At 43.4% G+C, this 144179-nt stretch overlaps 1 protein-coding gene across 2 annotated transcripts; it reads left to right on the top strand.

The window, feature by feature from the left end:
• The first annotated feature begins 30163 nt into the window (after positions 1–30163).
• Positions 30164–127550, top strand: znf318 (zinc finger protein 318). 2 transcript variants are annotated; one of them, XM_060848084.1, is made up of 10 exons: positions 30164–30194; positions 40378–40528; positions 78530–79250; positions 104465–105814; positions 116475–116574; positions 117339–117610; positions 118158–118349; positions 119831–119930; positions 120713–120831; positions 123221–127550. In XM_060848084.1, the coding sequence occupies exons 3-10, from the start codon at positions 78537–78539 to the stop codon at positions 126449–126451; spliced, it is 6078 nt and encodes a 2025-aa protein (XP_060704067.1). In that variant the 5' UTR covers positions 30164–30194; positions 40378–40528; positions 78530–78536; the 3' UTR covers positions 126452–127550. The 2 variants fall into 2 exon arrangements, with proteins under 2 accessions (XP_060704067.1, XP_060704075.1); XM_060848092.1 differs by lacking the exon at positions 30164–30194 and adding an exon at positions 38120–38207.
• Positions 127551–144179: the final 16629 nt, after the last annotated feature.

Below are 144179 nucleotides of genomic sequence, written 5' to 3'. Positions count from 1 at the left end.
TCTCCCCTCGTCAGCCTGTCAAAGTACTGAGTTAGGAAACCCTCCTTAACACACCTTACAAAAACAGCTCCTTCCAAACCATATGCTCGAAGGAGGTTCCTATCAATATTGGGAAAGTTAAAGTCACCCATTACAACAACCCTACTACATTCACACTTTTCCAAAATCCGCTGACCTATGCTTTCTTCAATCTCCCTGCTGCTATTGGGGGGGCCTGTAGTAAACCCCTAATGAGGTGACTGCTCTCTTACTGTTCCTAACTTCCACCCATACTGACTCAGTAGATAGACCCTCCTCGACAATGGTAATTTCTGTAGCTGTGATACCATCTCTGATTAGCAGTGCTCCACCCCCTCCTCTTTTTCCCCTGATAAATGAGAAGTGATGCACTGTGGAAGAAGAAACAAAACAAGGGAATACTTGATAAATGGCAAGACACTGGAAAATTCAAAGGAACAAAGGGATAGGATTTTTGTCACAGCTCCCTGGTGGAAGCAGAGCAGGCTAAGGCAGCAGAAGGGACACTTGCCTTTATCAGTCAAGGCATGGATTATAAGAGCAGGGAGGGTGTGTTCGAGTTATACACAATTTTGGTTAAGCCACAGCTGGAGGACGGTCTGAATTTCTGGTTCAATTGGCAAGTTGAGATTGCACTCGAGGGAGTGCAAAGGAGATTCCCCAGGATGCTCCAGGGATGGAGCATTTCAGCAGTGAAGAGAGACTGGATAAGCTCGGGTTGTTTTCTCTGGAGCAGAGAAGGTTAAGCAAAGACCTCTTGGAGATGTATATAATATGACGCAAGGGGCATCATTTTAAGATGAAAATTTTAGAGGGAGTTTGAAGAGAGAGTTCTTTTTCACCGAAGGATGGTGGCTGTCTAGAATGCACTGCCTGGGAACATAGCTGAGGTGACTAATCTGAAAATGTGTTGCTGGAAAAGCGCAGCAGATCAGGCAGCATCCAAGGAACAGGAGATTCGACATTTCGGGCATAAGCCCTTCTTCAGGAATTTGAAGAAGGGCTTATGCCCGAAACGTCGAATTTCCTGTTCCTTGGATGCTGCCTGACCTGCTGCGCTTTTCCAGCAACACATTTTCAGCTCTGATCTCCAGCATCTGCAGTCCTCACTTTCTCCTCGTGGTGGCTAATCTCACAATCTTTAAAAAGTATTTAGATGAGCATTTAAAATGTAGCTACATTCAAGACAATTGACCTCGTTCTGGAACATGGGATTAGTTTAGATTAAGTGTAGCTTTAACAGTACAGACTTGATGGGTGAAGGACCTCACCTGTACTGCACGATTCTATAATTCTTATCATCTCAGATTAGCTGTGATTCCATGATTGTGCAATGATTATTAGCCAATCAATCAAGCTCACAACATGGTTCATTTCCAATTGCTCAACCAACATATTTTCACAAGCAGAGATTCATTCTCTGCAGGTAGAAGGAATGTGTTCAAGTCTTTTGTGTATTTTTTAATCATCTGATAGTTGGGGAGCCTGAGTTTCTTATTGTTTTCAAATGGCAATGCCTCAGCTAATTTGAGTTGACTTGGCTGTTAATGTCTTTTCTCCCACTTCGTAAACTGTTGTGATTGTTTTGAGTTTTGCATTTGTCCTAAAGAATATAAAGCAAAATCTTTGAGCAATTGTCCTCTGTTTTTACAGTCATAGAGATGTACAGCAAGCAAACAGACCCTTCGGTCCAACCTGTCCATGCTGACCAGATATCCCAACCCAATCTCGTTCCACCTGCCAGCACCCGGCCCATATCCCTCCAAACCCTTCCTATTCATATGCCCATCCAGATGCCTTTTACATATTGTAATTGTACCAGCCTCCCCCACTTCCTCTGGCAGCTCATTCCGTACACACACCACCCTCTGCCTGAAAAGGTTGCCCTTTAGGTCCCTTTTATATCTTTCCTCTTTCACCCTAAACCTATGCCCTCTAGTTCTGGACTCCACCACCCTAAGGAAAAGATTTTGTCTATTTATCCTATCCATGCCCCTCATTATTTTATACACCTTTGTAAGGTCACCCCTCAGCCTCTGACACTCCAGGGAAAGCAGCCCCAGCCTGTTCAGCCTCTCCCAAAGCTCAAATCCTCCAACCCTGGCATCATAATTGCAAATCTTTTCTGAACTCTTTCAAGTTTCACAACATCCTTCCGATAGGAAGGAGACCAGAATTGCACACAATATTCCTAACCAATGTCCTGATCTCCCAACTCCTGTACTCAATGCTCTGACCAATAAAGGAAAGCATACGAAATGCCTACTTCATTATCTTATCTACCTGCAACATTACTTCCTGCACTCCAAGGTCTCAGTGTTCAGCAACAAGCAATATTAGTATCATGTTAAATTAAAGGGAAAGTAGGGGACATTTTGAAATTGTATTGAGGAGACCTTTCTTGATTCGTACATCTTGTTCCAACCAGGAACGAGGCATTACCGGATCCTTGCATTGTTAGAGTCTGGGTTATTAAGTAAAGTACATTGACAGAAATAGATTTTAATCACTAAGGGAGTCAAGGGTTAGGGAGAAAAGGCAGGAAAGTGGAGTTGAGAATTTTCAGATCAGCAACGATCTCACTGAATAATGGGGGAGACTCAATGGGTTGAATAGGTCCACTTTAGCTCCTATGTCTTATGGTCACTCCCCAGCTTCATTCTCTAAGGGACCTACGTTCACTTTGGCTTCCCTTTTCCTTTGCACATACTTAAAGAAGGTCTAGCTGTTCATCTTGATATAACTTGCATATTAGAGTCATAGAGTCATCGAGTCATAGAGATGGAAACAAACCCTTTGGTCCAACCCGTCCATGTCTACCAGATATCCCAACCCAATCTAGTCCCACCTGCCAGCACACGGCCCATATCCCTCCAAACCCTTCCTGTTAGTATACCCATCCAGATGCCTTTTAAATGGTGCAATTGTACCAGCCTTCACCACATCCTCTGGCAGCTCATTCCATACACGCGCCACACTTTGCGTGATAAAGTCGTCCCTTAGGTCTCTTTTATATCTTTCCCCTCTAACCTTAAACCTATGCCCTCTAGTTCTGGACTCCCCCACCCTAGGGAAAGACCTTGTCTATTTATCCTATCCATGCCCCTCATAATTTTGTAAACCTCTATAAGGTCATCCCTCAGCCTCCGACGCTCCAGGGAAAACAGCCCTATTCTGTTCAGCCTCTCCTTGTAGCTCAAATCCTCCAACATTGGTAACATCCTTATAAATCTTTTCTGAATCCTTTCAAATTCCACAACATCCTTCCTATTTATTTTCTCCCTTTTTTGTGGTTGCCTTTGTTGGTTTTTTAAATTTTCCTAATCATCTGGTTTTTCACTGATCCTCTGGCTTTTCAGCTACATCCATACTTTTTCTTTCAATTTGATGCTGTCCTTAACTCCCCTGGAGATCAAGAGTTGGCTTATTCCCCTCCTAGAATCCTTCTTCCTCAGTGGAATACAACTTTGCTGTGAGCCAGGAACTAATTTCTTAAATGTTTGCCACTGTTCCTCAAATGCATTCCCAGCTAAACTCTTTTTCTAGTCCACTCCAGCCAGCTCTACCCTTGTTCCTTTGGAATTATCCTTATTTAAATTTAGCGACTCAAGTTCCTCCCTCTCAAATTGAAATGCTAAATTTGACCATGTTATAGTCACTGTTTTCATGGGGATCTTTCACTCTGACATCATTTACTACACTTGCCTCATTACACATCACTATATTCAAAACAAATCAATCAGATTTACAACATACTGTTCGAGGAAACTGTCACAAACAGACTCTATTAAATTTTCCTCACGGCCTCCTCTGTCAATCTGGCTGTCACAATCTACACAAAGATTAAATTCACCGATGGTTAATGTACTGTCTTTGTTACATACTTATTTCCTGACTTATTATCTGCTCCACTGTATAGATCCAGTTTGTGGGCCTAGAGATTACTCCAAATCTAATGCCTTTCTTCCCTTTTTATTCCTCCCTTTCACTCGTACAGATTTGATGCACAAGATAATTTCATGCCATTGTACTAAATATGCTACCTGAGCACTCATTCCTTTTCTTGTCCTTTCAGAGTAACATCCTACAAAAAATTAGATTCCAACTTTGATCACCTTGTAACCATGCCTCTGTAAAAGCTACAATAGGATACTCATTAACCTGTATTTACATAGAACATAGAACATAGAAAAATACAACGCAGTATAGGCCCTTCGGCCCTCGATGTTGCGCCGACCAAAGTCTACCTAACCTACACTAGCCCAATAACCTCCATATGCTTATCCAATGCCCGCTTAAATGACCATAAAGAGGGAGAGTTCACCACTGTTACTGGCAGGGCATTCCATGAATTCACAACCCGCTGAGTAAAGGATCTACCCCTAACATCTGTCCTATACCTACCACCCCTTAATTTAAAGCTGTGTCCCCTAGTAACAGCTGACTCCATTAACAGAAAAAGGTTCTCAGTGTCTACCCTATCTAAACCCCTAATTATCTTGTACACCTCTATCAAATCTCCCCTAAACCTTCTCTTCTCCAATGAGAACAGCCCCAAGTGCCTCAGCCTTTCCTCATACAATCTTCCTACCATGCCAGGCAACATCCTGGTAAACCTCCTCTGCACTCGTTCCAATGCCTCCACATCCTTCCTATAGTATGGCGACCAAAACTGCACACAATACTCCAGATGAGGCCGCACCAGAGTCTTATACAACTGCAACATGACCTCAGGACTCCGGAACTCAATTCCTCTACCAATAAAGCCCAGTACACCATATGCCTTCTTCACAGCACTATTTACCTGGGTGGCAACTTTCAGAGATCTGTGTACATGGACACCAAGATCCCTCTGCTCATCCACACTACCGGGCTTATGCTCGAAACGTCGAATTCTCTATTCCTGAGGTGCTGCCTGGCCTGCTGTGCTTTGACCAGCAACACATTTGCAGCTGCACACTACCAAGTAGCCTACCATTAGCCCAGTAATCCATCTTCTTGCTACTCCTACCAAAGTGAATAACTTCACACTTAGCTACATTGAACTCCATTTGCCACCTTTCTGCCCAGCTCTGCAACTTATCTATATCCCGCTGTAACCTGCCACATCCTTCTTCACTGTCCACAACTCCACTGACTTTCGTATCATCCGCAAACTTGCTCACCCAGCTTTCAAGCCCCTCCTCTAGATCATTTATAAAGATGACAAACAGCAATGGTCCCAAAACAGATCCTTGTGGAACACCGCTAGTAACTGCACTCCAAGATGAACCTATTCCATCAACTACTGCCCTCTGTCTCCTTCCAGCCAGCCAAATTCCTAATCCAAACCTCTAATGCACCTTCAATGCCATACCTCCGTAGTTTTTGCATTAGCCTACCATGGGGTACCTTATCGAACGCCTTGCTAAAATCCATATACACCACATCTACTGCTTTACCCTCGTCCACCTCCTTAGTCACCTTCTCAAAGAATTCAATAAGTTTTGTGAGGCACGACCTGCCCTTCACAAAACCATGCTGACTATCCTTGATCACATTATTCCTATCCAGATGTTCATAAATCCTATCCCTTACAATTCTCTCTAAGACTTTGCCCACAACAGAAGTGAGACTCACTGGCCTATAGTTACTCGGGCTATCCCTACTCCACTTCTTGAACAAGGGGACCACATTCGCTATCCTCCAGTCTTCTGGCACTATTCCCGTAGACAATGACGACATAAAAATCAAGGCCAATGGCTCTGCTATCTCCTCCCTAGCTTCCCAGAGGATCCTAGGATAAATGCCATCAGGCCCAGGGGACTTATCTATTTTCATCCTTTCCAGTATTCCCCAGACCTCTTCCCTACATACCTCAAGGCCATCCATTCTAATCACTTGTGACTCAATATTCACATCAGCAATAGTGTCCTGTTCCTGAGTGAATACTGACGAAAAGTATTGATTTAGTGTCTCTCCAACCTCCTCCGCCTCCACGCACAATTTCCCACTACTATCCTTGACTGGACCAATACCTACCCTAGTCATCCTTTTATTCCTGATATACCCATAGAAAGCCTTTGGGTTTTCCCTAATCCTACCAACTAAAGACTTTTCATGTCCCCTTCTCGCTGCTCTTAGCTCTCTCTTTAGATCCTTCCTGGCTACCTTATAACTCTCAATCGCCCCAACTGAACCTTCACGCCTCATCTTTACATAGGCCGCCCTCTTCCCTTTCACAAGGGATTCCAATTCCTTATTAAACCACGGCTCCCTCACAAGACCCTTTACTCCCTGCCTGACTCGTACATACTTATCAAGGACACCCAATAGCTGTTCCTTGAACAATCTCCACATATCATTTGTGTTCTTCCCTTGAAGCCTATTTTTCCAATCCACGCATCCTAAGTCATGCCTCACCGCATCATAATTTCCCTGCCCCCAGCTATAACTCTTGCCCTGCAGTGCACACTTATCCCTCTCCATCACTAAAGTAAAAGTCACCGAGTTGTGGTCACTGTCCCCGAAGTGCTCACCTACGTCCAAGTCTAACACCTGGCCTGGTTCATTACCTAGAACCAAATCCAGTATAGCCTCACCTCTTGTTGACCTGTCTACATATTGTGTCAGGAAACCCTCCTGCACACATTGGACAAACACCGACCCATCTAACGAACTCGAGCTATAGCTTTCCCAGTCAATATCTGGGAAGTTAAAGTCCCCCATAACAACCACCCTGCTACTTTCACTCTTCTCCTGAATCATCCTCGCAATACTTTCCTCTACTTCTCTCGGACTATTGGGAGGCCTGTAGAAAACCTTACCTTTCCTATTTCTAACCTCAGCCCAAACTACCTCACATGGCAAGTCTTCCTCCATCGTCCTTTCCACCGCTGTAAACAATGACAAGCAATGCCACACCACCCCCTCTTTTACCCCCATCTCTGACCCTGCTAAAACATTTAAACCCTGGAACCTGCAACAGCCATGCCTGCCCCTGTTCTACCCACGTCTCTGTAATTGCCACAACATCGAAGTCCCAGGTACCAATCCACGCTGCAAGTTCACCTACCTTATTTCTTATACTTCTGGCATTGAAGTATACACACTTCAAGCCACCTTTCTGTTTACCGGCACCCTCCTTCGAGATCGATGCCTTGTTCCTAGCCTCCCTACACTCAAGGTCCTGTACCATAAAGCTACAGTCCAGGTTCCCATGCCCCTGCAGAGTTAGTTTAAACCCTCCCAAAGAGCACTAGCAAACCTCCCCCCCAAGGATACTGGTGCCCCTCAGGTTCAGGTGTAGACAATCCTGTTTATAGAGGTCCCACCTTCCCCAGAAAGAACCCCAGTTGTCCAGAAACCGGAATCCCTCCCTCCTGCACCATCCCTGTAGCCATGCATTTAACTGCTCTCTCTCCCTATTCCTCGACTCTCTATCATGTGGCACGGGTAACAAACCAGAGACAACAACTCTGTTCGTTCTAGCTCTGAGCTTCCAACCTAGCTCCCTAAAAGCCTGCCTGACATCCTCATCCCTCTTCCTACCTATGTCGTTGGTGCCAACGTGGACCACGATCTGGAGCTGCTCCCCCTCCCCCTTAAGGACCTGGAAAACACGATCAGAGACGTCACGTACCCTTGCACCTGGGAGGCAACATACCAATCGTGAGTCTCTGTCGCCCCTGCAAAACCGCCTATCTGTGCCCCTCACTATTGAGACCCAAGAACTATCACTCTACCTTTCTCCACCCTTCTGTTCTGAGCAAAAGGGCCAGGCTCTGTGCCAGAGGCCTGAACCTCGTTGCTTACCCCTGGTAAGTCATCCCCCCCACAAGTATCCAAAACGGTATACTTGTTCTTGAGGGGAATGACCGCAGGGGGTCCCTGCACTGGCTGCTTCCTCCCACTCCCCCTCACTGTCACCCATCTCTCTATAACTTTCGGAGTAACTACTTCCCTAAAGCTCTGATCTATGACCACCTCTGCCTCCCGAATGATCCGGAGTTCATCCAACTCCAGCTCCAGTTCCCTAACACAGTCTTGGAGGAGCTGGAGATGGGTGCACTTCTTGCAAGTGTAATCAGCAGGGACGCTAATGGCTTCCCTCACCTCATACATGTTGCAAGAGGTGCAGTAAATCAAACTATTTTGTTCCGAACACTACACTAATTCAAGTAAAGAGCCATTAATTTCATTTTTTTACTTTTTTTTTCCTTGTTGACTCGATTTACTGCTGTTTCTCTATGTTTGTATACTCTGTCTGTTCCTATAGTTGCCATGTAATTCTGCCACATAGAAAAGCAGAAATTGCTGGAAAAACTCAGCAGGTTTAGCAGCATCTGTGAAGAGAAATCAGAGTTAACGTTTTGGGTGCAGTGACCCTTCCTCAGAACCGATGGTAGTTTGGAAAACGTTGGTTTTTACGTAGGAAATATGGTGAGGGATAGGTGGCGATAGAGCCAATAAGGGGAGAAGAACTGAGGGAAACAAAGGAGTGGATAGATGAGATGAGATGAGATTACTTACAGTGTGGAAACAGGATAATAATAAGCCTTGGAAAATGAATAGTTAATGGTGACTATTAGTGGCTAACAATGAGTTGTGTGTGATTGCAGACTATGTGGAATATTGCATGCAATTCTGGTCTCCTTCCTATTGGAAAGATGTTGTGAAACTTGAAAGAGTTCAGAAAAAATTTACAAGGATGTTGCCAGGGTTGGAGGATTTGAGCTATAGGGAGAGGCTGAACAGGCTGGGGCTGTTTTCCCTGGGGCGTCAGAGGCTGAGGGGTGACCTTATAGAGGTTTAGCTGCAAATGTGTTGCTGGTCAAAGCACAGCAGGTTAGGCAGCATCTCAGGAATAGAGAATTCGACGTTTCGAGCATAAGCCCTTCATCATTATTCCTGATGAAGGGCTTATGCTCGAAACGTCGAATTCTCTATTCCTGAGATGCTGCCTAACCTGCTGTGCTTTGACCAGCAACACATTTGCAGCTGTGATCTCCAGCATCTGCAGACCTCATTTTTTACTTATAGAGGTTTACAAAATTATGAGAGCATGGATAGGATAAATAGACAAAGTTTTTTCCCTGGTGTCGGGGAGTCCAGAACTAGAGGGCAGAGGTTTAGGGTGAGAGGGGAAAGATATAAAAGAGGCCTAAGGGGCAACTTTTTCACGCAGAGGTGGTACGTGTATGGAATGAACTGCCAGAGGAAGTGGTGGAGGCTGATACAATTGCAACATTGAAAAGGCATTTGGATGGGTATATGAATAGGAAGGGTTTGGAGGGATATGGGCCAGGTGCTGGCAGGTGGGACTAGATTCGGTTGGGATATCTGGTCGGCATGGATGGATTGAACCGAAGGATCTGTTTCCATGATGTACCTCTCTCTGACTCTATGGCTGTATGTGATAACAAGTTGGAGTGTGTTGCTGCAAAAGCACAGCCAGTCAGGAAGCATCCGAGGTGCAGGAGAATCGATGTTTCGAGCATAAGCTCTTCATCATTCCTGATGAAGAGTCAATGTTCGAAGCAACAATTCTCCTGCTCCTCAGATGCTGTCTAACCAGCTGTGCTTTTCCAGTGCCACATTCTTCGATTCTGATCTCCAGCACCTGCAGTGGTCACTTTCCCCTGTGTGCTAACTAGGCCTAGTGGATGGGGGTTAGGGTAAGGACATAGGAAAAGGTGTCTTAAGCCCTAAAATTGGTGAACTCAATACAGTGTTGAGTCCAGAAGGCTGCCGAGTTCCCAAGTGATGAATGAGGTACTGTTCTTCCACCTTCCATTCCTCAACATCCCTGTTTCCATTTCTGGGGACAGACTTGCTGCAGTGCTCCAGTGCAACTAAGTACAAGAACAACTCTTCATTTCCCATTTTGGAACTCGATAGCCTTCTGGACTCAATACTGAGTTTAACAACTTTAGGGTTTGAGGCACCTTCTCCCAAACCCCAAACTCCACACATCAGTCCTTGTTATCATATGGTCTGCTATTACACACAACCCATTGTTAGCTACTAATTGTCCCCATTAACAGCTATTCACCCTCCTCGCCAGATCATTATCCACTCCTTTGCCTGTCCAGATGTTCTTCTCTCTCTTTGGGCTCTTCCTCCAAGTATCATTTACTCCTTACCCCCTGCCCAATCTTTCTTCTGATTAAAAAATCTTTTCTGAGCTACCATCAGTTCTGAGGAAGGGTCACTGCACCCGAAAAGTTAACGCTGATTTCTCTCCTCAGATGCTGCCAGACCTGCTGAGCTTTTCCAGCAATTTCTCTGACTTCCAACATTCACAACTCTTTCGTTTTTTTAATGTAATTCTGCCATATGCTCGTGCTTTGTAAGCCTCACTTCCTCTCTCCCATATCCACCTCCTTCCCAATAGTTTAAAGCTCTCTACAGCCCTAGTTATTCAATCCACCAAGAAACTGGTCTCAGTGCAGTTCAAGAAGCCCATCCAATAAGAACAGCTCTCTTCTACACTAGTAATAGTGCCAATGCCTATGAGTTGAAACCCATCCCACAAACACTAATCTTTGAGCCTTGCATTTAAATCACTGACGTTATTTAACCCATGCCAGTTTGCCCATGGCTCGGGTGGTAAACTAGAGATTATTAGCCCTGGAGGTACTGCTTTTTATTTCAGCTCCTAATTGTTCCGAGTTTTTCAGGAAATCTTCCTTTGTAGTCATGCCAACGTTATTTGTAAATACTAAATGCTGTCTTAAATAAAACCCTATACCCTAATATTCAAAGTAACACAAGTTAAACATTAATCAACAAGCAATTGCAGTTGATGATAAATGTATATATTACTTATTAAATGGCAGATACTTCTGAAACAGATCTTACGAATTGGCTTTGGAGCTAACATATGATATAAATCACTGAATTCAGTAATAAAGTTCTTCAAAACAATGTCTGTTTATGAAGAACTTCAACTCCTCTATCAGGGTGGAGCTTGACCCCCAGCCAATAGCGATGCCCAATTCGGGGAGATGATGGCCTGGTGGTATAATCACTGAATTATTCATCTAGTGGCCCAGTAATTGTTCTGAAGACCCAGGGGTGAATCCTGCATGGCAGATGGCAGTATTTGAATCCAATAATGGTCCGGAACTAAGAGTCTAATGATTTGTTCAGAAGAATTGGGGACATCTATTCTTTGTGTCAATGGATTAGTGTAAATAAGGTGATTTGTTCACTTGTGGAATGTGTGGCAGTAATTCCTCCTCATGCCAAAGGCTGGAGGCACACATATTTCACAGTGGGATGTCGGATAACAAAAAATTCTGGTTATATCGAAGACTCTTAACAAAAGTCATACTCAATAGGAAAACCATAAGACCATAAGACATAAGAGTGGAAGTAAGGAACTTGTAAATTAATAAACTGAGGTGAATATGCATGCAATGGAACAATCCTGATGCATTTTCATGTATACCACACCGAGCAGATTTGAATTTATGAAGCTCAGCTCCCTCACCTTGACCTTTCTGGGAAGTGAATGTCTCGTAACCCTTACAGGCTAGGAAAACACAAAGGCTGAAAGTTGTAAGATGTTCATGTGCGAGTGAGAGAAAACATTCTTCTGTCAATTACATTCACTGACTGAAGGATTCAAGGGACAGAGAGAGAGAGAGAGAGAGAGAGACAGACAGACAGACAGACAGACAGGACAGAAGTTGGTGGAAAGATTAACCCTTTATGGTCTGATTTAAGTGAACACTGGCTTATCATAGATTGAATGTCTGTGTTGTTCCCTGGAGCTTGAGATCCAGCAATGTTATGAATTTAAGTTGCATTTTGGGAATCTAAGATAATTTTAAAAGAAACAGCCATTTTCTAGGACAATGATACTGGACAAGTTAACTGAGCGATGTGACCTCATGACCTTTTTCGCATGGTTTAGACTAGTCTCTTGCTATGATGTACTAGCCAAAGCATTTGACCATTTGGGCCTGGCTAGATCAATGTTTCCCATTTTGATGTGCATGTCAGTTCATCAAGTGAACACAGACCAGTCAATGTGCTTCTCTTCCTCTGCAAACTTTTGCCATTTTATTGCTGTTTATCTGATTAAGGACATGTGGTGTTTCTGTGATTTTAACACCAAGTTCTGTATAAAGACAGCTTGTTTGCAGCAATAAGGGGAGTAGTCTGAGAGAGCACTTCACGGTAAGAGCTGCTGCTGCTACTCTGCTAATGGTTTTAGAACCTTAGCTGAAGCCTGGTTTAGAACATAGAACATTACAGCGCAGTACAGGTCCTTCAGCCCTCGATGTTGCGCTGACCTGTCATACTACTCTGAAACCCATCTAATCTATACTATTTCATGTACGTCCATATGCTTGTCCAATGACGACTTAAATGTACTTAAAGTTGGCGAATCTAGTACCATTGCAGGCAAAGCATTCCATACCCTTCCTACTCTCTGTGTAAAGAACCTACCTCTGACATCTGTCCTATATGTATCACCCCTCAATTTAAAGCTATGCCCCCTCATGTTTGCCGTTCCCATATTTGGAAAAAGGCTCTCCCTGACCACCCTATCTAACCCTCTGATTATCTTGTATGTCTCTATTAAGTCATCTCTCAACCTTCTTCTCTCTTACGAAAACAGCCTCAAGTCCCTCAGCCTTTCCTCGTAAGACCTTCCCTCCATACCAGGCAACATCCTAGTAAATCTCCTCTGCACCCTTTCCAAAGCTTCCACATCCTTCTTATAATGCGGTGACCAGAACTGAACACAATACTCCAAGTGTGGCTGCACCAGAGTTTTGTACAGCTGCAGCATAACCTCCTGGTTCCGGAACTCGATCCCACTATTAATAAAAGCTGTATGCCTTCTTAACAGCCCTGTCAATATGGGTGGCAACTTTCAAGGATCTGTGTACACAGACACCGAGATCTCTCTGCTCATCTGTCCTCCCAAGAATCTTACCATTAGCCCAGTACTTTGCATTCCGATTACTCCGACCAAAGTGAATCACCTCACACTTGTCCGCACTAAACTCCATTTGCCACCTCTCAGCTGTCTTCCTGTTTGTCCCAAGTAGTGTTTCGGACAAACAGGAAGACAGCTAACGATCCGCATCCATGAACATCAATGAGCCATGAAACGACATGACCAGCTATCCTTAGTAGCCAAACACGCAGATGACAAGCAACATGAATTCAACTGGGACAACACTATTATTATAGGGCAAGCCAAACAGAGAACAGCCAGGGAATTCCTAGAAGCATGGCACTTATCCATAGATTCCGTCAACAAACACATCAACCTGGACCCAATATACTGGCCAATGCAGCGGACAGCTGGAACTGACAACCGGAAGCAGCAGAGACAAACCAATATAAATGCTGGAGGAAACATCACAGAAGTGCTTCACAGGAGGCTCCCAAGCACTGAGGATCACCTAGACAGGGGACGAAACGTTTGCAACACAAATTCCCAGCTCGGCGAACAGAACCACAACAACTATTTTTAACTTATAATCATGTGCACGGTGTACAAATGTACATGTTGTGTTCAAGACTGAAATGAATTATCAAATGGTTTTCCCCAGGTTGATTTCTGTATAAGGCCACAAGACATTGGAGCAGAAATCAGGCTATTCAGCCCACTGAGTCTGCTCCGCCATTTAATCATGGCTGATAAGTTTCTCATACCCATTCTCCTGCTTTCTCCCCATAACCTTTAGTACTCAAACTTGACCCCCTACCTTTTTTTTAAAGACTCAAGAAAACCTGCCTGGCTAATCCTTTGCAAACAGCACATAAACAGTCTAGAACATACACCTGCAACTGCACCTTTCGAATCTTAAATATATCTATTATCATCACAAAGGGAGAAAAAGTCAGGAAAGCCATTCCAATCCTTCTCACCTGGTTGTAACAATATCATGCTGACCTTAAATGTTTTGGATTTTCTTTACAAGCCAAGATGTCACAATGGGAATTGAGAGTGTATGATGATAATGGAGCATGGAGCTTCTTAACATGATGGTATTTAGCAAAGCTTCAAGCCAAGAATGCTAGCCAAAATTGGGAGGTGAATAGAATCCTTGGTGAGGCATTCATTATCTGCATGTTTTGTGACTGATCTTGTGCTAATTTCACACTGGCTTACCCTTAAATGGGGTCTTGTGACAAGAAGTGGGCACCCTACTTCTGGAAAAACAGGAAGATTTTAGGAAGAGTGCAGAAAATGTTTAAGACCACGGTTCCAGCGATGGTGAACTTCAGTTACATACTCCAAAGTGAGAGTGTTCTCTTGGAGGAAGGGTTGAGGGAAGATTTGAAAGAAGTATTTCAATCATAAGAGGTCTGGACAGAGGGGATAGGAAAACACTGTTCTCAGCTGTGAATTAGTGGACACAGATTGAAGATGTTTGGCAAAGCAAAAAAAGGTGGGTTTTTTTTATTCATTCACAGGATGAAGTCATTGCTGGCCAAGCCAGCATATATCCTGATGAAGGGCTTTTGCCCAAAACGTCGATTTTACTGCTCCTCGGATGCTACCTGAACTGCTGTGCTCTTCCAGCACCACTAATCCAGAATCTGGTTTCCAGCATCTGCAGGCATTGTTTTTACCTGTTTTTACCATATATAGCCCATTCCTAATTGTTAAGAATCAATAATGTGACGCTGGAAAAGCACAGCAGGTCAGGCCCCATCCAAGGAGCAGGAGAATCGACATTTTGTCCATAAGCCCTTCATTAGGAATGGGCAATCATAAAGTGCTTATGTCCGAAACATCTATTCTCCTGTTCCTCGGATGCTGCCTAACCAGTTGGGCTCTTCCAGCACCACACTCTCAACTCTGATCTCTTTCTTCTAACTGTTAAGAGTCAACCACATTGCTTTTGGTTTGGAGTCACATTTATGCCAGACCAGGTGAAGATGGCAATTTTCTCCCCTAAAGGACATTAGTGAATCAGATAGGATTTTCCTGACAATCAACTCAGGGACATCATTAGAATGTCCATTCCAAATATTTGTTGAATTCAAATTCCACTATCGGCCGTGGTGGGATTTGGACCCAGGTCCCCAGAACATTGCCTGGGTGTGTGGATTAACAGTCCAATGATAATACCACTAGACCATCACTGCTCTGTAAAGAGGAAAGCTGATACATGCAGCAAGTCATTAAGATCTGAATGCGTTGTTTGAGAATTGGGGAGACAAGGTTAATTGAGGCACACTTGCAAGTTATCTGGACTGTTGATGTGATCTTTAATTAGCGATTGTCTATCTGAGCTGCTGTTATCAGTGATTTATTATTTAAACACTGCCCCTTGTATATCTGTGCTGTTGTTAGCAATGATCTGTTATTGGTTTATCGGTACTGCTCCTATTGGTGGGCTGTTCATTTAAACACTGCCCCCTGTCTATCTGTGCTGCCCATATTGGTAGGCTGTTTATTTAAACACTGCCCCCTGTCTATCAGTGCTGCTGTTATTAGTGGGCTGTTTAATTAAACACAACCGCCGGTCTATCCGTGCTGCTGTTATTGGTGGGCTGTTTATTTCAACACTGCCCCCTGTCTATCTGTGCCTCTATTCCTAAAGAAGAGCTTTTGCCCAAAATGCCGATTTTCCAGCTCCTTGGATGCTGCCTGACTTGCTATGCTTTTCCAGCAACACTCTGATCTCAACTCTGGTTTCCAGCATCTGCAGTCCTTGTTTTTACCTATTTAAACACTACACCCTGTCTATCTGTGCTGCGCTTATTGTTAAGCTGTTTATTTAAACACTACCCCTTGTCTATCTGTGTTGGTGGACTGTTTATTTAAACACTGCCACTGGTCTATCTGTGTTGCTTTTATTGATGGGCAGTTTATTTAAACACTACACCTTATCTATCTGTGCTGCTTTTATTGGTGGGCTGTTTATTTAAACCCTGCACCTTATCTATCTGTGTTACTCTTATTGGTGGACTGTTATTTAAACACTGCACCTTTATCTATCTGTGCTGCTTTTATTGGTGGACTGTTATTTAAACACTGCCCCCTGTCTATCAGTGCTGTCTGTATTGGTGGGCTGTTTGTTTAAACACTGCCCCCTGTCTATCTGTGCTGCTCTTATTGGTGGACTGTTTAATTAAACACTGCTGCCTGTCTATCTCTTCTGCTGTTATTGGTGTTGAATGTGGTACTGGTAAAGCGCTGCAGATCAGGCAGTATCCGAGGCGCAGGAGAATCAAAATTTCGAACACAAGCTCTTAATCAGGAATGGAAGATGAAGGGCTTCTGCTCGAAATGTCAATTCTCCTGCTCCTTGGATGCTGCCTGACTGGCTGTGCTTTTCCAGCACCACACGGTCAACTCTGATCTCCAGCATCTGCAGTCGTCACTTTCTCCCTGCTGTTAATGGTGGGCTGTTTATTTAAACACTGCAGTTTGTCTATCTGTGCTGTTGTTAGTGGTGATCTATAATTTAAATACTTATCTATCTGTGTTGTTATTGAGTACAACAATTTAGTGACCATCTGAGAATTTTTATTAACAATAAATCAAACCTGACAAATTGTATTAAACAGGTGATGTGTTGTTGTTGTGTGATGTGGCAGCTGGTGGCTCCTGTTGTGAGCCACAGTGACCACATCAGATGGTAGTATCTGCATCTTGAGAAACTTCAGTTTGGACTTAAAGAACTAGAGTTGGAGCATGGCAGCACAGCGAGGAGGGGAGACTTACTTTGATGCTGTGTTCCAGGCTGTCACATCCTGTATCATAAGTATTTCAAATGTGGCCACTGGCCAGGGAAAGGACAGTAATTCAATAAGTGAGACAGATAGAGGGATCCTGAATGGAGTATTGGAGGAGCCTCAGCTCGTGACCTTGTGATGAGATACTTACTCCCTGTGTGAATGAGGAAAGAGTCTGCAAGGAGGGCCATCAAACTGACCACTGGCCTCCGTGGTCCAGGAAGCCAATCAAGCACAACGACAAGTGATAGTGGTAGGGCATTCTATAATCAGCTGGAGAGATAACATCCTTTGTGAGTGGGATTGATGGCATAATGCTTTCCTGGTGCCAAGTTAAGGGACATCTCAAATTGGCTTGAAAAGGCTATTGGAGAGGGAGGGGACATGTTGACACCCAACAACATAGGCAAGAGTAGAGAGAAACTCTGTTTGGGGAATGTCAGGAATGAAATTTAAGAACAAGTCATAGGACAGTATGTGGAAAAGGTCAGGAATCTAACTTCAGGCATAGCATATAAGGGAGCTACGAGAAGGGGGCGCTAACAATGTAGGATAGCAGGTGTTGTACTTAGAGCAGACAGTATATAAAACAAAGTAAATAAGCCTGGAGTGCAGATTGAAATTGGTGGATACGATGTTGTCGTCAGAGAGGTGGCTGCAAGGGGATCAGGGCTGGAAACTAAATATCCAAAGTTAAACCTCCTATTGAAAGGACAGGGAGGTGGACAGACTTGTTTGTAAGAAATGCAAATTAAATGATGGGAAGACATTCTGAACAAATATGCACCAAAAAACACTTTAAACACCAATGAACCCAGACTGTTTTAACATCTTTTACCAGCTTGGTCTTTCATGTTTAAAGATGAAATATTTACCTGTGGAAAGCAAAACATGAACTGTGCTATGATCTGCTCCCATATTGATGGTCTCCAGTAGTATCTGAGCAGAGGCCAAAAAGGCAACTGCAATCTTGCACGAGTTCACACTGGCAGTAGGAACATTTGGAAAACAGGTTGGACTGCATTGACAACATGGCAACAGTATTGCATCCATGCCAAGCAGAAAAAGATTACTGAAATTTTGTGAAGCTAACTCTGTAAAAGAGGAATGTAAAATAGGAGGTGATATGATATTGTTAAGGAAGGTGTCAATTACAGCAACAAAGAGGGACTGTAATGGGGAGGGGTCTTCAAATGAGGCTTTGTGGGGGGAGTTTAGGGATAAAAAGGAGGCAATCATACTGCTGGGACTGTATTAAAGATACCCAAACAATCAGTGGGCAATACAGTAGCAGATATGTAAACAATTCAATAGTATGTCTAAAAACAATAACAAACAATATAATCAGTAAAGTGATGGAAGGTGTTAGCTACAGTGCTTTCAAGCAGCACCTGCTCAGCAATAACCTGCTCAGTGACACCCAGTTTGGGTTCCACCAGGGCCAGCTCCTGACCTCATTCCAGCCTTGGGTTAAACATGGACAAAAGAGCTGAATTCCAGAGGGGAGGGAAGAGGGACAACCATTCACATCAAGGCTGTATTCGGCCGAGTGTGGCATCAAGGAGCCCGGGCAAAACTGGAATCAAGGGTATCGGGGGCAATCTCTCCTCTGGTTGCAGTCACACCTGACACATAAGAAGGTGGTCGTGGTTGTAGGAAGTCAGTCATCTCAGCTCCAGGACGTTTCTGCAGGAGTTCCTCAGGGTAGTGTCCTAGGCCTGACCAGCTTTGGCTGTTTCATCAATGACCTTCCCTTCATCATAAAGTCCAAAGTGGGGATGTTCACTGATGATCGCACAATGTTCAGGGCCATTTGGAATTCCTCAGATACTGAAGCAGTCCATGTTGAAATACAAAAAGATCTGGACAATATTTGGACATGTGGCAAGTAACATTCAAATGCCAGGCAATGACCACCACCAATAAGAGATAAGCTAACTACTATCCCTTGACACTCAAAGGTGTTACCCTCACTGAATCCCACACTATCAACATCCTGGGGGTCACCATAGACTAGAAACTCAACTGGTCTCAACACATGAACACAATGGCTACGAGAGCAGGTCAGAGGCTAGGAATACTGTGGTGAGTAACTCACCTCCTGACTCCCAAAAGCCTGTCCACCATTTACAAGCCACAAGTCAGGAGTGTGATGGAATCCTCCCCAATTGCCTGGATAGGTGCAACTCCAACAACATTCAAGAAACTTGACAGAGTGGTGAACTCGACCTGGACAATCACAAAGGCCAACCTCCCATCGATAGAATCCATTTACCAGGCCCGCTGTCAAGGAAAGGCCGCCAGCATTCTTAAAGATCCATCCCACCCTGGCAATGTTTTTCTCCAACCTCTACATCAGGGAGAGGGTACAGGAGCCTGAACGTGTGCACCAGCCGGTTTTCTAACAGTTTCTACCCTACTGTTGTTAGAATACTGAATGGACTCACAAACTCTTAACATTCGCCTGTACCTGTGTTTTTTTTGTTTTTGCCGCTGTTTACCTACTATTTACTATCTATGCTATTTAACTCTGTGATCTGCCTGTATTGTTTGCAAGACAAAGTGTTTCAATGTGCCTCTGTACACGTGACAAGCAATTCAAGTCAATTCAATTCACCCAACCAGGACAAAACAGCCTGCTTGATTAGCACCACAACCACAAACATCCACTCTCTCCACCCTTACATTCAGGGCAGAAATGTGTACCACCTACAAGATGCACCTCAGAAATTCACCAAACATCCTTTGACAGCACCTTCCAAACCCAGGACTAATTCTATCGAGAAGGACAAAGGCAACAGATATAAGGGAATATCACCACCTACAAGTCCCCTTCCAAGCCACTCCCAACCCTGACTTGGAAATATATCACTGTTCTTTCACCATTGCTGGGTCAAAACCATGGAATTCCCTCCTGAAGGGCATTGGGGATCAACCTATAGCATGTGGATAGCAGCAGTTCAAGAAGACATTACCTTCTCAAGGGCAACTAGGGACAGACAATAAATGCTAGCAAGCCAGCAATGCCCATATCCCATAAAAGTAATTTTAGAAATAGGCTAATTATATTCAGGGGTTTCAACTTCAATGTTAATTGGGATTGTCATAATGTAAAGGATTTTGAGGCGCAGACTTCTTGAAATGTATACAGAAGAGCATCTCATGTTAACACAGAGAACGTTCAACAAGGACATTGCAATGCTGGAACTGATTCTAGAGAATGAAGCTGGACGGGTGGGCGTGGTGGCAGTGGGACAGCATTTTAGCCAAAGCAATCACAACACCATACAATGTTATGGAGAAAGAAAACGATGGTCTGCAAAAATGGCTTTGGATTGGGGAAGGCAGGTTTGATTAAAATAAGGCAGGATCTGGTCAAAGCAGACTGGAAACAGCTACCTCCAGGTAAATCTGCAGCAGGACAGTGAAGGGCATTCTAAATGGAATTAGTGAGAATACAGGCCCAACATGCTCACTTCTGGGTGAAATCTCGAAGCAACGAGCCCAGAAAAAAACATGTCTGTCTCAGAATATTTAGGACTGGCTTGTTTTTAGGTACAACAGAGCAAGACAATGGAGGTCTTGGTGGAGTATAGGAAGTGTCAGGGCCATTGCAATCATGGGAGCATGGTCCATAGATCAAGTATTCAAAAAATACTTTGCACCTGTCTTTATCAAGGAAATAGATGCTACTGAAGCCCTGGATAAGCAGAAGGTAATCCAGGAATGAGAAGGATTTTAAACTGATAGTGAAGTGTTAGATAGGCTGTCTGTGCATTCAAGTTGACAAGGCAGCAGGACTGGATGAAGTACATCTGAGAGTGTCATAGAGATCTACAGTACAGAAAAGGCCCTTTGACCCATTGCGTTCGTGTCAATCAAAAACAATGACCTAACAAATCAAATATGTTTTTCCAGCATTTGGCTCATAGTTTTGTAAGCCTGGCGTCAAAAGTGTACATCTAAACACTTCTTCAGTGTTCTGAGGATCTCTACCTCAACCATCCTTACAGGTAATGAGTTCCAGATTCCAAACTCCCTCTGGTCATAGTGGAAATTGTGGTGGCACTAGCTTGAGTTATACTGCTTCTAAACTATTTTTATTGCTTATATTTTGTATGGTGTTTATTTTGGATTTATAGTTTGTACGGGCAATTGTGCAGAGATCCAGAGAAGTAGTACCCTCGAGTACTTAAGATTATTTGATTTTAAGGGCAGTCTATGCATTCAATTTAGAGTGATCAGTTCTGGAGGGAAAACTCAAGGCTACAGTTTGCTCCTCTTGCTCCATTTGAGAAGTCGGAACAATGCTTGGGTTGAGAAAGAGTGCAGGAAGTATCTCCAGTTATAGCTCCCAGAAGCCGGAGTTTCGGAACTGGACCAACAACTGGAGACACTGTGGAATGTCCACGAGGCTTACATATCATGGACAGCACATACAGATAGGTGGTCAATCTACAGGCTAAGATTCCACAGGCAGGGAGGGTGTGGATAACCACCCAGCAGAGAAAGCAGACTACAAAGCAGGCAGTGCATGAGTCCCCTGTGGCCACTTCTCTGCAATACAGTATACTGCTTTGGATACTGTTAAGACTATAAGACATAGGAGTGGAAGTAAGGCCAATCAGCCCATTGAGTCCACTCCGCCATTCAATCATGGCTGATGGGATTTCAACGCCACTTACCCGCACTCTCCCCGTATCCCTTAATTCCTTGCGAGATTAAGAATTTATCAATCTCTGCCTTGAAGACATTTAACATCCCGGCCTCCACTGCGCTCCGTGGCAATGAATTCCACAGGACCACCACTCTCTAGCTGAAGAAATGTCTCCTCATTTCAGTTTTAAAGTGACCCTCTCTAATTCTAAGGCCATGCCCCCAGGTCCTAGTATCCCCGTCTGACGGAATCAAATTCCCAGCATTCACCCTTTCTAAGCCATGCAATATCCTGTAAGTTTCTATTAGATCCCCCTCAACCTTCTAAACTAAAATGAATACAATCCCAGAATCCTCAGCCATTCATCATATGTTAGGCCTGCCATTCCAGGGATCAATCTGTGTGAATCTCCACTGGACATGCTCCAGTGCCAGTATGTCCTTCCTGAGGTGGGCCCCAAAATGGACACAGTATTCTTGATGGGACCTAACCAGTACTTTATAAAGTCTCAGTAGCACATCACTGTTTTCACATTCCAACCCACTTGAGATAAATGACAACATTACATTTGCTTTCTTAACCACGGACTCAACCTACAAGTCAACCTTTAGAGAATCCTGGACTAGCACTCCCAAATCCCCTTGGACTTTGGCTTTATGAATTTTCTCACCGTTTAGAAAATAGTCCATGCCTGTATTCTTTTCTTTCCAAAGTGCAAGACCTCACACTTGCTCACATTGAGTTTCATCAGCCATTTCTTGGACCACTCTAATAAACTATCTAAATCTTTCTGCAGCCTCCCCACTTCCTCAGAACTACCTGCCTGTCCGCCTAACTTCATATCATCGGTGAACTTCACCAGAATGCCTCCAGTCCCTTCATCCAGATCATTAATACATAAAGTGAACTACTGCGGCCCCAACGCTGAACCCTGTGGGACACCACTTGTCACTAGCTGCCATTCCAAACAGGAATCTTTTATCCCAACTCTCTGCCTTCTGTCAGACAGCCAATCCTCAATTTAAGCCAGTTGCTCACCTCGAACACCATGGGCCCTCACCTGACTCAGCAGCCTCCTGTGAAGCACCTAATCAAAGGCCTTTTGGAAGTCTACTTTTGGAAGATAACATCCACTGGGTTTCCCTGGTCTAATCTACTTGTTACCTCTTCAAAGAATTCGAACTGGTTTGTCAGGCATGACCTCCCCTTATGAAATCCATGCTGACTTATTCTAATCCGACCCTGCACTTCCAAGAATTTAGAAATCTCATCCTTTAACGATGGATTCTAGAATTTTACCTACAATCCAGGTGAGGCCACTCTACCTATGATTTTCTATCTTTTGTCTCAATCCTTTTTTGAACAAAGGAGTTACAACAGCGATTTTCCAATCATCTGGGACTTTCCTTGACTCCAGTGATTTTTGAAAGGTTACAACCAACGCCTCTGTTATTTTTTCAGCCACCTGCCTCAGAACACTAGGATGTAGTCCATCGGGGTCAGGAGATTTATCAATTTTTAGACCTTTTAGCTTTTCTAGCACTTTTTCTCTTATCCATCCAGATGCCTTTTAAATGTTGCAATTGTACCAGCCTCCATCACTCATTCCATACACGTACCACCCCTCTGCGTGAAAAAGTTCCCCCTTAGGTCTCTTTTATATCTTTCCCCTCTCATCCTAAACCTATGCCCTCTAGTTCTGGACTCCCCCACCCGAGGGAAAAGACTTTGTCTATTTATCATATCCATGCCCCTTGTGATTTTATAAACCTTTATAAGGTCACCCCTCAGCCTCCGACGCTTCAGGGAAAACAGCCCTAGCCTATTCAACCAGTCCCTATAGCTCAAATCCTCTAACCCTGGCAACATCCTTGTAAATCTTTTCTGAATTCTTTCAGGTTTCATAACATCTTTCCGATATGAAGGAGACCAGAATCGCATGCAATATTCCAACAGTGGCCTAACCGATGTGCTGTACAGCTGCAACATGACATCTCAACTCCTGTACTCAATACTCTGACCAATAAAAGAAAGCATTCCAAATGCCTTCTTCATTATCCTATCTACCTGCGACTCCACTTTCAAGGAGCTATGAACCTGCACTCCAAGGTTTCTTTGTTCAGCAACACTCCCTAGGACCTTATCATTAAGTAGATATGTCCTGCTAAGATTTGCTTTCCCAAAATGCAGCACTTTGCATTTATCTGAATTAAACTCCATCTGTCACTTCTCAGCCCATTGACCCATCTGATCAAGATCCTGTTGTAATCTGAGGTAACTTTCTTTGCTGTCTACTATTCCTCCAATTTTGGTGTCATCTGCAAAATTACTAACTATACCATTTATGCTCACATCCAAATCATTTAGAAAAGAACATCAGCTCTGTTACTTCTTAATGATCTCCTGTCTTTTACTCATATCCCTTTCTTTTCTTTCCAAATAATCATTGAATGTCCTCTTAAATGTCTCTATTGCCACCACCAAATTACCAAGCAGTGTAAGCACCATGGGCAGCATGGTACTACCACAGAACCCCAGTGGTTCTCACCTACCACCCCACCAATCTCCGCATACAGCGTATCATCCGCTGTCATTTCCGCCACCTCCAAACGGACCCCACCACCAGCGATATATTTCCCTCCCCTCCCCTATCAGCATTCCGCAAAGACCACTCCCTTCGTGACTCCCTCGTCAGGTCCACACCCCCCACCAACCCAACCTCCACTCCCGGCACCTTCCCCTGCAACCGCAGGAAATGTAAAACTTGCGCCCACACCTCCTCCCTCACTTCCCTCCAAGGCCCCAAGGGATCCTTCCATATCCGCCACAAGTTCGCCTGCACCTCCACACACATCATCTGTTGCATCCACTGCACCCGATGTGGCCTCCTCTACATTGGGGAGACAGGCCACCTACTTGCGGAACGCTTCAGAGAACACCTCTGGGACGCCTGGACCAACCAACCCAACCACCCCGTGGCTCAACACTTCAACTCTCCCTCCCACTCCACCGAGGACATGCAGGTCCTTGGACTCCTCCATCGGCAGAACATAACAACACGACGGCTGGAGGAGGAGCGCCTCATCTTCCGCCTGGGAACCCTCCAACCACAAGGAATGAACTCAGATTTCTCCAGTTTCCTCATTTCCCCTCCCCCCACCTTGTCTCAGTCGGTTTCCTCAACTCAGCACCGCCCTCCTAACCTGCAATCTTCTTCCTGACCTCTCCGCCCCCACCCCACTCCAACCTATCACCCTCACCTTGACCTCCTTCCACCTATCACATCTCCATCGCCCCTCCCCCAAGTCCCTCCTCCCTACCTTTTATCTTAGCCTGCCTGGCACACTCTCCTCATTCCTGATGAAGGGCTCATGCCCGAAACGTCGAATTTCCTGTTCCTTGGATGCTGCCTGACCTGCTGTGTTTTAACCAGCAACACATTTTCAGCACTACCACTATCGTGACTATTCATTGTATGAAAAGGGTGTTTCTGACATCACCCCTACTTCTTTTGGACATCACTTGAAATGTTTTTATTCTTTTATAATCTTCAATCTCGAAACTTGACCCAAACCACCCATGCTTTGAAAAGCTCTATTAGATGTCTTCAAGCCCTTCTTCTCTCCTCGGAGAACACTGCCAGCTTCTTTGATCGACCCTGTTAGATAAAGTTTCTGATTCCAGGAAACATGCTTATAAATCAGTTTGCATTCTTTCTCATGCATTTACATTTTTCTGATAATGTGGCACCCATAACTGTACACAACACTCCAGATGAGGTCTAACAAGTGCCTCATACAGGTTCAATATTATCTCCTTGCTCTTGTGTGCTATGCCTCTATAAATAAAACCGAGGACACTGTATAGTTTATTAGGTGCTGTCTCCATGTCCTGCCACATTGAAGATCCTCTGCTCCTGCACCTCTTTTGAATCCCCTTATTTTTTATTGACTTAGTATTCTTCCAACCAAAGTTCATCACCCCACACTTTTGTACATGAAACTCATCTGCCATACATAGAACAAAGAGGTTTACAGTGCAGTACAGGCCCTTTGGCTCTCGATGTTGCTCTGACCTGTGGAGCCAATCTGAAGCACTTCTATCCTACACTATTCCATTCTCATCCATATGCTAACTCAACACCCATTTAATTGCCCTTAAAGTTGGTCAAAGTGAGGACTGCAGATGCTGGAGATCAGAGCTGAAAATGTGTTGCTGGAAAAGCACAGCAGGTCAGGCAGCATCCAAGGAGCCGGAGAATCGACGTTTCAGGCATGAGCCCTTCATCAGGAATGAGGAAGGTGTGCCAAGCAGGCTGAGATAAAGGGTAGGGAGGAGGGACTTGGGGGAGGGGCATTGGAAATGCAATAGGTGGAAGGAGGTAAAGGTGAGGGCGATAGGCCGGAATGGGGGTGGGCGCGGAGAGGTCAGGAAGAAGATTGCAGGTTAGGAAGGTGGTGCTGAGTTCGAGGGTTGGGACTGAGACAAGGTAGGGGGAGGGGAAATGAAGAAACTGGAGAAATCTGAGTTCATCCCTTGTGGTTGGAGGGTTCCTAGGCGGAAGGTGAGGCGCCCTTCCTCCAACCGTCATGTTGCTATGCTCTGGCGATGGAGGAGTCCAAGGACCTGCATGTCCTTAGTGGAATGGGAGGGGGAGTTGAAGTGTTGAGCCACGGGGTGGTTGGGTTGGTTGGTCCGAGTGTCCCAGAGGTGTTCTCTGAAATGTTCCGCAAGTAGGTGGCCTGTCTCCCCAATATAGAGGAGGCCACATCGGGTGCAGCGGATGCAGTAAATGATGTGTGTGGAGGTGCAGGTGAATTTGTGGCGGATATGGAAGGATCCTTTGGGGCCTTGGAGAGAAGTGAGGGGGGAGGTTTGGGCGCAAGTTTTGCATTTCTTGCAGTTGCAGGGGAAGGTGCAGGAGTGGAGGTTGGGTTGGTAGGGGGTGTGGACCTGACGAGGGAGTCACGGAGGGAGTGGTCTTTTCGGCATGCTGAAAGGGGAGGGGAGGGAAATATATCGCTGGTGGTGGAGTCCGTTTGGAGGTGGCGGAAATGACGACAGATGATATGATGTATCTGGAGGTTGGTGGGGTGGTAGGTGAGGACTGGTGGGGTTCTGTCCTGGTGGCAATTGGAGGGGCGGGGCTCAAAGGCGGAGGAGCGGGAAGTGGAGGAGATGTGGCGGAGAGCATCGTCGATCACGTTTGGGGGGAAATTGTGGTCTTTGAAGAAGGAGGCCATCTGCGTTGTTAGGTATTGGAATTGGTCCTCCTGGCAGCAGATGCAGCAGAGGTGAAGGAATTGGGAATATCGGATGGTGTTTTTACAGGGAGCAGGATGGGAGGAGGTGTAGTCCAGGTAGCTGTGGGAGTCGGTCGGTTTATAGTAAATGTTCGTGTTGATTCGGGTGCCCGAGATAGAAATGGAAAGGTCTAGGAAGGGGAGGAAGGAGTCTGAGACGGTCCAGGTAAATTTGAGGTCGGGATGGAAGGTGTTGGTAAAGTGGATGAACTGTTCAACCTCCTCGTGGAGCACGAGGCAGCGCCGATACAGTCATCGATGTAGCGGAGGAAAAGGTGGTGGGTGGTGCCAGTGTAGCTGCGGAAGATGGACTGTTGCACATATCCGACGAAGAGGCAGGCATAGCTGGGGCCCATCCGGGTGCCCATGGCAACTCCTTTGTTTTGGAGGAAGTGGGAGGATTGGAAAGAGAAGTTGTTCAGAGTGAGGACCAGTTCAGTCAGTCGAAGGAGAGTGTCAGTGGAAGGGTACTGGTTGGTACGGCAGGAAAAAAAGAAGCGGAGAGCTTTGAGGCCTTCGTGATTGGGAATGGAGGTGTACAGGGACTGGATGTCCATGGTGAAGATAAGGCGTTGGGGGCCGGGGAAGCGAAAGTCATGGAGGAGCCCAAGTGCTTGTCTCACACTCAGGCTAGTGACTAATACTTCAAGAATTGCACAATGGCTCCCCAGGAATTTTTAAAATGAAAATGAACAAAGAACAAACAACTATACAGCACAGGAACAGACCCTTCACACCCCACTCCCCTCCCAAGCCCACACTGCTACATTTGACCTTACATACTGAAACTATCTTCACTTACATGATCCAAATCCCTTTATTCCCTTCCTTTTCATGTTTTCGTTCAGGTGCTTCTTGAATGCTGTTATTGTGTCTTCTTCCACCACCTCCATTGGCAGCGCATTCCAGACATTCACCACCTTTTGTATGAAAAACATGCCTTGCACATGTCTTTTAAACTTCCTCCCTCGCACCTTGAATCTGTGACCCCAAGTAACTGACCTCTCCTTTTATATGGGAAAAACCTCATATATTCCACTCTATCCATGCCAATCACCATCTTATAACTTTTGTCAGGTTACCCCTCGACCTCCTGCATTTCAGTGAAAATGAACACAGTCTATCCAACCTTAAGTCATCTGTGTACCTGCACACCTAGATTCCTCTGCATATCAATACTCCTAAGGGTTCTGCCATTCACTGTATAATTTCCATCTGTACTTTACCTTCCAAAATTCATCACCTTATATTTGTCCAGATTAAACTCCATCTGCCATTTTTCTGTCCATGCCTCCAACTGACCTATATCCTGTTGTAAGGAGGTATATTTGGTGGGCTGGCATAGGCACAGATATTGAAAATCTGGTCAAACAATGCAAAACCTGCCAGGAAATCCAGAAGGCTAACCAGCAGCCTCAATGCACCATGGGAATAGCCAGGAAGGCCCTGTGTTTGAGAACATGCAGGTTTTGCAGATCCATTTAATCCTTATTGATGCTCATTCAAAATGGATGAGGGTGTGCTGAATGGCCTCCACCATCTCTTAAATCACGAGAAAACTCCACCAATCTTTTAGTATGCATAGTAAATGTGAAATCCTTATAAGCCCACTTACCAGCAGGATGTTTCAAACCTTTATGAAGACAAACAGGGTAAGGCACATCCACTTGGCACCTTACCATCCAACCTCAAATGGTCTGGATGAGTGGGCAGTTCAAGTATTTGCACGAGAAAGCAACTGCAGAATCTTTGGAAATGAAGCTTGCATGCTTCCCCTTCAACTATAGGTCAATGCCGCATATGAGGACGGGAAAAGCGATGGCAGAACTATTGATAAGTCAACACCCTCGGATTAGGCTTAGCCTGACTTTCCTGAACTTGGGCGACAAGATTGAATAAAAACAAGATGCCCCCAAATGAAAGCTACCACAATGGGTATGGGCCAGACAGAGATTTTAAACCAGCAGATACGGTCCACATAAGGAACTTTGAATATGGCTTTCCATTGAATCTGAGGGTTGTCCTTTAAAAAAGTGGGATCTATTTCATTGTTGGTAAAGACCAGGGAGAAGACCACAAAAAAACAAGTAGACCACCTCTGTTGGCAGAAACCTTATACAGGCGCTTTGTGGCACTGCGGTATTGTCCAACCTCTGGGTCTGGAAACCCACGTTCAAATTGTTCAATTCTACTCTCCCTGCTACAATAAAGGCTTTGAGAAACTTGAAAGGATACAAAAAAAATTTGCAAGGATGTTGCAGGGTGGGCAGATTTGAGCTCTAGGGAGAAGCTGAATGTTCTGGGGTTATTTCCCCTGGAGCATCAGAGGCTAAGGGGCAACCTTATAGAAGTTTATAAAACCATGAGGGACATGGCTAGGGTGAATAGTCAAGGTCTTTTCCCCAGGTTAGGGGTGTCCAAAGTTAGAGGACGGAGGTTTAAGGTGAGGGGGCAAGATTTAAAAGGAACCTACGGTGTTACAATTACAACATTTAAATGCATCTGAATGGGTAACTGAATAAGAAGGATTTAAAGGGATCTGGCAAATTGTACTAGATTAATTTAGGATATCTGGTTGGCCTGGACAAGTTGGGTTGAAAGGTGTTGTTTCTGTGTTTTACATTTCTTTGAATCTAAGTCCCGTTTGTTCCAGAGCTGTGTAAAACATTTCTGAACAAGTTGATTTGAGGAAAAATCAGAACCAGTATATAAAAGACACACCCAAGGATGCATCTGCAGAAGTGTCTGTCCTGGGCTAGGATGGGTCCTTGTGTGTTGTGAGTTGTGACTCTTATTTTGATGTTGAACAATAAATGATGTTCCGTTCCAGTGAGTTCTACTGAGTTATTACAGACTGAATGGTTGGCTTTTGCTCCTGTCTTATGGTGTTACTTTGTACCTGTTTGATACAATGGAGCTGCTTGCTCAGCCCTTTCAGAATGAACCATATTGCTGTGGATCAAAAACAGAAGGTCTGGAACTATCTGTGAAGAGAAATCAGAGTTGACATTTTGGGTCCAGTGCTCCTTCCTCAAATTACTGTGGTTCTGGAGTCACATATGGTTCCTCCCTCCCTCTCCCTTGACTTGAGTACACCAGATGAATTTTCACTGCACGTTATAATGGTTTCATGATCACCATCACTCAGTCCACATTTTAATTCATGATTTGTTAAATGAGGTCAAATTCCACAAGCTGCCAAGGTGAGAATTGAACTCATATGCCACAGGCATTCTCCTGAGTGGCTTACCATGCCAGTGATCCTCTAGCCCTAAAGATTTTGTTGTACAGACACAATTTAATATCTGCAATATTATTACTTGTAATCTGGCATATAGAAACTGCACCTTTCAAATCTGAGTCCTGTTTGATTGTGGGATCTGAGGAGGAGTCCAGGCTGCAACCATCACGCCCCCTAATGGTCCAGTTTAATACAGCAGGCTGAACTGGGCGCACATGCGCTGTGCCTGCAGCAAGCCTTCCCCAGAAGTCTCTGCAGCACCGGGTCCATTTTGGTAACACATATATGACGCTGTTGTTCCGTATATTTTTACCGTTTTTGTTGCGATAAATATTGCAGTTTCATCGATTTTTCCGTATTTTGGTCGTTTTGAGAAAATAAAAGATGTGGCTTCGCTCTCATGTGGCTCGAGCGGGTGGCTGGTTCGCCTCTGCGTATTTGGTCAGCGAGCACTGAGCTTCGGCCTGACCCTACGCCGTCTGGACGTGTAGCTGCGGTGAAGCGCGCACGAGCCTGCAACCGTTTTCCTTTCCATCGAACGTTGGCAGGAGCAGCGGGGGGAGGGGGAGGGGGAGTTTAAACCAGACAGCCGTTAGGCACGCGCTGTCCCCACACCCCCTCTCCTTAACTCACCACAAACTTGCCCTCCCATTGACCATCTCCCCTCCACTTACCCCACCCCCACCCCAACCCCCTCCACTCACTACCCTCCCCCCTCCACCCCTCTCGCCCCTCCACCCCTCACCCCCCTCTACCCCTCACCCCATCTTCACTCACCACTCTCCCCCTCCACTGACTACCCTTCCCTACCCCCCTCACTCCCCAACTCCCCCTCCACTCAACCCATTCCCCACTCCTCCCCTCCCCCCTTGCACACTCACTGCCCTCCCCCCTCCACTCACCGCCCTCCCCCCTCCACTCACCGCCCTCCCCCCTCCACTCACCGCCCTCCTTCCTCCACTCACCGCCCTCCTTCCTCCACTCACCGCCCTCCTTCCTCCACTCACCGCCCTCCTTCCTCCACTCACCGCCCTCCTCCCTCCACTCACCGCCTGCTCTCCCTCTGTTTGCTCACTGCCTTGCCCACCAGCTCAGTCACTGCCCATCTCCCCATTCCTGCACCGCCCTCCTCCCCTTCACTCACTGCCTTCCCCCACTAGCCCCCCTTACCATCTTTCCCTGCTCCCTCACCACATTCTCCTCCCATTCCCCAACCCTCCCAACACGCTCTCCTCTCCATCCACCCACCCACTCTTCTCTCCTGCACCCCCATTTCCCACACTACATTTTCCTTGCCTTCCCTCAACACACCACCACGCTCTCGTTCCCCCATCCCAGCACTGTGAAGCAGTAGTGCTAACCACTGAGCCCATCTCATCCTCTCCTCTGTCTTCAGCCCTGCATGTCTCCTCTACCTCAACACCCCCCCCCCCCCAATCCTGTCCAGGCATTCTTTTTTGCAACCTTCCCCTCTGACCTCTCCACTCCACAATGTTTGCCCCCACTTCCCCACAACCATTCCTTTCACCAAATTCCCTCCTTCCCCCCCCCCCCATTGTGCTGGAGAGTAAATGAATAGCTGGATAGAATAGACAAATATTGTTCAAAAAGGGTAGTAGAGACAACCCTGGTAATTACAGACCAGTGAGTCTCACTTCAGTTGTTGGTAAAGTGTTGGAAAAGATTATAAGAGATAGGATTTATAACCATCCAGAAAAGAATAATCTGATCGGGGACAGTCAGCACAGTTTTGTGAAGGGTAGGTCGTGCCTAACGAATCTTACTGAGTTTTTTGACAAAGTGACCAAGCAGGTAGATGGGAGTAAACAGGTTGATGTGGTGTATATGGATTTCAGCAAGGTGTTCGATAAGGTTCCCCACAATAGGCTATTATACCAAATGCGGAGGATTGTGGGTGACATAACAGTGTGGATCAGTAATTGGCTTGCTGAAAGAAAACAGAGGGTTGTAGTTGATGGAACATGTTCATGTTGGTGTTGGGTCCACTGTTGTTGGTCGTTTTTATAAATGACCTGGATGAGGGCTTAGAAGTGTGGGTTAGTAAATTTGCGGACGGCACTAAGGTCAATGGAGCTGTGGATAGTGATGAACGATGTAGTAGGTTGCAGAGAGACAGATAGGATGCAGACCTGGGCTGAGAAGTGGAAAATGGAGTTTAATGTGTACAAGTGTGAGGTGATACACTTTGGATGGAGTAATTGGAATGCAAAGTACTGGGCTAATGGTAAGATTCTTGGGAGTGCAGATGAGCAGAGAGATCTCGGTGTCCATGTACACAGATCCTTGAAAGTTGCCACCCAGATTGACAGGGCTGTTAAGAAGGCATACAGTGTTTTGGCCTTTATTAATAGAGGGATTGAGTTCCAGAACCAGGAGGTTTTGCAGCAACTGTACAAAGCACTGGTGCGACCACACTTGGAGTATTGTGTACAGTACTGGTCACCGCATTATAAAAAGGATGTGGAAGCTTTGGAAAGGGTGCAGAAGAGATTTACTAGGATGTTGCCTCGTATGGAAGGAATGTCTGAGGTGGAAAGGCTGAGGGCCTTGAGGTTGTTCTCTTTGGAGAGAAGAAGGTTGAGAGGTGACTTAATAGAGACAAAAAGATAATCAGAGGGTTAGAAAGGATGGACAGGGAGAGCCTTTTTCCAAGTCTGGGGACGGCAAACACGAGGGGACACAACTTTAAAGTGAGGGGAGATAGGTATAAGATAGATGTCAGAGGTAGTTTCTTTACTCCGAGAGTAGTAAGGGTATGGAATGCTTTGTCTGCAACAGTAGTAGGTTTGCCAAGTTTAAGTGCATTTAAGTTGTCATTGGACAGGCATATGGACGTACATGGAATAGTGTAGGTGGGATGGGCTACTGCTCCTCGGATGCTACCTGAACTGCTGTGCTCTTCCAGCACCACTAATCCCCAGAATCTGGTTTCCAGCATCTACAGTCATTGTTTTTACCTTCAGATTAGTATGACAGAGTGGTGCAACATCGAGGGCCCAAGGGCCTGTACTGCGCTGTAATGTTCTATGTGACTGAAGGGTTGGAGCAGCATGTAAGGTCTTAAGATTGCTTGATCAGTGACTTTGTTTCTGTTCAAGCCTGACATGCTACATCCCAACTGGAACTAGATGAACATCCTTGCAGGAAGTTTGCTGGTGTGGCTGGTGGGGATTTAACCTAATTTGGCATAGGATGTGGGATATGGAGTGGAGGTTCAGTTGGGTGGTTTACAGACAAGTTTAGAAGAAAAATCAGTCTATTAGGCAATGTGAAGTCAAGGCATAAGTGAGCATCACAAAGCTGGGTGGCACATATTCTAGTGCAAGGAGTCTTGTAAATAAGATAGGTGATTTTTTTTATTGTTGCATGTACTGAGATATTGTAAGAAGTGCTTTGTGTAATATACAGGCAGATAATACCATACAAAGTGCTTTATGGTAGCAGAACAGTGCAGAATATGGTTCTTAGATCCTCAACTGAGGCTGTATGAGGAGAAATTAAAAAAAAGTGGGTTGATCACCTGATTGGGGTTGAAGTTTTTAAATAAAAATAGGCAAGTCTCAAGAGAGGTGTAACATTATGGGGGATTTCTCAATATTATCTGGGATGGCCAAAATGTGTACGGCTTGGAGAGATTGGGATTCTTAGTGGGTCCGGAAGAGCTTTTAAGCCAGGATGTAGAATGTTGGAGAAGAATTTATGCCTTGACTGGTGCAGAACTTATTTTTAGGGAATGAATCAGAAGGAAATGATATACATCACATTGCAACAGTTTTTGGTGATAATAACCATAACTGAATTAGATTTAAGATATAGATAAGGACAAAGATATACTGAAAATCAAGCTCTGAATTGGGGGAAGGCTAATTTTAATAAGACAAGGTCTGGCTGAAATGAACTGGGAGCAGCAACTTGCTGGGAAATCCCCATCATAGCAGTGCAAAACTTTCAGAACGGTATAGTCAAAGTGCAGAGCTAATATTTTCCCATAAAGTTCAAGGGTTTAAGTAACAATTCTGGAGAACACTGGATGCCAAGGCATGCAATGGAAAAAAAGGAGATGCTTATAGATTCTGAAGGCTCAAAACTGTGATGCTGCAGAGGAGTGTAGAGACTGCAAGGATTGTTTACAAGGGAAATCAGAACAAAGTGGGCGTGAAAAAGCATTGTTGAGAAACATGAAGGAAAATCCACAAGTGTTTTATAAATATGTTGGGGGCAGGTCAACGTCCAAAGAAATAATGTGCTCGTTCGGGACCATGTGCAGTGTGTGTATGGAGCTGAGGTTTTAAATTTGTATTTGGCATCTGTTTTACTGGAGGGAAGCCTGTTGCACAAAGCCTGTTTGGTGCTGAGTCCCTTCCTGTTTGTTGAGCATGTTCATAACCCAAATATGAATGTAAGAGGTATGATGAGTAAGTTTGCAGATGGCACAATGACTGGTGGTGGGATAAATTGTGAAGAAGAAAACTTTATAGAATGATAATAGACAAGTTGGTTAGGTGAACTGAGGGGGACAAATGGACTTTAATCCTGAAAAATGTGAAGTATTGCATGTTGGAAGGGCTAATAATGCAAGGGAATATATGTTGAGCAGAAAGGCCCTAGGAAAGAGAGATGTGCAGAAGGATCTTGGTATGCACGTATACCAGTCCTTTGAGTAGCAGGACAGATAAAGTGCTCAAGGCAAATGGTAGAACTTGACCAGTGCAGCAAGTGATAGAGTTCAAGAGTGAAGAGATGATGCTGGAACTGTATAAAACCATAATGAAAATATTGTTTGCAGTTTTGGAATCCACATTATAGGAGGGATGTGATGGTACTAGAGAGGGGACAGAGAAGATTTACCAGGATATTGCTTGGGCCGCAGAGTTTCAGTTCTGAAGAGAGATTGGACGAACTGGAGTTTTCCTTAGAACATGGGTGCTTGAGAGGGAATATGACTGAGATGTATAAAATTATGAGGGGCATAGATAGGAAGAAATTATTTGCCTTGGATGGAAGAATCAATGAGCAAGGTACAATGTTTGCAAGAGATGTGAGGAAAGATATTTTCACCTGCAAGGTGGTATGAATTTGGAACTCAGTGTTTGTAAGGGTGGTGGATGCAGAACCTTTACGAAATATCTCCATGTGCAATTGCAATGCCAAGACACTGGGCTAAGTACTGGAAAGTGGAAGCAGTTAACTTCGCCAAAACTGGGGAATTGTGTGCGATTCTCATTGCCACAGGACAGGAAGGATATGATCACAGTAGACAGCATGCAGAAGAGATTGACCAAAATGTTCAGCTGTGACGAGAGACTGGCTGGAATAGGATTGTTTCCTACAGAGCTCAGGGGTAATCGGAGGAGCAAAGACAGGCTAGATGAAGAGAAATGTTTCCTCTTAAGAGAGGAGTGAGTAACCAGTGACCACAATTGTAAGGGGCAGGAGGCTTAGAGGGCATTTGAGGAAGAACTGTTCACCAGAGGGGAGCGGTAGAGGCAGGAATCCTCAAGATATCTAAGAACAATTTAGATTGAAATGCTGGAGCATTGAAGGTTACAGACCGAATGCCATAAAATGAGAATAGAATGGATGCATATTTGACAGTGGTAGCTAGAATTGGTTGAAGGGTCTCGTTCATGTTGCACTTTCTTAGCCTGTATGATCCTGAGTAAATGAGTTGCAGGTTGACAAGCTGATGTACTCGATCCTGGAATTGTTATAAGATGTTGTTAATGAAGTAGTAAATGCATTGGTATTAATTTTTTTTTAAAACTCCTGAATCAGGAAAGGTTCTGTTGGACTGGAAAGTAGCAGCAAAAAACCTTCATCCAAGAAGGGAGTTAGGTAGCAGGAAGCTATAGATCTGAAATTTTGGAGATTTGTAGCTCAGATCATCTTGTAAGTTTGCTCGCTGAGCTGGTAGGTTTGATCTCAGATGTTTCATTATCATGCGAGGTAACATCATCAATGAGCCTCCGGTGAAACGTTGGTGTTTTGTCCCGCTTGCTACTTATCTGTTGTGACTGTAGTTCTGTGAGCGTGATGCCTGATATGGGATGTTAGAATTGATCACTAAAGTCAATTTAGTTGTATACTTAAGAAAAATTTGGTAATGAGGAGGCGTCAGCACAATTTTGGCAATGGGAAATCACATTTAATCAACTTACTGAAGCTCTGAAGGAGATACGTACTGTGGGTTAAGAGGAGTCTGTATTTAACATGGATTTCAAGAAGGCATTTGATCAGGTCCGCATCCAAAGTTGTTGTGAAAAGTGAGAACTTGTGGTGTTGGGGCAAGATATTAGCATGGAAAGAAAGATAAGCAAACAGTATGCATAAGTAGATCTTTGTCTGATTGCAGGATGTGCTGACTGAAATCTTGTATGATTGCAGGATGTGCTGACTGAAATCTTGTATGGGTTTATGTTGTGCTTTCCACATTTTACATCTGTTACATAGAACATAGATGATACAGCGCAGAACAGGCCCTTCAGCCCACGATGTCGTGCCGAACATTTGTCCTAGCTTAAGCACCTTTCCATGTACCTATCCAATTGCTGTTTAAAGGTCACCAATGATTCTGACTCTGCAACTCCCACAGGCAGCGCATTCCATGCCCCCACCACTCTCTGGGTAAAGAACCTACCCTTGACATCCCCCCTATACCTTCCACCCTTCACCTTAAATTTATGTCCCCTTGTAGCACTCTGTTGTACCTGGGGAAAAAGTCTCTGACTGTCTACTCTATTCCCCTGACATCTTATAAACCTCTATCAGGTCACCCCTCATCCTTCGCCGTTCCAATGAGAAAAGGCCTAGCACTCGCAACCTATCCTCGTATGACCTATTCTCATTCCAGGCAACATCCTGATAAATCTCCTCTGCACCCTCTCCAAAGCTTCCACATCTTTCCTAAAATGAGGCGACCAGAACTGCACACAGTACTCCAAATGTGGCCTTACCAAGGTCCTGTACAGCTGCAACATCATCTCACGACGCTTGAATTCAATCCCTCTGCTAATGAACGTTAATACACTATAGGTCTTCTTACAAGCTCTATCCACCTGAGTGGCAACTTTCAAAGAGCTATGAACATAGACCCCAAGATCCCTCTGCTCCTCCACCTTACTAAGAACCCTACCGTTAACCCTGTATTCCGCATTCTTATTTGTCTTTCCAAAATGGACAACCTCACACTTGACAGGGTTGAACTCCATCTGCCGCTCCTCAGCCCAGCTCTGCATCATATCTAAGTTCCTTTGCAGCCAACAACAGCCCTCCTCACTATCCACAACTCCACCAATCTTCGTATAGTCTGCAAATGTACTGACCCACCCTTCGCCTCCCTCTTCCAAGTCATTAATAAAAATTACAAACAGCAGAGGACCTAGAACGGATCCCTGCGGAACTCCACTTGTAACTGGGCTCCAGGCTGAATATTTACCATCTACCACCACTCTCTGACTTCAACCAGTCAGCCAGTTCTCCATCCAACTGGCCAAACTTCCCACTATCCCATGCCTCCTGACTTTCCGCATAAGCCTACCATGGGGAATCTAATCAAATGTCTTACTAAAATCCATGTACACTACATCCACTGCTCTACCCTCATCCACATGCTTGGTCACCTCCTCAAAGAATTCAATAAGACTTGTAAGGCAAGACCTACCCCTCACAAATCCGTGCTGGCTGTCCCTAATCAAGCAGTGTCTTTCCAGATACTCATAAATCCTATCCCTCAGTACTCTTTCCAATACTTTGCCTACCACCGAAGTAAGACTAACTGGCCTGTAATTCCTGGGGTTATCCCTATTCCCTTTTTTGAACAGGGGGACAACATTCACCACTCTCCAGTCCCCTGGCACCACCCCCCTTGACAGTGAAGACGAAAAAATCATTGCCAACGGTTCTGCAATTTCATCTCTTGCTTCCCACATAATCCTAGGATATATCCCGTCAGGCCCGGGGTGTTTGTCTATCCTCCAGTTTTTCAAGTTACTTAGATGAGGAAAATGAAGACATAGCTAAATTTGCAGGCAGCACCTAAATGGGTAGAAAACGATGTTGTGAAGAAGACAAAGAATTTGCAGATGAGTACAGGCTGAGTGAGTAGACAAATACAGCAAATTTTGTTTTTCTGGCAGCTCATGAACTGGCACTCTGAATAAATTAGTGAAAATTGTACACCAGAAATACTGGATGTTTACTGTATTATCACAGTCTCCACTATGTCTGAGTAGTCAGTTGAGGGTACTAGTGAGAAGGCTCTCTGTTGGTAAGTTTTATTTAAGGCACAATTGCACTATTACTTGTGACTTATGCTGTTAGTAAAATGTAAGAGTAATGTGTATACTTGCATTACGTTTCTGTTATTTAGTGTGTGCTTTTACATTGATTATGTGGATCTGTTGATCACCCAGTGCACTGCTGGTCTCATAGGTGTCAATTACTAAAACGTTTGCTGTATCTGGCAATGGAGTAATATGTGAGAAAATGCAAAATTGTTCACTTGACAGTGGAAGTAAAAAAGCAGGGTATGACATAAACAAGAACTACAGGATTCTCAACTGCACAGGGATTTAAATGATCTGCAGTGCAAGTCTCAAGAAGTTTGTAATCAGGAAGGCGATTGGAATGCTATCCTTTTATTTCAAAAAGAATTGAACGCAAAAGTGAGGATGCCAAGCTTTACTTGTATAGCGCATTCATGAAACCACATCTGGGGGATAGAGATGGGGATCTTCGTGGAGGTGGTCGGGTTGCACTCAGCTAAAACCCTTAATCATACCTTATTGCAAGATTTGAATATTTGTGTACTCTGGCTGATCTTTGCATTCTATCTTCCATAAACTAAAGATAACCTTAAAGTCCACTTCCTGTCTAACTCAGGCGAAGTCCAATTAACATCACCCCTGGGCTTGCAGAGTTAAATTGACTCATGTTGAGCATTACCTTAATTTTCAAATTTTCATTTTTGTTTTTCAATCCCTGTCTAGAAAAGAGAAGCTGAATGTTATTTAAATAGAGAAACATTCCTGAAAATTCCATTGCAGCAATTTAGGACGACTTGTACGTAAATCACAGAACTTTAGCATGCAAGCTGAGCAGGTTGATAGGGAAGGCAAGTGGAACATTGGCTACTAATTTGAAGGCAATGAAGTATCAAAGTATGGAAGTCTTGCTAATGTTGTGCAATGCACTAGTTAAATTACAGCTGGAATACTGTGAACAGTTTTGGTTCTTATATCTGAGGAAAGATGCACTGATATTGGAGAAAATCCAGAGAAGCTTCACCAGTTTGATCCAGAGTGTAGAGGGACTGTGTAATGAGGAGAGATTGAGTAGTTAGGCCTGTACTTACTGGAGTTAAGAAGAATGAGTGGTGGCCATTATTGAAATGAAAACTATTCTTAAGGGACTTGGCAGTAGATGTAGAAAAGTTATTCCCCCTTGAGGGCAGTCTCTGACCAGAGGGTATAATCGCCAAATAAGAGGTCACACATTTAAGACAAAGATGAGGAGGAATCGGATCATTCATGATCTTGGTGACTGGTGGAGCAGACTCAAAATGTGGAAAGACCTTCTGCTTCTGTTCCTTATAGTCTATACTGTGCCCCATCCCTTTCTTTGTGATCTCCTCCAGCATTCAAGGTACCTGTACTCCTCTAATTCTGACCTCTTGCACATCTTGGCTTTTAATTGCTCTCCTATCAACAAATTTTGTTTGGAATCCTTCCAATTCTCAGCTTTGGAATTCCTATGTTAAACATGTTTGTCTATATTCCTTTAACATACTCCTTAAAACTGTTAAAAATCTCTCAACGCCAGTTAATAGATCAACAGGTTTATTTGGAAGCACTAGCTTTCAGAGCGCTGCTCCTTCATCAAGTGGTTGTGGAGTATGAAAGAGCGGCGCTTCGAAAGCTAGTGCTTCCAAGTAAACCTGTTGGACTATAACCTGGTGTTGTAATTTTTAACTTTGTACACTCCAGTCCAACACCGGCATCTCCAAATCCTTAAAACTGACACCCTAGACAAATATTTGGTCATCTCTCCTAATTCCTTGCATTGTATGGTGTTTGATATTATATTGTATCACATTTGTAAAAGACAAAATGGTGGATATTTTCTGATTGTGGGCTGCAAACTGGAATATGTGAATCTCTGGTGAGATGATCAGGTTCTTATATATTGTAAACTGACCCTGTTCCCTGCCCCAAATCTTTTAAGTCATTAACATTTGAGTCATTGTATGTCAGGGCAAAAAATAAAGGTTAAATAATTATATCCCTGTAAAAAGAAGAAAAATTCTCCAAGGAATGTTTGGAAGGTGAATTTCATTGAATGGAAATTAATAAAACTGAGGAAGATGTGGAGAGTGAGGAACATGTTTGTTACAGTTAGCTGACTAAATATGTTCACTGTCTTTTCCTTTGCTCCAACAGGAGTGATTTCCAGATCACCTTTCCAAATCTGGACTTGATCAAACTTTAAGGATACCTGTTGAAACCAAATTCTGTATCTATCTCCCAGAAAGAAGATTATCATCTACTACCTTTTTGGATAACTAGTGGATGGATTATATGACATCAAGAGGTGGGGTGAACATCTTTTTGAATGTTTTTGACATATTATAAAATAACTATTGTATTATAAGTTTTTGGATATTTATGGATAAAGGCAAGAATGGAACTCTGGTAAAGGTGCTAAATTGGAGAAAGGCCAGCTACAACCGAATTTGCAAGAATTGGAGAATGTGAATTGGGAGTGGCTGTTTGAGCATAAATTCACATCTGACATGTGGAAGTCTTTTAAGGACCAGTTGATTAGAGTGCAGTACAGTCATGCTCCTGTGAAAATGAAGGACAGGGATAGCAGGATTCACAACCCTTGGATGCAGGAGAAATTATTAGCTTGGTAAAACAAAAAGGAAGCATACCAAAGCACTGGCAACTAAAAACAGACAACATTCTTGAACACAGGGAAAGTAGGGCAAAGCTCAAATGAAGAGTTATTAGGGCTAAAAAGATATGAAATGCCGTAGTGAGCAGGGCATTGGATACTTAAATTATGACCAAGAGGATACCTGGGAAAAGAGTAGGTCCACTCAAAGTTAAAGGATGGAGGTTTTGTATGGAGCCAGAGAAAATGGGTGAGATCCTTAATGAGTACTTTACATTGATATTCACCAAAAAGAGGAACGTAAGGGACGTTGAGGAGAGGGAAAGATGTATGAATGCTTCTGGGCAGGTCAACAGAATGAAGAAGGAAGTGTTGGGTATTGTAATATTTACTAAGGTAGTCAAGTCCCTTAGGCCAGACGGGATCTATCCCATGATACTGTAGGAGGGAAGGAGGAAATGGCTGGGGTCTTAATAGGTATCGTTGTATCCTCTTTGGCCTTAGGTGAGGTTTCAGAGGAATGGGCAGTGGCCAGTGTTGTTCCTTTGTTTAAAAAGGGAAACTGATAATCCAGGTGATTACAGGCTGGTGAACCTGTTGTCAGTGGTGGGGAAGCTGTTGGAGAAGATTGAGAGATAGGATTTGGCTGTAAGCTTGCTTGCTGAGCTGGTAGATTGGTTCTCCAATGTTAAATCACCATGTTAGGTCACATCGTCTGTGAGCTTCCGATAACATGCTTGTGTTCTGTCCTGCTTGTTATTTATCTGTCTTGATCTGTCATGGTGGGTGATATCACTTCTGGTTCTTTTTCTGAGAGGTTGGTAAATGGGGTCCAAATCAACATTCTTGTTAATGGAGTTCTGGTTTGAATGCCAGACCTCTTGGAATTCCTGTGCATGGCTTTGTTTAGCCTGTTTCAGGATAGATGTATTGTCCCAGTCGAACTAGTGTCGGGCTTCATCTGTGTGTATGCATACTAGTGATAGTTCATCATCTTTTGGTGGCTATTTGGTGCTCATGTACTCTGGTGGCTACTTTCCTGTCCGTCTGTCCAGTGGAATGTTTGTTGCAGTCCTTGCAGGGTATTTTGTATATAATGTTCATCCAATACACATGGTAATGCCTCGAGGCCAGGCATTCTGACCAGAACTTCATTAACAAACACATCGATTTGGGCCCCATATACCAACCTTTCAGAGAAATAATCAGAAGTGATATCACCCACCACAACAAACCAAGATAGATAAGTAGGCAAAAGTGAGGATTGCAGATACTGGAGATTAGAGTCGCGGGTGTGGTGCTGGAAAAGCACTGCAGGTCAGGCAGCATCTGAGAAGCAGGAAAATGAACATTTCTGGCAAGAACCCTTCGTCAGGAATTCCTTCCTAATGAAGGACTTTTGCCCAAAACATAAATTTTCCTGTTCCTAGGATGCTGCCTGACCTGCTGTGCTTTTCCAGCACCACACACTCAAGTCAGATAAATAGCGAGCGTGATAGAACACCAGTGCTTCATTGAAGGCTTACTGATGGTGTTACCTAGCATGGTGATGAAGCGTCTGAGAACAAATCTGCCAGCTCAGTGAACAAATGTAAAACCTGATCCACAACCTGAGTACAAATCTCCAAAAATTGAAACACCTATGGGTGCAATATGCTCAAATTAGCCTGAAGATGGGAAACCACAGCGCCATCTGACTGAGTGCCACCTGCCGACAACTGTACTTTCTACACGAATGCTTCAGGAAACACGTATTGCCTCCAAACAGACCCCACAACCAAGGATATATTTCCCTTCCCTCCCCTATCCACTCCCTCTGTGACTCCCTCGTCAGGTCCACACCCCCCACCAACCCAACCTCCACTCCAGGCACCTTCCCCTGCAACCGCAAGAAATGCAAAACTTGCATCCACACCTCCCCCCTCACTTCCCTCGAAGGCCCCAAGGGATCCTTCCATATCTGTCACAATTTCACCTGCACCTCCACACACATCATGTACTGCATCCGCTGCACCCAGTGTGGCCTCCTATACATTGGGGAGACAGGCCGCCTACTTGCGGAACGTTTCAGAGAACACCTCTGGGACACCCGCACCAACCAACCCAACTGCCCCGTGGCTGAACACTTTAACTCCCCTTCTCACTCCACCAAGGACATGCAGGTCCTTGGCCGCCTCCATTGCCAGACCAAGGCAACTCGACGTCTGGAGGAAGAGCACCTCATCTTCCACCTAGGAACCCTCCAACCACAAGGGATGAATGCAGATTTCTCCAGCTTCCTCATTTCCACTCCCCCCACCTTATCTCAGTCCCAACCCTCGGACTCAGCACCGTCGCCTTGACCTGCAATCTTCTTCCCGACTTCTCCACCTCCCCACCCCCTCTCCAGCCTATCACCCTCACCTTAACCTCCTTCCACCTATCGCATTCTCATCACTCCTCCCTACTTTTTATCTTAGCCTGATTGGCACACCTTGCTCATTCCTGAAGAAGGGAAAATCAACATTTCGGGCAGGAGCCCTTCATCAGGAATATTGTAATCCTACCGGCAGAAAAGGGCGCATGACTGTCATCCTGAACAGAAGACAAGACATCACAAAAGCAAACACACTATTGACAGATACAGATATCTACCAGCAGGTGGCGATGGACCCAACTCTACAGCGAGAAAACTGTATTACAGCAGCCCTGAGGAAACTTCACTAGACAAGTGAAATTAAAAAGACAGACCTCCAAAGAATGAAACCTGAAAGATCCATCATCCCCTGTTTCTACGGTTTACCAAAGGTACATAACCAAGGGGCCCCTCTCAGACTTATAGTTTCACTTTCTGGTACACCGATGTACAGACTCGCAAAGAAACTGCAATGCAAACTGAAATACCTAGTTGATGACTCAAGTCTCTCCATCCACTGCACCCAGGAATTCCTTAGCATATCAAAGACACCAAGGTAGAGTACGATGAGGTCATGGTTTACTTGCATGTGAAGGCCCTATTCACAATAAACAGCGCCTTGGCTAATGAAGCACTGGCCTCGCTGCTAGACAAACCGAGGACGCAAACACCTTGACAGCAATAACTCGATCAGCAAGGACAGCATCCTCAAACTAATAGACCTGTGCTTCACTACCCACTTCACCTTCAGTGACTAGACCTACAAACAAGTCATGGGGACGCCTATGGGATCACCAATATCAGGACTCTTCGCTGAAGCAGTTATGCAGAGGTTAGAATGAACAACCCTTCCCAAAATCCAGCCCAAGCTTTGGGTCTGCTATGTGAATGACCCCTTTGTCGTCATGAAACGCAACAAATTAGAAGAAACTCAAACACACAAATAACATCCTTACTGGTATAAAGTTTACCAAAGAGGAAGAGAAGAAAAATGGTCTCCCCTCTTAGACATCACAGAGTGCAAAGCCAATGGAGAGCTACAGACCAGCGTTTATAGGAAAGCTGTGCACACTGACCAGATTCTCAACTGCAGGAGCAATCATGCAACACCCACAAACTGAGCTGCTTCAGCACATTATTTAAATTATTCACATTAATAAACAACACACCGCAGCACCCAGGCACGAAGAGCAGCCGAGGAAAACCACCAGCACAACGTATTCAGGAAAACAGGTACCTGATAAACACAGTCCGCTGATTCCAATGCCAAAAACAAGAATATATAAACGCTCAGAAACTCTCGGCATATAGTAAAGACATCTTGGGGATGGCGACCAGACTATTCTGACCCCTCGGCCTCATGGTAGTCCACCGCACTGAAATGGCTCCTGATGAGTTTAAAGGACCCTGTCCCAACAACCAACAGAACCGCCGTCATATACAAAATACTCTGCAAGGATTGCAACAAACATTACATTGGGCAGACAGGCAGGAAACTAGCCACCAGAATATATTAGCACCAACGAGCCAGCAAAAGACATGACCAACTATCACTTGTCATTAATATACATAGATGAAGAGAGGACAGGCAAAACACCAACATGCATTAAGACCTGGGATTCAACCAGAACTCCATTAGCAAACATATCGATTTGGACCCCGTTTACCAACCTCTTAGAAAAAGAACCTGAAGTGATATCACCCACCAAGACAGACCGAGCAGAACAGAACACCAGCGCTCCATCAGAGGTTCACAACATCTGAGAACAAATCTAGTGCAGCAAGCAAAATTAGAATCTGATCCACAACCTGAAGTACAAATCTTCTCCAATTGCAGACAGGGTTTATTCACCTTTGGTAGTGAATGGACTTTATAGTGATAGTCAGCATGGGTTTGTTCAGGGAAGGTAGTGCTGTACCAACTTGTTTTGAGTTTCTTGGGATGACAAGAATGATTGTTGAGGGCAGGGCAGTAAATACTATCCATATGGACTTTAGTAAAGCATTTGATAAAGTACCATGGCAGGCTGGTAGAGAAGGTAGAGTCTCATGGGGTCTGTGATAAATTGGCTGGAAGGATGTAAAACGGGCTTGGTCATAGAAATGATGTGGAGGTGCCGGTGCTAGACTGGTGTGGATAAAGTCAAAATCACACTATACTAGGTTATGGTCCAGCAGGTTTATTTGGAAGTGCTGCTCCTGCATCAGATTGCTGTAGAGCAGGATCATAAGACACAGAATTAATAGCAAAAGATCAGGGTCATGCATGCAACTAATAAGATATATTGAAAAAAACCTAGATTGTTAAGTTTTTGATCTTTTAGAATGGGTTGCAGATTTCAATAGACAGTAGACAATAGATGCAGGAGTAGGCCATTCTGCCCTTCGAGCCTGCACCACCATTCATTATGATCATGACTGTTCATCCTCAATCAGTACCCTGTTCCTGCCTTATCTCCATAACCCTTGATTCCACTATCCTTGAGAGCTCTATTCAACTCTTTCTTAAACGAATCCAGAGACTGGGCCTCCACTGCCTTCTGGGGCAGAGCATTCCACACACCCACCACTCTCTGGGTGAAGAAGTTTCTCCTCATCTCTGTCCTAAATGGCCTACCCCCTATTTTTAAGTTGTGTCCTCTGGTTCGGGACTCACCCATCAGCGGAAACTCCAGAGTGTCCAATCCTTTAATAATCTTATATGCCTCAATCAGATCCCCTCTCAGTCTTCTAACCTCAAGGGTATAAAAGCCCAGTCGCTCCAATCTTTCAACATAAGAGAGTCCATTTCGGTTTGTTAATATGTAAATCCCAGAATTACTTTTAAGTCACATTCTTGAGATAACTCAAGGTTTAGCGCACACATTTCCATCCAAGATGGGCACCTCAGTACTTCATTCTACCGCAAGCCCACAGAGAACCTCACAATACTGTACTTTCACCCTAAACATACTAAAACAGCCATCCCGTACAGACAAGCCCTGTGCATATACAGGATCTGTTCAGATGAGGAGGAACTCAATGGACACATGGAGGTGCTGAAGGACACCCTCATAGGAACAGGGTACGATGCTCAACTCATTGTGGCACGTCAGAACTGGCGATCATCGAGAAACCATAATGACCCTCTGAGGAGACAGACACAAGATGTGACTGATAGGGTGTCCTTTGTTGTCCAATGCGGCCTAGGAAAGAAGAACCTACACTGTTGTTGCAGCCTGCAATACGTTATCAATCAAGATGAGGCCCTCTTCAAGACCATCCCTATGGCTCCACTTCTCAGCTTTGAACAACCACCAAACCTTAAACAGACGATTGTTTGCAGCAAACTGCCCAACCTTCAGGGCAACGTTGACCACTACACCATTCAACCCTGTCATGGTGACCACTGCATGATATGTCTGTGTCGACATGGATATGACCATTATGTGTGGAGACACCACCCACCCTGTACACAGCAAGTACTCTTGACTTGGCCAGCATCGTCTATCTCGTAGGCTGTAGGCAAGGATATCCCAAGGAGAAAGTGAGGACTGCAGATGCTGGAGATCAGAGCTGAAAATGTGTTGCTGGAAATGCGCAGCAGGTCAAGCAGTATCCAAAGAGCAGGTGAATCGACGTTTCTGGCATGAGCCATTCTTCAGGATATCCCAAGGCATGGTACATTGGCAAGACCAAACCAATGCTATGACAGTGGGTGAATGGAAACTGTGTAACAATTGCCAGACAAGGATGATTCCCCCTTCTCCAAGGGCCATTTGGCCTTGATCTTTGGGTGACCATCCTCCAAGGCGGACTTTGGGATATGCAGCAATGCACAGTGGCTGAGCAGAAGCTGATAGCCAAGTTTGATACCCATGAGGAGGGTCTCAGCTGGGACCTTGGGTTCATGTCACATTACAGGTGACCTCACTACACCATACACTCTTACATGCACGCATACATACTCTTACATACTGTCTCACTCATGCAGACCCTATCTCATACACATGCTCTCTGTCAGTTGCATGTACACACGCAGCGCCCCCCGCACCCTCAAAACCCGACAAGCACTTTTATGCGCTCGCATTCGCACTCTCCCCTACACACACGGACTCATTCTCTGCCCCTCACAAGTACATATAAGTCTATGGGGTGAATTTGCATTTGCAGAATTGTAATTGCAGTTACATTCTATTTTATTCAAAAAGCGCACAATCTACAGGCATCAATGCAGGCAGTTAATCCAAGTAACATTTTATAAAATCCTACTTGGGAAATACAACCAGTCTGACTCAAGATTGGGATGCAGACTGAATCTAACCTCACACCTTTAATACATTGTCTGAGCTGAGGTGCCACTTTTTAAAATAAAATCTTAAGTTATCTTGGGAAGGTGACTTAAAAGAAGCTCTGGAATTTACATAATAATGAACTGAAACCTGCAACCCATTCTAAATGATGAAAGACTTAGTAGCAATCTAGAGTTTTTCAATATATCCTATTAGTTGCATGCATGACATTGATCTTTTCCTGTAAATTCTGTGTATTATTATCCTGCTCTATAGTAATGTGGTGAAGGAACAGCGCTCTGAAAGATAGTACTTCCAAATAAACCTGTTGGATTATAACCTGGAATTGTGTTGTTTTTAACTTGGTCATAGAGTAGAGATGGAAGAGGGCTTTTTGGAATGGAGATCAGTTACTATTAGTGTTCCACAGGGATTTGTGCATTGTTGTTTGTAATCTAAATATCTGGAGGAAAATGTAGGTGTTCTGATTACTGAATTTGCACGATTGGCAGAATTGCAAATAGTGAGGAGGATTGTTAAAGGATATAGTGGGATAGATTGCAGATTTGGGCAGTGAAATGATAGATGGAGTCTAATCTGGACAAATGCGAGGTGATGTATCTTGTAAGATGGAATTCAGATGTGAATTATACAGTAAATGACACAACTTTTAGGAGTATTGACATAAGGAAGAATCTGCACTGAAAATGTGTTGCTGGAAAAGCGCAGCAGGTCAGGCAGCATCCAAGGAACGGGAAATTCGATGTTTCGGGCATAAGCCCTTCTTCAGGAATGAGGAAAGTGTGTCCAGCAGGCTAAGATAAAAGGTAGGGAGGAGGGACTTGGGGGAGGGGCAGTGGAGATGCGATAGGTGGAAGGAGGTCAAGGTGAGGGTGATAGGCCGGAGTGGGGTGGGGGCGGAGAGGTCAGGAAGATTGCAGGTTAGAAAGGCGGTGCTGAGTTCGAGGGTTGGGACTGAGACAAGGTGGGAGGAGGGGAAATGAGGAAACTGGAGAAATCTGAGTTTATCCCTTGTGGTTGGAGGGTTCCCAGGCGGAAGATGAGGCGCTCTTCCTCCAACCGTCGTGTTGTTATGGTCTGGCGATGGAGGAGTCCAAGGACCTGCATGTCCTTGGTGGAGTGGGAGGGGGAGTTGAAGTGTTGAGCCACGGGGTGGTTGGGTTGGTTGGTCTGGGTGTCCCAGAGGTGTTCTCTGAAACGTTCCGCAAGTAGGCGGCCTGTCTCCCCAATGTAGAGGAGGCCACATAGGTTGCAGCGGATGCAATAGATGTGTGTGGAGGTGCAGGTGAATTTGTGGAGGATATGGAAGGATCCTTTGGGGCCTTGGAGAGAAGTAAGGGAGGAGGTGTGGGCGCAAGTTTTGCATTTCCTGCGGTTGCAGGGGAAGGTGCCGGGAGTGGAGATTGGGTTGGTGGGGGGTGTGGACCTGACGAGGGAGTCACGGAGGGAGTGGTCTTTTCGGAATGCTGATAGGGGAGGGGAGGGAAATATATCCCTGGTGGTGGGGTCCGTTTGGGGATGGCGGAAATGACGGCGGATGATACGCTGTATATGGAGGTTGGTGGGGTGGTAGGTGAGAACCAGTGGGGTTCTGTCCTGGTGGCGGTTGGAGGGGCGCGGCTCAAGGGTAGAGGAGCGGGAAGTGGAGGAGATGCGGTGGAGGGCATCGTCGATCACGTCTGGGGGAAACTGCGGTTCTTGAAGAAGGAGGCCATCTGGGCTGTACGGTATTGGAACTGGTCCTCCTGGGAGCAGATGTGGCGGAGACGAAGGAATTGGGAATATGGGATGGCGCTTTTAGTTGGGGCACGGTGGGAGGAGGTGTAATCTAGATAGCTGTGGGAGTCAGTCAGTTGAGAGTATATGTCCGTGTTGATTCGGTCACCCGAGATAGAAATGGAATGGCCTAAGAAGGGAAGGGAGGAGTCTGAGACGGTCCAGGTGAATTTGAGGTCGGGGTGGAAGGTGTTGGTAAAGTGGATAAACTGTTCAACCTCCTCGTGGGAGCACGAGGCAACACCGATACAGTCATCGATGTAGTGGAGGAAAAGGTGCGGGGTGGTGCCAGTGTAGTTGCGGAAGATGGACTGTTCCACATTTCCTAAGAAGAGGCAGGCATAGCTGGGGCCCATGCGGGTGCCCATGGCAACTCCTTTGGTTTGGAGGAAGTGGGAGGATTGGAAAGAGAAGTTGTTCAGAGTGAGGACCAGTTCAGTCAGTCGAAGGAGGGTGTAGGTGGAAGGGTACTGGTTGGTGCGGCGGGAAAGGAATAAGTGGAGGGCTTTGAGTCCTTCGTGATGGGGGATGAAGGTGTACAGGGACTGGATGTCCATGGTGAAGGTAAGGCGTTGGGGACCGGGGAAGCAAAAATCATGGCGAAGGTGGAGGGCGTGGGTGGTGTCCCGAACGTAGGTGGGGAGTTCTTGGACTAAGGGGGACAGGACTGTGTCGAGGTATGCAGAGATGAGTTTGGTGGGGCAGGATAAGGCTGAGACAATGGGTAGGCCAGGGCAGTCAGGTTTGTGGATTTTGGGCAGGAGGTAGAAACGGGCGGTGTTGGGTTGTGGGACTATGAGGTTGGAGGCGATGGATAGGAGATCCCCTGAGGTGATGAGGTTATGGATGGTCTGGGAGATGATGGTTTGGTGGTGGGAGGTGGGGTCATGGTGAAGGGGACAGTAGGAGGAGGTGTCCGCGAGCTGGCGTTTAGTCTCAGCGATGTAAAGGTCTGTGCGCCAAACTACTACCGCGCCTCCCTTGTCTGCCGGTTTGATGGTGAAGTTAGGGTTGGAGCAGAGGGAGTGGAGGGCTGCACGTTCCGAGGGTGAGAGGTTGGAGTGGGTGAGAGGGGTGGAGAGGTTGAGGCGGTTAATGTCGCGGCAGCAGTTGGCTGTGAAGAGATCGAGGGCGGGTAAGAGGCTAGCATGGGGTGTCCAGGTGGATGGGTGTGTTGGAGGCGGGAGAAGGGATCGTTAGAGGGTGGGCGAGAATCTTGGTTGAAGAAGTAAGCACGGTGTCCTACCTCTAAGGAAGAATCTGGACATACAGGTCCACAGTAGCGACAGAGGTGGGTGACATGTCCAAGGAGTTACACAGCACCTTGGCCTTGACTGACTGGGGCATCGAATGTAAAGGTTGGCAAGTTATGTTACAGCTGTATACAACTTTAATCAGACCACGTTTAGAATATTACATGCAGTTCTGGAAGGTGCAAATAAGGTTGACCAGGAAGTTGCTTGGTCTTAGTTATGAGGAGAGGTTGGATAAACTCTCTTTTCACTGGAAAAACTGGGACTGCGAGGCAACCTGATAGAGGTCCGCAAAATTATGAGATAGGATGGTTAGTCAGAGGCTTTTTCCTAAGGTGGACCGGTGAACTGCAAGAGGGCACAGATTCAAGGTGAAAGGGGTAAGGTTTAGGGGAGAAGTGCTGTAAAGATTTTTTATACAAAGGGTGTTGAGTGCTTGGAATGTACTGCCAGTGGAGGTGGTGGTTGCAGGCAAATTCGTACTGTTTGGGCATATCTTGTTAGACATCTGCATGTGAGACAAACAGAGGGGTAGATATTGTGCATGGGCAATAAGTAGTGGGTCTAAGTAAGGATGAGAAATCAACACTGGCTTGGTGGGCCGAAAGGGCCTGTTCGTGTGCTGTGTTGTATTGCTATTTCAATAAGAGCTGAGGCCATTTATGAAGTATAGGGAGCAAATGAACCTTTGTTTCTTTAGACTTTGTTATTTTGGATTACTACTTTAGCTTTTGAATAAGAATAAAATGATCAAGATTAAGAGGTTTTGACTGGGTTGGTAAATAAATACTCCTTGTCTGAATTTTTAATACAAGCTTTGCTTGCAAGTTTATTGGACATATAATTTGGCATTATAAGTGAACAGATATTGTCTGGCAACTGCACAGATAGATTTTAATTATGAAGGTCAGAAGTTGCTATGATGAGTTGCTCCTCTATGGGGTGGATGCACCACATGGAGGGAATTCATTAGAAATCACTTGACTTGAAATCTGCCAAGCAGCTTTGAATTTATCTTTATCAATGTAGAATTAAGAGCAGAAGCCTGCCACTCAGCCTTTGAGCCCAGCACACTCACTCAGTAAGACTTGCAATGATTTTAACCTCAATTCCATACTGCTAACTCTTAATGACAACTTTACGTTCCTTTGCTTATCAACCATCTGTCTCTGTCCTTGAACATTTTCAAAGTATCTGCCTCTATTTCCCCCTTCGAGGAATAAAGTTCCAAAAACAATCAACCATCTGAGAGAAATAACTACTTATCTCTGTCTAATGTGGGTGGCCCTTATTTTCAAACAGGAAGGTCCTATTTCTGGATTCACCCACAGTGAAAGCATTTTACATCTGTCCTGTCAAATCTTTTCAGGGGTCCTGTTTGCTTCAATCAAGATAGTCCAAGCATTACCTGTTCAATCTTTCCTCAATCCAGGTATTAGTCTGGTAAAACTTTCTTTGAATTTTTTACAGTGTATTTACATTAAGTCCTAGACTGGCAGTCCATTCAGTGCATTCTGTTCTAGATATGACCTCACTACTGTCATGTATAACTGAAATATGACTTATCTACTTTTGCATTTACTTCCCCTTAAAATGAATGATAGCGTTCTACTTGCTTTCCCAATTAGTTGGTGTATCTTCATATGAACCTTTTGCAGTTCATGAATCGGGGCATTCAGATCTCTCACCATTTAGGTAATTCTTTTATTCTTCCTGCCTAAAGGACCATTCCACATTTTACAACTTGAGGCAAAGATCTGGGAAAAAAAAGTATAATCACCTAACCTATCTATCTGTTTTTATAACCCCCTCATGTCTAGAATCATAGAATCCCTACAGTGTGGAAGCAGGTCCTTCAGCCCCACTGATCCACACTGACCTCCAAAGAGTGACCCATCCAGATCCATTTCCAGACCATTTTATCCTATATTTATCCTTGACTAATGCACCTAACCTACACATCCCCAAATCCTATGGGCAATTTAACAAGGCTGATTCATCTAACCTGCACATCTTTGGATTGTGGGAGGAAACCCGTGTCTCCTTGTAGACACAGGGAGAATATAGGTAAAAACAATGATTGCAGATGCTGGAAACCAGATTTTGGATTAGTGGTGCTGGAAGAGCACAGCAGTTCAGGCAGCATCCGAGGAGCAGCAAAATCAATGCTTCGGGCAAAAGCCCTTCATCAGGGAGAAGTGAAAACTCCAAACAGATAGTTGCCCGAGGCTGGAATTGAATCCAGGTCCCTGGCAATGTGAGGCAGCAATGCTAGCCATTGTCCTACCCGAACCTAGGTTTACTTTCATACCTAAGTCTACTTTCCAATCTAAGTCTACTTTCCAATCTAGGTCTACTTTCCTACCTAGCTTTGCATCGTTAGCAAATTTAACCATTATGTCTTTTGGTTCCTTAATTCAAATCATTTATAGAAATTGTGAAAAGTTGAGACTCGAGCACTTATAACCATTGTTGTGCCTCAGGTATATTTTTGTTTAAACCAGAAAATGACCCAATTATGGTCTGTTTGAAGTTAGCTGTCAAAGGGTGAAGTGCTGGGAAAGCACAGCTGGTCAAGCAGTATCTGAGGAGCAGGGAATTGACATTTCGATCAGAGGCTCTTCATCAGGAATAAGGCGTGGTCCAACGGGGCTGAGAGATAAATGGGAGGAGGCTGGGACTGGGGAATGTAGCTGAGAATGCGATAGGGAGATGAAGTTGGGGGTGAAGGTGATATATCGGACAGGAGGGTGGAGTGGGTTGGTGGGAGGGAAGATAGGTCAAGAGAGTAGTCCCGAATTGGATGGTTGGATCTAGGATAAGGTGGAGGGAGGGGAAATGAACAATCTGGTGAAATCCACATTGATTGTGGTTGAAGGGTCGCAAGGCGGAAGATGAGGTGTTCTTCCTCCAGACGTCAGGTGGTAAGTGTTTGTTAGCGGGGGCAACCCAGGATCTGCACGTCATTGGTGGAGTAGGGGGAGTAAAACTGTTCAGACGCGGGGGTGGTCAGGTTGTTTCGAGCATGCGATCTGGAGATGTTCTCTGAAGCTGTGCTTTTCCGGCACTCTCTTCGACTCTGTCCAGGATGTGCCGTGCTCGCTTTCGCCCAGTTAATTATAAACTTGTAATCTTCGAAGGATGTCTACCTTGAAGAAGTTCTTCTCCTCCTCCTCCCTCTGCAAGAATCTGAGTATTCTCCCGCTCCTTGGATGTTGCCTGACTGGCTGTGCTTTTCCAGCATCACACTCTTTGACTCGGATCTCCAGCATTTGCAGTGCTCACTTTCTCCCTTGCTGTTAGCTGGTCTGTCTCTCCATGGCAGTGTTGTCTCTGCACTGAGCTTTTATTTTCCACTGTATCCTTTAATGTGGCACCATAGGAAGTGAAAAATGCCTTCTGGAAACGTACATAGTTCAAACGTACAATCTTCTAGTTCCCCTTTATCCACAGAGTACGTGTTACTTCAAAGAGCTCTGATAGGGAATAATGTCTAAAAACTCATGAAACCATGTGAATCTGCCTGACTACCTTGAATTTATCTGAGTGACCTGTTATGATGTAGTCAATGACCATGTTTTCTGAAAAAGAGTATTCTTAATGATTGAGAATAACTGTCTTCTCATTTCTGTCTTAATTAGACAATTATATTAAATCGTGAAACTGTAGCTCTGAGTTCTTGATTCTCACACGAGCAGAAATAATATCTTGGCACTTACCCTGTCAAGCCTCAAAGAACAAAAAGAGCAAAGAAAGTTTACATCCCAGGAACAGGCCATTCGGCCCTCCAAGCCTGAGCTGATCCAAATCCACTGTCTAAACCTGTCGTCCCAAGTCTGAAGCATCTGTATCCCTCTGCTCCCCACGTACTCTTGCATCTGTCCAGACGCACCTTAAATGAATCTACCATGCCTGTCTCTACTACCTCTGCTGGCAATGCATTCCAGGCACATACCACCCTCTGTGTAAAGTACATGGGGCATGTATTCCTCTTAAACTTTTCATCTCTCTCCTTGAAAGCATAACCTCTCGTTATTAAATCCTTCACCCTGGGAAAAAGCTTATCTCTATCTACCCTGTCTGTACCCTTCATGATTTTGTACACCTCAATCAGGTTTCTCCTCAATCTCCTTTTTTCTCATGAAAACAAACCTAGCTTACTCAACCTCTCTTCATAGCTAGCACATTCTATACCAGGCAACATCCTCGTAAACCTTCTCTGCACCCTCACCAAAGCATCCACATCCTTTTGGTAATGTAGCGACCAGAGTTGTACATAGTATTCTAAATGCGGCCAAACCAATGTCTGGTACAATTTTAACATGACCTGCCAGCTTTTATACTCAATACCCCGTCTGATGAAAGCAAACATACCAGATGCCTTCTTGACCACTCTATCCACCTGTGCAGCAACCTTCAGAGTACAATGGACCTGAACTCCAGATCTCTCTGCTCATCAATGTTTCCCAAGGCTCTTCCATTTACTGTATAATTCGCCTTAAAGTTTGACTTATCAAAATGCATCACTTCACATTTGTCTGGATTGAACTCCATCTGCCACTTCTCCGCCCAACTCTCCAGTTTTTCTATGTTCTCCTGTACTCTTTGACAGTCCCCTATGCTTTCTGCTACTCGACCAATCTTCGTGTCATCTGCAAACTTGCTGATCATACCAACAGTGCCCTCTTCCAGGTCATTTATGCATATTACAAACAGCAGTGGCCCCAGCACGGATCCCTGTGCAACACCACTGGTCACCTTTCTCCATTTTGAGAACCTCTCTTCAACTACCACTCTGTCTGCTGTTGCTCAACCAGTTCTTTATCCATCTAGTTAGAACACCCTGCACACCATGTGACTTCACTTTCGCCATTAGTTTACCATGGGGAACCTTATCAATGCCTTACTAAAGTCCAAAGATGTGCAGGCCAGGTGAATTGGACATGCTAACTTGCCCATAGTGTTAGGTACATTAGTCAGAGGGAAATGGGACTGGATGGGTTACTCTTTGGAGGGTTGGTGTGGACTTGTTGGGCTGAAGGGCCTGTTTCTACACTGTAGGGAATCTAATCTAAAAGAAATGACATCTACAGCCCATCATCCATTAACTTGGTCACTTCCTCAAAGACCTCTATAAAGTTGGTAAGGCTTGATTTATCTGGCACAAAACCATGTTGTCTATCACTGATAAGCCCATTCTTTCTCAAATATAAATAGTTCCTATCCCTCCGTACCTTCTCCAGCAACTTTCCCATCACCTGAGGTCAGGCTCACTGGTCTGTAGTTTGCTGGAATATCCCAACTATCCTTCTTATACAGGGGGACAACATGAGCAACCCTCCAGTCCTCTGGCACCTCACCTGTGTTTAAGGGTGCTACAAAGATACTTGTCAGGGTCCCAGCTATTCCCTCTCACCTCCCTCAACAACGTGGGATAGATCCCATCCGATCCTGGGGGGTTTGACAACCTGAATAGGGTGTCGACTACCCAACACATCTTTCCTACTTCTGTTAATGTGATCCAGAGTTATCAAACTTCGAGCCTCTAATCTCAATATTCGGCATGTCACGCTCCTCAGTGAACACTGATGCAAAGTAATCATTCAGAATCTCATCCATTCTTTCAGGTTCAACACACAGCCTTCCTTCATTATCCTTTAATGGACCAATCCTTACTCTGATTGCCCATTGCTGCTTATATAAGAATAAAATGCTTTGGGATTCTCCTTAATTCTGCGAAAGTTATTTCATGACCCTTTTTAGCCCGCTTGATTCCCCGTTTAAGACTGGTTCTACTCTCCCGACATTCCTTCATGGACGGTTCTGTTCTTAGCTGCCTAGGCCTTATGGGCGCTTCCCTTTTCCTCTTGGTTAGTCGCGCGATTTCTCCTGTCATAGCGAGTTTTGAGAAGATTTGTAGTTCAGGTTCTATATGTAGGTTTGCTTGCTGAGTTGGGAGATTTCTTTTCAGAAGTTTTGTCATCCTGTAAGGTAACAGCTTCAGTGGGCCTTAGGCGAAGCAGTGTATGTGATTCCTGCTTTCTTTTTATATGTTTGGGTTTCTTTGGGTTGGTGATGTTATTTCCTGTGGTGATGTCATTTCTCCTGTCATCCATGGTTCATGAATCGTGCCTTTCCTATCCTTTGCTTTCAATGGGACATGCCTATCCTGCGCTTTCTTTAACCTATTTTTGAAAGCCTCCCACATCTCAAATGTGGACTTCCCTTCAAATAGCTGTGTCCAATCTACATTTCCCAGCTCCTGCCTAATTTTGATATAATTGGCTTTGGCCCAGTTTAGTACTCTTCCCTTAGGACCACTCTCATCTTTGTCTATGAATATTCTAAAACTTACAGAATTGTGGTCACTATTCCCAAAGAAATCCTCCACGCAACTTCTACCACCTGGTCTGGCTCATTCCCCATCATCAGGTCCAATATGGCCCCTTCCTTCGTCGGTCTATTGACATATTGTTTTAGAAAACTCTCCTTGACGCTTATTACAAATTCTGCCCCATCCAACCTCTGACACTAAGTGAACCCCCGTCAATTTTGGGAAGATTAAAAACTCCCATCACCACCACCCTGCTGCCTCTACATCTTTCCATAATCTGTTTACCTATTTGTTCTTCTACCTCGTGCTCACTGTTGGGAGGCCTGTAATACAGCCCCGACAATGTAATGGCACCCTTCTCATTTCTCAGCTCCACCAATAATGTCTCATTCCTCAAGTCCTCCATAGTGTCTTCCTTTAGCACAGCTACAATATCATCCCTGACTAGCAATGCAGCAACTCTCTTCCTTTTACTTCCCTCCCTGTCCTGTCTGAAGCATATATATCCTGGAACGTTTAGTTGCCAATTCTGCCCTTCCTTCAACCAAGTCTCTGTGATTGCAATAACGTCATACTCCCAGGCACCAATCCAGGCCCTAAGTTCATCTGCCTTATCCATTATACTATTTGCATTAAAGTATATGCACTTCAGGCTATCAGTTCTTTTGCGTTCATCTGCTCTCTGCCTACTCTTACTCTTATTAATGCTATCTTCATGATTCTTACAGTCTCCAGTTTCCACCTCGCTGTCTACTTGACTTCTCTTCTGGTTCCCAGCCCCTTGCCACATTAGTTTAAAACCTCCCTAACAGCAGTAGCAAAAACTCCCCCAAGGACATTGGTTCCAGTCTGGTTCAGATGTAGACTATCCAATTTGTAATAGTCTCACCATCCCCAGAACCGGTCCCAATGTCCAACAAATCTGAACCCTTCCCTCCTGCACCATCCCTCAAATTATTTCAAATAGATCGCCTATCAATTCTTCTCGGCTCAACTTTTCCTTATGAGACAATTCATTCATCTCAGAATTGACCACAATCCTCCAACCCTGGCACGATCCTTGTAAATCTTTACTGAACCCTTTCAAAATTCACAACATGTTTCTGATATGCAATATTCCAACAGTGGCCTAACCAATGTCCTGTACAGCCACAACATGATCTCCCAACTCCTGTACTCAATATTCTGACCAATAAAAGAAAGCATACCAAATGCCACCTTCACTATCCTATCTATCTACGACTCCACTTTCAAGGAACTATGAACCTGCACTCCAAGGTCTCTTTGTTCAGCAACACTCCTTAGGAGCTTACCATCAAGTGTATATGTCCTGCTAAGATTTGCTTTCCCAAAATGCAGCACCTCGCATTTATCTGAGTTCAACTTCATTTGCCACTTCTCAGCCCATTGACCCATCTGGTCAAGTCCTGTTGGAATCTGAGGTAACCCTCTTCGCTGTCCACTACACCTCCAATTTTGGTGTCATCTGTGAACTTACTAACTGTACTCCTTACGCCTGTATCCAAATCACTTCTGTAAATGACAAAAAGTAGAGGACCTAGCACCGATCTTTTTGGCATTCCACTGGTCACAGGCCTCCAGTCTGAAAAACAACCCTCCACCACCACCATCTGTCTTTGAGCCAGTTCTGTATCCAAATGGCTAGTTCTCCCTGTATTCCGTGAGATCTAACCTTGATAATCAGTCTCTCCTGGGGAACCTTGTCAAATGCCTTACTGAAGTCCATATATATCACATCTATCGCTCTGCCCTCATCAATCCTCTTTGTTTAAAAAAACTCAATCAAGTTTGTGAGACATGATTTCTTGAATTGTGTGCCAGAACACTGAGCCTGATCAAGATCTCACTGAACCACAACATTCTGAAATCTCTTCCTATTTAAATTGTACTTTTTGGTTCTTCCTGTTAGAGCAAACCACTTCAGATTTTCCCATGTTGCACTCTGTCAAAGTTTTGCCTATTCTTAATGTATCTGAATTCCTTTCAGAGTTTGCTTCCTTACAGCTTACTTTTCTACCTATCTTTGTATAATTTACAAATTTGGCTGCAGTATGATTTGTTGCTTTATCCAACTTATTACTATAGTTAGTAAATTGCTGAGGCCCCAGTGTTGATCCCTGTGGTACTGTACTTGCTATCATGAAACTGGTTCGAAATTATGACAGGAAGGCTCCTTTGGGGCCTTGGATGGAGGTGAGGGAGGAGGTGTGGGCACAGGTTTTACAGTTCCTGCGGTGGCAAGGGAGGGTGCCAGGAAGGGAGGAATTGCAAAGCCTGTGCCCACACCACCTTCCTCACCTTCACCCAAGGCCCCAAAGGAGCCTTCCACATCCATCAAAGCTTTACCTGCACACCCACAAATATCATTTATTGTATTCATTGCTCCCGATGTGGTCTCCTCTACATTGGGGAGACTGGACGCCTCCTAGCAGAGCGCCTTAGGGAACATCTCCGGGATACCCGCACCAAACAACCCACTGCCCTGTGACCCAACATTTCAACTCCCCCTCCCACTCTGCAGAGGATGTGCAGGTCCTGGGTCTCCTCCACCGCCGCTACCTCACTACCCGACGCCTGGAGGAAGAACGCCTCATCTTCTGCCTCGGAACACTTCAACCCCAGAGCATCAATGTGGACTTCACCAGTTTCCTTATTTTCCCCCCCCCCCCCCCCAAAAAACTCACCTCAGTTCCAACCTTCCAGCTCAGCACTATCCCCATGACCTGTCCTACCTGCCTCTCTCCCTTTCCACCTATCAACTCCACCTTCCTCTCTGACCTTCATCCCCACCCCCATTCAATCATTGTACTCTATGCTACTTTTTCCCCACCCCCACACCCCTCTCATTTATTTCTCCACTCTGCAGGCACCCTGCCTCTATTCTTGATGAAGCGCTTTTCTGCAGTCCTTGTTTTTACCTAGTCTCAGATTTACCAATGTATCCTCCATCTGAACTCTCTGATCCTCAGAAGCATTGTTGTTGACCTTTGTGTGTTGTTTCTTCAAGGGACAATGGCCAAGTTAAAAGGTATTTAATATGTACTTAGTATTTGGGGAATCTATTCCAGGCGATGGTTGGTAAGGACTGATAAATATTATAATGATTTTTGATGGGGATGGTATTGTTTAGTATGCTGCAGTTAGTTAGAGGTAAATGCTGCTTGTAGGCAAGGGCTGGTAAAGTGTGAAAATGCAGTAATGGATTTGAAAAGTTTGTGTTGATTAGAAAGGGTTGTTTTAAAGTGAATAGTAAAATATATTTTAAAATCGCAGTTTAATGAATGAATTAAACTGTGTTATAGTACATCAAGGGTTATGAATGATTTCTGTATTAATGAATATAGCGAGCTGGTGAGTGAGTTGATAAAGATAACCTATAACACAATATCTCACATTGTGTGGGGTGGCATGGTGGCTCACTGGTCAGCACTGCTGCCTCACAACACCAGGGTCCCAGGTTCGATTCCAGCCTTGGGTGACTGTGTGGAGATTGCACATTCTCCCCATTTTGCACATTTTGCATTTTCCTTTTACACATCAGTTAAACCCTTGAGCTGGTACAGAGGTATGCCATCTTTGTCTCAGATTTTTCCCTTGTCTTAAGTATTCAGGATCCATTGTTACTGCATACATTATTTCTCATGGCATCATTGGGGAGAATTTTCTGGGCCTGGATGAATTTATTAATGTCCCAGCCATAATTGCTATTCTTCCTCTTCAGTATTTCTGTATAAATGTAACACGTTTGTTTCTTCCAAACCAATTGTCATTGCTGTTGCAACTGCTGCCTCATCTGCACACTAATTGCACATTTGAATGTATTCAGGTTCTTGCGAAAATTTGTAGCTCAGGTTGTGGAGATGGTTGTAGGTTAGTTCACTGAGCTCGTGGGTTGTCATGCAATGGTTTTATCACCATGCTAGGTAACGTTATCAGTGCAACTGCTGTGAAGCATTGTTGTTCTACTCTGATATGTCTATGCCCTGGTCTGTTAAGGTGGGTGGTATCCGTCCAGTTTTCTTGGCAGTGGTTTGTGTATGGGATTTAAGCCAACATGCATAATGGCATTGCGGATTGAAAACCAGGCCTCTAAGAATTTTGTGCACATCTGTTTGGCTTGTCCTAGGATGGTTATGCTTTCCCAGTCAAATTGGTCGTCCTCTTTGTCTGCGTGTACTGAGATGAGGGAGAATTGGTTGTGCCGTTGTGTTGCTAGTTGGTATTTGTGTATCCAAAATGGCGAAAACAGCATAACCAATGGAACAATGTAACCACTCAAGGAAAGCTCAACAGATGTGCAAAATTCTTCGAGGTCTGATTTTCAACCTGCAAAGCCATCAACAAGTAAGTTGACATAGATCCCATATAGAAATCACTGCAAAGAAAATCCAGGAGTGATACCACCCACCTTTTCAGACTGGGGCATATAAATATCAGGCAGAGGAGAACAACAACGCTTCATGCAGATCGCACTGATGACGATATCTAGCATGGTGACAACGTTTGTGTGACAATCCATTAGCTCGGAAAGCTAACCTGCAATCATATTTGAATGATGCATGTTCCCTTCTGATGTGCTGATGAATACTGCCACTAGTGGTAGTCTAACAGCTCTCACTAATTTGTTAATAACTGTCTCATGGAGTGATGATGATGTACCCTCTCAACTTCACTTTACCATATAAAGCTGCAGACTTAACCTGCTGTCTTTATTAATGTTAGCCTATTGAATTCAGTATCTGGATTAGTGGTGCTGGAAGAGCACAGCAATTCAGGCAGCATCTGAGGAGTGGTAAAATCGACATTTCGTGCAAAAGCCTTTCTTGATGAAGGGCTTTTGCCCGAAACATCAATTTTACTGTTCCTCAGATGCTGCCTGAACTGCTGTGCTCTTCTAGCACCACTAATCCAGAATCTGGTTTCCAGCATCTGCAGTCATTGTTTTTACCTTGTTGAATTCAGTATTGTAGTGTATTAATTTGTACCCAACATTTCACATTGTTTTCAAAGATCCTATTTCTTCTCTCCTCCACATCTGAAGGTGAGACAGGTCACTATGTTATTGTCCCATACACAGATTATGGACTAGACCAAACTCCCTTCAAATATAACAAGGAGTTAGCCTCGATCCTAACTTTTATCTTCTTTGAAGGCAAATGTAAGGTCCTGTGTTCAAGATATAATTTGATTGGTTACACTACTCATTAAGCAAAACACACTTTATTCTTACTCTGCTGTTAAAATATGAACAAAAGAAAGAGAAATTGGTGTAATTTTGACTATGTTCGAAAACTTAACAGTAAAGTAGATTATTTAACCACCAAACAACTGTTCTATAAAAAAACACTCTTGGCCAAGTCAGTAAAATAGATGATCTCACATGCAATTCTGGCAGCAGAGACAACTCCATGGCTGAGAGATGCAACAGTTTCCACAGTCAGTTTTGGAACCCCAACAGCTATTGAAAGCTAAACTGAAACCCTGGTTCTGTGGGAGCTAGGCTTCATTCATTCAAGCTGCTACTATTATTCCAACCTGGGGGGAAAATAATCCCAAAGTCTCCTCAGCGCTTCATTTCATTAGCTTGGAGGAAACGGCTTGACACCTCTGGCTCAAAACCTCTCCATAAAAAAACAGACAAAATACACCTTCTAAAAGCTACAGTTTCATCACCGGGTTGCTTTGGTCAGTCACATTCTATGGAAAATTGTTGCTAATGCTTAATTACTGGCACTTTGACACAAATTCTTTAACTATTCGGCAGTACATGACAGTGTTAGCACTGGGGACCCAGTTCGATTCCAGCCTTGGGATGTGTGTTGAGTGTGGATTTCCTCTGGGTGCACTGGTTTCCTCCTACAGTCCAAAGATGTGCAGGTTAGCTGGATTGCTGTTTCTATCCTCTCATATGTCTTAGAAATCATCCATACAATATTCTTAGCAGCAGAAATCGAACCATTTTCTTCAATCCCAGACACGAACATGTTCATCTATGTTTAGAATTATGCGATGCCTACAGTGTGGAGATGGGCCATTCGGCCGAACGAGTCCTCACCGACTCTGAAGAGTATCCTACCCTGACATTTCCCTACCCGATTGGCCTATATTGATTCCTGACTGATGCACCTAACCTACACATCCCTGAACACTATGGGCAATTTAGCTTGGCCAGTCCACCTAACCTGCACATCTTTGTGCTATGGGAGGAAACTGGAGCACGCTGAGGTAACCCATGCAGACACAGGGAAAATGGGCAAATTCCACACAGACAGCGAGGAATTGAACCCAGGTCCCTGGCACTGTGAGACTGAGATGTTTGGACATCTCTCACTTCCCAATTCAAATAAACTAACTGGCTCACTTTAAAATATGTTTTGTCCGTGTGTGTTATTTCAATTCATGCATTTTTTGTTTTGCCTGACCTCTAAGAGGCTTCGGCTGGGCCTTGGCTGCTCTCTAGGAGTGAAGAACAAAGGAAGGTGCCTCATTTCATCATAATTAATACATTTCGTCTGCCTCTACTGCCTTCCCCAACTAAACAGCTTTGGGCTCACTGTTACATTGATGCAAACTGAGGAGTCCAACCTCTCTGTGCAGTCTTTTTGTTTCTTCCGTTGAACATGCTCCCACTCGACCAGTACTGTTATAGAGTCATAGAGATTTACAACATGGAAACAGACCCTTCGGTCCAACCTGTACACACCGACCACATATCCCAACCCAATCTAGTCCCACCTGCCAGCATCCGGCCCATATCACTCCAAACCCTTCCTATTCGTATACCTATCCAAATACCTCTTAAATGTTGCAATTGTGCTAGCCTCCACCACTTCCTCTGGCAGCTCATTCCATACGCGTACCACCCTCTGTGTGAAAAAGTTGCCCCTTAGGTCTCTTCTATATCTTTCCCCTCTCACCCTAAACCTATGCCCTCTAGTTCTGGACTCCCTGACCGCAGGGAAACGACTTTGCCTATTTACCCTATTCATGCCCCTCATAATTTTGTAAACCTCTATAAGGTCACCCCTCAGCCTCTGACACTCCAGGCAAAACAGCCCCAGCCTGTTCAGCCTCTCCCTATAGCTCAAATCCTCCAACCTGGCAACATCCTTGTAAATCTTTTCTGAACCCTTTCAAGTTTCACAATATCTTTCTGATAGGAAGGAGAACAGAATTGCATGCAATATTCCAACGGTGGCCTAACCAATGTCCTGTACAGCCGCAACATGACCTCCGAACTCCTGTACTCCAATACTCTGACCAATAAAGGAAAGCATACCAAATGCCACCTTCACTATCCTATCTACCTGCGACTCCACTTTCAAGGAGCTATGAACCTGCACTCCAAGGTCTCTTTGTTCAGCAACACTCCCTAGGACCGCACCATTAAGCGTATACGTCCTGTTAAGATTTGCTTTCCCAAAATGCAGCACCTCGCATTTATCTGAGTTAAACTCCATCTGCCACTTCTCAGCCCATTGGCCCGTCTGGTCAAGATCCTGTTGTAATCTGAGGTAAACTTCGCTATCTACTACACCTCCAATTTTGTGTCATCTGCAAACTTATTAACTGTATCCCTTATGCTCGCATCCAAATCATTTATGTAAATGACAAAAAGGAAAGGACCCAGCACCGATCCTTGTGGCACTCCACTGGTCAGAGGCCTCCAGTCTGAAAAACAACCCTCTACCACCACCGTCTGTCTTCTACCTTTGAGCCAGTTCTGTATCCAAATGGCTAGTTCTCCCTGTATTCTGTGAGATCTAACCTTGCTAATCAGTCTTCCATGGGGAACCTTGTCAAATGCCTTACTGTAGTCCATATAGATCACATCTACCCCTCTGCCTTCATCAATCATCTTTGTTACTCCCTCAAAAACGTCAAATCAAGTTTGTGAGACATGATTTCCACGCACAAAGCCATGTTGACTATCCCTAATCAGTCCTTGCCTTTCCAAATAGATGTACATCCTGTCCCTCAGGATTCTCTTCAATAACTTGCCCACCACCGATGTCAGGCTCACCGATCTGTAGTTCCCTGACTTGTCCTTACCACTCTTTTTAAACAGTGGCACCACGTTAGCCAACCTCCAGCCTTCCAGCACCTCACTTGTGACTAACAATGATACAAATATCTCACTAAGAGGCCCAGCAATCACTTCCCTAGCTTCCCACAGAGTTCTAGGGTACACCTGATCAGGTCCTGGGGATTTATCCACCTTTATGCGTTTCACCACATCCAGCACTTCCTCTGCTGTAATATGGACATTTTGCAAGATGTCGCCATCTATTTCCCTACAGCCTATATCTTTCATAACGTTTTCCACAGTAAATACTGATGCAAAATACTCATTTAGTATCTCCCCCATTTTCTGTGGTTTCACACAAAGGCTGCTTTGCTGATCTTTGAGGGGCCCAATTCTCTCTCTCGTTACCCTTTTGTCCTTAATGTATTTGTAAAAACATTTTGGATTCTCCTTAATTCTATTTGCCAAAGATACCTCATGTCCCATTTCCCTCTTTAAGTATATTCCTACTTCCTTTATACTCTTGGAGAAAGTGAGGACTGCAGATGCTGGAGATCAGAGCTGAAAAATGTGTTGCTGGAAAAGCGAAGCAGGTCAAGCAGCATCCAAGGAGCAGGAGAATCGACGTTTCAGGCAAAGGTTTATGCCCGAAACATCGATTCTCCTGCTCCTTGGATGCTGCCTGACCAGCTGCGCTTTTCCAGCAACACATTTTTCAGCTTCCTTTATACTCTTCTAAGGATTCACTCGATCTATCCTGTTTGTACCTGACATATGTTTCCTTCTTTTTCTTAACCAAACCCTCAATTTCTTTAGTCATCCAGCATTCCCTATACTTACAGTTCCAGTTCCTCATCCAGCATCTTTTGTTCTGAGTTCTCAAGTTTTCTTTTATTGTCTTCATCTGTGTGATACGGCTCGCTGTTGTAACTACAAGTAAATTGAGACGTGGTCACCCAAAAGTAGTTCCAGGGATGTGATACAACCTCATGGGACTATGCCAAACTGTAAAAGATGATCAGTTTAACAGATAAGGGAATTGGTAGGAATCCTTTGCTTCGTATGCTTGTATGGAGACGAGCTTTAACATGGGTCAAAGTAGACTCTGAGGTGTAGAATGCCTTCCGACTTTGTTCAGATTGTAGTTTGCATCTTATTGTTTCCACACTTCAATATCCAAATGTTCCATGTTATCATTTCCCACAATAAACATTGTCCGTTCCTCACTAAAGGCCTTTAATAGCTAGAATTCCAGCCCCTAACAGCAGACTAGATGCCTTTTTTTTGTAATATCCTACATTGTTTGCAAGCTTTGTTTATTACGGAGTTTGTGGCGAAAGCTTTCACCCTTAACTAACAAAATCCCTTCACCCTCAGTTCTCTGGAATGAACTTGGATCTGTACCTGAAGTGCTAAAACTGGCAACGTTACAGCCAGGTGCTGTTAAATGGGATAAGAATGGGAGGCTGATTTATTCAACTAGGGCATGATGGGCAAAAGACGTCTTCTGTGCTTTAACTTTTCTGTGGTAACTAAAAACAAAAAACCCATATACTGTTTCGGGATTACTTGGTAATTGTGATTTCTCTCAGATTTTCAAGTTTTCTCTTTAATGTCAGTCATGATTCCATCTCCAGCATTTATTTTTCTCTTTCAAGTTCTATGAATCTGTTCCAGGTTTCTCAATTTTAATTTACAAGGTTCTGAGACAGGCGCTGACTATTGCTTTGGACACCTTAATGGTCTGCATGTACACATACATATCAAGGCTATTATGATCTCAGAGCTGAAAATGTGTTGCTGGAAAAGCGCAGCAGGTCAGGCAGCATCCAAGGAACAGGAAATTCGACGTTTCGGGCATAAGCCCTTCTTCAGGAATGAGGAAAGTGTGTCCAGCAGGCTAAGATAAAAGGTAGGGAGGAGGGACTTGGGGGAGGGGCGATGGAGATGCGATAGGTGGAAGGAGGTCAAGGTGAGGGTGATAGGCCGGAGTGGGGTGGGGACGGAGAGGTCAGGAAGAAGATTGCAGGTTAGGAGGGCGGTGCTGAGTTCGAGGGTTGGGACTGAGACAAGGTGGGGGGGAGGGGAAATGAGGAAACTGGAGAAATCTGAGTTTATCCCTTGTGGTTGGAGGGTTCCCAAGCAGAAGATGAGGCGCTCTTCCTCCAACCGTCGTGTTGTTATGGTCTGGCGATGGAGGAGTCCAAGGACCTGCATGTCCTTGGTGGAGTGGGAGGGGGAGTTGAAGTGTTGAGCCACGGGGTGGTTGGGTTGGTTGGTCCGAATGTCCCAGAGGTGTTCTCTGAAACGTTCCGCAAGTAGGCGACCTGTCTCCCCAATATAGAGGAGGCCACATCGGGTGCAGCGGATGCAATAGATGATGTGTGTGGAGGTGCAGGTGAACTTGTGGCGGATATGGAAGGATCCCTTGGGGCCTTGGAGAGAAGTAAGGGAGGAGGTGTGGGCACAAGTTTTGCATTTCTTGCAGTTGCAGGGGAAGGTGCCGGGAGTGGAAGTTGTGTTGGTTGGGGGTGTGGACCTGACGAGGGAGTCACGGAGGGAGTGGTCTTTTCGGAATGCTGATAGGGGGGGGGAGGGAAATATATCCCTGGTGGTGGGGGATACCTTTTATGATCTCAGCTGTAGTTGCTACTGGTCACGTCAGATCCTGGAATTAAATCTGGCTTGGTAGATCTTTAATGTATATTTAATCTTGCATTGAAACATATACTGGGAAGACTAAATTTCGTTTTGATTTTAGTAACAGACTAGAATTTTATAACACAGGAAATTACAAAAAAAAACAAGCTGCATTAATGTAACAATTTGAAAAAGTTCAAAACCCACAGTTTAAAGTCCTTTCTACTCCCTAATAGTATCACTTTCAAGTTAGTTGAACAAAATAGAAACGTTTTCCTATTGTGCCCAATCTGAAGGTTGAATGGAAGTGTTTTTTTTCCTGACTTCCTGTTCTGTGAGCAGTGAAGTCACCTTGAATCCTCTCACCCCTGCAATTTTCTCAGCTTTGAATAATCTCTAACATTTTAAGCAAACACCTCTAGCCTGGATGTTTATGTAAACTGAAACTAATTTTTTTCTTCCTACTCTAAACAAACTCCTTTTTCAAGTCAAACTTATCCTTGCGTCTGACGTCAGGTCTCCTTTGAACTGAATTCAGGAACTTGCAACTAAATGTACAAAGAGCATGCTCACCCTGGCTTCTGCTAAACCAGTGTTTGTTTTTCTTTTAATCCTGTATTGTAAAACTCACGTAATAAACAAACTTGCATGAATATTCAAAAGGCCTTCAGTCATTTTTTTCTCTGCCAAAATCATGATTCTAAGAACACTGATCTGGTTGTTTATTAAAGCCCCTTTTCCAAGAAAAAAACTATCACCTGTGTGCCAACAGTTACCCATTCAGACTCTGAAAGAAAATAGGAATGTTATAAATCACTCCCCTCTTATTACAAGGCGCTATGTGACATTAAATTCCAAACATCTTCAGCTTCAAGGCTACATTTTAAACAAAGTGAAGAATCTTTCAACTCCATCCTCTGAATTGTTTAAACTTCATTTGTGGGATGAGGATGTCACTGGCTAAACCAGCATTTGTTGCCCATCCCAGAGGGCAGTTAAGAATCAACTGCATCGCTGTAGGTCGGAAATCACATGTAGTCCAGACCGGTAAAGATACCCGTTTGCTTCCCTGAAGGGCATTAGAAAACTGGATGGGTTTTGCCGCCGCCGACAAATTCATGGTCATCATGAGGCTCTCACTTGAAGATTTTTAAAACTGAATTTGAACCTGGGTTTCTAGATTAACAGTCCACTGATTATACTTCCCCATTACGAAGCACAAAATGAAGAATTCTGGTCAAAATTAAATTTCTCACTGGAATCAGGATTATCCTTTGAGCTAGTTGCTGTTGTCCTTAAGATTAGATTAGATTATCACGTCTATTTTTCCTTCTCTTTGGTTATTTTGATTTTTTTCCTCTGCCATTCAAACTTTTTAAAAAAAAACTTTTTTTCCTTGCGACTTGCTTTTCAATTCTGTTTCCAAATTCGGATTTTTTTCATTTTTATTTCCATTTCTCTTTCAATTTTACTTTCACTTCTAATGGAATCTCAGCTAATTCTTGTGGAGATTTCAAGTTCTTTTTATTCTAAATGAAGGGTAATGATTTTAAGTATCCTTTCACAATCTGCTTTTATTTATCCCTTCAGTTAACCTGCTAGCGCAGCTGCTGTAGTCAAAGATATCAAATAACCACTGTTATATTTTCTTCCTCCAGAAATATCTCAGCAACAGTCAAAGCCACTTTGAAATTCTCGCTGTATAATGGACTTAACAATTCCTGTTTTAATTAATATCTCCATAACTTCATTTCCTTAAAAAGGTTCACTTATTGCTCTGAATTTCAACAAATTTCTAACCTGCCAAGAGAAGTCTGCACATGCATACCTTTATGGTTGCAGTTAGGTGTAATACTGGCCCAATCAGATTCCAGAATTAAATCTGGCTTGATGAACCATAAATTTTCAAAGAATCATGCAGTACCAAAGAGGCCCTTTGGCACATTGTGTCTGTACTGCCAAAAATGCATCATGACCTGCACTCGTCCCACTTTGCCACATTAGGCCCATAGTCTTCAATGTTGTGATACTTCACGTGCTCATTCAAGTACCTTTTAAAGGTTGTGAGGTTTCCTGCCTCAACTACAGTCACAGGCAGTGCCTTCCAAACCTCCAACACCCTCTAGGTGAGGATGTTTTTTCCTCTAAACGTCCAATATTTAAAATTATGCTACCTTGTTATGGCCCCCCTCAACTAAGGGGAAAGTTGCTTTTTGTTCGCCATGTTATGCCTCACATTTACACCTCTATTAGGTTCCCCCCCCACCGACCACCTCTGCTTAAAGTTACCACCCAGAGCTCATCCAGCTTCTCTTCAAAGCTGAAATGCTCCATCCCAAGTGCATACTGATGAATCTTTCTTACGCTGTTTCAAGTGTGATCGCATTCGTCCCTATTGTGGTGACCAGGGCTGCCTGCAGTACCAATATCAGCGATTACTCGGGGCAAGTATGGTTGTTCTCTGTAAGTGCGTCTATCTGTTGGTTATCAGATAGCTGAAGAAGCCGCTCTGGAATCCATAGTTTCTTTGCAGTGTGGGCATTGGTGGGTGCTAATGGTGTTTGGAGGTGCTGGTGGCTGAGCCTTCCTCATGTTCGGTCTCTCCTTATGCAAGAGTTGCTTCTGTTCAGTGCAATGGAGATCGTTTCCATGGCGCATTGCTCCTGCCGGTGATTCTGGTTTGCAGTCATGTCCTGCTGGTTGTTGATGTTAGATTAGATTAGATTACGTACAGTGTGGAAACAGGCCCTTCGGCCCATCAAGTCCAACCGACCCATCGAAACGCAACCCACCCAGACCCATTTCCCCCTACATTTACCCCTTCACCTAACACTATGGGCAATTTAGCATGGCTAATTCATCTTACCTGCACATGTTTGGACTGTGGGAGGAAACCAGAGCACCCGGAGGAAACCCACGCAGGCACTAGGAGAATGTGCAAACTCCACAGTCAGTCACCTGAGGCGGGAATTGAACCCGGGTCTCTGGCGCTGTGATACAAAATTTCTTGAACTTGGTCTCGATGTTATCTTTGAAGCATTTCTTTTGGCCACCAGAGCATGGTGACCTTCCTTCAGCTGGGAGTACATGATCTGTTTTGGTATTATGTGAGTTGGGCATTCAGATGACATGTCTGGTCCATTGGAGTTGCTGTTGAATTGTCGTGGAGTTGGCCTCCTCCAAGACTCTGATGTCAATGAGCTTGTCTTCCCAGATGATCTGTGGGATTTTCAGTCGGGATCTCTGGTGTTCCAGTGTTTTCAGGTGCCTGCTGTAGGTGGTCCACATTTCAGGTCCATTTAGCAGTGTGGGAAGGACAACAGCTTTGGAGACCAGAGCTTTAATCTGGGCCTGTAGATTATGATCTTCAAACATCCTTCTTCTGTCGGGCTTAGGCTGCGCTATTACAACTTAGATGTTGTTGCATTTCTGCATTGATGTTGGTCTTGGAAGAGAGAAGGCTGCCAATATATGGAAAGTGATCCACATTTTCAAGGGGATGTTGTTGACCCTTCTTGTAGGTGGAGTGGAGGCACTGGGTGGTGGTCGATGGAGTACTAGAATCTTCTGTGCTGAGGGTAAGGCAAAGGGGCATATATGCCTTGGCAAAGCCATCCATATGGATTACACATCTTCCACAGAATGTGCTGCCATGGCGTTGATGTTAGCATTTTCAAGTTCTTAAGACAGAGGTGGTGGAGACCTTGCCCTTGGCCTTTAAACTATTGAAGTTGAACAGCCTGCTGTTGTTTCCGACTTAACATTGAGTTCTTAGAAACGCTGTGTCCAGCAGATATTCATTGCCTCGTTGTCTTTGAACAGTTTTTGTTCGTCTTTAGAGCACAGGATGTTCAGACCACGGTAGCTTTGATCGTATATTGCCTTAGTAGCACTCTTGTATCACTGGCATCTACCAGCTGCTAGATTTCCAAAGGCCTTATCAGTCCACTTTTGTTTTTGAATTCCTTACTCTCTTCTGGACATCAGCCTTAGCTTTGGCGCACAGACCCTCCTTTGATCTTGCACTTCACGTCTTTTTGCTGGTCATACAAGGCTATTCTTGTCTTGGAGATGAGTTGTTTAAGTCCTGATGATTTCTGAACTTGTGCATGAAGGTATTAGTGCTAGTACTGAGAATGGTTGATTTATGCAGACTCCAGTGTTCTCTTGTGTCCTCTGAGTATTTGCGAGGTAGGCTTTTAGTGGGTGAGGCCTGTAGATGTTGTGCAGTGACCATATCATCCAGGCTCTGATTTGAATCTTGACTGGGTTTGCTTCTGAACCCTTTTTCTGTGTATTCTGGTGGACATTGTGGAACAGATAAGGTGTTGATCAGTCCAGCAATCATCTCAACCAATCATAATCCTAATGACATTCACATTCTGCCTGTCTGTGGAGTGAAAAATGATATAATTGATGAGGTGCCATTGTTTTTGAGTGTGGGTGCTTCCAAAATGTTTTGAATTTGTTTTTCTGACAGAAGAATGTGTTTGTGATGGTGAGGTTTTGTGAGAAGGACTCCATTGGAGTGTTTCCAATATCTTCTCTTTCTGTGGTGCTATTCCAAAGGTTGTGGTCTCGACCAGCTCTAGCATTAAAATCTCGAAGAAGAATAATCTTGTTGAGGATCCTTGACAAAAGTATGCCAAGATTGGTATAGAAAGTCTCCTGTACTTCCTCTTCTAAAGCTAAAACTCCATGCGGAAGTACAGAGGAACTTCAATTATCCGAATATCAGATTATCTGGCAAGATGGCAAGGTCCCATTGCTTGGTTAAACTATGTTATCCGGCATTCAATTATCTGGAATTCGATTAATTGAATCAAATACTACCTGCCCGTGTCCTTTGGATCAGCGAGGTTCCTCTGTAGTATATCAGAAGTAGGTATAGCTGGGTAATCAAAGACTGAGAGTTGAGATTAAAGGGGAATTTTCAGGATGGCAACCTACACCTGCTGGAGTGCCAAAAAGATCAATGCTGGGACCATAGTTATTACCAATGTATGTTAATGACTTGGATGTGGAAAATTAATGTACCATAGTCAAATTTGTGGGAAGGTGAGTGCTGATCATGATGCAAAGAGTTAGCAGAGGGACATAGTCTGATATGATACAAACTTGGCAGATGGAATATCATGTGGGAAAATGACGTATTGCACTTTTGCCAGAAGCATAGAGAAGCTGAATATTATTTTAAAGAGAGAATGACTGCAGAAAACTTCAAAGAAGGGTTTGGGAATCCATGTACATAAGTCACAAAAAAGCCAGTATGCTAAATTCAGCAGGTCATTTGAAATGTTAGCTTTTATTTCAAAAGAAATGGTGTATAAATATAGATCTTGCTTAAACTATGCAAGGCATTAGTCAGACCACAGCAGGAATACTATGAACAGTTTTGGTAACTTTATTTGAGGAAAGACATACTGGCATTGGAGGAAATCCATAGAAGGTTGACTAGGTATTTTAATCTCAGGTATGGACAGACTGTCTTCAGAGGAGGAGTTGAATAGATTGGGCCTGCACTCAGTGAAAGACAATTCTTAGAAGACATGACAGGGTAGTTGCATAAAGGTTGTATCTCCTGGTGGGAGAATCTGGTCCCAGTTGGCATAATCTCAGAATAAGTGGTCATTTAGAATTTCTTCTGAGGGTAGAGAATTAGTTGAATACTTTACTGTAAAGGGCTGTAGCAACTGGTTCAGTACATTCAAGGCTGAGATGGACAGATTTTTAATCAGTAAGGGAATCAAGGATTACGAGGAAAAGGCTTGAAGATGGAGTTGAGGGTTATCAGAGAGGCCATGATCTTATTGGATTGCAGAGAAAACTTGATGGGCTCAATGGCCTACTTCTGCCAAGTTATTCTCAGGTTGTAACTTGTAAAATACAATAGCTTGATGTCAGCTGGAGTAGTGTAGAAAGTTCTGTGTGCTGCATTCGAGAAAGCTTCAGAGTGAATTTAGAAAAGATTCTCGAGAATGGTTCCAGGTTTGAGGAATCTCTGTTTTGAAGGTAGCTTGAATAAGTTGGAACTGTGTTTTCAGGGAAGTGAAGGCCTCAGGAAAATTTAAAAGTGTGCAAAATTTTTGGGTGTCGATCAAGGGTAGATTGGAAAAATCATTCCTACTAGTGAATGGATTGAGAGCCATAACACTGCAAGAAATAATAACAGAGTAGGCCATTCGACTCCTTCAGCCTGTTGCGCCAGAAGAAGGATCCCATTGATCCAACATGCCTCAAATCACTTTACAACCTTTTCCAAGAACTTTTAATTCCCATCCTGATCAAGAACCTATCTCGGTCTTAAATATACAAAACGACTTTATCCTCACAACATTCTGTGCCAAGGAGTTCTGAAGACACTGAAACCTTTGAGAGAAGAAATGCCTCGTCATCTCGGTGTTAAATTGGCATCCCTTTATTCTGAGACTATGCCTTCTGGTCCCAGACACATTCAGGTTTGGAAGCATCTTATCAGCATTTACCCTGTAAAGCCTGTTAAAAATCATATATGTTTCAATGCGATCATCTTGCATTCTTCTAACTCCAATGAGTGGAGTCCCAATCTGTTTAACATTATTTGCTCATAAGGCAATTCCTCCATACCAGGTATCATCCCAGTGAACTTGCTGTGCAATGCCCACTATGACAAAATATCTTTCCTTCAATAAGGAGACCAAAAATGATCTCTACTCCAGATGTGCTCTCACCACCACCTTGTAAGCTGCAGTGAGACTTGCCTACTCTTAAGCTCCGACCCCCTTGAAATAAGGGCCAACATTCCATTCGCCTTCCTGATTACCTGCTGCCCCTGTGTGCTAGCTTTCTATGTTTTGTATACACGTATTCTCAAGGTGCCCTGGAGTTTTTCTTCATTGAAGCAATCTTGCTGCAGCTTTGTTCTTCCTTCCAAAATGAATGACTTCACATTTTTGCTTTGAAAGAATACAGATTTAAAGTTACTTCCAAAATTAACAAGAACTAATTCAAAAGGTCTTTTTCATAAAATTGGTAAAGATGTGAAATACACTGCATAACATTGTGATTTGGAGGAGCCGGTGTTGGACTGGAATGGACCAAGTTTAAAAATCACACAACAGGTTATAGTCCAACAGGTTTATTTGGAAGCACTAGCTTTCGGAGCACTGCTCCTTCCTCACGTAGTCGTGGAGCAGGACATTAAAACACAGAATTTATAGTTAAAGATTACAATGTCATGCAACTGAAATGATATATTGAACAAACCTAGATTGTTGTTAAGTTGTTCACCTTTTAGAATGAGTAGCAGGTTTCGGTTCACTAATATGTAGATCCCAGAACTACTGTTAAGTTACATTCTTGAGGTAACTTCAGGTTTTATTTAAAAAAAAGACATCTCCGCTTAGATGATGTATTAAAGGTGTGAGGTTAGAGTCGGCAAGATCTGAATGCAGTACAGAGAAATCAGTAAAGATATATAAGTGGTTCTAGTACTGAATTACTTCAGTTTTGTTGTTAGCTCTGAGAAGTTAGTGCTGTTTCCTCGGAGAAGATAAGGTTGAAAGATTCCAAAGATATTTTCCCATAAAGGGTTCTGCAGAGAGAAAATGTTCACATTGCTGAAAGATGGGACAAAGATTTAAGATAATTGATAAAATCAGCGACATGAGGAAAACCTTAGCAGAGTCAAAGTGTCATGCGGTTTAGAAACAGGCACTTTGGCCCATGATGTCTGTGCTGACCAACAAACATCAAACTATGGTCATCCCATAACCTACTGTGGCCTGGCATTTTTAATGCTCATCCAGATGCTTCTTAAATATTGTGAGCATACCTGCCTCACCCACCCTCTCAGGCAGCAAGTTCCATATACTTACCACACTCTGAATGGAAATTTTTTTGTTCCTCTGATCTCTTCTAAACTAAATACTCCTTACCTTAAACTAGCCCTGTCTGGTCTTAGTTATGTTTGCCATGGGGAAGTCATTCTCACAATTGATTGGTGCCACTGGATCAATGCTGGGTCCACTTCTTTTTGTCATTTATGTAAATGACTTGGACTTGAGCATAAGAGGTGTAGTTAGTAAGTTTGCAGAAGACACCAAAATTATACATGTAGTTGACAGAGAAGAAGGTTACCTCAGATTACAACGGGATCTTGATCAGATGGGCCAATGGGCTGAGGAGTGGCAGTTGGAATTTAATTCAGATAAATGCGAGGTGCTGCATTTTGGGAAAGCCAATCTTAGCAGGACTTATACACTTAATGGTAATGCCTGAGGGAGTGTTGCTGAACAAAGAGACCTTGGAGTGCAGGTTCATAGCTCCTTAAAAGTAGAGTTGCAGGTAGATAGGATAGTGAAAAGGTGTTTAGTATGCTTTCCTTTATTGGTCAGAGTATTGAGTACAGGGGTTGGGAGGTCATGTTGTGGCTGTACAGGACATTGGACAGGCTGTTTTTTTGGAATATTGCATGCAATTCTGGTCTCCTTCCTATCGGAAAGATGTTGTGAAACTTGAAAGAGTTCAGAAAAGATTTACAAGGATGTTGCCAGGGTTGGAGGATTTGAGCTCATGGGCGAGGTTGAATAGGCTGGGGCTGTTTTCCCTGGAGCTTTGGAGGCTGAGGGATGACCTTCTAGACGTTTATAAAATCATGAGGGGCATGGATAGGATAAATAGATAAATAAATTTTCCCTGGGTTGGGGACGTCCAGAACCAGAGGACATAGGTTAAGGGTGAGAAGGGAAAGGTATAAAAGAGACCTATGGGGAAAGATATAAAAGAGACCTAAGGGGTAATTTTTTCACAGAGGGTGGTATGTGTATGGAATGAGCTGCCAGAGGAAGTGGTGGAAGCTGGTACAATTGCAACATTTAAAAGGCATCTGGATGCCTTTTAGAGGAATATGGGTCAGTGCTGGCAAATAGAACGAGATTAGTTTGGGATATCTGGTTGGTATGGACACATTGGACCGAAGGGTCTGTTTCTGTGCTGTACGTCTCTCTGACTCTATCTAATCTGTTAATGGCTCACAATTTTGCATACCCCAATGAGATACCACCTCAGTCACCTCTCCTGTAAGGAAAACAAACGCAGCCTGTTCAGTCTCTCATCACAGCAGTCTCTCTTCTCTCCTTGAGATTTTTCATCCCAGGCAATATACTGGTGAATGTCCTGTCCACCTTCTCCAATGCAGTTGCGTTCTTTGTTCGTGTGGTGACAAGCCTGCATATGTTTGTGGCCTAACCAATAAAGTTGTAATAAGTCTTCGTTGTTCCCACAATCTGTGCCCTGGTTAATGAAGGCATGCATCCTATATCCCTCCTTCACCATCCTGTCTACCTGTGCGGAGACCTTCAGGGATCTATGGCCATGAACACACAGTCCCTTTGTTCTTAGTACTCTCTTGCGACCCACCTTTCATTGTGTATAGGGTTCCCTCATTATCCTTCCCAAAATGCAACACTTTGCATTTATTGAGATTAAATTTCAAACTGGTTGGGATATGGAAAGCGCACCTTCATCTGGAGGAGTCAGATTCAATTGAGGCTTTCAAGAGTGAATTGGAGTATTTATAAGGAAGAATGTGCAGCCAGAAGAAGAATGAAATAATGCTTGGTAAATTGCACCTCTGGATAGTGAAGAGTTGAGAGCATGGTGCTGGAAAAGCACAGCAACTCCGGCAACAATCGAGGAGCAGAAGAATCGACATTTTGGGCAAAAGCCCTTCATCAGGATTCCTGATGCAGGGCTTATGCCGAAATGTCGCTTTTTCTGCTCCTCAGATGCTACTTGACCTGCTGTGCTTTTTCAGCACTACACTCTTGACTCTGATCTCCAGCATCTGCAGTCCTCACTTTCTCCTCTGGAGAGTCAACACTGACAATGGGCAAATGTCCTCTTGCATGCTCTTGTCTGTAAATCTGGCAGTTTTACTTCTATTCTGAAGTACCCGTTAATGATGGAGTTAGAATACATTTTTCTTTTCCATATCTCCTGTGTAAAGTTCTGGAATTCGTAAAGTTCTATCCTAGAATCTCAGAGGGTTCAAATTATTGAAAGCAAACTGACTATTTCACACCCTACTGGCTGTGAGCAGAATCTAATCACTCATTTTGTGGTCTGTAATTTAATTGAATACTTTCTTCTCACGTACAGGTAAAGAACATGTAAAAACAAAAGAAGTGTCACTTCATTAAAAGTAGCATTCTGTATGTTAAATGCTTCTTACATTATCAGTAAATAAGGGTTATGCTTTTTGGTGACATATTAAAATGGAATGTGGGATAATCTAGCAAGTCTACTACTTGCAACCATTTACAAACCTCATCGTCTCAAATTTGAGTCTTTTGAGTTGAAACAAAATTTCAGGATGAGATTATTATTAGCCAGGATATTTATTGAACTTGCCTTAACATTACATACTTTGGAAATGGAACCTTGGTCACATAAATAGTAAGTTCCCAGATTTAATCCATACCATTATCTTCCCTCAACACAAGTACAACAGAAATGGTACAGTTAGTTAGCCTTGGTTAACTAATGAAGTTTGCTTATTATTTAATACTCTCTAGAGATTCTTGTCAATTTTTTGAAAAGAATTGCTGTTCCATTCATGTGGAGGGAAGTGCACAAGCATAGACATTAAAGCAAAACTTCAATGTTGTATTTCCTTAGCTGTAAAGTGTCAGTCAAGACGATGTATCTAGCCTAGAGTTTGAATCCCTTCTGATCTACAATTAACATTGTTAATGCTGAGCCACTTTGATACTTGAATTGTCTTGAGTCTTATACTGCTCTAATTTATCAGTCCCCTTAGGTAAATTCACTACTCTTGGCAGTACTGAATAAGGTTCAGCTTGCCCACAGTTTTGCCATAAACCCTTAGCAGAAGTACGAAGCATCACTTAGGATAGTTAATGTCTCTGTATTTTTCTTACGATTTCTTCCTTGACTTGTTCTTTTATGATCAACAGGGATGAAATGGATGATGGTCTCATTTACAGAATTCCTTTGCAACGATCTTCAAGTGTGCAGGGGAAATATCCAATTCATGATGACCAGACTCAGGGCTATCTAGACATGATACCCTCTGGTGACTCGTTTAAGCGGAGACCTGACTATGGTTTGCCAGGCTTTTCTCACAGACAAGAAGGGCGAAGATCAAGTGAACATGGTGCGGACAAGTTAAAGAAAATTCCTTACCCTCACTCGAGATCTGATGATCGCGGAAGAGATCCTAAACGTTCAAGGCTTGAACATCGTAGCCGCAGTAAGGATCATCATAGCAGAGAGCAACGTAGCCGCAGTCCAGAAAGACACCGGAGTTACAGGGCTAGAAGTTCTGATCAGCGAAGAAGCATCACTCCTCCTCGGAATCCAAGCAACAGTCACGCACAGGAACATTTTCCGTACAGCAAAAGTAAAAATGATGAATTCCGTGAATTGGAAATTGCTCGCAGAAGGAAAGAGCAAGAAGAGAGGATCAGAGCAGAAATGCTACCTCCCCCTCAGCGGGAACTCTCAAACCGTACATACAGTCTATCTGAGCATTTTGATAAGAGTATGTTAGGCATTCAGCAGTCTTCCAGCAGTAGCTATGTTTTACATAGACCTGATGAGGCTCCGCAAATGCCAAAGAAATCTATTCTCAAAAAACGCACAGAACCAGGATTGGAGCCCTCCACTGCAATGCAGGTTTGATCTGCTTCTTTTTAAAAGACTATGATTTGTGTAAGTGCCACCTATGGATGACTTAGAAAAATTTGATGTACTTTAGAAGGGAAGGAAAGCAACAGCCAGTCTCAAAGATGGCTCCTCAGGAAGTCCAAGTGTCGAAAAGGTTTTTCAGACCCTGCCCAGCCATTCTTTATGGCTGATCATCAAGCTCAATACCTTAATCCTGCCCTCCCGTTATATCCTTTGAGCCACAAGAGCTACATCTACTTTCCTACTTCAAAACATAATGTTTTTGCCACAACCATTTTTAGTGGTAGTGAATTCCACAGGCTCATCACTATCTGGGTGGAGAAATTACTCCTCATCTCAGTCTTTTATCCCTTCTTGTTAAACTATGACCTCCTGGTTCTGGACTCCCTCACCCAGTGGAACATCTATCATAGGTACAGGAGTAGCTATTTAGCCATGAGCTTGTTCCACCATTCAGTGAGATCATGGCAGATCTGTGGCCTCATTCCATGTACCCAGCTTTCGTCCATATCCCTTAATAGTTTTGCTTAACAAGACAGTGTTTATCTCTGATTTAAAATTAACCATTTGTCAGGGTTCCAAAACCATGCCACACTTTGTGTAAAAAGTGTCCGAACATCTGTCCTGAATGGTGTGGCCCTAATTGTTAGACTGTGTTTCCTTGTTCTAAAATTGCCAACCAGTGGAAAAAGTTGATTTGTGTTTCACCTGTCTTATCCTTTTAATATCTTGAAGTCTTTGATCAATCATCCCTTAACCTTCAAAATTCTAGAGGAAGCATGTCTAATCTCATTTAGTAGTTAATCCCTAAAATCCAGATATTCTAGTGAACCTATGTTAGATTACTTACTTACTTACTTACAGTGTGAAAACAGGCCCTTCGGCCCAACAAGTCCACACCGACCCTCCGAAGAGCAACCCACCCAGACCCATTCCCCTACATTTACCCCTTCACCTAATACTACAGGCAATTTAGCATGGCCAATTCACCTAACCTGCACATTTTTGGACTGTGGGAGGAAACCAGAGCACCTGGAGGAAACCCACACAGACATGTGGAGAATGTGCAAACTTGACACAGTTGGTTGCCTCAGGCGGGAATTGAACCAGGGTCTCTGGCGCTGAGAGGCAGCAGTGCTAGCCACTGTGCCACCATGCTGCCCACTTAATACTTAATATTGTACTGGTTCCAAAGTCAGTATATCCTTCCTAGGTTGTGATGCTCAGATTTGCTCTCAGTATTCCAAGTGGGGTCTACAATGCAGCATAACTTCTGCACCTTCGTATTTTGGTCCTCTGGATGTAAAGGTCAGCATTGCATTAGTGTTCTCTGTTGTTTTCTGCACTGTGATATTTTAAAGATATACACAGCTAAACTAAGTCTCTTTGGATATCTACTTTATGTACTTTCATGCTGTCTAGAAAGTACCCCCATCTATCATTTTTGTTCAGTCCAGAATGGATAAACTGTCACTTCTTTACGTTGAACTCCATCTGCCACAGTTTTGTCCATTCACTTAGCATAAATTACAACGGGAATTTGATAGACAATCATGTATACTTTCTACATTGCTGCCTGATTTTGTGTTATCAGCAAAAAAAATTATCTATTCAATTATCCAAGTTTGTTTATATATAATGTGAATAATTGAGGCCCTAACACTGGTTTTTGTGGGATACCAATAGTTAAATTCTGCCAATTTGAGTATCAACCCATTGTATCCCTACTTTGTTGCTTGCCACCGATTACTTTCCCAGCAATGTCAATAATTTTCCCTCAGTCTTTGGGCTTATACCTTAGTTAACAGTCTCTATGTGGTACTTTATTAGGTGATTTTTGCAAGTCCGTACAAACAACATCCGTTCTCCCGTCCGCTGTCTTCGTAATCTCTGCAAAAAAAAAATTCAATGAGGTTTGTCAGGCATGACCTACCTGTCATGCATCCACGTTGGCTTGACCTAATTAACTGAAAATTTAAGATTTTCAGTTGCCCCATCCTTGGTTATCAACTCGCATGTCCTCTGGTTTTGGACTTCTCCACCTTAGGAAAAAGACCTTGGCTATCTGATCTATTTATGCCCTACATCATTTTATAAATCTCTATAAAGTCAACCATTAACCTTTGACGCTCTGGGAGGAAAAAGACTCAGCTTATTCAGTCTCTCTTATAACTCAAACTCTCTAGAATCTGAATAAATTCAGCCACAATTGAATGGCAGAACAGATTCGCTGAGCTAAATGGCTTAATTTATGCTCCTGTATCTTATGGTCTAAATCTTTTCTGCATCTTCTTAAGTTTGACAACATGGTTCCTATAGAAGGACAACCAAAATTGTGTACCCATGAGAAGTCCCCCACTCCTCCTAAACTGCAGTGAAAATTATCCTAACTGACTGACTCTCTCTTCTTTCAATCTTGCCATTCCAGGAATCAATCTGGTAAACCTTTGTTGCAGTTCTCTGTTGCTAAAACGTGCTTCTAAGATAAGGAGATCAAAATTGCACACAGTATTCCAGGAGTGACCTCATCAATGCTCTGTATAATTGAAGCAGGGCATTCTTCTTCCTGTATTCAAATCCTTTTGCTATGAAAGTCAATATTTAGTTTGTCTTCCTTTATTGCCTGCTGCATTTGGGGGTTGGGGTTTAGTCATAATCCACTGAACATACAGTTAGAACCTGGAATTGATCACTGAGGGCTGGAATGCAATGGGGAGTGAGTAACCATCCAGTTGAAGGCACCTTGGTCAGACCCCAATTGGGGTAGTATGGTCTGGACACCACCTCAAGAAAGATATTTTGGCTCCTGGAGAAGTCCAGTATAAATTCACTTTGATATTACAGGGGTGAAAATGCTTAAAGTAACAGGGCAGGTGATGTTCAGTTTCTTTGAATTTAGATTAAACTAAGATCTAATTGAAGTGTTAAAATAACTTTATACAGTGAATAATAACTGTTTGCTTTGTTGACGGAATCCAGATTTAGGGATGATAATTTTAACATTACAGCCAGAGTTTTCAGCAATGACATGAAGAAGCACTTCGCCATGTAAAGGATAGTGGAAATCTGTACCAGCCTTGCCCAAAAAAGGCTTGAGTATTGGGTTGATTGCAATTTTAATCTTGAAAATATCACCATTTTTGTTTGATAGGAATGATCATAAGATATAGGAGCAGAATCGGCAATTTGGTCTGTTGAATTTGCTCTGCCACTTGAGCATGGCTGATGTGTTACTTAATCCCATTCTCCTGCCTTCTCTCTGTAACCATTGAATGCCTTACCAATCAAGAGTGTACCCGTCTCTATCTTAAATGTACTCGAAGACTTGGCCTCCACAGCTTTCTATGGCAATGAGTTCCACAAATCCTCCATCCACTAGTTGAGGAAATTCCTTCTAAGCTTGATTCTAAAGGATTGTTCCTTCACTCTTAGGCTGTGCCCTTGGGTCCTAGTCTCTCTCACTGGGGGAACATTTTCTCCATGCCCCCACGAACCAGGCTTCTCAGAATTCTTGAAGTTTCAAAGAGATTCCCTCTCCTTGTTCTAAACTCCATTGCGTACAGACCCAGATTCCTCAACTACTCCTCCTGTGACAAGCCATCATTCCCAGGGTCATTCTTGCAGACCTCTCTGGACCGCTTCCAAGGCCATCGCATCCTTCCTTAATTATGAGACCAAAAACTGCTCTCCACATGTCTGGTCTGACCAGACCCTTATAGTATATCTCTGCTTTTGTATTCTAGCCCTTTCGAAATGAATGTTGACATTCTATTTGCCTTCCTAACTGCCAAATGAACCTGCACATTAAGAGAATCCTGAACTTGGACTGCTTAGTCCCTTTGTTCTTCAGATTTCCAAACCCTTCCATATTTCAAAGTAGTCTATGTCTCTCTTCTTCCAACCAAAGTGTGTTTCCTCACATGTTAAACTAAGTTGTATAAATTGAGATATAGAGCAAAGATTATTTCTTTGAATATTGGAAAACCGTTGAAGGGTTGTATGGTATCCTTGCTCTTAAAACTGCATGTGTATGGTGAATATTGATGTAGCGACTGACAGCCACCCTCCCATACCAGTCTTTCGTCAGTGTCTTGTGCCAGAGAGTAAGTTTAACAACTGTCGAGTATGTTTAAACAGAGAGTCATGCAAACGTGTGTGTTAGGAACATAAGTAGGCTGTATGTCTCTCTGGACTGGTGCACCTGCTTGTAGTCACTTTTAATTATCATAAAATCTATCTGGTGCACTGTCCTTAGGGAATAAAGTTGACAATCTTACCTGATCTTGCGTACTTTTGGGCAGCTCAGTGGTTAGTACTGCTGCCTCAGTGTTGGAGGCTGGATTTGATTCCTGTCTTGGGCAACTGTCTGTGTAGAGTTGGCAGATCTTCTCTGTGTCTGCTTGGGTTTCCTGTGGTGCTGTTGTTTCCTCCATTCAAAAATATGCAGAAGAGGTGGATAAGCCATACTAAATTGCACATATTGTTCAGAATTGTGCGGGCTAGGTGGTATAGCCATGATAAATACAGGGTTGTAGGTATAGGGTAAGGTCGTGGATCTGAGTGCGATGCTCTTTAGACTCAATGGGCTGAATGGCTTGCTTCCACACTGTAGGGATTCTATGATTCTATGTTAGGGTTTCTATTTTCGGCTTATGGGTGACTTATCTCTCCACCCTGGAGGCTCCCTGCCTCTATTCCTGATGAAGGGCTTTTGCCCGAAACATCGATTTTCCTGCTCCTCAGATGCTGCCTGACCTGCTGTGCTTTTCCAGCACACTCTAACCTTAACTCTGGTTTCCAGCATCTGCAACCCTCACTTTTGCCTTTCTATTTTAGGCCTACATCAATGTGGCTGACTCTTCAGTGCCCTCTGGATAACTAATGGTGAGCAATACCCACATCCCACGAATCAATTTAATAGCAAAGAAAAAACACCATACCTCAGTTCTCCAGTCTCTTTCCATTTCAGTAATATGTTGCCTTTGTGTTCTTTCTCTAAGTACACAAGTTCACATTTCAACCGCCCACTTTTTATTTACTCAGTCAGCGATGTACAATCCTTTACAGTCTCCTTATGTCCTCTTCACAACATATTTTCCAACTTATATTTGTATCATCAAAATTAGCAATGTATATTATGCCTCTTATGCCCACCTTCTGACTCCTATGAGCCAGTGAGTCATCTCTCCACACTAGTATTTTACTATATATGTTACAAACTCTTACTTTGTGTTGTACGCCTTGGCATGGAACTTTGTCAAATCTCTGGGAATCTCAGTATGTTACATTTACTGGTTCTCCCTTATCTCTCTTGCTTGTTAGTTCCTCAAAGATCTCTAATAAATTAGTCAATTGTGATTTTCTTTCACAAACTATTGACTATATTTCATTGCACTAAGATTTTTTTAAGTGCCTTCTTATAGTCACTTTTAAAAATAGATTGTGGAATTTTTCTTACAACAGATCAAATGCTAACCGGCCTCTTAATTTCTGCTTTCTGTCTGTTTTTATTGAATAGAGGAGTTACATTTGCTGTTTTTTTAGTCTGATTAGATTTCAGAATCTAATGTAAGATTAAGTACGATGCATCTACAAGCTCAGCATCAACTTCTTTTCAGATCTTTGGACGAAGCCAGCCAGGGCCAGGAGACTCGCCCATGCTGACCAAGTGTTACATAAAAACATAAAAATTTAGAGCAGGAATAAGTCATTCGGCCCTTTGAGCCTACTCCACCATTCGTTATGATGGCTGATCAATAGCCTGTTCCTGTTTTTCCCATCATATCCTTTGATCCTTTTAGCCCCAAGTGTTATATCCAACTCCTTGAAAACATACAAAATATTGGCCTCAACTCCTTTCCATAGTAGTGAATTTTATAGGGTTAGTACTTTCTGGGTGAAGACATTTCTTGTCTCAGTCGTAAGTAATTGGCCCCCTGCCCTTTGTTCTGGACTTGACCACTATTGCGAACATTATTACCGCATCTACCTTACCGAGTCCAGTTCGAATCTTCTAGGTTTCTGTGGTCCTCCCTTCATTTTACTGAACTCCAGCAAATGTAATCTTAATCATTTCAACCTCTCAGTATACATAAGTCCTGCCATCCCAGGAATTGAGCAAGTAAACCTTAGCTGCATTCCTCAGTAAAGGAGACCAGAACTGTATACAGTATTCAAAGTGTAGTATAACCTAGGTCCTCTCTAATTGCAGCAAAATGATCCTGCTCCTGTACTCATGCTTTCACTATCATGGCCATGCCTTCCTGACCACCTGCTGCTCCTAGATGCTTACCCTCAGCCACTGGTACACGAGGAAGCCCAGATCTTGTTGCATATCCCCCCCTCTCAATTTATTGCAATTCAGATAGTCTGCCTTCCTGTTTTTGCTCAAACTTATCTGCATTATTCTGCATCTACTCACACAGCTTGCCCAAATCACACTGAAGCATCATTGCATTCTTCTCATAGCCCGCCTTACCATCCCGTTGGCAGACAATAATGTAGTGTAAGCTGAGTCTGATCCTTTTAATCAATGATCAGGACTCACTTCCTTCGCACTTTTGGAGAGGGATTTAAAGAAGAGTCTTGAGTCCCATGTTCAGTAGCACAAATCAGTCTTTATTCAGAGCTCCTTTACCATGTGTGGGAGAGATTAGAGACCAGTCCAAAGTTGCACCCTCAATCACAGCTCAGATCAGAGATCAGTGACACTACCTTTTCCAATAATGTACAGGATATTCATTCATACACTTTACAATGGTTCAATGCAACATTGACATTGGTGCTTGCCACATCCCCTCTAATCTACACATCCAATCCTGCGAATACGCAATCAATGATAGACAACTTCATGGTCTGCCTCAGATCCTCCCATCATCTTATGATGCTTGCTAGACTCCCTAATACACGGGCTATTACTTAGGTTGTTGCAATTATTGACCACATTCCAACACTCTGTAGTCCCTTCCTGGTTATTTCCGAGTCGCACTGTATATTTATTATTAATAACTTCTGAAATTCGGTCATGAAATTTGTGTCCCTTGCTGATCTTAGGACAGAAGATTAAAAGGATCTGAAATGTTAACTTTGATTTCTCTTCACAGGTGCTGCCAGCCCTGCTGCACTTTTCAAGCAACTTTTGTTTCTGTTTCAGGTTTACAGCATCTGCAATTCTTTCAGTTTTTACATGAAAAAGATGTTAATTTCTACCAATTGTTAGAGTATTTGTAATATCAGTTCTAATATAAAGTTACTTATAAAGTTAAACAGCTTGATGATGCAAGACAGAGGGTGGTGGTAGTGGAGGGTTGTTTTTCAGACTGGGGCCTGTGACTAGCAGTGTGCCACAGCGATCGGTGCTGGGACCACTGTTACTAGTCATTTATGTAAATGATTTTGAGAATTTAGGAGGCATGGTTAGTTAGTTTTTGAATGACACCAAGATCGGTGGTATAGTGGACAATGAAGAAGGGTATCTGGAAATGCAACAAGATGTTTATCAACTGAGCTAGTGGGTTGAGGAATGGCAGATGGAGTTTAATTTAGAAAAATGCAAGACATTCCATTTTGGTGGGTCAAACCAGGGCAGGACTTAGACAGTCAATTGTAGGGTCTTGGGGAATGTTATTGAACAAGGAGATCTGGGGGTGCAGTTTCATTGATACTTGAAAATGACAGGTAGACAGGGTGGGAAAGAAGGCTTTCAGCATGCTTGCTTTCATTGTTCAGAGTGTGGAGGATAGGAGTTGATCTTCTTGTTGCAGCCGTACAAAACATGGGTGAGGCTACACTTTGAGCACTGTGTCTCTACAATCCCTGCAGTGTGAAACAGGCTCTTTGGCCCAACAAGTCTACATGCACCCTTTGAAGAGTAACCTATCCAGATCCATTCTCCAACACTATTATCCTGTGTTTACCCCTGACTAATGCACCTAACCTATCTGTCCCTGAACACTGGGCAATTCACCTAACCTGCATATCTTTGGATTATGGGAGGAAACCAGAGTACCCGGAGGAAGACCACGCAGATACTGGGAGAATGTCCAAACTCTTCACAGACAGTCACCCAAAGCTGGATTCAAACCTGGATCCCTTGTGCTGTGAGGCAGCTGTGCTAACCACTGAGCCACCGTGCTGCTCATGGTTAGGGTTGCCCTACTAGACAAAGGATATTATTAAGCTCGAAAGATTGTAGAAACAATTTACTGGGATGTTACCTGGACTAGAATGTTTGATTATAAGGAGGCATTGGATGGGCTGGGACTTTTTTCTCTGGAGTGTGGGCAGAGGGGTGACCTTCGAGAGATCTGTGGAATTATGAGGGGCATGGATAAGGTAATAGCCAGCAGCTTTTTCCTCATGATAGGCGAGTCTAAAACTGCAAGGCATAGGTTTGAGATGAGAGGGGAGATATACAAGGGTGTCCAGAGGAGCAATTTTTTCATACAGAGTTGTGAGTGTCTGGAACAGGCCGCCAGGTAGTGGTGGGAGTGACTACAGTTTCATCATTTAAGAAACATTTAGACAGGTACATAGATGGGGTAGGTATGGAGGGATATGGACCAAAAGCGGACAAATGAGACGAGTTGAATTGTGAAAACTGGGCGCCGTGGACAGGTTGGGCCGGAGGGCCAACTTCCATGCTGCAGACCTCTATGACTCTAATTAATACGATGATTCTGTGACAGAGTTAACAATTTCCCTTTTATCCAACTTGCGAAGCAGCAGTTGTTTGTTCTCTTGCGGTCATAGTGAACTTGTTTCATATTGTTTCTTCTCCTCTTGCTGTGTTATTTGTCTCTTAGTACTCTGAGGTTATCTTGTTGTACCTTTTTGTTATTCTGATTTGCTGATGGAGTAAAAAGTTTCTTAACAGCATTTATGGAAACTAGTCTCTTCATTCAAGACTAACTACATTCTGAAATTTAATTCCTCAATATCTAATAAATTTAAACTTCTGTTATGGTACATGAAGTGCCTATTCTAGTACATAATATAATTATTTTAAAAGCCTGATTTTGCCTCGGTCAAGCTTTCCCTTTCTATTTCATGTAAAAATTGGAGTTTCAAATCAAATGGTTTTCATCCAAGCTGCCTTATCAGAGTCTTAGTGTGTGCATTCTCGTCCCATCTCAGGAAGACTCAAATATTTTGTTGTGTGTCTGTGAAGGCCATGATTTGAGCTGTGTGAAATGCTGCATCAGCTAAAGTTTCCCTTGATAATCATATGTCTCATAATCCCTTGAGAAACAGCCACCGCATTGGGGATTTTCTACTGACCCCCTAATAGCAGTAGAGAGATTGAAGAACTCATAGACTGGCAGAATTTGGAAAAATGCAGATATAGCAGGATTGTTGTTATGGGTGATTTCAATTTTCCCAATATTGACTGGAACCTCCTTAGTGCAGATGGTTTGGATGGAGCAGTTTTTGTCAGGTGTGTTCAGGAGGGTTTCCTTACTCAGTATGTAGACAGGCTGTCGAGGGGACAGGCCATTTTGGATTTGGTGCTTGGCAATGAGCCAGGACAGATGTCAGATCTTGCAGATGGAGAACACCTTGGTGTCAGTGATCACAACTGCCTCACATTTAGCAGAGCCTTGGAGAGGGAGCAGAGCAGTTACCAAGGGAAGATATCTAATTGGGGAAAAGGAAATTATGACGCTATCAGACAGGAGTTGCGAAGTACAGACTGGGAGCAATTGTTCCACAGAAAGGGCACAGCAGACACATGTGGAGACTGTTTAAGGAGCAGTTGTTGCAAGTGATGCATGAATTTGTTCCTCTGAGACAGGTAAGAAGGGGTAAGGTTAAGGAGATTTGGATGACAAGAACAGAGAAGCTTCTCGTCAAAAGGAAGAAGGCAGCTTACGTAAGGTGAAGGAAGCAAGGATCTAGCACAGCGTTAGAGGATTTCAGGCTTGCTAGAAAGGAACTCAGAAGTGGACTGAGGAGAGCCAGGAGGGGACATGATAAAGGCTTGGTAGGAAGGATTGTGGAAAACCCAAAGACATTTACTCATATGTGAGAAATAAGAGAAGGATCAGGGAGAAGATAGGGCCAATCAGGGATAGCGGAGGGAACTTGTGCGTGGAGTCTGAGCGGATGGGGGAAATCCTAAATGAGTTTTTTGCTTCAGTTTTCACTAAAGATAGGGACCTTGTTATGAAGGAGCTGGGATACAGGCTTGAACAGATCAAGATTGATGAAGTTGATGTGCTGGACATTTTGGCAAACATTAAGATTGATAATTCTTCGGAGCCAGACCAGATTTATCCTAGGTTGCTCTGGGAGGTGAAGAAGGAGGTTGCTAAGCAGTTAGCGAAGATCTTTGCTTCCTCACTCTCCACGGGAGTCGTACTGGAGGATTGGAAGGAGGCGAATGTTGTTTCTCTTTTTAAGAAGGGTAAAAGTGAAATCCCTGGCAATTACAGACCAGTCAGTCTTATTTCTGTGGTCAGCAAGACTTTGGAAAGAATTCTGAGGGATAGGATTTATGGCTATTTGAAAAAGCATAGCATGATTAAAGGCAGCATGGCTTTGTGAGGAGCAAGACATGCCTCACAAATCTTATCGAGACAGGTTGCTGAAGGTCAAGCAGTGGATGTGGTGTATATTGACTTCATCAAGGAATTTGATAAGGTTCCCCATGGTAGGCTCAATCATAAAGTCAGGAGGAAGAGGATACAGGGAGATTTGGCTATCTGGATTCAGAAGGTGGTTGTAGATGGAAAGTATTCTGCCTGGGGGTCAGTGGTGAGTGGTGTCCAGCAGGGCTCTGTTCTTGGGCCTCTGCTCTTTGTAGTTTTTATAACTGACTTGGATGAGGAGGTTGAGGGGTGGGTTAGTAAATTTGCAGATGACACAAAGGTTGGAGGTGCCGTAGATGGAATCAAGGGCTATTGCAGGCTGCAGCGTGACATAGACAGAATGCAGAGCTGGGCTGAGAAATGGCAGATGGAGTTCAACCTGGATAAATGCAAAGTGATACATTTTGGAAGGTTGTACTCGAATGCTGAACATAGGATTAAAGACAGGATTCTTGACAGTGTAGAGGAGCAGAGGGATCTTGGTGTTCAAGTACATAGATCCTTCAAAGTTGCCACCCAAGTGGATAGGGTTAAGAAAGCATATGGTGTTTTGGCTTTCATTAACGGCAGATGAGTTTAAGAACCGCGAGGTTTTGTTACAACTCTACAAGTCCCTGGTGAGGCCACACTTGGAATATTGTGTCCAGTTCTGGTCGCCCTACTATAGAAAAGAAACGGAAACTTTGGAGAGGGTGCAAAGAAGGTTTACCAGGATGCTGTCTCGACTGGAGGGCTTGCTTTATGAAGAGAGGTTGACTAAGCTCGGACTTTTCTCTCTGGAGAGGAGGACGAAGAGGGGTGACCTGATTGAGATATACAAGGCAATGAGAGGCATGGATATCGTCAACAGCCAGAGACATTTCCCCAGGCCAGGATTGACTGGTACGAGGGGTCATAGTCTTAAGACATTTGGAGAAAGGTATAGAGGGATGTCAGAGGTAGGTTCTTTACGCAGAGAGTTGTGAATGCATGGAATGTGTTGCCAGCAGCGGTGATGGAAGCAGAGTCATTAAGGACATTTAAGCAACTGCTGGGCATGCACATGGATAGCAGTGAGTTGAGGGATGCGTGGGTTAGGTTATTGTATTTTAGATTAAGATTAATCCTCGGCCCAATATCGTGGACCAAAAGGCCTGTTGTGTGCTGTACTTTTCTATGTTCTATGTTCTAAATTCAGTGGTAAAAGGAAGGCAAATGGTCTGTTGGCCATCATTTCAAAGAGAATAATGTGCGACAGTGCTAGTGTCCTTACCCCTGCATTAGGAGGCCCGCATTCAAGACCCACCTGCTCCAAGGTGTATAAGAAACTCTCTGAACAAGTTGAGTAGAAAGATATAGTGTATGAAAATAGCCAAGTCTTGCTAAAACTGTCAAAGGCACGAGTGTGATATCTGAAGAGAGGTTGAATACAGGAACGAGCAGTAGGAGTAGACATTCAAACCTTTGAGCCTACTGTGTCATTTGATATGATCATCGTCTATCTCAGTGCCATCTTCCCACTTCCTCTCCATACTCCTTGATGCCTGTAATTCTGAAAATTAAATATACTCAACAATCCACAGCCTTCAGTGTGGGAGTGAATTCCATAGGTTGACCACCCTGAGTGAGTAAATGTTTCCTTATCTCAGTCTGAAATGGTTTGCCTTCTGTTTTCAGACTGTGATCCTTGGTTTTCGAATCTCCAACCAAAGGAAACATCCTCCTTTCATCTAGAACAAAAACAGAAATTGTTGGAGAAACTCTGCTGGTCTAGCAGCATCTTTCAGGAGAAAATAGCATTAACGTTTTGAGTCTGTTAACTCTTCACCTTCCTTCCATCTGGTCTGTCTAACCCTGTTAGGGTTTAAAATGTTTTGCTCATTGTTGTGGTTCTGTTTGCAGCGCTGGGAATTTCTCTCAAACTTTGTTTTGCTCAGATTCCCTCTCGTTTGTCTAAACTCTGGTAAATAGTGGTTGAGTTGACCCAGTCATTGCTTAATTGATAGTCCTGCCATCTTCAGCATCAGACCAGTGAACCTTCACTGCATTCCCTTCATGAAAAATATATTCTGTCATGGGTAGGGAGATCAAAACCATACAGTATTCCAGGTGCGGTCTTAGCAACGCCCTGTCCAACTGTAGTAATCCTACCTCTGAACTCAACTGCTCGAGCAATGAAGGCCAGTACACCATTTACCATCGTTACTGTTTGCTGCATCGACCTATTTATTTTCATTAACTGATGTACAAAGACATTCCTGATCACTTTTTACATCTACATTTCCCAGTAATCATATTTGGCAGGATCACAGAACATTGATGGCACAAAAGGAAGCCAATGTCCTGTCTTTTCCCCATATTTATGTACATTTCTATCCAAATAATCATCAAGTGTTTTCTTGAATGCCTCGATTGAACCTACCTCCATATTTCCAGGCAGTGCATTCCACACCCTAATTACTCATGTGGCATCAGCTTGGTTTCTCCATTACAGGTAGACAATCCTTTATCCGAAATCCCAAAAGCACCGAAATCCGATGTTTGTTTCTCATTAACAAGGTTGTTTGGCGTGCAAACAATTAACCCAACTCCAACTCGATGTGCGTCGATGCAACATGGGGCATAACCCAGCACTGGCAGGCATCAGTTCTGTCTCAGGTTCATAGTATTCACCAGTTCTGTCTCAGGTTCTGCGGTTTGGTAAGGTTTTTTTTCATTCCACCGTGAAACTGTCACTTATTCCGAAATCAAAAAAATTCCGAAAACCAGCTGGTCCAGAGGTTTTCAGATAAAGAATTGTGTACCTGTACTCGTTGAGTGATATTACCATGAGGCCATGACCCCCTCACAAAATAATACATGTCTGGCTTTGATTTGTCCTGTGCAATGAATAATACTTTTTTCTAAAATGTTGGGTTGTTAGTTGAAGTTAGTTCATTGGAGTTAGTTGAATCAGAGGAGATCTTGATTCCTCAGACGCTTGACAGCGTAGATGAGGAACGGTTGTTTCGTCTTTTGGGAAAGTCTCAGACCAGAGGGCCTAGTCTCAGAGTAAGTTGTCGCCTGTTTGAGACAGATGAAGAATAAATGTTCTCTCAAGTAGTGAATCGCTGAAATGTTTTACTGCAGAGGGATATCAGAGCTGGGTTGTCAAGTATGTTAAAGAATAAGATGGACAGGTTGTTTTCATCAGTAAGGGAATCCAGGTTTATTGGGGATGAGTCAGGAAAGTGAATTGAGGATTATCACATCAGCCATAAGCTTCTTGAATGGCATAGCAGAATCGATCGTCAGAATGGCCTATTCTGCTGCTCCATCTTGTGGTCTGTCATTGGGAAGGTCTAACTGCCCTGGCAGAATCTAAACTGAACATCAGTGACATGTTATTCCTTTGCAAATCAATAACATCTTTGATGACTTGTCTGATCATCGAAAGTAGAATTATAGGATCGTAATTGGGCGACTGTTTTTCCTTTCTTGCAGAGGACATAATGCTTTACTTTTCCACAATGTGTACATGCAAGTGTTGCAGCTTGGCCTGGTTGGGTCATTAAGTTCTGACATACAAATGGCTGGTACTCGCGCCAGAATGTTGTCTTTGCACTCCTCTGTGCCTTCGTTCGTTTACAGAGGAACATAAAAAATAGGAACAGTCGTAGGCCATTCAGCCCTTTGAGCTTGCTCCACCATTCAGTATGATTATGGTTCATCATCCAATTCCCCCATTCCCATTTTTGCTGCATATCCTTTGACACCTCTAGCCCTGAGAACTGTTATTGATCTCTTTCTTGAAAATATTTAATATTTTGGCCTGAACTGCTTTCTGTGGTAGAAATTTCCATAGTCTTATCATTCTCTTGGTGAACAAATTTCTTGGTATCACATGGTTAGAATCGAATTGTTGGAAGATTGGCTGGATATCCTGCAAGGAGGTGGAGATGGATCATCCATGTGACACTTGTTGATGAAGATGGATTGAAAAACACAAGGTCTGTGCAGTAGTGATTCCTTCCGAAATCTATCGTGGACAGACTTATTTGTGCGAGGTATACTGGTCATGATAAAGAAGCTTTTTTTCCTTTTATTTCTTCACTTGCTACTTATCACAGACCTAATCTGAACGTAGAAAATAGAAGCAGGAGGAGTCCATTCAGCCGTTTGAGCTCCACCATTCACTATGGTCATGGCTGATTATAAACTCAGTACTCTGTTCCCATTTTGTCCCATACTCTTTCATCCCTTTAACCTTAAAAGTTATGTCTAACCCATTCTCAAAAATGTTCAATGTTTTGACCTCAATTCCTTTCTGTGTATGGTATCAATGTCCTTTTAAATTTGCCACTCTCAGTGCTTCTTTAAGTGGTGTTCAACATGGACATGCACTGGTTCGTCAGCTGAGGGGGCATAGCAGGCGGTAATGAGATTTTGTTGCCCTTGTTTGATAGGATGCCATAAGATTTAGTGATGTCTGGAGTTATTGTTGAGAATTCTGTGAATGCAACTTCTGCATATCATTGTTGCAATTTATTACTAAGTGGGCTCACTGTAGTAGTTTAAATAGGTCTTCTGATTGCTTTACTATTTTTTCTCAAGTATTACTGTATGTTGCAACATTGTCCAAATAAACTATCCTGTTAGCTGCGGAGACTTTGCCTTGATTCATAAGGCTTTGGAATGTAGCTGGCAATTTTAAACACAGCCTCGTTTGACATTGATATTTGACATTTGGTGTAACAAAAACTGTTATACTTAACTTTTGCTGTTAATGGTACTTGCCAACACCCTTTAAGACCACCCTGAGGGGTGATAGATGTAGGACAGATGTCAGAAGTAGTTTCTTTACTCAGAGAGTAGTAAGGGTATGGAATGCTTTGCCTGCAACGGTAGTAGATTCGTCAGCTTTAAGTACATTTCAGTCGTCATTGGACAAGCATATGGACTTGCATGGAATAGTGTAGGTTAGATGGGCTTCAGATTGGTATGACAGGTCGTTGCAATATCAAGGGCCGAAGGGCCTGTACTGTGCTGTAATGTTCTATGTTCAATAGATAAATCATAATAACAAATGGATTACTGCCAAACCAATCTACACCATCTTCCAGTTGGGGAGTTGTATTTGAATCTGACTTTATTATTAATTTTTCTGTATCCTACGCAGAATCTCATTGACCCATCTGGTTCACGAACCAACACCATTGGTGAACTTGAAATACAGAGGAACTTCAATTATCTGAACGTGATGGGCGGGCATTATTTCATTCAGATAATTGGTTATTCAGTTAATTCGTTCAGGAAACTAGGCAGTAGCGCACCGCAAGCGAACTCCTGCCCCCCACCCAAAAACCCTGTTCAACATCACTCCCCCCCCCCCCCCCCCCCCCCCCCCACGCCCCCAAACCTGTCCAACACCACCCTCCCCCCAAACCCCATCCAACACCCCCACCCTGGCCTGCACCCTGTGCACCCCTGTCCACCCTGCCCCCTCTCCGGGGCAGCCAGACTGGACAGCAACAATAAGACTGCTGCTGCTTCCACCTTTTGGGGGAGAGTGTCTCCAAATAGCATGTGCACACGCATGCTTCCACACCTTTTTGCCCTATACAGGATAATGTTGGAGAGGTTACCTGGGGAAGGAGGGTTTAGGGTACACGCCTGTGTAGAACCCCAAGGAAAGTGTATGGAGAGAAGGTGGAGGGTCAGTCATTTGGGGATGGTGCCTGGGCTTGCATTGATGTCCAGGACTGTTCTCGGCAGTTTTTCAGTAAGCCGAGTTTGTTTTTAATCACTGTAAACAAAAGACGCGATCAGTGTTGGAAATAAGTCTTTGAATTAATCTATCAGGACCTTGAGATCTCCTTCGGATAATCCGATGTTCGGATAATCAAAGTTCCTCTGTACTTGGCTTTGTTGAGTCAAGTGACTTTCGAGCATTTATAGATCTCGATTTCTACTTGACCTTGTTTTCTTGGTCTTAACCAAGATGGATGTTGTTGAGCTGGTGTTCACTCCCCTACTAACACAGTACGTGCAGGTTCACAAACGTTCTCGAATTTCTTAATTTTCCTAGATTTTTCCTCTAAATATGAGAATATGTTGTTTTAGTGTCCCTATATTTCAACACTGGTGAATTGAATTGTGGACGGTTGCTTTGTGAACTTTCTCCTACCTCACTCTTGCTGTCCATGTCACCCTGCACTACTCGTAATACCTTACACACTTGTTCTTTCATGGCTTCTTCCTACAGAAAATTGTTTTAGGATCCAAAAATGTGCAGTTTGGGTGAATTGGCCATGCTAAATTGCCCATAGTGTTAGGTAAATGTAGGGGGATGGGGCTGGGTGGGTTGCGGGTCGGTGTGGACTTGTTGGGATGAAGGGCCTGTTTCCACACTAAGTAATCTAATGTAATCTTAAAAAAAAAATCAAAAGGCATAATCGATTCTTCCTGTAATTTGGAGTATGTTCCACATGAGTCACTTTTCCTAAACCACCTAACAACTTTGTATGGAATCACAGAGTTGTTTTCAGGATGGGAATGACACTGATGCTTCATCTTCTGTTTGACATGTTCCAGTTCCAGCATGTTTGTGTGTTATTTCTTTGTCCTTGAAGTTCTTAAACGCTCCTTATAATATCCTGTTCTCAATGAACATTGGCATGTAACTCAACATTGAGAATTCATAACTTAGCGCAAAACTCTCTCGTTAATGAATTTTAGTGGACTACTTATTTTGTGACCATAAATCTGGTCACCACACAACTTATTTCAGTCCATCTTATTTTGATAACTGTTTTGTCTCTTTATCCCCATTTGGGCTTTCTGTGATTAGAATTTTTGGCAAAACCCTAACTTTTCTTCCCACCAAATTAATACTGAGGAAAAATCAATGCCATTCACAGGTAATTTCTGCCAAGGTGACAAGACACATTCAAATTGCACTTCACACAATAGAATCATTACTCTGTACTTATCGCTTCATTATCTCATTGGCTTTCAATGCACTGTCTGCAGGAAAAAGTATGTTCTCTTCCAGCAAAATAATTTGAGAGACTCCTGTATCCTTCAATGTAGTCAACAGGTAGAACTGTCTGAAGACAAAAGGATTACCTTTCTCTTTAAACAAAAAAAAAACACTTTTTAGCTCTAAGCCACCTTATTCAGCTCTTCTGTACATTCTGCGAATCTTAACTCTAGTTTCCTGGTTGCAGCCAAAGCCGCATTTTGAACCATGGTATTTTCCTTCAGCATTGTGTTTTGGACTTAGCCCTTGGGACTTAGTAAGATTGAACTTCTAACATTCTGAAAAAGGTGACGCCTTTGGAACATTTCGGACTTCAAATTTTACCTCCACTTTAGCACCTTTTTGATTTGATGGGGATTCTTGGAATATTGCCAGCTATCCTTTTTTAACCGACATGCTTTCCTGCCACTCTTCCACATACTATCCCACTGTAGTTTGTGGGGGTGACTGAAAAAGGAATTATTTTATAGATCAGCTCCTAATCATCAGGCATGACTGCTGTTCGTCATGGAGATGTACAGCATGGAAACAGACCATTTGATCCAACTCGTTCAAGCCGACCAGATATCCCAATCCTATGTAGTCCCATTTGCCAGCACTTAGCTCATATCCCTCCAAACCCTTCCTATTCATAGAGTCATAGAGATGTACAGTACGGAAACAGACACTTCGGTCCAACTCGTCCATGGCGACCAGATATCCTATCCCAACTTCGTCCCACCAGCACCTGGCTCATATCCCTCCAAACCCTTCCTATTCATATACCCATCCAGATGCCTGTTAAATGTTGCAATTGCACTAGCCTCCACCACTTCCTCTGGCAGCTCACTCCATAGATGTACTATCCTTTGTGTGAAAAAGTTGCCCCTTAGGTCTCTTTTATATCTTTCCAATCTTACCCTAAACCTATGCCCTCCAGCTCTGGACTCCCCCACCCCAGAGAAAAGACTTTGTCTATTTATCCTATCCATGCCCCTCGTGATTTTATAAAGCTCTATAAGGTCACCCCTCAGCCTCCAACGCTCCAGGGAAAATAGCCCTCGCCTATTCAACAGTGGCTTAACCAATGTTCTGTGCAGCTGCAACGTGACCTCCCAACTCCGATACCCAATACTCTCACTAGTAAAGGAAGCATACCAAAAGCTGCCTTCACTATCCTACCTACCTGCAACTCTACTTTCAAGGAACTATGAACCTGCACTCCAAGGTCTCTTTGTTCAGCAACACACCACATCACCTTAGTATTAAGTGGATAGGTCCTGCTTTGTTTTGCTTTTGCAAAATGCAGCACCTTGCATTTACCTGAATTACGGCAGCACGGTGGCACAGTGGTTAGCACTGCTGCCTCACAGCGCCAGGGACCCAGGTTCAATTCCCACCTCGGGCAACTGTCTGTGTGGAGTTTGCACGTTCTCCCCGTGTCTGCATGGGTTTCCTCCTGGTGCTCCAGTTTCCTCCCCAGTCCAAAGAAGTGCAGGTTCGGTGAATTGGCCATGCTAAATTGCCTGTAGTGTTAGGTGGATCAGTCAGGGGTAAATATAGGGGAAAGTGAGGACTGAGGATGCTCAGAGCTGAAAATGTGTTGCTGGAAAAGCGCAACAGGTCAGGCAGGATCCAAGGAGTAGGAGAATCGACGTTTCAGGCATGAGCCCTGAAGAAGGATCCAAAGAGCAGGAGAGTCGACATTTCACCTCCAGTCTGAAGAAGGGCTCATGCCCGAAACGTCGATTCTCCTCCTCCTTGATGCTGCCTGACCTGCGCTTTTCCAGGAACACATTTTCAGCAGGTAAATGTAGGGTGAGTTTCTCTTCAGAGGGTCGGTGTGGACCTCTCGGGCTGAAGGACCTGTTTCCACACTCTAGGTAATTAATCTAACCAAATCTAAATTCCGTCTGCCTCTCCTCAGCCAATTGACCCATCTGATCAAGATCCCGTTGTATTCTGAGGTAATCTTCTTCGCTGTCCACCACACCTCCAATTTTGGTGTCATCTGCAAAAACTTACTGTCCATATCTCCTATGTTCTCATCCAAATCATTTGTATAAATGACAAAATGTAGTGGACCCAGCACCAATCCTTGTGGCACTCTACTGATCACAGACCTCCAGTCTGAAAAGCAACCCTCCACCACCACCCTCTGTCTTGTAGTTGCAGCTCTCTGTTCTTCAATATGGGCTTGAATTAGAAAAGCTAGTCATTTTTAAAATTCTTCCAAGTGAATAATTTTGCTGAGAGCTTCATGTGTGGTATTTACTCCTAATGCCCATGGCCATCTCAGTTACTTGGTTTAATCCTTTCAAATTCAAGATAGCTTTACCCAGGCTGTTGCCTTAAATATCTGAATTTTTCCATCTGTGCATCAGGAACGAACTCATTTGTACCCAGAACACCGTTTCTTTAAAACTGCGTCACGTTCCATAGAGATGCCCTGTAACATGGATGCATAAATCTCATGTATAACCACCATCAATTTGTTATGTAAGGCCAATATTGGTTGATTTTTGGCCACTTAATTTGGTTTGCTATTTTTCAAATGACAAAGAAGATATCTATATCGTTTTCTTCAGACCTTGGTTAAACCTGTATGAATTTAAGCACTTCCTGAATGGACTTTAAATTGTGACTATGAATTTCCCCATCTGAGCCTTTGTGGACATCCGTTTTTTTAAAATTTATTTAATTTTATTATGCTAATTCCTCTATTATCATCACTCCCCTTTCTCTCTGAAATTCACATTCAAGTTTTTCAGTTCTATTTCCAGATTACTTTGAAATTTCCTTTTCTTGTTGAAGCTGTTTTACTAATCATATCTTTGCTAACTCAGTTTACTGTGTACCTAATTCTTGCTGTATTTCCACACATCCTGGAAGCTTTACCAGTACTGATTAAATCTCCAGCTTTAACCGCAACAGGAAATTCCAAATCAATTTTTTTCATATTTCAATAGTTTGAGTTTTGTTACCTCCTCTAAATCCAGGGCTGTCTGTTTCAACTGCAGGATGATCTTAACTGTGTTCAAAATGATTTTGTTTTCAGTCTGAGAAACCTGGTATCTGTCCTTTTAGTTGTTACCACTTAGAGTAACTCCACGTCCAGTTGTGCATTATCCTCATTTAAAAGATCCCAGTTGCCAGCCCCCAAAGGTTTCTCATGGCTCATCCAGGAGGAATATATTTTTTGATTCTGTCTTCACAAAGGTAGACATAAATAACTTGCTAAAAATGTTGAGAAACTCAGGGTCTAGTGAGAGTGAGGAACTTAAGGAAGTCAGAATGAGGAGGGCAATGATATTGGGGAAATTGGGATTAAAGGCTAACAAAACTGCAGAGCCTAATAATCTACAACCCAGCATACTTAAGAAATTGGCTCTAGAAATAGTGGATGTATTAGTGGTTACCTTTCAATTTCTATTGACTCTGGAGCAGTTTCAATGGCTTGGAGGCCAGCTAATGTAACTCCACTATTTCAGGAAGTGGGTAGAGAGAAAATTGAATTTTCGACCATTTAGCCTGACATGGGCAAAAGGGAAAATTACACCCAGAAGCTCCTGCTGTTGTTGTTTCACTGTCTTTACAGCTCGGCTTCTCTCCCAGTCAATTCTGGTCAGGTCCTCCCCCATGCCTCCGTAATTGACCTTCTCCCCCTCAAATTGCTGAGTAAATTTTTTTAGAGTATTCAATATGCAGGATGTGGGTGTCACTGGCTGGCCAGCATTTATTACTTGTCCCTAGTTGCCCTTGTTAAGTTGGTGGTGAGCTGCTTTCTTGAACTACTGCAGTCTACCTGCTGAAGATTGACCCAAAAATGCCTTTAGGGGAAGGAATTTCAGGATTTTGACCCAGTAACAGTGAAGGAACGGCAATATATTTCCAAGTCAGCATGGTGAGTGGCTTGGAGGGGAACTTGAAGGTGGTGATGTTCCCATGTATCTGCTGCCAATGTCCTTCTGGATGGAAGTGGTTGTGGGTTTGAAAGGTGCTGTCTGAGGATCTTGGAAGAATTTCTGCAGTGCATCTTCTCGATGGTACACACTACTGCTACTGAGCATTGCTGGTGGAAGGGCCTGATGTTTGTGGGTGTGGTACCAATTAAACAGGTTGCTTTGTCCTGGATGGTGTCAGGCTTCTTGAGTGTTGTTGGGGCTGCACTCATGCAGGCAAGTGGGAAGTATTCCATCACATTCCTGACCTGTGCCTTAGACATGGTGGATAGGCTTTGAGGAGTCAGGAGGTGAGTTACTCATAGTATTCCTCTGACTTGCTCTTGCAGCCACTGTGTTTATGTGGTGAGTCCAGTTGACTTTCTGATCAATGATAACGCTCAGGATGTTGATAGTGGGAATTCAGTCTCTCTCGCTCTTTCTCATGCTCTTGCTATCGCTATCGCTCTCTCTCTCTCTCTCGCTCTCGCTCTCTCTCTGTTCCTTCACGTGAAGCCCCCTAATCGACTCTGCTCATTTTCACATAAAATCCAGAGTTCCCTACTGGACTCTACTATAAGCTGCTCCAAAAACCATCACGTACACATTTCATTAATTCCTTTTCTTGGGATCTGCGAGCAACCGGATTTTTCCAGCCTGCCTGAATATTGAAGTTCCCTGTGATTGTTGTAATGGTGCCTTTCTCACATGCCTTTCCCATGTCTTCATTTATTTTCCACCACATATTCTGACTAATACTAGTAATCATATGCATATCTTCCATCAGAGTCTTTTTTTCCGTTGCAGTTCCTCAACTGTACCCAATTCTTCATCTTCTGACCCTAAAATCTCCTCTTGCTGTCAATTTAATTTTTTTTTACTAACAAGGCGACCCTGCCTCCTCTGCCCATCTCCCATCTTTTGAATAGGATGAGTATTGTTGGATGTTGGTCACCAGCTTGGAACACGTAGCAGTCATGTCCCTATGATGTCCATGACATCTTACTGACAATTTCAATCTGTGCTATAAGCTCCTTTACTTTGTCTGTATACCGTGCCCATTTGTAGTTAGCACAGCGCCGTGGATGCAGCTCTATGTGGAGTTTGCACAGCCTCCTTGTGTCTGCACAGTCTCCTCTCCCTATTTCCTCTGGGTGATCTGGTTTCCTCCCACACTCCAAACATATAATTGAGGGAAATCAGGAGTTCAAAAAGGGATTATGATACAGCCCTGACAAATCAGGTTCAGGCAAATCCAAAGGATTTCTACGAATATGTTCAGGACAAAAGGGTAACTAGGACAGAATAGGTCTCCTTAAAGTTCAGCAAGGCCTCTATGTGGAACCGCAGGAAATGGAGGTACTTAACAAGTATTTTGCATCACTGTTTTCCTGTGTAGAAAGATATGGACGATAGAGAACTTGGGGAAATCAAAAACTATAACGTGAAAAATGTCCATATTACAGAGAAGGTGATGCTGGATATTTTAAAATGCATAAAGGTGGATAAATTTCCAACACCTGATCAAGGGTACCCTAAAACTCTGCAGAAAGTGAGTGCTGGGCTCTTTGCTGAAATATTTGTATCATTGATAGCCGTAGGTGAGGTGCTGGAAAACTGGAGATTAGCTAGCGTGATGCCACTATTAAAGGTAGATAGGTAAGCCTGTCAGTGGTGGACAGGTTGTTGAAGGGGATACTGAGGAACATAATTTACATGTATTTGGAAAAGCAAGGACTGATCAGGGTTAGTTAACACAGTTTTGTGTGTGGGAAATCGGCTCTCATTAACTTGCTTGTATTTTTTGAAGAAGTGACAAAAAGTATTGATGAAGGCTGAACGGTGGATGTGATTTGCATGGATTTTAGTAAGGCGTTCGATATGGTTCCTCATGATAGATTGGTTATCAAAGTTAGATTACATGGAATACAGGGAGAACAAACCGTTTGAATGCAGAACTGACTCGAGAGTAGTAGATAGAGGGTGATGATGGAGGGTTGCTTTTCAGACTGGAAGCTCATGACCAGTGGTATGCTGCAAGGATCGGTGCTGGCTCCACTGCTTTTCATATTTTATACAAATGATTTGGCTGTGAACATAGGTTTGGTTGTAAGTTTGCAGATGACACAAAAATTGGAATGTCGTGGACAATGAAGAAGGTCACCTCAGAGTACAAGGGGATCTTGATCAGATGGGTCAATAGGTCAAGGAGTGGCACATTGAGTTTTAATTTAAGTAAATGTGAGGTGCTGCATTTTCGAAAGACAAATCAGGGCAGGATTTATACACTTAATGTTAAGGTCCTGGGGAATGAAGTTGAACAAAGAGACCTTGGAGGCCATGTTCATAGTTCCTTGAAAGTGGAATTCAAGGTCGACAGGATAGTGAAGAAGGCGTTTGGTATACTTTGCTTTATTGGACAGAGCACTGAGTATTGGAGTTGGCAGGCCATGTTGAGGGTGTACATCACATTGGTTAGGCCACTGTGTCATAGCTTTGACAAAGAGTCAGTTAGACTCGAAACATCAGCTCTTTTCTCTCCTTACAGATGCTGCCAGACCTGCTGACATTTTCCAGCATTTTCTCTTTTGGTTTCAGATTCCAGCATCCACAGTAATTTGCTTTTACTTTATACAAGGATGTTGTCAGGCTTGAAAGGTTTGAACTACAGGGAGAGGCTGAATAGGCTGGGGCTGTTTTCCTTGAAGTGTTGGAGGCTGAGGGGTGACCTTGTAGAGGTTTATAAAATCATAAGGGGCATGGGTAGGGTGAATAGTCAAGGTCTTTCCCTTTGGGTAGGGAATCCAAAATGAGAAGGTAAGAGGGGAAAGATGGAGACCTAAGAGGCAACCTGTTCACGCAGAGGGTGGTGTGTGTATGGAACGAGCTGCGAGAGGAACCGGTGAAGGCTGGTACAACTACAACATTTAAAAGGCATCTAGATGGGGATATGAATAGGAGAGCTTTAGAAGGCTATGGGCCAAATGCTGACAAATGGGACTAGATTAATTTCGGCTATCTCATCAGCATGGATGAGTTGGACCAAAGGATCTGTTTCCATGCTGTAGAGCTTTCTGACTCTGTGTAGGTTTGGTGGATTGGTCATGCTAAATTGCCCATAGTTTCAAGGGGTGTGTTGGTTAGGTGGATTAGACATGTGAAATGCAGGTTCTGGATTAGTGGTACAGGAAGAGAACAGCAGTTCAGGCAGCATCCAAAGTGCAGCGAAATCGACGTTTTGGGCAAAAGCCTTTCATCAGAAATGTGAAATGCAGGGTTACAGGGATAGGGTAGTGGGTGTGTTTGGGTGGGATGCTCCTTGGAGGGTCATTGTGGACTCATTGGGCCAATGGACTGCTTCTCCACGATAGGTATTCTGTGAATTACAACACCTGCACTCCTGCATTGATTGCAGCCCCTTCTCATAGACGGCCACTGGCTGGAAACAGTGAGTACCTGACAAATTTAAAATTTCCTCGTTGTCCAGACCAGTTTTCCAACACACATCCATTCAAGAATAGGAAAATGCATGGCTGCAAAAGGCCAAGTCCTTAGTACCTTTGTTCAGGTTTTCAGTTGTTAAGAAACTACACTTTTAACTTGCACTAGTCACTTGCAATTACTGTTAAAAATCAGTGTTTGAAAATGTGACCACCTAACTTTTGACTTGTCACTCTGTTTCTTTTAATGTAGTTTGATGAGTATCGTGGTGCTACAGTCAAGGAAAGCCCTGAGCAGCAGAAAAATTATGTTCCACCGCAAAGCTTCACACGGTTACCACAGCATACATCAAGTTATGCTGAGACTGAACAATTCTCTTTCATGCGAGACACGAGAGACATTCATCAAATCACTGAGCAAGGTGGTGTCCCTGGTCTGTCCAATGCAAGTTTCCTTTTTGAGAGGGATGCTCCAGTTAAGATTGGCACAAAATCCAATTTGGAAAGATCTGAGATTCAGGACCGGGTTTCAGACTTCCTTCTCCCACATGAACGGGCTGGTCAAGATGGCCGTGGTTTCTGTCGTATACTTGGCTTATTAGAAGAATCTGAAAACGGGAACTTAGAAGAGAGGAGGAAGCATAACTTTCCAGATATAGAGGATGAGGAAAGGTTTCTTTATGGAGAAGATGAGGAAGAGAAAGCAGAAGGTGGGAAACATAGAGGTGCTCTTGCAAACCGGAATCTCCTGCCTGTAAGACAAACCAGTCTACCTGAAGGAGGATCTAGCTTGGCAAGTGCAAAACCTGAGAAAGAATATGAAAAGATCCATGATTTACTCAAGACCATTGGACTCGATATAGGAGTAACAGAGATTAGCAAACTGGCAGCCCGTACTGAGGAGCGGCTACATGGGAAAAAACCTATAACTCGATCACCTGAGCACCCACTGGGATCTCTCAAAACTGCTTCTTGGGAAAAGCGAAGAAGCCGAAATGAGGCAAAATCACCAGAACCTCATACACAAACACGAGCAAGATCACACAAACTGGAAAATATCTCTGGTTCTGTGGTGAGAGAAGGCAAGGATCAGTTTAATCGGGAAACAGTTGTGACAGCAAGAGAACCTGAGAAAGCACGATGTTCTGCTGTCATTCCAACAGTCCATAAACCTGGTTTATTGCCAATCCCTTCACAAAATTATGCCATTCCACCTTACGGGCAATATCCAGCACCTCCAGTAAATTATCCACCAAATGCATCAGTACCAAACTATAATCAATATGACCCTTATGTCTCGTTGCCTGCCTCGAACTGGCCAATGTACCCACCTCCACAAGTTACTGAGCCATACGCTCAGCAACCAAAGAATCGAATGTTTGTGGTTATGCAGCCGCCGAAGGTCACCCGACCAAATCTGAGGGTCATTGAAACAGTTAATGATCCTGAAGACATTGCAGACCACAAACAAAAGAATTCTGTATTGGTGCAAGTGCAGACAACACCTACTTTGACCCAAGTTCCGATAGCATCCTCCAATCGGATGGTGCTGATGCCCGATTTTGCTGAGGAGGAAAAGAGGAAATCTGAACAGAAGCAAAAGGTTTGTGTGTGATTTGTGTATCGTCTTCTAGCATGAAAAGTGATTTAATTTTTCTGAAGCTGTATTAGTGGGAAAGCTAAGTTGAAAGATTTCTCCTGTGCTTTGGAAATAAGATTGGAGCACCCCTGGTAATGAGATAGGATAGCTTCTGGTCCTAAGAAATGACTCTTTCCTGTGCAATTTTGGAATCACATCATGAACGGGAAGTGATTTGCTCTGGAGAGGATGCAGAGGAGATGTACCAAGATGTTCCTGGGTTTAAGAGTTTCAGTTATGAAGAGAGATTGGATAGACTGAAGTTGAGCAAAGGAGATTGAGGGGAACATGTTTGAGATTTATATAAGTAAAAAATGAGGTCTGCAGTTGCTGGAGATCTCAGCTGAAAATGTGTTGCTGGTCAAAGCACAGCAGGCCAGGCAGCATCTCAGGAATAGAGAATTCGACGTTTCCTGATGAAGGGCTTATGCTCGAAACGTCGAATTCTCTATTCCTGAGATGCTGCCTGGCCTGCTGTGCTTTGACCAGCAACACATTTTCAGCTGAGATTTATATCAAAATATTAGAAGCATAGATAAGGAGAAAAGAAGGAACATTTGCCCTTGATGGGGAGATCAGTGGTCGGGCATAGATTTCAGGGAAAAAATGTGTGGTTAAGAAGGCATATTTAGTATGCTTGACTTTATTGCTCAGTACTTGGAGTGTAAGAGTTGGGATATCATGAGGTATGTTGATGAGGCCCCTAGTGAAATAGTGTGTGTTGTTCTGGTCACCTTGTAATGGGAAGGATATTATTAAACTGGACAGGATTCAGAAAAGATTTACCAGGAGGTTACGAGAAATGAAGAGTTTGAGATATAAAAATAGACTGGAAAGGCTGGGACTTTTGCCACTGGAGCATAGGAGATTGAGGAGTGATCTTCAAGTTTTATAAAATGGTGAGCGCACAGAGAAGGTGAATGACAGGGTCTTTTTCCTTGGGTGAGGGGAGTTCAAAACTAGGGATCATCCTTTAAGGTGAGAGTAGAAATATTTAAAAAGCGTATGAGGGGCTACTTATTAACAGAGTGATTCGTGTGTGGAATGAACTGCCGTGCAAGTTTCAGGTAGAGTTATTACATAGGTTCACAAATTCAAGAGGTTTGGATGGATATGGGCCAGGAGCAGGCAGCTGCGACTAGTTTAGTTTGGGAACATGGTCGGCAAGGACTAGTTGGATCGAAGGGTCTGTTTGCAAGCAGTATGACTTGACAAGGTTGAGAAGAGATGTGAGGGAAAACTTCCACCCAGAGGATAGTGGGAATCTGGAATTCTTGACCTGAAAGGGTGGCAGAGGCAGAAAGCCTCAGAGCATACAAGAAATATTTAGATGTGCACTTGTAATGCCACGGTATACATAGTTATGGACCTATGCTGGAAAATGAGATTCGAGTAGTTAGGTGGTTGTTTTTGACCGTACCATATGACTTTGACACTCTACTGATGTCTTCATAGTTGGAGATTATTTATTGATACTTAACTATGTTTGAATTTCAATACTATTTCTTGATGAGATATAAAATATCTGTGGAACTAAAAATCCAAAAAGTGCCTTCAGGAGAGGAGAATGGACCTTGCAATTTAGAATGTTTTAAGTTAATTTATAATCCTGCTGCACAACAGAGCATTGTATCTCGGATCCATGGTTGACTCAAAGTCTTTTCCTCTATTAAGCAGTTGGGCAGTCCATTCTCAAATTCCCAGAGGAAGATTTGGGGTCACCTTGGCTCTGGTGTACTGTTGTGCATGCTGGAAACTTTGGAGTTATTTATGATGTTCCCCTAGAACATGTAAAAGGAAGGCAGGATAGAGTCATATAGCATGAAACAGACCCTTTGGTCAAATGCTTCTGTGGCAACCATGTTTCCTAAACTGAACTTGTCTCATTTGCTGACATTTGATCAACATCCCTCAAAACCTTTCTTATCCATGTACCTGTCCAAGTGTCTTTTAAATGTAATTGTACTCACCTCTACCACTTCCTCGCAGCTCGTTCCATGTGTGCAAAAGTTGCCCCTCTAATCCCTTTTAAATCTTTCCCTCGTTGCCGTAAGCCGATGCTGTCTAGTTTTGGACTCTCCTACCCTGAGATAAAGACCTTGGCTATTCACATTATGTATGCCCTTCATGATATTAAAATCTTGCCCCATTATGTATGCCCTTCATGATATTAAAATCTTGCGCCAGGTCACTCCTCAGCCTCTGATGCTCCAGGAAAAAAGGGTCTCAACTTAACCAGTCTCCTTGTAACTCAAACCTGCAGTCCCGGTAACATCCTTGTATGTTTTTTCTCCACCATTTATAGTTTAAAAACATCCTCCTTGTAGCAGGGTTACCAGAATTATACGCAGTTTTCCAAATGTTGCCTCACCGATATCCTGTAAAGCTACAACTCCTATACTCAGTGCTCTGATCAATGAAGGTCAGTGTCCTCCTCCACCCTATCTATATGTGATGCACTTGCAAGGAACTAAAAACCTATGCCTCTTGCTCGCTACAGCTCAAAATTAGCAATTTGGTAACTTGAAATTTTTTTTTATCCCTTTCCAGTTTAATAATATCTTTCCTATACCAGAATTATACATAGTACTCCAAATGTGACCATACCAATGTCTTGCACAGCTGTAACACGATGTCTCAACTCCTGTACTCAGTGCTGTAACTGATAAAGGCAAGAATGCAAAATGTCGCATTCACCTTTCTGTCTCTCTGCGACACGACTTTCATGGAACTATGAAATCCTGCACAGGATTTTGGGCATAAGAAACACCATGAGATAAACAAGGCACGTAAGAAAGGTAAGGTTAGAGATTCATCCCGAGGAGGACAAAGCATGGTGTAGGTAACATGAGGAGAAAGTGAGGTCTGCAGATGCTGGAGATAGAGCTGAAAATGTGTTGCTGGAAAAGCGCAGCAGGTCAGGCAGCATCCAAGGAACAGGAAATTCGACGTTTCGGGCATAAGCTCTTCATCAGATGAGGCAACCATGGCTGACCGTGGAAGTCAGGGTCAGCATAAAAGCAAAAGAGAAAGCATATAATGTATCGAAGGGCAGTGGGAAAGCAGAGGATTGAGAAGCTTACAAAGACTTACAAAGGGCAATTAAGAAAGAAATAAGGATGGCGAAGATTAAATTTGAGGATAAGCTAGCCAGTAATATTAGCAAAGATTGCAAGAGTATCTCTAGATGTATAAAGGGCAAAAGAGAGGCAAAAATGGACATTGGGTTGCTGGAGAATTAGAATTGGAGATCAAAGAAATGGCTGAGGAACTAAATAAGTACTTGGCATCAGTCTTCACGATGGAAGACATGAGTAATATCCCAAATATTCAAGAGAGTGAAGGGACAAAGATGAGTATGGTGGCCATCACTAAGGAGAAGCTGCAAGATAAACTGAAAGGTCTGAAAGTGGATATATTTCCTGGACCAGATGAGCAGCATCGTAGAGTGCTGAAGGAGATAGCTGAAGACATAGTGGAGACTTTAGTAATGATCTTTCAAGCATCACTGGATTCAGGGAGGTTGCCAGAGGACTCGAAAATGACTAATGTAACCCCACCCCCGTTTAAGAAGCGAGTAAAGCAAAAGACGTAAAATGATGGCCGATTAGTTTGGTCTTGGTTGTTGTGAAGGAGTCCATTGTTAAGGATGATATTTCTGAATACTTGGATGTGCAGGGCAAAATAGTGCAGAGTCAGCATTATTTTGTCAAGGGAGGATCATCCCTGACAAATCTGCTTCAATGTTTTGAGGAGGTAATGAGCAGGTGAGACCAAGGAGAGACATTGGATGTTATCTACCTGGAGTTCATGTAATCTGCCATTCAGATGATCTGCCTTCCTGTTTTTGATACCAAAATGGATGACCTCACATTTATCCACATTATTCTTCATCTGCCATGCATTTGCTCACTCCCTCAATGTGCCCAAATCACACTAAAGCATCTCTGTGTCCTCCTTACAGTTCATCCTCCCACAGTTTTATGTTGTATGTAAACTTGGCAATACAGAGGAAACTCGATTATCCGAATACCAATTATCCGAAAGTTGGATTATCAGAAGGAGATCTCGAGGTCCCGATGGAAATATTACATCAAAGACGTGTTTCCAGCAGTGATCGCGTCTTTTGTTTACAGTCATTAAACAGACACCGTCTCCAAATGACTGACTTCCCGCCCTCGCTCTCTCTCTCTCTTTCCCCACACTTTCCATGGGGTCCTACGGAGGGGTGTACCTTAACCCCCCCCACCCTCCCCCAGGAGTAATCTCTCCAACATTGTCCTGTACAGGGCAAGCATGGTAACTGTCAAAACTTCGCAATAAAAGTTTGTGTGTGGGGCTCTGGCTGTGTGTGTGTGTGCACTATTTGGAGACTTACCCACAAAGGCAGCGGCAGCAGCAGTCTTGTTGGTGTGCAGTCCGGATGCCTTGGGGTTAGGGAGCGGGTTGGGGGGCAGGTTTGGACAGGGTTGGGGGGAGCGGGGTTGGATGGGGTTTGGGGGAAAAGGGGGGTTTGGATGGGAACAGGTTTGGGAGGTGGGTTTGGTTGAGGGGTGGGGGGCAGGATTGGAGAGGGTTAGGGGGCAGGGGGTGGGTTTGGACAGGGTTGGGGGGCAGGTTTCGATGGGGTTGGTGGGCGGGGGGATTTGGATGGGAGCAGGATTGGGAGGTGGGTTTGGATGGGGTTAGGAGGAGGTTTGCATGGGGGTGGGGGCAGGTTTGGACGGGATTGGGTCAGGGTTGGTTGGGGTTGGGGTGTGGAAGGCGGGTTTGGGCAGGGTTGGGAGGGGGTGTGAATGGGGTTGGGGACGAGGGGTGGGTTTGGACAGGTTTGGGGGCAGGGGTGGGTGTGGATGGGGTTGGGGTCGGGGGGCACGTTTGGATGAGTTTGGTTGCGGGGCAAGTTTGGACGGGGTTAGGGGGCAGGTTTGGATGGTGCTGGGGGACAGTTTGGATTGGGTTGGTGTGGCAAGGTTGGACGGGGTTGGGGGACGGGGGTTTTTGGATGGGAGCGGGTTTGGACAGGGGTGGGAGATGGATTTGGTTGGGGGGAGCGGGCAGGTTTGGATGGGGTTGGGGGCAGCGGGCGGGTTTGGATGGGGTTGGGGTGCAGGGGGTTTGGATGGGAACGGGTTTGGATGGGGGTGGGGGTGGGTTGGGAGGAGGGATCGTACGGGGTTGGGGTGTGGAAGGCAGGTTTGGACAGGGTTGGGAGGCGGGTTTGGATGAGGTTGGAGGCGAGGGATGGGTTTGGACAGGTTTGTGGGGGGTGCCGGGGGCGGGTTTGGATGGGTTGAGGGCGAGGGTGGGTTTGGGGGTGGGGGGGGGCGGTGTTTGGACGGTTTTGGGGCGGGGGTGCATTTGGACAGGTTTGGGAGGGGTGGGAGTGGGTTTGGATGAGTTGGGGGCGGGGGGGGCGTTTGGACGGGTTTGGGCGGAGCGAGAGTGGGTTTGGACGAGTTGGGGGTGGGGGTGCATTTGGGGGGGCGGGAGTGGGTTTGGTCGAGTTTGGGAAGTGGGGTTGGACGGGTTTGGGGGTGGGGGCAGGTTTGGACGGGTTAGGGGGGGGAGGGGTTGGAAGGGGTTGGGGGCTGGTTTGGATGGGGTTGGGTTGGGATCGGGTTGGGAGAAGATTTTGACCAGGGACGGGTTTGGAGGGGTTGGGTTAGACGGTGTTGGGGTGTGGAAGGCGTGTTTGGACAGGGTTGGGTGGCGGGTTTGGATGGGGTTGGGGGCGAGGGGTGGGTTTGGACGGGTTTAGGGGCGCAGGGAGCAGGTTTGTGGGCTGGGGCACGTTTGGATGTGTTTTGGGGGTGGGTTTGGACGGGCTTGGGAGTGGGGACGGTTTTGGATGGGTTTGGGGCGGGGTTTGGGTGGGGTTGTGGGTGGGGAACAGGTAGGGAGGAGAGTTTGCACGGGGCCGGGGTTGGATTGTGGAAGGCAGGTTTGGACAGGGTTGGGCGATGGGGTTGGGGGTGAGGGGTGGGTTTGGGTGGGTTTGGGGGTGGGGGGGTGGGTTTGGACTGGTTTGGGGAGCGAGGTTGGACGGGTTTGGGGGTGGGGCGTGGATTTGGACAGGTTTAGGGGGCAGGTTTGGATGGGGTGAGGGGCGGGTTTGGACTGGTTTGGGGAGCAAGGTTGGATAGGTTTGGGGTGGGGGTGTGGGTTTGGATGGGGTTGGGGGCAGGGGGCAGGTTTGGATAGGGTTGGTAGTGCGGGGTTGGACCGGGGGTGGGGGGAGGGGGAGAAACAAGAATGGGGAGCATTGTTGAGGGTGGGGTCTCGCGCGCTCTGCGCTGCTGCGGTCTCCTGAATAGGGAGCAGACTTTAAAACTCCGAGTCCCAGAGGAAAGACATTTAATCGATTTTTGGAATAATCGTTTTTCCGAACGCGATAGTGCCCGCCATCACATTCAGATAATCGAGTTTCCACTGTATTACATTTAATTTTCTTACCTTGATCAATGTAATAGAGGAATAAATCAGCAGTCATACTGAGATGCTACAAAGACGACCAAATAAACACAGAAGGCAATTTGCATTCATAACATAGTAAATGCATTTCATCACATGGTGAAGTGAACAGATATGGAAGATGGTGGTGCAGTGATAATATCACTGGCTAGTAATCCTGAACTCCAGAATAATGTTCTGGGGATATAAGGTTGAATCCCATTTTGGCAAGTTGTGAAATTTGGATTCCTAAAAACCTGGAATTGAAAGCTAACCTAATGGTGACCATGTAACCATTTTCAATTTAATAAAAAACAATCTGGCTCAGTCATTTCTTTTTGGGAAGGGAAATCTGTTTCCCTTACCTGTTCTGGCTTATTCGTAACTTAAAAGCCACAGCAAAAGTTTTGGTTCATAACTACCCTTGAAACAGCCTGGTAAGCCACTCAGTTATAGGGCAGGGAGAAATGGCCAAGAATGAGCCTGGAACACCCAATCCCAAATACAGTGGATAACTATTGCAGAGATGCAGAAAGACAAGCATTTGGTATTGAGTATCAAGGGGTATGGAGAAGAATAAAAGCAGAAGGGCAGCACTCATAATCAAATAACTGTATTAGTACAGTGGTTAGAAATTACCACCATTCAGTGGTTCATGATGTTGAATCAAGTGGTAACTCAAATATAGGAATGAGTATATAAGATAAAATATTCAGTGATAAACAAAGGGCATTAGTCATCACTGATTTAAATCTATACACAAATTGGGGAGGAATCAGGTTGGTAAAAGCCTGGATGAGTCCATGGAATGATTTGAGAATTTTGTGAAACAGCGATTCTCGAGCCATAGAATCTTCAAGTTGACAAGTTCCTCGCTCCTGATGGATTTAATCCTAGGATCTTATATGAAGCAGTTTATGAGATGGTTCATGTGTTGGTTTTAATTTATTAAAACCATTACACTGGGGGAAGATTTGTTCAGATTGAGAAATAATTCATGTAACTCCTTTTTTCTAAAAGAGAGGGAGGCAGGAAGCTACAGGCCAGTTAGCTTACCACGTTTCATAGGGAAAATGTTATAATGTGGCACTTGACTAGGTTCAACGCAATCAACAGAGCCAATATAGTTTTGTTGAAGGGAAATTCTGTTTTACGCATCTATGCAATACATTAAGGACAAAAAGGTAACTAAGGAGAGAATAGGGCCCCTCAAAGATCAGCAAGGTGGCCTTTGTGTGAAACCACAGAAAATGGGGGAGATACTAAATGAGTATTTTGCATCAGTATTTACTGTGGAAAAGGATATGGAAGGTATAGACTGTAGGGAAATGGTGACATCTCGCAAAATGTCCATATTACAGAGGAGGAAGTGCTGGATGTCTTGAAACGGGTAAAGGTGAATAAATCTTCAGGACCTGATCAGGTGTACCTTAGAACTCTGTGGGAAGCTAGAGAAGTGATTGCTGGGCCTCTTGCTGAGATATTTGTATCATCGATAGTCACAGGTGAGGTGCTGAAAGACTGGAGGTTGGCTAATGTGATGCCACTGTTTAAGAACGGTGGTAAGGACAACCAGAAAGTATAGACCAGTGAGCCTGACGTCAGTGGTGGGCAAGTTGTTGGAGGAAAGCCTGAGGGACAGGATGTACATCTATTTGGAAAGGCAAGGACTGATTCGGGATAGTCAACATGGCTTTGTGTGTGGGAAATCATGTCTTATAAACTTGATTTGACTTTTTTGAAGAAGTAATAAAGAGAATTGATGAGGGCAGAGCAGTAGATATGATCTATATGGAATTCAGTAAGGCGTTCGACACGGTTCCCACGGAATACAGGGAGAACCAGCCATTTGGATACAGAACTGGCTCAAAGGTAGAAGACAGAGGATGGTGGTGGAGAGTTGTTTTTCAGACTGGAGGCCTGTGACCAGTGGAGTGCCACAAGGATCGGTGCTGGGTCCTCTACTTTTTGTCATTTACATAAATGATTTGGATGCGAGCATAAGAGGTACAGTTAGTAAGTTTGCAGATGAGACCAAAATTGGAGGTGTAGTGGACAGCGAAGAGGGTTACCTCAGATTACAACAGGATCTTGACCAGACAGGCCAATGGGCTGAGAAGTGCCAGATGAAATTTAATTCAGATAACTGCGAGGTGCTGCATTTTGGGAAAGCAAATCTTAGCAGGACCTATACACTTAATGGTAAAGTCCTAGGGAGTGTTGCTGAACAAAGATCTTGAAGTGCACGTTCATAGCTCCTTGAAAGTGGAGTCGCAGGTAGATAGGATAGTGAAGGTGGCGTTTGGTATGCTTTCCTTTATTGGTCAGAATATTGGAGTACAGGAGTTGGGTGGTCGTGTTGCGGCTGTACAGGACATTGGTTAAGCCACTGTTGGAATATTGCATTCAATTCTCTTCTTCCTATCGGAACATACTTACAAGGATATTGCCAGGGTTGGAGGATTTGAGGTATAGGGAGAGGCTGAACAGGCTGGGGCTGTTTTCCCTAAAGCATCGGAGGCTGAGGGGTGATCTTATAGAGGTTTACAAAATTATGAGGGGCAAGGATAGTGTAAGTAGGCAAAGTCTTTTCCCTGGTGTCGGGGAGTCCAGAACTAGAGGGCATAGGTTTAGGGTGAGAGGGGAAAGATATAAAAGAGACCTAAGGGGCAACTTTTTCACACAGAGGGTGGTATGTGTATGGAATGAGCTGTCAGAGGAAGTGTTGGAGGCTGGTACAATTGCAACATTTAAGAGGTATTTGGGTGGGTATATGAACTGGAAGGGTTTGGAGTGATATGGGCCGGGTGCTGGCAGGTGGGACTAGATTGGGTTGGGATATCTGGTCAGCACGGACGAGTTGGACCGAAGGGTCTGTTTCCATGCTGTACATCTCTATAACTCGAAGTAACTTTAGCTTCAAGCAAGAGTAACTAGTATTCTACTTCGATTTTTGCATAAAATACAAGTGTAGATGAGTATCTTATTGACATGGACAGAATATTGGCTGGCTAACAAAAACCTGGGAGTAGGAATCATTTTTCAGGCTAGCATTATGTCACTACTGCTGTACCATAAGGAATGGTACTAAGACCTCAATTATTTACATAAATGATTTGGATAAAGGGACCAAGCGTTTGATTGTCAAATTTCCTGTTGCCTCATAGATAGCTAGCCAAGTGAGTTGTGAAAACAACACAAAGAGCATAAAAAGGTTTAGAGGTTGGTTAAGTGAATTGGCAGAGTAGAATGTGTGAAAATGTGAACTTTGGCAGAAAGAATAAAAAGGAAGCTAACTATCTCAATGTTGAGAATTTGCAGAGAGATCTGGGTCTCTTAGTACATGAATCAACTAAGGTTAGTTTGCAATTGCATCAAGTATATGAATTAATAGAATATTTAATTGTGAAGGGAACTGAATGCAAGAAAGTGAAAGTTCTGTTTCGGTTACACAAGACATTGGTAAGACCACATCAAGAGTATTGTGCACAGTGCTGGTTCACCATACTTTCAGATGGATCTGATTGCTTTGGAAGCCATTCTTGGAAGGTTTACTCCACTCATAGCTAGAACACGCTAGGTTTGTGTTCGCTGGAGTTTAGAAGAGTCAGACATGACTTAATTAATAGATTTAAGATCTTGAGGGGGCTTGACTGGGTGGATGTGAAACAGATGTTTCTTCTTGTGGGAGAATCTAGAACTAAGGGTTATAATCTAAAAATAAGGGGCTGTTCATTTCAGACCCAGATAAGGAAACATTTTTTCACTGAGGGCTAGGAATCTTTGGAATTCCCTTCCTCAAAAGGCAGTGGATGCAAAACTTTCAAAAATTTTTATAGGAGAGGTTGATAGATTCTTGATTATCTGGCATAGGCAAGAATGAAAAGTTGAGGTTAAAATCAGATCAGCAGTGATCTTATTGAATCATGGAGCAAATTCAAAAGGTCTCATGGCCCCCTATTATTCAGGTTGAATGAGATTGCATTGTACAGTCTAGTCTTTCCATGCTTGATCCAAAAGTGAAAGACCTTGCCTGTTCATTACTATTTTTCTCAGGTGTCTAGGTTGTGGGTCTAGTGACCATACGCTTGATAACTTAGTTAGAATGCTTTATATGCTTGTAACTTTTAACCTTTCAATGTAAAGCAAGCCTCACATTGGTTCAACTCAGGTTCTGGAAGAGAAAGCCAAGCTCCTCAAGGAGAAAGAAGCTCGGGCGAAACGTTTGGATTATCTTGGAAATGAGCTGCAGAAGCTTCGAAAACAGCAAGGTAGAAATTGGCAGCAGATTGTCACATGTTAGCTTCTTGCTATGTTCACATGGGTAAAGTGTACTGCTTTTTTGATATAGAAGTGGTTGTCCATGTTTGTGTTTATAAATCTTTTATTGAACATTTGCTTTAAATCCGTTTACTCTGTCTTTTAAATTCCCATTCTATAAAATAATTGTAGTTGACCACTATGCCATATGTCTGTATACCAGCCATTTTTTTTTCTGTTTACTGTAGGATTTGTTTACTTTGTATATTTTAATTTGTTTTTGTGGACTGCCATGTCCTAGTATGAGCCACAGTGCAGTAATAATTAACTGTTGTCTCAACACATGTGCTTTGGTAAGAATCACTAGAGATTACAGTTTAGTTCTTTGATATTTGGACCTGAGACATTGGGGAGAAAAATATAAGCCCACAGTCATCTGGCTGGGATACTGACTAAATATATTCTTTTTTGCCCACCAAAAGGTGGATGTTGGGCAAATGCTCAAGAGCCTAATTTGTACTGTAGTGTACATATGTGTTTCAGTGCCACCCTTCCAGGTGGAATGTGAACCCATAAAATTAAGATCCACACAACTTGAGAAGTCTCTGAACCTATGCAGCAACTTTGGTCTGCACTCCCCTTGTTCAAGAAGCTGAAAAACATTGATGAACCTACTGGTGTAAACTCAGGGTGTGCTCAAGAGTTGCGCATTAATTGAGGTGAGAAGTTTTGAAACTAAATTTTCACCTCTCCCTTCTGCCTTAAACGTGCAAAGGGGAATTGCTAAGAAAGAAACGTCGTGAAAAGGATGGACACAAAGACCCTCTTCTGCTTGAAAATGGCAAGCTACAGGAAGACATTGTGCGCCAGATGTCTTTAGTTCGCCAGCAGGTTGAGGAGACTGTTAAAAAGCTATCGGAGCTGGAGAAAGTGGCTCAAATCTTGGGGGTGGTGATTCAAGATCAAAGTTCAAAATCATCTGACAAGCACAAAGGTGATATCTTGGAAAAGGTGCTGCTAAAAGAAGAAAAATCGGCATCGTCAAAGGTAGTGACTTTGAAACGTTTATTCAAAACTACTCAGGAAACTGCATGGTAAAGTTGGGCCCGTTTAAAGGACGTCATGATATAATCTTTATATTTAGTTTTAAGTGAAACATTGCATTTTTATATACACCAGTCTTGTATTTGGCTTCATCTCCAGCAGATACTTCTTGATTCATTGAATGGATAGGGCACTGATTCTCAGGACTCTGGACAAATGTGCTTGAGCCCCAACTATAAAATGCAATAATACCCCACTCAGAAAGCCAGCTGGAAATATTAGGTATGCCTGAACTGCTGTGCTCTTCCAGCACCATTAATCCAAAATCTGGTTTCCAGCATCTGCAGTAATTGTTTTTACCTGGAAATATTAGGTGCAGTCCAGGCCTGGTCTCGTGTACTACCCAACTGCAATTCCAACAGTTCTGGCTGAAGGCATATAATGATGATATCATGATGGCCTTTTTAGGGAGTCGCCTTGTGAATTTGAACTTGTTTGAAACTTTGAATCATGCTGTTATATATGACCATCTCTATGGGTTTTAATACAGGAGATTTCAACAAGGAAAGGATCTTTGGAGGAATTGGATGCTAAAACAAGGAAGCTTCGTGAGAACCTCCCTGAATCTAGGGATGTGTACGAATACTATGATACAGGGAATCACTGGTGCAAAAATTGCAATACCATCTGTGGGACATTGTTCGACTTTTTCACTCACATGCACAACAAGCGACATAGGCAGGTGCGTATACTTACCACTGTTCTCTGATACTTCAGCTTCACAAAATAGATTTGAAAAGTCACGCTGCATGTTGCCAACAGTGAAATTTGTATCACGGATAAGAGCTATCATTTGTTTGGAATTAAATTAAATAAAAGTAAAGTAGTTTGAAATAGAAAGGTTTTGAGTTTGTTTGAATCAAAACTGAAGTACCCGTCACGTTAAAATAGTTGAATCATTCAAATACATTCCATATTATGCACTAAAATTGAAAAATCAACATCGATAAGAATATAATCTTAAAATCGTTTCACTAAAGAACTTTTGGGAAGCTGTGTAATGAAGTCCAACATATAAACTCTGAAAATTTAAATGTGGTGCCAAAAAGAACGGCATTGAATAATAAGCATGTTGATGTGGCACTGTGATATATCTGGTGGAAAATAAGATCTAGGATCAACTTGGTTGCAATATGTGAAGTAATGTGAAAAGTTGAGTACCAAAGAAAGCCTTGTATTTTAAATACAATCATTGTGGTTTGGTAATAAGAGAGATCCAAAGTCAGGAATAAAAAAAACAAATAAAATGTCAAGGAAGAAATAGCAAAAGAGGAAAATTTGAGGTTTTTCAATCCATGATTTTGCTCAAAGCTGAAGAATCAAATATAAAACTAAGTGAAAAATTGTGAACATCCTGGATATTTGTTAAAACAAAATCAGCCTACATTTCCCCCAAATGTGATACATTTTCAACTTGAATTTTATCCAGTATGTTTTGAAGCTCACGTTCAACTTAATGAATTTTACGTTTCAACGTGAGAGAAAAACATTGAAGTGGAGAAAAAAAAGAAAGCACCTCATTTAAATTTAGTTTTAAATGCAATAAAGAGAATTTGTTTCACAAAAGAAAATCTTAAACCCAGCATAAGCTGGAGAGCGATTATGAAGATTATTGTAGTATCCCTTTGCTTCTTAAGAAATGTAATCTCAAATATTCAGTATGCAAAGCTAGCTAGTGCCAAATTGCACTCTTGATCCTTTCACCCTGTGTCTTGGTACAGCGAACACCTCTCGTGGATTTTCAAAGATTGCAGGCCAGCTTCCAGTTTATCCTAGAATTCTATCCAAATAAGTTACCAGGTGAAAATCTTTCCTTTCTTTAATGCTGAACAAGCAATAAGTGAAAAGTGATATCAAACTCACAGTGCTATCTTGAAAATGTCTTCATGCAATAAGACAGCTTTCTTCCATTTAAAGCAGTTCAGAAAAATAATAAGTTACTTATTTGACCTTTTCCATGCTAATCTTTCTCTCATATTTTCCACAGCAAGTTACATGCACTGATAAACTACAGTGTGAGCAAAAACATTTAATATACATCTGTAATGTGTTATTGTACTGTATTTCCTGGTATGTCCCTGCTGCACTCTGTAAAAATCAATGTACGTATCAATTAAATGTGCAAATGAAATCCACCATGTACCTCTGTCACTATGCAACTAGACACTGGATCCTTATGATAGACCATGGTCTGCAAAGATGGCAAGTGAAGACAAAAACGATTCTGTCAAGCGAACTGATAAAATAACAATGCCAGCAAAAGGTGAGTTTGTATTTTGTTTTATTTAGTCCTAAATATTTTGTTATAGGAACTGCTTTAAGGGAATAGAATTTAGAGAATTAAGCTCAGTTTGGAACTCATTTGCTTATTTGTACATTAGCTTTCATGCCCTTCACACACTGAAGTGTGATAATTATTTATACTTGGCAAATGGGGAAGGAGATTCCTGCTACAACTCAGCAGTATTGCCCTTTAATCTCTTCCTGCTGTTGTTTAAAAATTCCTGCTGTCATGGAGTTCTCTCTAAGAAATTCATTAGTGGATGAGAAAATCTCATCTGATTGTTAAGGCAGATTAGTTTGGATAATAGTGAGAGTGTAGCCACCATGTATTTGAGAAATACAGATGCAAAGTTGTCTACAGTGAACTTCAGCACTCAAAAGGCTAGATGGGTGAAAATTGATGTCTGCAGAACAGCTACTTAGAACTGCACATCTCCCAATGGGAACTAGGCTCAGATTCTCCATCCAAGTGATCCAGTAACCCATTCTTCATTGAGGCTCCATTCAGCCGTGATAACATTAAACCATTAATGCCAACAGGGTAAGGTCTAACAATGCATTGCCTTTTGGTAAAAGGTCACCGTTAATCAACAGCAATGATTTAAGTAGGAAGGTAACTTTGTAGATATGTCTAACTTAAAATCAAGTCAAATTATAGTTTGTTGTAATAAAATATGGGCATTGTGTTTTTGTTGCACTCATTATATGAATTGCCTGTATTTCATCTCTTCTTCTGACTGTGTACCTTTTGCCTTGTCTCAGGTTCAGAATTTTTGATGCCAGTCACTGGATTTTACTGCCAGCTCTGTGAGGAGTTCTATGGGGATCAGATTTGTGCTGAAGATCATGTCAAATCACGTGGTCACAATGATAAATATAAGGTTAGGAAGAAAGCTTATAAAGCATTTCCAGAATGGAGATAACAACCTGGAACATAATGCACCGGAGTTACTAGTGCACTAATTGTATCCCAACTTCCTAAGGCACACACCACATACTGTGTAGGATATATACGTACTGTCATCATTTTTGCATAGAATTATGTCTTTATTATTTCTACCTTCTAATTCCGACAGTGACCCTTCAAATATTATACCAGCACTAAAGATATTTGGGTCGTCTTGAGGTTGTTAAAGATTTTAGAATGCAAGTTTGTTTTTAATTGCGTGTTTCTTGCAAATCGTGTTGCAGTTTTGATGCAAGAAGGACAAACACTTGCTTTTTCTGTCAGACATCTCCTTATTTTTAATCAATGGAAATAATTTCTGAAGCATTACAGTAGATTTGAATACTTGTGTTCAAGATACATGGTGATTGGATAAAGCAGCTTTGTTGCTGTTTTTGACCATTAGAGCCTGACATTAATATAAAATGGTTTGAGTTTGGAGTTGTTTCAGTAATTGACTATATCTGGTGGAGTATTCTTTACTAATTAGTATGATAGTGAGAAGCAAAAGACATTTGACCAGTCTTGACTTTGTGGACCAACTTGTGTACAAAAATAGCCCAAGATGCCCAAATACCTTGCATCACTCATGTCTAAACACAAGGCTGTTTCATGTTCTCTATTGGCTCTACTGTGATATGAAAATTTTGGTGGTGATCTAATTTAGTAGATTTCCAAGGACCGTAAACAAATGGATGTTCATTGCAAAATAAAATGATGTGAAGCAACCCTGCCAATGAACAGCAGATGCTTTACTACCATCCCAGTTAAATACTAAATTTTAATGACGGATGCTATATCAGGGGATATAGTTTAGACGAGGTTTCTGGTTTTGCAAATGTTTACCTCCAGAAGTTCAGGAATACCTGTATACTGTCGTTTGTTGGACAAAGTGTGTTGCATCAGATTGTGCATTCTTTGATTAAATGTTTAATTTCAGTGTAGGTATTTCTGAGGCACAATGTCTCGTAAATTGTGTTTGTGTTCTTCTATGCAAAGAACCAGTGTGTTGCCCATGCGACATAAAATTATTCATCCTGCATATGTGTGTGTGTATGTCTACATGTTTGTGCACACACACAAACATCTGTACCGTGAAACCTTGCACATTAATGGTTAAATTGCATATCTTCCATGCCATTCAGCGTAGTTACCACTTGGATCTCTAGAAAGACCAGGCCTGTCCTGGTTTATTGAGAACAGCTTAGTGATCAAAAACACTTCATGGTGTCACACAAACCTACACAACCAAAGAAGTTCAGTTTTTTAATCGGTGCTGTATTTCTCATGTTTCAGATCTTAATTATTGTGGGCTGCATTTGCCTTGAGTGTGTTGTTTCTTTCACACTTGGTTCCCATTCATCCCCTTTACTTGTAAGAGGTCCAACCAACATTCATGTCTACATTCTGATATGAAAAATGGTCTTCTGCTGATTCCCTTGGAACCCTCCCACAGTGCAGAATTTTTGTTTAGAAAGAACGGGTGGCTTGGCATATTGTGTCCAAGTTTGAAAGGAGAAAGGAAAGAGAATGAAAGTGATTTAAGGCCTGATTTAGCCCTGTCTTATCCAATACTGTCCTTGATCTTTCAGCTACTCTCAGACTTTTCCGGTATTCTTCCTCTTCATTACTTCATGTAACCTCCCCTACTTTCCCCATTTTCCATGTTGAGCCTGTTATCCTTCCTGTCATGATGTCCTGCTACTGAATCTGCATTCTTAAACAGATCTATGCTCAACCTATCCATACAGACTGCTTTATGGCTTGCTTATTTAGTTTATTTCCCATAATGGAGCCTATGCCTCCCAAATCATTGTCGAACACATGGGAAAATGATCACTTGAAGTCTCTTAGCATATATTTGGAAAATATATCACTGTTTCTTCATCAAGTTGTTAAAATCTGAGAATTCCCTCCCTAACATTGTTCTGAGGCCACAGTGCTAAGCAGTTGACTCAAAACTGCCTTCTCCTGGGTTCCTCTCACAGGTTAATTACTCATATCCTGTTTCCACAATTGTCCCCTCACTTTTTTGATCTTTTTCTCATGCATTTGTTTTGTGCTTTGAAAGGAGAAAGGTTGTTCAAATGTTTTATAAACAAGGGTCAATAAACAGGAAAATAATTTTGGTTTTGCGGTGTTAAAAGATCCCAAAGCAATAAACTATTTTATTTCCTTTAAGCAAGGAGAAGAATTATGCACACAGCAGCTGACGTTTTATTGAGTTTTTAAGTGTTGGTTATTGAGAAGTAAGTAACCTTTTCTTTGTTTAAAACTGTAGATGGTGTGTATTTTCTTAGAGTAACTGGATTTTCTTTTTACAGGGATACTTAAATGAGAATCCTGTATACGAACAAAGGAGAAACCTAGATCGCCAGGCTGGCTTAGTTGTGATTACTGAGACAGAGCGCCGGCGTCAGGCAGGTCTGAAGAGGAAATTAGATGAAGAGAAAGAGATTCAGAAACGGAAAAGGCTGGAAGAGAGTGATGAGAGGAAGGCGAAATTAATCAGACTGGCTAAGGAGGAAGGTGCGAATGTCACTGAGCTGGAAGAAGAAAGAAGTGACCGTTCGTCCTCCCACAAAATAGACCTCAGTATCAAGCCAGGTATAAAACTGATGCTGAAAAAGGATGAGGTTGAAGACAAGAAAGATGAGGAGCAAGGCTCACCCTTTGGGAAATTCAGCTGGAAAAAGCCTGAGAAAGAGGAGGAAAAAATCAGCACAATAGGAATAAAGGAGGAAAGTGTTGAGGGCAGCAAAGAGAAAGATGATGGTAAGGGGCAGGCTGGAAAATCTACTTCCAAGCTTATTGAAATTAAACTGTCTGGCAAGACTCTTATAGCTCATACCAGCCCTTGGGTACCATTCACTTCAGTAAGTACAACTACACAGGCAAAGATCCGTCCCAATCTTCCTGTGGCTAACGTACCACTGAGGAAGGCTGGTGGGTCATCTGTAAATAAACCAGCACCTTTGGATACATTTCTCTCCATTCGATCTTCGGGGGCTTCCAACAAACCACTACCTGTCGTTAAAGCTGGAGTGTTGTTAGCTCCTGATGTGATCTCCAGGGCTTTTGGTGGAGAAGAAGTGACTTTGAAAGGAAGCATTCTGGATGTACATAAAGAACCTGATCATTTGGCTGAAGAACCTGCCCCTGGAGTGTCTGAAGGTGAGCAAACCATATTGGCTGTTCCAGTCCGCCCACCTCCACCACCAGCTATGTCCCTCACTGACTCAAGTAAGAAATCAGAGAAACCCAAAACCTGTCTGGCTGCTGCTAACGCTAAAGATTTGTACGGTATTTACTACAGTAGCTCTGGGAAGACACCAGTTGACAAACTTGGTAACAGTGCTCAAAGTGCCAGATTGGTGTCAGGTACTCTGAAATCCATAGCAGGACAAGTCAAAAATAAGGATGGAAAACTTGAAGAACTAATATGCTCTGAAAATGCTACCACAGCTGTTCCCAAACCTACCTCTGAGGGTAAGAGCAGTGAAATTGAAACAGATGAACATGTTGAAAGGAGGGAAATATCTCGTCCACAAGCCATGAGGCCACGTGAAGGTTATGATTTCAGCACATCTACAACAGAATTGCAAAATAAAGCTGGCAAAGTGGCTGGTCACCACAAAATCTCAGCTGGAAAAGTAATGATTAACACTACAGAACAATCAGATGAGGTTGGTAAATTAGAAATATCCAAGTTGCCATCAGAAAAACTAGAAGGTGAAGAAATGAATGCCCTGGTCTCAGAGTGCACTGAAGAACATCCCCCGCAGGATGATCATGTAGGCATCAATTCAGGCAAGGTACCTCAGGATGTAGAATTGCAAATCTCCATATTAGATGATGCTGAACAGTCTCAACAATCTGACGTCTCCGACACAGTTGAACAAGCTAAGGATCTGGAAATTGATGCTGTTGTATCAAATGTTTCAGAACAGCCTCAACAGTGTCATGATTTGATTAGTTCAAGTGCACTTAAGATGAATGACATTGCAATAGTTGGTTCTGTATTTACTGGTGCAGAGGACAGGAGTGAACACAGTGCACTTGAAATAGGAGGAGGAGATGTTGATAATACTTACAGACTAGATAATGTTGTGAATGATGACCTAAACTTTTCCAGTCTGACTGAACAGTTTCAAGAGCAAATCCATGAATTAGCTGGTATTGCAGAATGTCATCTGGAAGTGTGTAATGCTCCAAAATCGAATAGAGATATGGAAATGGATAGCCATGCCTTAGACAACAATGCAAATCAGCCAGCACAGTGTGATACTGACTTGAAAGTCTCTGAACCACTAGATGAAGTTAAAGATGTGCAAGTAGATGTTCATCAGTATGATACTGATGTAACCATGTCTGAACCAGTTGATGAGGTTAAAGATGTACAGGTAGATGTTCACCAGTATGATGCTGATGTAAACATGTCTGAACCAGTTGATGAGATTGAAGATGTGCAAGTGGATGTCCACCATTGTGATTCTGACTTAAATGTATCTGAACCAATACATGAGGTTAAAGATGTGCAATTAGATGTTCACCAGTATGATACTGACTTAATCGTCTCTGAACAAGTAGATGAGGTTAAGGATATAAAAGTGGATGCTTTCATATCTGACAATACCACAGAACAGTATGACGTTGGTTTCAGCATCATCAGTCCGGTGAATGAAGTGAGAGATGTAGAAATAAATACCTCCATATTAGTTGGTATTATGGAACAGCAGCAGTTTAGTGCAGTTGAGCCAGTGAGGGGTGAAGAAGCAGGTGGCGGTAAAATAGGTCAAATTGGAAATAATGAAATGGGCAATTTGCTGCAGTCTGATCTGTGTGATAACCATGTGAAAGGTGGTCCGATCTCAAATCGGGAAGAAATAGAGTTGACAGACACATTACAAATTAAACTTTTCAAGAGTGAGTTAAGCACCTCTTGTAAGGAGAAGCAGGATATAGATGCGAGTGCTTTACTACAGTCTGAGCAATTTGGTACTCAGCAGGGTATTCCTAAACCTACAGAGTCATGTAGAGAAATGAACAGTTCACAACAGACTAAGCAGCATGAAAATAGAGAGGTAAATGTTGCAGTCACACAGCTGCAAGATCATGGTAGCAGTTTTTGTGAACCTGAAGATCTGTCTGAATGTGAAAGAGTTGATATTTCAAAACAGACCAGGCATAGTGACAGTCAGATTAGCACCTCAAATGTTAAAATAGCAACGAGTGTAGCAGAAGCCCTAAAGCAGTCTCCGCAGCTTCAAAGTGCTGAACGGAATATATCAGACATGGCACAGAAGGAAAGTAAGTCAAGTGTCTGTCAATTAACAAAAGTTGTTGGCAGTGGCAAAACAGACTCTAGAGAGGAATGCAAGAGCAGTGGCAGTTCACGTACATCCTCCAGACGAGCAGCACAAGTTGGAAAGGCTGCCATGTCCTCACAGACCACTGCTAAAACAAATGAAAAGCGCGAATCGGATGAGTCTGCAAACATTCAGGCCAAGCAGCCACGTCGCAGAAGTGCAAGGAATCTTCGGTCAACAAAGTAAGGTTGTAAAATAATTCTGACAGAAGAGCAAAACATCTACATGGCAGGATGGATATCATATTCAGTAACAAATAGTGGAGCGCACAACTCCTTGTTCTTTTCTGATCTGCAGACTAGGTCCTGAACTTTGTATCCTATTCCTGTCTGCCTCTTTGACTTTTTGGAAAGAAATTGTGATTTTTTTTTCTTTGGTGGGAAGGAGGGTGGCTGTTTTTAGGTATGCATGCTGTAAAGTTCCAGCAAAGATTTCAATCACTTTGCAAGTGCTGTGTAGAATTATAAATTTTTTTTCATTTTGCATGGTGCTGCATTATGTTGTAACGGGCACCCAGGACGCAGGCATTCCACTTAAAAAAGAACGATGTTTAATTAAGTGTGTGGATGTTTCCAATTAGTGGCTTAGGCTGCTGAAGAAGACAGAAGGCTTTGTGTTGCAACACTTGTTAACTAGGTGAAGGAGTATAGTTTCCTTTTTTTTAAACATATTGCTCTTCTGTAATTGGTTGCCATTATTATAGTGGCCAGAAGAAATCATCTCGTCACTTAGGGTATTTGAATGAATGGGAATGGATATTTTTTAAAAATAGTTTATAGTTCCTTCTGTTCTATTTCTAATGTTGTACATTAAACAGTGTAGTCAAATCTGTGTGTCTGCCGTTTCCCTTGTTTCACAATTCTGCAGCGTTGTCTCCCCGAATAGATTCACAAGTTTATCTTTTCTTCGGAGTGGGAAGTGAATTGGTAAGACAGGTTAAGAGCATGGACCAAAATTGTGATTTTCAATTTTTTGTAAATGCTTTGCTTTGTAATTTTGCTGTGATGCAGTAACTTTCCTCTATTGCAGCATTTAGAGCAATGCAGGAATGATGCAACAGGATCCAACAAAAGAAGATACTGAACTCATTTCCCCTCTGCCAGAACACACAATCACAGTATCATTGTACTGACAATTTCTGTACAATTCTGTTCTGAACAGCAATGTTTAAAAAGGAATCCTGTGAACTTGATGCATTGTAATTGCAAATTGCTTGGATGACATGTATTTGCATAATTGCTATGTTGAAACCTTATAAATAAAACTACTGCATTGAACTGTAGAAGGATCTGTCTTATCTTTAATTACTTTACAGCACCAGAATGTTCAGAGGTGGACAAAAAAAATCAGAAACTTGGTATAATTCAAGAAGTGGAGCATTGTTATTTTCGGAATATATTGTTCCCTTGATTTGAAATAAAACAAACTGAGTGAGAGTTTGAGACAAGCTTTTTAAAAATGGAATTGGGGCTCTTAAGCTTATTCCTCTTTTAGAGAATATTACTAAAATGGTTGCTGTGAAACACAAGTTTGGAATACAGAACTCATGATCTGTGCTGCAAGTTAAACTGGATCGAAATCCAAGTTAACCATTATCATTGTCAACATCTCAGAATTCTCCCCTTCTTATTGATCTTGGTTCCTCTGGGTTACTCAGCACCCAGTTCACTGTGTTAGCAGGTTGTCTAAACCTGTTTTACTATCTTTCTGTGCCTCCCCCCTCTCAACTCTCAGCAGGGTCTAGGTGCAGTGTGGGGATTGCATGCGTATATCCTATCTTTGTGATGTAAGATTTATATTCAACACCACTTTGACCTGAAGTTGTGCTGTAAGGTAAAATGTTTCAATTTATTTGATTGAATGCTAATGTGATTTTTTGTTTCAGTGAAAACAAACAATAATTGAGAAAATGTAATGCGGAAAGATTTTGTAGTTCATTGAAGAGTTGATTTTAGAATTCAGTCTTAAAATTTTCTTAAAATTAACTATATCTTTCCCTCGAGAGCTAGCATTTGTCTTTTTTTTTAATGTATTTTTTGGTTCTGTTCTGCACTGCGCTTTGAATCCTTTTGCTTAGTGTATGGATATTAATAAGACCAAAATACTGCCTCCTCTAAATCTAGATTTCTGTAAAGTCTTTTAAAAGAACCCACTGATGCCTCAAAGTCAATTATATATTGTCATTAGAAGTAGAAAGTAAATCATAAAATCTTCAGAGATAAATGATGAATGAACAATTTCAAGGCTAGATGGTTACAGATCATACTGAAATGATAGTCTTGTATGGTCCTTAGAATTGTCATGCAGGTTGAATAAACTTCCTTTTACTGAAGTGACTATATTTTTGATGAAGTGGGGCTAGTGCTATAGCGTGAGAACCTAATGTTGCAATGCACTTGATGTTTTTGGAAACAGTAACCCATTGATGGTTTCACACTTAAGCATGGCTTTCTGCTTAAGGGCTCCTGTTTTGTGGCAGTCCGGTTTTGGATGTTGGATCATGTGAATCCAAGCAAATTCATACAGTGGTGCAATTATTTGGAATCATCTCTGGAATGACCACCAAATGTATATACTAGCAATCCTTGAAAAATTCAGATTATTTGTGTGCCTGTTTGGCTCTTGAACTGTGTGGTGTCTTATGGTGCAACATCTGATTCAATTGTAGTCTGAGCCACAAAGAGACACAAAAATAATTTAGCAAAATCCATCAATTAGCTGACTATTAGACATGATTCGGAGATGCCAGTGTTGGACTGGGGTGATCAAAATTAAAAATCACACAACACCAGGTTATAGTCCAACAGGTTTAATTGGAAGCACACTAGCTTTCGGAGCGACGCTCCTTCATTAGGTGATAGTGTCACCTGATGAAGGAGCGTCGCTCCGAAAGCTAGTGCTTCCAATTAAACCTGTTGGACTATAACCTGGTGTTGTGTGATTTTTAACTCCGACTATTAGATTGTAAGTTGGTAAGCATTCTGTTTCTTCTTGATTTTCCAGTGACGTGCATAAAATTCCTAATTGATTTCTGGCATTTTATTGCAATATTTGTTTTTAAAATTTTATTTATTTTTGCTAATTACTAATGGCCTCAATCCAGGATGTGAATTATTGAATCTGTTAAAATAATGCATTATTAGCACAAAAACATCAGTTTGCTCTTGAGACAATTGAAAATTGTTTGGCTTCAAGTCATTCACTCACCAGTTGATACACGTAAGCTAGTAAACTGTAAGCTAGAAATTGTTTTTAACAGGGTGTGCATTGGTCAAAACCCTAACTGGATGAGCATTGGAGATAGCAATCTTGAACTGAATGAAAAGTTTTCATTTTTCCACCTGACCAGGAGTGACAGTCTAAGAATAAGGGGTAAACCATTCAGGACTGTGATGAGAGAGAATTTCTTCACTGAGAGCATTATGAACCTGTGAAACTCTTTGCCACAGGAAGCTGTTGGGGCCAGTACATGAAATACATTCAAATGGAAGCTGAATGTGGCCCTTGCAGCGAAAGGGATGAAGGGGTGTTGGGGGAGGGCAGGAATGGGATTCTGAGATTATGATCTCTGTGTAACAAACACTACATTGGACAAACAGGCAGAAAACTAGCCATCAGGATACATGAACATCAACTAGCCACAAAACGACATGACCCTCTCTCACTAGTACCCTTATATACGGATGAGGAAGGACACCACTTCGACTGGGACAACACATCTATTCCAGGAGAAGCCAAACAGAGCCATGCATGAGAATTCCTAGAAGCATGGCATTCTCACAGAAACTATCAACAAACACATCGAGTTAGACCCCATCTACCGCCCCTTGAGAAAAAGAACAAGAAATGACATCACCACAGGAAATGACATCACAAACCTGAAGAAACCCAAACATATAAATAGAAAGCAGAAATTATCAATAGTGCTTTGCCAGAGGCCCACTGAAGATGTTACCGAGTAGGGTGACGAAACATCTGAAATTGAACCTTGCAGCTCAGCGAGCAAACCTACATCAAGAACCTCAATCTGAGCTACGCTTCTTCGCAAAACTTGCTAATTGTATGATCAGCTACGATCATACTGAATGGTAGTGGAGGCTCAAAGGGCCAAATGGCAGTCTGCACCTATTTTCTATGTTTCCATGATCAATTTGTTAATTTTAAGTTATTTCCTGTTGACTGTTGTTTAATCACAATTTAGGTTTGCCCATTATTATTAAGGATGAAATTTATTTCAGAAAAGGCATAGAATAAAGGAGCATCCACGAAATGGGAGATGCGATTTTTATTTGTGGATCTTTGTATATGAAATTCTTTTCCACTGAAAGCAATATAGGCAAGATCATTGAATTTATTCAAGAAAGAGATTCAACAGGCAGTGGGGTTGAAGCTTATAGCTGCAGACAGGAAGATGGAATTGCAACCACAACCAACTCAATTTTGATTTGTTTGAATGCTGAAGCTAATTGCTATGTTCCTATGAAATCTAGTCAGCTGGAAATGGTGTGAAACACACAACAGGCTACCTAAAGGTAACCTATAATTGGTAAAAATAGTCAAGCTATTAGATGTTTTCTGATTAACCTTTAATTTAAAATAGAGAAGATTGAAGCCCCTTTTTCCGTTGATATTCCCCAGTCCTAAATGGCTGTTTGAATATCAGTCTGACGTGAAGGTGCTGGCATTGGACTGGAGTGGACAAAGCTAAAAATGGCAACACCATATTATAGTCCAGCAGGTTTGTTTGGACGTACTAGCTTGTGGATTGCTGCTCCTTTATCAGGTAGCTGTCGAGCAGGATCATAAGACAAAGAATTTATAGCAAAAGATCACAGTGTCATGCATGCAACTGATAGAATATATTGAACAAACCTAGATTGCTGTTAATCCTTTCATCTTTTATAATAGGTTCCTGGTTTCCATTCATGAATATGTAAGTCCCAGAACTACTTTTAAGTCACCCTATTAAGAGAATGGAAGAATTTATTTTAAAAAGTGACAGCTCAGACAATGCATTAGAAGTGTGAGGTTAGGGTCTGTCTGTATCCCAGTCTTGAGTCAGACTACAGGTGACCCAGATGCATTATATCTTCTCTCTCTGTCATATGCTTGCACACACACACAAGTCTGTGGAGTGAATTTGTATTTGCAGAATTGTAATTGTGGATACATTATATTTTATTCAAAAAACAGTCTGCAGGCAATCAATCTATGTAACATTTTACAAATTCCCACTTTGGCAATAGAACCAATCTGACCCTAGATTGGGATACAGCCAGACTCTAACCTCACACCTATAATACATTGTCTGAGCTGAGATGTTACTTTTTTTTATAAAGCCTTAAATTATCTCATGAATGTGACTTGAATTGCGTTCTGAAATTTAGATACAAATGAACCAAAACCTGCATTCTAAAAGATGACAGACTTAACAGCAATCTAGTTTTGTCAATATATTATATCGGTTGCATGCATGACACTGTGATGTTTTGCTATAAAGCAAGTCTTATGACAGTGCTCCACAGCTACCTGATGAAGGAGCATCGCTTCTCTATAGTGGTCCCGCCTGTACCCACGGGATACATTCCAAGACCTACCACATAAACCTGAAACCGTGGATAGTAGCAAATCCATTCATTTAAATGGGAAATTTACCTTCCTGCATCTCCGTGGTCCCTGGTTCTGGAATATGTTTGGGCCGTGTTAAACCATGGGTAACAACCCAGACCAGACTCGCAGTTTCGGAGGTCTCCCTGTACTTCGAAATAAACCTGTTGGACTGTAACCTGGTGTTGTGTGATTTTTAACTTTGAAGTTTAAGGACCTGTATACAATGAGGGAGTTTGATTATGTTAACTATGTTAAAAATTATCAATACAACTCAGCATTTAAAAGCTAAAGTTTATTGTAATGTATTGAACTATACTTGGTTCATAAATTATACCCACTCTGGGGAGCATAAATTGAAGACACTGAGGCATTGCTGCACATATGTCAGGCTTGTGTACTCATTCATACATATGAGCAACAGGCTAGAATATGATGAGTTTCATAATAGATGTAATAACTATTAGCCTTATCTTATTTGTTAACTATAACCCTGTGTGAGACCAAATGTGATATTATAGCCTAATGTTTTTAAACACCACCTTCCACCTGGATGATTGCTAGGCTGTTTAGAACTTGGTCCTTGAGGACCATGCGCACACTGTCACTCATCAGTGAAATTGAGTAGAGACTGCAATACAGCAACATCTACAAGTGTGTCATAAAAGGTGAGGTTTGCCATTGTTCTTCTAAGTCACTTGCAGCTAGCTCATTCTCACTCATTGCTTGAACAACTCTGAAGTCAAACAGCATGTTATTTTAAATGTCTTAAGGATGTGCAACATACCCATAATTTCGCAATGTCTCCGCGAAATATGGATGCACTTGCACAAATACATAAAATGATTTTGGAATTTTATTTTATTCACACTGAGAATGTGTGTCATAGGCAGGGCATGTATCTATTCCCCGTTCACAGTTGCCTTTGACGATTTGGTGGTGGACAATCTTCCTGAACAACTACGGTTCCTCTGATAAAGATATATCTGTCAGAATGTTGGATAAAGGGTTCCAGGATTTTAATTATGTGCCAGTGATGTAACAGAATTCAGGATGACAAGACTTGGAGGCTGTACTGTTCATGTATATCAGCCTCACTTGGGTGTTGGAGGTGAATGGACAGGCTTAAATGGGATGCTTCCTGATGGCTCTTGCTTGTGAGCATGGACTGCTTCATTTACCTCAAGAATTGTGAATGCAACTCAACACGTTCCAAATGTCAACACATATTCTGATCTGATGGAAGGAAGGTCATTGATTATACATTTGAAGATGGTTGGATCTAGGACACTACCCAGAAGAACGTCTATGATTGACCAGCAGTCAGTATCTCTGTGCTGGGCATGACTGTTTTACTCACAAGTATACCAATTAAACTATTCAAAGAAAATATTGTTAGATTAAATCAAGTTTGCAATTTGTTTCATAATTAGCTATTTTGTGTGTAACACTTCGCTTTGTTTGCCTGTTTTATTTACTGCCAGCAGTGAATATAGTGTATTAAGTCTTTTTTTCAGTCTTATTGAAATCTACACTACAATTTAATGTTTACTGAAACTATCTGCAGCATTCGTTTTTTTTAAACACATTGTGCTTAGACTATCTGTCACAAGCAATTTTATAATTTTGTTTCAAACAATGTCATTGGTCATGTTTGGCCATGCAGACACAAATTCTGTCATTAGTCAATTGTCCCTCGACTCAAGGATAATATCCACTTGATTGTGAGTTTCTGCCAAGAGAGTCTGTAAGTGTTTTTGAAATGCTTTATTTGTCTTTCAGTTAAATGTTGTCCATTTGAGAGTTAACAAAATGGAGCAAGGAAGGTGGAGACACTTCTGTGCCATGAAGCCATTCTTTAGTTCATTGAAGTTGATTTTGCAAGAACTTAGCTGAATACTTGTGGGGCTTGCTTCATGTGAGAGGACACTGAAGTTAAATGCAGAGGAGACATGCTTGATGAAATTTCTTTTGGGCTGTTATGTGTCACTTATAGCAAATAACGTCAGTGTCAAGTAGGGATATGGTAGCAAAACTGCTGTGAAAGCTAGGCTTTTTGTTGACTTCAGTGTCTTGTTGTTAGACCCTTGCAGCCATTGCATGTAGAAGGCTGAGCTGGCACAGTTGAGTCCCTGTTCGATCTCCTTGGCAATGGTGGCTATTCAAGAACCATATAGGAAGTGCTCACTATATTCCAGAGTCTCTGTGAGTATTTAGCTGACCAAGTGTTGATTGATGTAAGTTTTATTTTGGTAACACTCAAGGATGAATTAGTTCCTCATGCAGGATTGACGAGTGGCTTGAAAATCTGGTGCCGTTGTCAGAAAATGGTGGAACTAAATACCATTAAACTTCTGAAAAGTAATGCCATTTAGATGGAAGCTGATGATGTAAATGATAGTTTTACAAATGGATAAGGGCACCAGATGATAACCACAGGATGAAGAAATAGTCCAAACAGAATCTCATTGTATGTTGCAGGCTACTTGGCTAAGGACCAAATGCAGTGCTTCTGTTCCACCAGACTGCCTTTGTCATGGGTACAAAAGGTTTCCAGTCTTGCCTTTAGCCAGCATTGCTATTAGCAGATTAGCAAACAAACTGATATAAATGTTAGCCAGAGTTATCATACCTCCAAGAGAATAATTGGATAGCTTTTTCCAGGAGTCATCTTGTGTATGGTAGAGCAAATGTCTTCTGTGCTCTGTTGCTTTGTTTTCACATAATCTGTGAAAAAGTGTTTCTTACTAAATGATGGATAATAGGAAATGTTTCTGATGGACTGATACAGTTTTTTGGACATATTTAGTGCCGATTAGTTCTTACCGTTTTTATGAAAACTTTACTCATAGTTGAAAGGTGTTTTAATATTCATTACCATTGGGTTTATTTATTGCCCATCCCTCATTGTCCTGAGAATGGTTGTGACAACCAGGTTGGTCAGTGAGCAATATTAGCAAAGATTGAACTCTCGTAACCCACATTGGATTAAAGACATTGGGTATGGGATATAAGGGGTATTTGGCTTTTCCATCAATTTCTGACAGATCAATTTCTGACTCTCTTATTAATATCACTTTTCGAAAAGAATTCAAATTGTCAATCCATACTGAGATTTAAACAGTTTTCAGGGAAGAAAAATTGTCCATGTCTTTGGATTATGAGGATCACCCCTAGTAAAGCAGTATATTGGCATGAAGCATACCATGCCAGTTTCTCAGTTCCTCCATTTTCAAGGGGAGAGAGCACAACCCTAAGAGAAAGCAATGCTGGAGCCCCACAGTTTTAAAATGCTACTGAAGGACTAAAGTGAACAGACCTGATGGAGAAGAGTGCCAGAGACCCATAGCTAAATGTGGAGATAGGGAATTGGTACGAACCTGACAGAATGGGCCTAAGGGTGGACAGTATCAGAGAACCATATTGTAGTTAAAACTGATGGTGGGGTGTGAGAATCTAAGGGAGAAAAGTGACAGATAATAGTAGTTTAAAAAAAGGTGGTGGTGGTGGTGAAGGCCAATGAGAACATTATAGAAATGATACAATGGCACTGAAGAGGATGCAGATGAGATTTACCAGGATGGACTGGAAGGTTTTTAGTCTTCCATGGGATGTGGGTGTCTGGCAAGGCCAGCATTTATTGCTGATTCCGAGTTGCCATTGAGAAAGACCAGCAATACCATTAGGAGGGTGTTCCAGGAACACTTCCTGAGCTATGAGGAAAGATTAGATAGGCTTAGGATTTCCTGGAACAGTGAAGGTTGAGTAGGATCTGATTGCGACGTATAGGATTATGAGAGGCAACAGGTGTATAGGAAAGCAATTTTTCTCCTACTGAAAGGGTCAGTAGCTAGGCAGTATAGATTAATGTCCGAGGTAAAAGCTAAGGGTTTATTGAGAGAACTTTTTTCAATCAGAGGGTGATTGGACACTGGATGTCACTGTCTGAAAGGGTGTCATTATCAGGTTTCTGTTGAAGGGCATATGACTGAAACTTCCTGTCTTGCTCTTGGATGCTGCCTGACTTGCTGTGCTTTTCCAGCACCCGACTTTTCGACTCTAATGTCCAGCATCTGCAGTCCTCACTTTCTGCTCATCACATGGTGTCAAGGATGATGAGATTCTTTTGGTTCATGTGTTTCAGGAGGTGGTTTACCCATAGGCACAGACAGTTCTGAATAGGAGATAAGTGGCAATACAAAATAGCAGAAGCCATGGTGGATACACTGAAGGGGACGTGTGCTGCTGCCAAACCTGTTCTCAGCCTTCGAGGCTACTGGGAATGGTAACACACTGAAGTGTGCAGTGCAGTCCAGACTGAGCAGGAATGGCCAAAGAATTGCCAGGAAGGAATCAGCAGAGAGCAGAAGTACAGACACTATAGGAGATTCCATAGTTTAGAGGAACAGACAAACATTTCTGTAACCATAATTGTAAGTCCCACATGTGTTGTCTCCTGGTCCCAGGATAAAATACTTGGAAGATGAAGGTTATCCAGTCGAAGAAGGAGGTGAGCACAAGATTATGATGTATGTTGGGACTGATAACATTAAGAAGATAATTATTGACAGTCCTATAGTCAAATCTTCCAAGAGCTTGGAAGACATTCAAAAGTGTGATCTCAAAGATGGCCATGCTAATTGATAGACCGGGTCTATTGGAATGGCTGGCTATGCTTAGAATAAGAAGGTTGCCTGATCTGGATTGTTAAAGGAATCATGGGTGGTGGTGATACTGGAAAGGCATATTGTAATCTTCCCTAGATATTGACGTGTCAGAAGATTGAACAGTGGCAAAGATGACAGTCTAATTTTAGAATGTGAGGATATTACTAGACTGTTCAGTTTTAAATTGATTAGGTTTCAAAAACCTTTAGCAAAAAAAAGACATTCAAAGTGGATTTTACAAAGGAGCAGCAGTGCAAATTTGTCAAAAGCAGTAATTGGATATATTTTGAACTTGATGCTCAGGATTGATGAATGGAAGACAAGTAAAGATATTGTCTAAACAGATTTTAAGTATTTGATAATATAGACCAAAAAAAAACTGGTTAAAATAATCGAGGCTTATGGATTAGGTGGGTCAGTGTCAATTTGGGCACAATATTTGACTTAAGGACAGAAAGCAGCGAAATACGGCAAATGCCTACTTTTCCAGACTGGAAGATACCTGAAGGTTCAGTATTAGGACTGTTGCTTCTTGACTTTTGGAACAACTTAGACCTGTCTTAGATTTTGAAGTATAAAGAAGAGCTTCAAACCTTGTTGATGCTGAGTTTGAAGCTGTGGTAAAAGCAAGATGGATACAAATTGACTGCAGCATCACATAAGCTAGAAGAATGGGTAGGCAAGTCACAGATAGAATTATGCAGGAAAATGTGAGGTAATGATTCTGGTTGGAAGGAATAGGCAATAGAAATTTACTACCTGTGTATAGAGGAGTGTGAGAGGGCTGTGAGTAGGTCTGTGCAAAGATCCTTGAATGTGACAGGATATGCTAAAAGAATGGTTTGCAAAGTATGTTGGATCTTGAGCTTCAAAATAGAGGTATTGAGGACAAAGCAGGGAAGATACATTCAACCCGATTAAGCTCTGGTTAGTTCACAATTGGAGTATTGCATCAGACGGTAGGGATAATCTGAGCTTTCCCAGAAGGTTCCAGGAATGTGGATTTTAGTGGCAGGGTTAGATTTGAGTAGTTGAGTTGATTCTCCTTCAAACAAAGACAATTGAAAAGAAGATTTGCTTGTCCTTGTTAGCAATTTGTGATGAGTTTAGATGAGGTAGACGAAGAAAATTTGCTCGTGTTAGTTTATCGTGTAAGGACTGAGAGGCACAGAGATAAAACTTTGGTCGAGAGATTATCTTTTACTGTCACAGGTGTAAAGGCCTGGAACTCTCTTTACAAGCATGGTCTCAAATTGAAAATTGTGAGAGTATTGGTGGAAATAAACTTGGAAGCTACAGAACACATTCGGCAGGAGGTTTGAGGGTAATGTGACTAATGTATTGCTCTACATTGAGATGACACAGATCCAATGGCCCGAAAGCCTTTTTTCTGTGCCATAATGACTCTACTCTGTCATTTCAGACGATCAAGAGACATCTGGACTACCTGATGAGTGTTAATCCCAAGCTCACAACTCTTTCATCTGAAAAGGAAAAAGTAATGATCCAGTTACTGAGAAAGCTACAAATGCTGATCTTCCAGCGCATTACAGTTCACCCCACGAAAGGTATGTTCAACATTCTTATTACTTCCGCAACATTATTCAGCATTCAAAACATTCTAGGAAGACATTCCATGGTAAGGTCAATTAAGCCTTGCATTCTGCTAATGATGAGGACCCGATTGGTGAGAGAATGTTGGTTTTAAAATCAAGTCACATTCCTGTAACTTATTGCTATATATGTATATCCTTTACAACCCTACTTCAACATTCCCATCTCATCATGACCCTTCAAGCACCCACTGCCCCGTTCTCCTTTACTGCATCTGCCCCATACTCCCTCCGACGCACCTTCCTTCCCCCTTCACCATTCCTCTCCCCCACCTTCCCCTCACCCTTCTCTCCCCTCCCCCACCCTCTCCCCCTCCTCCTCTTCCCACCTCCTATCTTAACTTGCCCCCTTCCCTTCCCAACTCCTCAACACCTCTCCATCTCCTCCCTTCCCCTCCTCACTAACCTCCTCCCCGTGTTCCCAACTCCCTCTCCTTTCCCTTCCCCTCCCCCTACCCTCCTCCTCTCCCCTGTCCTCACCCCCCTCTACCTCCTCTTACACCTCTCCCCGCACCTATCCCCCCACCTCTCCCTCCCTCCTCTATCCTCCTTTTCTAAACCCTTCCTCTTCCCCTATCTCTCCACTGTTCTCCCCCCTCCGCCCCCTCTCCTTCCCCTCTCCTGCCTTCCACATCTGCCCCCTTCCCCCCACTCCTGTTCCCTCCCTCCCCACTCCTGCTCTTCTCCACCCATTTCCCTCATCTCTCACCCTCTTCCCCCTTTCCCTCCTCCTTCTCCCTATCCCCTCCACTTCTCCTCTCCCGCTCCTCCTCTCCACCCCTTCTCCCCTCCCCTCACCTCCACACCCTTCTCTCTTTCCCACTCCTCCCCCTACCATCCCTTCACCCCCCTCCACTCCTCTCCCCTCATTGCCTCCATCATCCCATTCTCCTCTCCTCTTCACTCTCCACTCCACCCTCCTCATCCTCTAACCCCTCCTGTCCACCATTCCTCTCGTCGCACCCCTGTCCTGCTCTTCTCACTACTCTAACCTCCTGTTCTCCACCCTTCTCCATCCACTCTTCTCCACACCACTCCCTCCCACATCTCCATTCCACTCCACCCCCACATGTCCCCCACACATCCCTCCACCACACGTCCCCCCACCACATATCCCCCCCACCACACATCCCCCCCACCACACATTCCCTCACATACTTGTCCTCCTCCACTCCTTCGCACCCCTCAACATCTTCCCCACCACTCCGTCCCTCCCTCACCCCACACCTCCCACCTAGTCCTTCATCCTCCAAACTCCTCCCACTCCCTCGCTCTCCCCCACACCTTCACCCTCCCCAACACATTTGACTCCCCCAACACATTCGACCCCTCACACCTTCACACCTCACCATACATTCGAACCCCCACACCTTCTCGCCCCCCACTCCTCACCCCCCCACACCTTCTCACCCTCCCACACCTTCTCACCCCCCCACACCTCACCACCCCCGAATCTTCACCACCCCCACACCTCGCCCCTCCCCACATCTAGTCGCCCCACACCTCGTCCCCAAACACTTCACCGCCCTCACACCTTCGCCACTAGACTCTTACCCCCACCCTCTCGACCCCGCCATACTTGACCCACACCAACACCGTCGCTCACTACACCTTCACCCCTAAACTCTTCCCCCCCACCCTCTACCTTCCACCCTTTACGTTCTCATCCCCAATCCTCTCCCCCCAATCCTCTCCCCCTCAATCCTCTCCCCCTCAATCCTCTCCCCCTCAATCCTCTCCCCCCAATCCTCTCCCCCACCAATCCTCTCCCCCCCACTCCTCTCCCCCCCACTCCTCTCCTCCCCACTCCTCTCCTCCCCACTCCTCTCCTCCCCACTCCTCACCCCCCCACTCCTCACCCCCCCACTCCTCACCCCCCCTCTCCTCACGCCCCCCACTCCTCACGCCCCCCACTCCTCACGCCCCCACTCCTCTCCCCCCGCTCTCTTCCCCCCGCTCTCTTCCCCCCCCCCGCTCTCTTCCCCCCCTCCCGCTCTCTTCCCCCCCCTCCCGCTCTCTTCCCCCCCTCCCGCTCTCTTCCCCCCCCCGCTCTCTTCCCCCCCCGCTCTCTTCCCCCCCGCTCTCTTCCCCCCCTCCCGCTCTCTTGCCCCCCCCGCTCTCTTCCCCCTCTCCCGCTCTCTTCCCCCTCTCCCGCTCTCTTCCCCCTCTCCCGCTCTCTTCCCCCCCTCCCGCTCTCTTCCCCCCCTCCCGCTCTCTTCCCCCTCTCCCGCTCTCTTCCCCCTCTCCCGCTCTCTTCCCCCTCTCCCGCTCTCTTCCCCCTCTCCCGCTCTCTTCCCCCTCTCCCGCTCTCTTCCCCCTCTCCCGCTCTCTTCCCCCCCCGCTCTCTTCCCCCCCGCTCTCTTTCCCCCCCCCCCCGCTCTCTTCCCCCCCTCCCGCTCTCTTCCCCCCCCTCCCGCTCTCTTCCCCCCCTCCCGCTCTCTTCCCCCCCTCCCGCTCTCTTCCCCCTCTCCCGCTCTCTTCCCCCTCTCCCGCTCTCCACCCAGTCCTTTGCCCCCCCACTCATTGCCCCCCCACTCCATGACTCCCCCTTGCCCCCACCCCCTTGCCCCGAACCTCCTTGTCCCCCCTCCTTGACCTCCCAGCTCCTTGATCCCCTTGTCCTTGATTCCCCTTGCCCTCACCACTCCTTTATCCTCACTCCTTTATCCCCACTCCTTGCGCCCCCCCTTGTCTCCCTCTCCTCCCCCCCACTCCTTGACCCCCCCACTCCTTGACCCCCCCACTCCTTGACCCCCCCACTCCTTGAATCCCATTCCTTGCCCCCCCCCACTCTTTGCCCCTCCACTCCTTGCCCCACCCCACTTCTTGTCCCCCACCCCTTACACACCCACTCCTATCCACACCAACCCCTTAGGCACCCACTCCTTACCCCCACCCCTTGTCCCTCCACCCCTTGTCCCCTTTTTGTCTCAACCAGTTATTCATAACCAGTTGTATCAACCTGTCCTTCATCGTCCCTATCCTTCTCTTATGCCCAACTCATCCTCTGCTCAGCTGTTTAATATGTTCATTTTTGAAGGCCTCTCAATCTCAACTCCATTTTCCTGCCCAATCTCTATAACTCGTAAAAATGTTACTAATTAAAATGATGCCTACCTCAAATTTGTTTGGTGTCCTAATATCCACAACACTCAAGAGTCATAGTTTGTACAGATTGGTTACCCATTGAGAGAAGTGATTTTTCCTCATCTCTGTTTTAAATCTGGCACTTGTTACCCTAAAACTGACCTCTTGTCCTAGGTTGTGACTTAGAGAAACATTTGCTCTCCGTTTGTCTTATTAATTCCCTTTATTTTATATACCACAATTAGATTGCTTCTTATCCTTTGAAACTCTAGCACATATAGGTCTTAACTGCTCAATCTTTGCGCATAAGACTGGCATTTAATGTCTAGTATTAATGTAATGAACCTCCTCTTAACTGCTTTCCGTGCAATTGCATCTTTCGTCCAGGGGGGCAGAATCATAGTCATACAGTACAGAAGCCCATTGAGTCTGTACTGACTGTCCCCATGTTACGCATGTTTTCTGTTCTTGAATATGTTCAGAAGTCGATTTGTACACTAGTTAGAACACTAAAGGAGTACAATATGAAATAGCTGTTCAGAGAAGTCAGCAAACATGTGCATGTCAGATCTTGAAAATTAATATTAATACACTCCTTTTGGAATTGCAAGCATTTGTAAATCAGGGACAACCTGTACCACTAAAACTACACTAAATCTTTGTTTGTCTCTTCTCATTGTCATCTACATCATTCGTGAATGTTACAAACAATAAGAGACCTGGCAATGATTCCTGTGGTAAGGCACTCCACACTGGGCTCCAGTCACACAAAGAACTTTCTACCACTACCTCAGCCTCCTGCCACTAAGCCAATTTTAGATCACCTTTGCCAAGTTACTGTGGAACCGTGCGCTTTTGCCTTTATTAGTTGATCTTGCTGAAATCATGTGAAACTGACCAAATGCATTGCCATCATTTCCTAGGAAAATTTACCTGGAATTGTTCAGCATGAACTCACTTTGAAGCTAGGCTGACCATCTCTGATCAGGCTTTGCTTCTCTAAATGGCAAATAATTTTCTCCTTCAACATGGTGTGGTGGTGGTGGTGGTGGGTTGGGGGAGGGGGTAGTGTGTGGCAGAAAGTTAGTTTGACATCTGCCATTGGAATCCATTATTAAGGAAGTAGTTTTGGAATGTTTGAAAAATCAAAATGCAAACCAACTGTGTGCAGTTATGGTTGCTTCATTTTAGGAAAGATGTGGAAGCTTTGGAGAGGGTGCAGAGAAGATTTACCAGGATGTTGCCTGGGATGGAGAATAGGTCGTACGAGGATAGGTTGAGAGTGCTAGGCCTTTTCTCATTGGAATGGCGAAGGATGAGGCGTGAATTGATAGAGGTTTATAAGATGATCAGGGGAATAGATAGACAGTCAGAGACTTTTTCCCCGGGAACAACAGAGTGTTCCAAGGGGACATAAATTTAAGGTGAAGGGTGGAAGGTATAGGGGAGATGTCAAGGGTAGGTTCTTTACCCAGAGAGTGGTGGGGGCATGGAATGCACTGCCTGTGGGAGTGGCAGAGTCAGAATCATTGGTGACCTTTAAGCGGCAATTGGATATGTACATGAATAGGTGCTTGAGCTAGGACAAATGTTTGGCACAACATCATGGGCCGAAGGGCCTGTTCTGTGCTGTATCATCTATGTTCTATATGTTGTAACAGTCAGCATGGTTTTATGAAGGGCAAGTCATGTTTGCGTAATGTGCTAAAGTTCATTGGATAAGGGCATCCTGTAGATGTAGTATGCGTGAACTTCAAGAAGACATTTGATAAGGTGCCACACAAAAGGTAAGATCACATGGGGTTGGTAGTATGTTGTTAGCTTGAATAGAGAATTGGCTAACCAACAGAAAGCAGCAATTTGGGATAAGCAGGTATTCTTAGCTGCAGCTAGTGGGCTGCCAGAGGGTACAGTTTTCAGACCCCTGTTATTAATAACCCACATTAATGACTTAGGTTCAGAGATAGAATGTACAATAGTCAAATTTGCAGATGACACTAAAATTGGTAGGTAGGTAAGTTGCAATGAAGAAATAAGAAATATACAAATGCATATGTCCATAAGGTTAGGTGATTGGGCCAAAATGAGTCAAAGGGACAATAATCAGGATAAGCGTGGGGTTATCAATTTTAGTCAGAAGAATGGATCAGCAACTTGTCTGAATGGAGAGAAACTTCAGAGTGCTTTGATACAGAGGGATCCAGATGTCCTTGTGTTTGAATCACAGAAAACTAGTGTGTATTTACAGCTGATAATAAGGAGCAAATGGAATTTTGACATTACGAAAGAAATGGAGTGTAAAAGTAACGTTGTTGCAGTTGTACAAGGCATTGGTGAGACAGCATCAGGAGTACTGCGTATAGTTTTGGTCCCCTTGAGGAAAGATGTAATTATTTTTGGGGCAATTCAGAGAAGGTTCACTAGATTTCTTCCAGAGATGAAAGGTATGTTTTATGAGGAGAGGTTGATCAGTTCAGGCCTATACATGCTAGGATTTAGAAGAATGAGAGGCAACCAAATTGAGGTAGCTAGGATGCTCAAAGCAGATATAGAGCAGATGATTCATCTTGTTGGGCAATTGATAGAGAGGTTGTAGCTTTAAGCTAAGCTTTAAAATAGTGATGAGGAATTACTTTTATCAAAATGTTATGAAATTATTCTCTAGTCTAGAATACGACAGACGCTGGGACACTGAATAAGTTAAGTGAGGAGCTAGCCAAATTTCAATTAGTGAAGTCTTATGCAGAGCCGGAAACTTGTATTTCTTATGTATCCTTACCAATTTGATTAATCCAGTCTGTATGCATGGTTGTTGTGGTACCTTCGTATGAAGCTCTCAGCATTTCCTGGTTTCTACTGCATCCTACTGTGGAACTACCATCACAGGATCTATAGATTACTCCCACCAGCTACCTCTTTGCTTTACTATTTCTTTATTTC

Source organism: Hemiscyllium ocellatum, chromosome 3 (assembly GCF_020745735.1).
Source record: "Hemiscyllium ocellatum isolate sHemOce1 chromosome 3, sHemOce1.pat.X.cur, whole genome shotgun sequence".
Classification (NCBI taxonomy): domain Eukaryota; kingdom Metazoa; phylum Chordata; class Chondrichthyes; order Orectolobiformes; family Hemiscylliidae; genus Hemiscyllium; species Hemiscyllium ocellatum.
Note: the sequence above shows the minus strand (reverse complement) of the source record. Positions and strands in the feature narration are given on the sequence as shown.

Coding starts and splice junctions, on each gene's coding strand:
- znf318 (XM_060848084.1), top strand. CDS start 78,537: ATGGATGATGGTCTCATTTACAGAATTCCTTTGCAACGATCTTCAAGT. Junction 79,251..104,464: donor AGCCCTCCACTGCAATGCAG/GTTTGATCTGCT, acceptor CTTTTAATGTAG/TTTGATGAGTATCGTGGTGC. Junction 116,575..117,338: donor GAAGCTTCGAAAACAGCAAG/GTAGAAATTGGC, acceptor AAACGTGCAAAG/GGGAATTGCTAAGAAAGAAA.